Source organism: Ornithorhynchus anatinus, chromosome 15 (genome assembly GCF_004115215.2).
Source record: "Ornithorhynchus anatinus isolate Pmale09 chromosome 15, mOrnAna1.pri.v4, whole genome shotgun sequence".
In the NCBI taxonomy this organism is placed as follows: Eukaryota; Metazoa; Chordata; class Mammalia; order Monotremata; family Ornithorhynchidae; genus Ornithorhynchus; species Ornithorhynchus anatinus.
The window spans coordinates 2,208,048-2,348,977 of NC_041742.1; the positions used below are offsets into that span (position 1 = coordinate 2,208,048).

The 140,930-nt window shown below is 56.4% G+C and overlaps 2 protein-coding genes and 3 long non-coding RNA genes across 6 annotated transcripts; 3 read left to right on the forward strand and 2 right to left on the reverse strand.

Annotated features, from left to right (window-relative positions):
• The first annotated feature begins 12,866 nt into the window (after positions 1-12,866).
• On the forward strand, positions 12,867-42,598 carry HLF (HLF transcription factor, PAR bZIP family member). The gene is made up of 6 exons (XM_039914255.1): positions 12,867-12,883; positions 13,231-13,824; positions 13,925-14,136; positions 16,537-16,893; positions 39,417-39,637; positions 40,774-42,598. The coding sequence occupies exons 1-6, from the start codon at positions 12,867-12,869 to the stop codon at positions 40,987-40,989; spliced, it is 1,617 nt and encodes a 538-aa protein (XP_039770189.1). The 3' UTR covers positions 40,990-42,598.
• Positions 42,599-46,292: 3,694 nt separating this feature from the next.
• Positions 46,293-71,719, reverse strand: MMD (monocyte to macrophage differentiation associated). Of its 2 annotated transcripts, XM_029079878.2 has the most exons (7): positions 71,594-71,719; positions 60,428-60,509; positions 55,951-56,111; positions 53,344-53,418; positions 51,778-51,879; positions 51,045-51,114; positions 46,293-48,217 (listed from the first exon to the last, which is right to left on the reverse strand). In XM_029079878.2, the coding sequence occupies exons 1-7, from the start codon at positions 71,674-71,676 to the stop codon at positions 48,017-48,019; spliced, it is 774 nt and encodes a 257-aa protein (XP_028935711.1). In that variant the 5' UTR covers positions 71,677-71,719; the 3' UTR covers positions 46,293-48,016. The 2 variants fall into 2 exon arrangements, with proteins under 2 accessions (XP_028935711.1, XP_028935714.1); XM_029079881.2 differs by lacking the exons at positions 46,293-48,217; positions 51,045-51,114; positions 51,778-51,879 and adding an exon at positions 52,285-53,244.
• A 32,064-nt stretch (positions 71,720-103,783) lies between these two features.
• LOC120638857 lies at positions 103,784-109,520 on the reverse strand. Its single transcript, XR_005660864.1, has 2 exons — positions 109,488-109,520; positions 103,784-104,515 (listed from the first exon to the last, which is right to left on the reverse strand). It is a non-coding gene; the product is annotated as an uncharacterized LOC120638857 (long non-coding RNA).
• A 1,353-nt stretch (positions 109,521-110,873) lies between these two features.
• LOC103168925 lies at positions 110,874-116,213 on the forward strand. The gene is made up of 4 exons (XR_485571.3): positions 110,874-111,117; positions 111,948-112,034; positions 114,364-114,561; positions 115,435-116,213. It is a non-coding gene; the product is annotated as an uncharacterized LOC103168925 (long non-coding RNA).
• Positions 116,214-121,358: 5,145 nt separating this feature from the next.
• On the forward strand, positions 121,359-123,516 carry LOC103168926. Its single transcript, XR_003764692.2, has 3 exons — positions 121,359-121,738; positions 122,279-122,482; positions 122,900-123,516. It is a non-coding gene; the product is annotated as an uncharacterized LOC103168926 (long non-coding RNA).
• The last annotated feature ends 17,414 nt before the right edge of the window (positions 123,517-140,930 follow it).

Here is a 140,930-nt window from a genome sequence, read left to right on the forward strand (position 1 = left end):
GGAGGGAACTGAGCCACAGAGAAGTTAGTGACTTGTCCAAGGTCACACAGCGGGGATGGGATTTGAACTCGGGTCCCGGGACTCCCAGGCCTATGCCCTCTGCACTAGGCGACACTCCTTTCCCCGCCCCTCCGCACACCCTCCCACTCGGCCAGACCAACTCCAACTGCCATGGAGTCGCTGAGGAGGAAGAGCCTCAAACAACCGGCTGCTCTTCCCACCGGGATTTGGGTTGCCAAGCAACCGATCCCGAAATGGGAGGGAAGCCCAATGGGCACGGTGGGATGGGGATGATCCTTCCCTTAGGATCGGAGAGCCCGCCTGGAAAACGACAAGAGAGGATGCGACGAAGTGGCTAAGAGAATAATAAGGATATTTATTAAGGACTTACTATGCGCCGGGCACTGTACTAGGCGCTGGGGTGGATACAAGCAAATCGGGTTGGACACGGTCGCTGTCCCACGTGGGGCTCCCAGTCTTGAGGAGCAGCGTGGCTCAGTGGAAAGAGCCCGGCCTGGGGAGTCTGAGGTCGTGGGTTCGAATCCCCACTCTGCTGTGGGCAAGTCACTTCGCTTCTCTGGGCCTCAGTGACCTCATCTGGAAAGTGGGGATTGAGATCGTGAGCCCCACGTGGGACAGGGCTTGTATCCACCCCAGCGCTCAGTGCAGTGCCTGGCACACAGTCAAGCGCTTAACGAAAACCATAATCGATCATAATGATAATATTGATAATGTTGGCATTTGTTAAGCGCTTACTATGTGCAGAGCGCTGTTCTAAGTGCTGGGGGTGATCCAGGTTGTCCCACGGAAGGCTCACCGTCTTCATCCCCATTTGACAGATGAGAGAACTGAGGCCCAGAGAAGTGAAGTGACTCGCCCACAGTCACAGAGCTGACAAGTGGCAGAGCCGGGATTCGAACCCGTGACTTTTGACTCCCAAGCCCGGGCTCTTTCCACTGAGCCACACCACTTCTCTAATTAAGGCTGCGAGCCCCACGTGGGACCACCTGATCACCTTCTATCCTCCCCAGCGCTTAGAACAGTGCTCTGCGCATAGTCAGCGCTTAACAAATCCCCACATTATTATCCTCTGGGTCTCAGTGCCCTCATCTGGAAAATGGGGATGAAGACTGCGAGCCCCACGTGGGACCACCTGATCACCTTCTATCCTCCCCAGCGCTTAGCAGAGTGCTCTGCGCATAGTCAGCCCTTAACAAATCCCCACATTATTATTCTCTGGGCCTCGGTGCCCTCATCTGGAAAATGGGGATGAAGACTGCGAGCCCCACGTGGGACCACCTGATCACCTTCTATCCTCCCCAGCGCTTAGCAGAGTGCTCTGCGCCTAGTCAGCGCTTAACAAATCCCCACATTATTAGAGAAGCAGCGTGGCTCAGTGGAAAAGAGCCCGGGCTTTGGAGTCAGAGGTCATGGGTTCGAACCCCAGCTCTGCCACTCGTCAGCTGTGTGACTTTGGGTGAGTCACTTCACTTCTCGGTGCCTCAGTTCCCTCATCTGTAAAATGGGGATGAAGACTGTGAGCCCCACGTGGGACGACCTGATTCCCCTGTGTCTACCCCAGCGCTTAGAACAGTGCTCGGCACATAGTAAGCGCTTAACAAATACCAAGATTATTATTATTATTATTCTCTGGGCCTCAGTTACCTCATCTGTAAAATGGGGATGAAGACTGGGAGCCCCACGTGGGACGACCTGATTCCCCTGTGTCTACCCCAGCGCTTAGAACGGTGCTCGGCACATAGTAAGCGCTTAACAAATACCAACATTATTATTATTATTATTCTTCTCTGGGCCTGAGTTACCTCATCTGTAAAATGGGGATGAAGACTGTGAGCCCCACGTGGGACCACCTGATTGCCCTGTGTCTACCCCAGCGCTTAGAACAGTGCTCAGCACATAGTAAGCGCTTAACAAATACCAACATTATTATTATTATTATTCTCTGGGCCTCAGTTACCTCATCTGTAAAATGGGGATGAAGACTGGGAGCCCCACGTGATTGCCCTGTGTCTACCCCAGCGCTTAGAACAGTGCTCGGCACATAGTAAGCGCTGAACAAATACCAACATTATTATTATTATTATTCTCTGGGCCTCAGTTACCTCATCTGTAAAATGGGGATGAAGACTGGGAGCCCCACGTGATTGCCCTGTGTCTACCCCAGCGCTTAGAACAGTGCTCGGCACATAGTAAGCGCTGAACAAATACCAACATTATTAGTATTCTCTGGGCCTCAGTGCCCTCATCTGGAAAATGGGGATGAAGACTGGGAGCCCCAGGTGGGACCACCTGATCACCTTCTGTCCTCCCCATCACTTAAAAGAGCGCTCTGCACATAGTCAGCGCTTAACAAATCCCCCCCTTATTATCATTAAGCACCTCCCTTAGCTTTCCCTCCTTCCTCCCCCCCCCCTCCCTGCTTCAGGAGGGGGAGACACGTGCAAGTACACGTGAGGGGGGGGGGAGGGGAAGTGCGCAGGCGCAAACCGCCCGGAGAAAAAGTAGGTCAGGCTCCGGCGGTCACGTGACCGCCCCCCCCCCCAGCCGGGGTGCGCGCGGCAGCCCACGTGAGCGGGAGGGGGCGGGGATGACGTAAAGGGGGCGGGGCCAGCGCCGCCTCGATCTCATGGTTGCGGGGCCGCCGCCGTCGTTTCCAGGCGGGCGGGCGGGAAAAACCAAAGGCCTCCTGGGAGGCCACAGTTCCAAGCGCTTAGCACAGTGCCCCGCACACACTCAAAGCTCAATAAATACCCCTGAATGCAGAGTAATAATATTACTAAATCACTAAATATCACTATTATTTTGTCACCTGTCTCCCCCTTCTAGACTGGGAGCCCATGGTCGGGCAGGGATTGCCCCTCTCTGTGGCCCAATTATGCTTTCCGAGTGCTTAGCACAGTGCTCCGCACACAGTAAAACCTTAATAAATACCACTGAATGAAGAATAATATTACTAAATCACTAAATATTACTATTATTTTGTCACCTGTCTCCCCCTTCTAGACTGGGAGCCCATGGTCGGGCAGGGATTGCCCCTCTCTGTGGCCCAATTATGCTTTCCGAGTGCTTAGCACAGTGCTCCGCACACAGTAAAACCTTAATAAATACCACTGAATGAAGAATAATATTACTAAATCACTAAATATCACTATTATTTTGTCATCTGTCTGCCCCTTCTAGACTGTGAGCCCATGGTTGGGTAGAGATTGTGTCTATTTGTGGCCCAATTGTAGTTTCCAAGCGCTTAGCCCAGTTCTCCGCACACAGTAAAAGCTCAATAAATACCCCTGAATGAAGAATAATAATATTACTAAATCACTAAATATTACTATTATTTTGTCATCTGACTCCCCCTTCTAGACGGTGAGCCCGTGGTTGGGCAGGGATTGTCTCTATCTGGTGCCCAACTGTACTTTCCGAGCGCTTAGCCCAGTGCTCCGCACACAGTAAAAGTTCAATACATACCACTGAATGAAGAATAAGAATGTTGCTAAATTACCAAATACCATTATTGTTTTGCTGTCTGTCTCCCCCTTCTAGACTGTGAGCCTTGTGTTGGGTAGGGATTGTCTCTATCTGGTGCATAATTACACTTTCCAAGCGTTTAGTACAGTGCTCCACACCAGTAAAAGTTCAATAAATACGATTGAATGAATAATAATCAAAACATTATTGCTAAATTACTAAATGCTGTTATCATTTTGTCCCCTGTCTCCCCCGTTTAGACCGTGAGCCCTTTGTTGGGTAGGGACTGTCTCTGTCTCTGGCCCCAGAGTAATAATAATGTTGGTATTTGTTAAGCGCTCACTATGTGCCGAGCACTGTTCTAAGCGCTGGGGGAGATACGGGGTCATCAGGTTGTCCCACGTGAGGCTCACAATCAATTCGCCATTTCCCAGATGAGGTCACTGAGGCCCGGAGAAGTGAAGTGACTCGCCCACAGTCACACAGCTGACAAGTGACAGAGCCGGGATTCGAACCCATGACCTCTGACTCCTAAGCCCGGGCTCTTTCCACTGACCCACGCTGCTTCTCTAAAGTACTTTCCAAGCGCTCAGTACAGTGCTCTGCCGACAGTAAGCACTCAATAAATACGATTGAATGAATGAATGAATTCATCTAATCTTATTTATTAAGTACTTACTGTGGGCAGAGCACTGCACCGAGCGCTGGGGAATAATAATGTTGGTATTTGTTAAGCGCTTACTATGTGCAGAGCACTGTTCTAAGCGCTGGGGTAGACACAAGGGAACCAGGTTGTCCCACGTGGGGCTCACAGTCTTCATCCCCATTTTCCAGATGAGGGAACTGAGGCCCAGAGAAGTGAAGTGACTTGCCCACAGTCACGGAGCTGACAAGGGGCAGAGCCGGGATTCGAACCCGTGACCTCTGACTTCCAAGCCCTGGCTCTTTCCACTGAGCCACGCTGCTTCTCTAAGCCACGCTGCTTCCCCCAGGCCGCTGGGGATGGGTGTCAAACGGAGGCAGGAAGCCCCTCCGGGACCCCCCCGGTGTCGCTTGGATAATAATAATAATAATATTGTTAGTATTTGTTAAGCGCTTACTATGTGCACAGCACTGTTCTAAGCGCTGGGGTAGACACAGAGGAATCGGGAGGCAGCGTGGCTCAGTGGAAAGAGCCCGGGCTTCGGAGTCAGAGGTCATGGCTTCGATTCCCGGCTCTGCCACCTGTCAGCCGGGTGACCGTGGGCGAGTCACTTCACTTCTCTGGGCCTCAGTGACCTCATCTGTAAAAGGGGGATTAACCGTGAGCCTCACGTGGGACCACCCGATGCCCCCGTATCTCCCCCGGCGCTTAGAACGGCGCTCTGCACGTAGTAAGCGCTTACCAAATACCCACATTATTACATTATCAGGTTGTCCCACGTGAGGCTCACACACTTTTAATCCCCCTTTTACAGATGAGGTCACTGAGGCCCAGAGAAGTGTAGTGACTCGCCCACAGTCCCACAGCTGCCAAGTGGCCGAGCGGGGATTTGAACTCATGACCTCTGACTCCAAAGCCCGTGCTCTTTCCACTGAGCCACGCTGCTTCTCCAACCTCAGCGCTTGGAACAGTGCTCGACACACAGTGGGCGCTTAATAAATACCTTCATTATCGTTATACCTTGCTCTCTCATAATAATCGCAGTGTTTGTTAAGAGCCCGGGCTTGGGAGTCACCGGTCATGGGTTCGAATTCCGGCTCTGCCACTTGTCAGCTGCGGGACTGTGGGCAGGTCACTTCACCCCTCTGGGCCGAGTAGGGAGGGGTCCCCGAAAGCAGCCGTGGGATAGAGAGCGGTTTTTTGTGGGTTTGTTCCCCCCTCCGGCGACTCCCTTGCCAACTTCTGCCAGAAGGGAACATCTCTCTCTCTTCCTCCTCTTTCCCAGACGAGAAGCAGCGTGGCTCAGTGGGAAAAGCCCGGGCTTGGGAGTCAGGGGTCATGGGTTCGAATCCCAGCTCGGCCACCGGTCAGCTGTGTGACTCTGGGCAAGTCACTTAACTTCTCTGTGCCTCAGTTACCTCATCTGGAAAATGGGGATGAAGACTGGGCGTCCCACGTGGGACAACCTAATAACAATGATGTTGGTATTTGTTAAGCGCTTACTAGGTGCCGAGCACTGTTCTGAGCGCTGGGGGAGATACAGGGTCATCGGGTCGTCCCACGTGGGGCTCACACTCTTTTAATCCCCATTTTACAGATGAGGGAACTGAGGCCCGGAGAAGTGAAGCGACTCGCCCACGGTCACACGGCCGACGCGTGGCAGAGCCGGGAGTCGAACTCATGACCTCTGACCCCGAAGCCCGGGCTCTTTCCACTGAGCCACGCTGCTTCTAGGGGTAGACACCTGATTCCCCTGCGTCTACCCCAGCGCTTAGAACAGCGCTCGGCACCTAGTAAGCGCTTAACAAACACCAACATCATTATTATGATTGATTCCAAGCGCTTAGTACACTGCTCTGCACATAGTAAGAGCTCAATAAATACTATCGAACGAATGAACTAATGAATAAAGTAATTTACAGACAGGAGGAAAGAGGCGGCGATACTCGAGCTGGGAGGAGCAGCGTGGCTCGGTGGAAAGAGCCCGGGCTTCGGAGTCAGGGGTCACGGGTTCGACTCCCGGCCCCGCCGCCTGCGGGACCGTGGGCGAGTCGCTTCGCTTCTCTGGGCCTCAGTCCCCTCATCTGTAAATGGGGCCCCACGCGGGACGACCCGATGACCCTGTATCTCCCCCAGCGCTTAGAACGGTGCTCCGCACAGAGCGAGCGCTTAACCAATACCAACTCTGTTATTATTCTCTCCTCTCTCCTTCTGTTCGTGCTCAGTTCTGTTCGTTGTCGGTCGGCGGTGCCGCGGGGGGGGCGAGGAGGTGTCGGCGCGAGGGTCCGGTCACCGTCTCCTTCCTTCTTCCCTGGCAGGGCTTATCCCCGTCTCCACGCCCTCGGTGTTCGTCTCGGCTTTTCCCAGATTCTCCATCGCCACCTGGGCTTACGGATCGGCTCGCTGGCCGCCCCCAGACCTTCCTCGTTGGCGCCTGCACCGGGCCGGTTGGACAGAATTCATTCATTCGATGGTATTTATTGGGCGCTTACTACGTGCAGAGCGCTGTGCGAAGCGCTCGGAATGGACTGCTCGGTCACGGCCAGAGACGGTCCCCGCCCTCCGACGGGCTCACGGTCCGATCGGGGGAGACGGACGGACGAGAACGATGGCAGTGAAGAGAATGGAGGGGATGAACACCTCATTGAAACAACAGCAAATAAATAGAATCAAGGCCGGGTACATTCCGTGAACAGAATGGGTTCGAATCCCGGCTCTGCCACACTCTTCACTTCTCTGGGCCTCAGTGACCTCATCTGTAAAACGGGGATGAAGACGGTGAGCCCCCCGTGGGACGACCCGATTCCCCTGTGTCTACCCCAGCGCTCGGAACGGTGCTCTGCACAGAGTAAGCGCTGAACAAATACCAACATTATTAACAAAATAAATAGGGTGATGACAAAATAAATGAGGTAATGACAAAATAAATAGGGCGATGGAACGGAAATAGGGTAACGGTGATAGAATCCGTCCGGGCCCGACCCTGGCTCCCGAGCTGCCCCCCCCCGGGTTTTGGAGTCAGAGGTCGTGAGTTCGAATGCCAGCTCTGCCGCTTGCCAGCTGTGTGACTCTGGGCGAGTCGCTTCACTTCTCTGGGCCTCGGTGACCTCATCTGTCAAACGGGGATGAAGACCGTGAGCCCCACGTGGGACAAGCTGATTCCCCTGCGTCTCCCCCAGCGCTTAGAACGGTGCTCGGCACGTAGTAAGCGCTGAACAGATACCGACATCGTTATTATTAGGCCCGCCGCCCACTGGGCCCCGGCGATTAAAAGTGTCGGGTGACGAGGGCTCCGAGCGGCTTAATCCGCCGGGCCCCGGGTCCTTCCGCCTAATAATCCGGGGCTCGGGCCCCGGCCAGGGAATTCCCGCGCCGGGGTCCCCGCCCCGGCCTGTTTCTCCAGAGGCTGCACCTGCCTGGAGGGCCCGTGCCCTGTCACCTGGGGCAGGTCACTTCCCTTCTCCGGGCCTCGCTTACCTCGTCTGTAAAACGGGGACTGCGACTGTGAGCCCCGTGGGGGACGGGGGCTCTTTCCATCCTGATTGACTCGGATCCACCCCAGCGCTTAGGACGGTGCTCGACGCAGAGTGAGCGCTTCATAAATACCCGCATCATCGTTATAATTCCATCTTGCTCTCTTATGACAATCGCGGTGATTGTTAAGAGCCCGGGCTCGGGCTCGCCATGGTTCTCGTCCGTCCGTCTCCCCCGATTAGACCGTGCGCCCGTCAGAGGGCGGGGACCGTCTCTATCTGTCACCGACCTGTCCATTCCAAGCGCTTAGGACAGTGCTCTGCACGTAGTAAGCGCTCCATAAATACCAGTGAATGAATGAGTCGGAGGTCATAGGTTCGAATCCCTGCTCCGCCACTTGGCAGCTGTGCGACCGTGGGCGAGTCGCTTCTCTGCGCCTCACCTCATCTGGAAAAGGGGGATTAACCGTGAGGCTCCCGTGGGACGACCCGATGATGACCCTGGATCTCCCCCAGCGCTCAGCGCATAGTAAGCGCTCAGCGAATCCCGACATCAAGTGCTCGCTATCGGCCGAGCGCTGGCGTAGAGGTAAGAGCGCCGGATAACACGGGGGGCCCTGTTCCGCACGGCCCTCGCGGAGAAGGTAAGAGAGGGAAGGGGGGGCCGAATCCCCATTTTACAGACGAGGACACCGAGGCGCACGGAAGCTTAGCGACCGGTCAGCCGAGCAGGCGGAGCCGGGATCGGAATCAAGGGCCTCTCCCTCCCAGGCCCGTGGCCTTTTCCAGTTTCTTTCCAGTGGAACACGGTTGCTTCCCGCTACCTCTCACTAGCTCTCCCTCTTTCCCTACCTCTCCTTCGCCCGCTAACCGGAGGGAGAAAGAAAATAGCCCCGGGGGACCCTGCCCGCAGCTGGCTGGAGGGGTGTCTCCTGGGGAGGGAGTGGGTTTGGGGTTCGGGGGGGGGGCGGCACTCGGGAAGGTGCGAAGACTCGCCGCGGCCGTCGATTGCGGTGACGTGCTCTCCCAAGGGCTCGGTGCAGTGCTCTGCACACGGTAAGCGCTCAATAAATCCATTCATTCACTCAGTGGTATTTATTGAGCGCTTACTACGTGCAGAGCACCGTCCTGAGCGCTTGGAACGGACAGTTCGGCAACAGATAGAGACGGTCCCTGCCCACTGACGGGCTCGCGGTCTAATCGGGGGAGACGGACGGACGAGAACAATGGCAATAAATAGAAGCGAGGGGATGAACGTCTCATTAAAACGATGGCAAATAAATAAAATCAAGGGGATGGACATCTCATTAACGAAATAAATCGGGTAATGAAAATATAGACAGCCGAGCGGACGGGTACGGTGCTGAGCGGAGGGGAAGGGAGAAGAGGAGGAGGAGAGGGAAAGCGGAGGGGGGGGGAGAGGGAATGAATGAATGTCACCTGTTTTTCATTCATTCATTCATCCACTAGTATTTACTGAGCGCTTACTATGTGCAGAGCACCGTACCGAGCGCTTGGAACGGACAGATCGGTAACAGATAGAGACGGTCCCCTGCCCTGTGACGGGCGCACGGTCTAATCGGGGGAGACGGACAGACAACCCCGGTAGTCAGTCAGCGCTTACTATGTGCAGGGAGCTGTGCTCAACACTGGGATAGGGACAAGATGATTGGATTAGCCCCCCCCTCCCTGCCCCGCAGGGGGCTCGAGGCCCAGGAGGGAGGACCGGATTAAAAGACGATGGCGTCGGTTAAGCGCTTACCACGTGCCGAGCACCGTTCTAAGCGCTGGGGGAGATACGAGGCGATCAGGTCGTCCCACAAGGGGCTCCCAGTCTTCATCCCCATTTTAGAGATCAGTGAGGCCCAGAGTGACCCGCCCAAGGTCACGCAGCAGACGAGCGGCGGAGCCGGCATTCGAACTCACGTCCTCGGCCCCCCAGGCTCGTGCTGTCGCCGCTAGGCCGCGCGAGGCAACCGCGGGACACAGACAACTAGCAAAGCCACCAACCAAGGCAAATCAGATGGGGCAATCGAGGCGTGCGATGTTGGAGCGAGAAGTCCTCAGACGCCCTCCTCGCTCCTACCCATCGATCGGGACGAGAAGCAGCCCGGTCTAGCGGCTAGGACACAGGCCTGGGAGTCAGAAGGACCCGGGTTCTAATCCCCGCTCCGCCACCCGGCCGCTGCGTGACCTTGGGAAGTCACTTCACTTCCCTGAGCCTCAGTTCCATCATCTGTAAAATGGGGATGAAGATTGGGAGCCCCCGGGGCGGGACAGGGACTGTCCCCCGCCTGATTAGCTTCTATCGACCCCAGCGCTCAGTTCAGCGCCTGGCACGCATTAAGAACGTAAATAGTCCAAAAAATTTCAGTATGTATCCCGCGCTTTTGGGACACTGTACAATAACGATGATGTTGGTATTTGTCAAGCGCTTACTCTGTGCAGAGCACCGTTCTAAGCGCGGGGGAGATACGGGGTCATCGGGTCGGCCCACGCGAGGCTCACAGGCTTCATCCCCATTTTACAGATGAGGTCACCGGGGCACCGAGAAGCGAAACGACTCGCCCCAAGTCACAGAGCTGACAGGTGGCGGAGCGGGGATTAGAACCCATGCCCCCCGACTCCTAAGCCCGTGCTCTTTCCGCTGAGCCGGGCTGCTTCACTAACGATAACGATAACGTTGGCATCGACTGAGCGCTCACCATGTGCGGAGCACCGTTCTGAGCGCTGGGACAGATCCGGGGTCATGGGGTCGTCCCGCGTGAGGCTCCCAGTCTTAACCCCCATTTTCCAGATGAGGCAACCGAGGCCCAGGGAAGTGAAGCGACTCGCCCACAGTCACCCCGCCGACGGGTGGCCGAGCCGGGATTCGAACCCATGACCCGGGACCCCCAAGCCCGGGCTCTTTCCGCCTTAGCCCCGCCGCTTCTCTATTACTCGGAATACAGTCGATAGGCACGACCGCTGCCCAGAAGGAGCTTTCCTTCTAAACTCTGATCTTTTGGCTACCGACCCCTGCATCCTCCTCGGGTTGGAAAGGTTGGCAGGGCGGCAGCGGGGCTGCCAGCGGGCGAGGGGAGGGGGCAACGACCGTCGGCACCTCCACCTTTAATGATGATGATGATGATGATGATGATGATGATAATAACAGTGATGTTGGTATTTGCAAAGCGCTTACTTCGTGCAGAGCACCGTTGTAAGCGCTGGGGGAGATCCAGGGTCATCGGGCCGTCCCGCGTGAGGCTCCCGGTCAATCCCCATTTTATAGATGAGGTCACCGAGGCCCAGAGAAGAATAATAATGTTGGTACCTGTTAAGCGCTTACTATGTGCAGAGCACTGGGGTAGACACAGGGGAATCGGGTCGTCCCACGGGGGGGAGGGGGGCCACAGTCCTGATCCTATTTTACAGGTGAGGGAACTGAGGCCCAGAGAAGCGAAGTGACTCGCCCTCCGACACCCAGCTGCCAAGTGGCAGAGGCGGGATTCGAACCCACGACCTCTGACACCCAAGCCGGGGCTCTTTCCGCCGAGCCGCGCCAGGTGTGCCCCTCTCCCCCCGTCCCTTCACCCCCCACTCCAAAACCCACCCTAAGGGCCGAACCTCCAAAATCCGTGGCTCAGTGGAAAGAGCCCGGGCTGCGGAGGCAGGGGTCACGGGTTCGACTCCCGGCTCGGCCACTCGTCAGCCGGGTGACCGCGGGCGAGTCGCTTGACTTCTCTGGGCCTCAGTGACCTCATCTGGAAAATGGGGATTAACCGGGAGCCTCACGTGGGACGCCCCGATGACCCCGGATCTCCCCCCCCCCCCCGGCGCTTAGAACGGTGCTCCGCACGTAGTAAGCGCTTAACAAATACCGACATTATTATCGTTATCATGATTAAACTCCCAAGACATCCGGCTCCCGACCCGAGCCCCAAGCTACCTCTTGGACTCCACTTTTTTGGCCCAGAATCTGGACCGGGCAGATTTCTTTCTCTGGAACGGGAAAGGGAAAGAACCCACGGGGAGGGCAGAGGAGGGGAAGGCGACGACGAGCGCAGACCAGATTACCTGCGGGTTCACTTCGGGTATGAAGAGGGGTAATAGTAATAATAAAAATAATAATAATAATAATAATAGTAACGTCGGTATCGGCTCAGCGCTTCCTACGTGCCGAGCACACTTCTAAGCGCCGGGGTGGATACAGGATGCCCGGGTTGTCCCGCGCGAGGCTCACGGGGCCTTCATCCCCATTTTCCAGACGAGGGAACGGAGGCACCGAGGCTCGCCCACAGCAGACAAGTGGCGGAGTCGGGATTCGCACCCACGACCTCGGACTCCCCAGCCCGGGCTTGTCCCCCTAAAGCCGCGCTGCTTCTCTAGTAGGAATAGTATTGATCAAGCGTTTAACCTCTCTGGACCTCAGTGGCCTCATCTGTCGGATGGGGAGGGAGCCCGGGGGCCCCACGGGGGACGGCCCGATGACCCCGGATCTCAGCGTCTAGTACGGTGCTCTGCACATAGTAAGCGCTTAACAACCACCGACATTATTATCGTCCGGGCCTCAGTGACCTCATCTGTCGGATGGGGAGGGAGCCCGGGAGCCCCACGGGGGCCGGTCCGATGACCCCGGATCTCCCCGAGCGCTTAGTACAGTGCTCTGCACATAGCAAGCGCTTCACAACCACCGACATTATTATCGTCCGGGCCTCAGTGACCTCATCTGTCGGATGGGGAGGGAGCCCGGGAGCCCCACGGGGGCCGGTCCGATGACCCCGGATCTCAGCGTTTAGTACAGTGCTCTGCACATAGTAAGCGCTTCGCAACCACCGACATTATTATCGTCCGGGCCTCAGTGACCTCATCTGTCGGATGGGGAGGGAGCCCGGGAGTCCCACGGGGGACGGCCCGATGACCCCGGGTCTCAGCGTGTAGTACGGTGCTCTGCACATAGTAAGCGCTTCACAACCACCGACATTATTATCGTCCGGGCCTCAGTGACCTCATCTGTCGGATGGGGAGGGAGCCCGGGAGCCCCACGGGGGACGACCCGCTGACCCCGGATCTCCCCGAGCGCTTAGTACAGTGCTCTGCACATAGCAAGCGCTTCACAACCACCGACATTATTATCGTCCGGGCCTCAGTGACCTCATCTGTCGGATGGGGAGGGAGCCCGGGGGCCCCACGGGGGCCGGCCCGATGATCCCGCATCGCCCCCGGCGCTTCGAGAGGCGCTCCGCACGGCGTCGGCGCTCATCACATAGCACCTCGACCGAAGGATGCGCGAGCGGCGACGGCAAGCGGGGCGGGCGGCGGGGGGCGGGCCGCGGGGTCGGGGAGGGGGCGGGCTCCGCCCCCGCACGCCCGGCGCTGCGCGGTGCGGGCCCTGACGTCAGTGGGGGGGGGGGCCCCCGCACATGGGGGCGCCAGACACCGGGCCCGCCTCCCTCCCTCCCTCCCGCCTCCTTCCCTCCCTCCCTCCCTCCCGCCGCGTCGCCGGGGACCGTTTCGGACCGTGGGGGCCCGGGGGCCGAGGGGCCGAGGCCACAGCGGGCGGCCGTCGAAGCGCCGCGGGCCTGGGGAGGGCTCGGCCCGGGCCACCGGGGCGCCCCCCTGCTGAGGACCCCGCCGCGCCCTCCCGAGGACCCCGGTGCGCCCCCCTGCGGACCCCTTCCTTGCCCCCCTGCGGACCCTGCTCGCCCCCCTACGGATCTCCGCCGCGCCCCCCTGCGGACCCCTCCGCATCCCCCCGCGGATCTCCGTCGCGCCCTCCCGAGGACCCCGGTGCGCCCCCCTGCGGACCCTGCTCGCCCCCCTAGGATCTCCGCCGCGCCCCCCTGCGGACCCCTTCCTTGCCCCCCTGCGGACCCTGCTCGCCCCCCTACGGATCTCCGCCGCGCCCCCCTGCGGACCCCTCTGCATCCCCCCGCGGATCTCCGCCGCGCCCCCCTGCGGACCCCTGTGCGCCCCCCTCACGGATCTCTGCCGCGCCCCCCGCGGACCCCTGTGCGCCCCCCCCCACGGATCTCTGCCGCGCCCCCCTGCGGACCCCTTCGCGCTCTCTAAGGACCCCGCTCGCCCCCCCTGCGGCCCCCCCCCGGTGCGCCCCCCTGCGGACCTCGTCCCCCCCCCGCCCGCGGACCCCGGCGCGCCCCCCTGCGGACCCTGCCGCGCCCCCCTGCGGACTCTGCGGCGCCCCGCCGAGAACCCCCGTGCCCTCCCCTGCGGACCCCTGCTGCGCCCCCCTGCGGACTCCGCTGAGCCCCCCCCCCCCCGCGGGCCCCCCCGAGGACCCCGCCGAGCCCCCCCCGGCCCCCGGGGCGCCCCCCCCCCGCAGTCCCCCGAGGCGGACGGCTCCCGGCCCGTCCGGCGGCGGACCCCCTGCCCCCCCGCCGGGGTCGCCCGTCGCCCCGGCCGCCGCCCCGGCCCGCCACCCGGAGAAGATGGCCCGCCCGCTGCCCCTGAGCCCCACCTTCGTCCCCCCCAGCTACGGGGTCCTCAAGTCCCTGCTGGAGAACCCCCTGAAGCTGCCGCTGCACCACGAAGACGGTGAGGACCGCCCCCCCGCCGCCCGAGCTCCCCGGGATCCGGCCCCGGGAAGGGGCGACACCCCGAGAGTGGCGGGCGGCCCCGGGCCGGCGCGCGGCGCCGCCGCCTCCTCCCCTTCCTCCTCCCCGGGCTGGGGGAGCCGTGGCCGCGGGCGGCACCGGGGAGCCGGGGGTCCCCGACGAGGCCCGGGAGCCTCCCGCCCTCCCCTGCCCCTCCCCGGGGACGGGGTGGGGAGAGGGGAGAGCGCGCCCCGCGACCGCGCCCTCTTTCCCGGAGCCCGGTTGGCCGTCCGGCCGCCCCCGGCCCCCGGAGGGTCTCCCCGGGCCCGAGGCGGACAGCCCCCCGCCTCTCCGTCCTCGCCGCCCCCTCATCCCCCGCACCCCCCGATCCGCCTCTCGCGGCGGGCGCGGTGTCCTCGGGGCACCGTGCCTTCTCGCCCGCCCGGAGTCCGTCTCGCCCCGGCCGCCCCGCTCCGGGCACGTTGGCGGGAGAGGCGTTGGCCCCGCGACGGGTCCTCCGGGAGCCCGGAAATCCTTTCGGATAGAAGATCGATTTTCTGGGGGGTGGGGGGGGGGGGTTCCGGCCGTCCGGCGGCCGCGTGCGCCGGGCCGGGGCAACCCGGGGCGCGGCGTCGGCGGCGGCGACCTAAGACGTTTCTCCTCGGCCCCACGGAACCGGCCCCGCCCGCCGCTCCTCTGCCCCCCGGCCGCTCTCGGAGCCCCCTGGGCCGGTGAGGTCGGTCGCCGCCGAAGGGAGAGCCCCGGAACGTGGTTGAAGTGCGTTTGTCCGTCTCCCCCTCCTCCCACCCCTTCCTCGTTCTTAAGCTCCTTCTCCTAATGGCGTCGGAGAAGCGCCTGCTACGTGCCGGGCGCCGTGCTAAGCGGCGGGGTAGGTACGGGTCGATCGGGTGGGCCGCGGTCCCCGGCCCACGTGGGGCTCGCGGCCCTAATCCCCGTTGGAGACAGGAGGCGAGTCGGGCCCGGCCGAGTGACTCGCCCGAGGTCGCCCAGCGGACGGGCGGCGGGGCCGGGATCGGAACCCGGGTCCTCCCGACTCCCGAGCCCCCGCTCTTTCCGCCGGGCCACGCCGCTTCCTGGAGAGCGGCGAATCTCGCCTCTGCTGAAGCGTACCGGGTGCTCAGTACGGCGGTCTGCCCCGAGTAGGGGTTCGGTACGTTGGCGTCTACCGACCGATGGAGGCGGACGCCCTCGCGCTTGGAGGGTTTTTCCCCGGGCTGAACTCTTTCCTCCCGGTCAGCTGCTCCAGAGGATTTGGGGAAAGCGGACGGTGTCCGGGAGGAGGAGGAGCGGAGATGGCACTGACCGAGCGTCCGCCGGGTACGGTGCCCTGTACTGAGCGCTGGGGGAAACGCCACGGAAGGGCCAGCTGCAATCCCCGCCCACGACCGGCCCCCGCCCTGCCCGGAGAGACGGATGTGAAAATCTTTTCCGACCCGGTGGGATTAAAAATCGAGAACCGAACGTATAAGCGGACTGACAGAGTGCGGAAGAGAAGGAGAAAAAGGCCGCGGGTGCCTTGGCTCGTTGACGATCCGCTCATCCGGCCGGTCGTGTTTATTGAGCGCTCGCTGTGCGCGGAGCGCTGCGCTGAGCGCTTGGAGACTACGGCCCGGGCATCCGTTAAGTGGTCGCTACGTACCGGGCACCGTACTGAGCTCTGAACGAGCAGATTGAGTCGGCCGCGGCCCCAGTCCCGCCTCCACCCCCGTTGGACGGGCGAGGTGACCGAGGCCCAGAGAAGTGAAGTGACTCGCCCACAGTCGCCCGGCTGACGGCTGGCCGAGCGGGGATTCGAACCCACGACCTCTGACTCCCAAGCCCGGGCCCTTTCCGCTGCGCCACGCCGCTTCCCGCCCTCTCCTCCGAGAGGCCTTCCCTGACTAATCCCTCCTCCTTTCCTCTTCTCCCGCTCCCTTCCTGCTCCCTTAGGTTCCTCCCCCGGCCCCGGCCCCACGGCATTTACGTACATGTCTGCAATTTTACTTCTCCGCGTTCACGTCTGTCTCCCCCTCTAGTCTCTAAGCTCCCCGTGGGCAGGGAATGTGTCCGTCACCTCTCCCAAGCGCTCGGTACGGTGCCGGGCACGCGACGAGTGCTCAATAAATACCTCTGACTGACGGGGACAGCACGGACGGGGCGGGAAGGTGGGGTCGTTGGCGGAGGGGGAAGGGTGTGAGCGAGGGATCGGAGGCGGCGGAGTCGAGATTGTATGGCGTCCTCTCCCCAGCGCTCGCCACAGCGCTGCGCACCCGGTAAGCGCTCGGTAAATACGACCGACCGAGGGTGAGGGAGGGTCCCCGGGCGGGAAACGGGGACGGGCCCGGGGAGGGAGCGCGAGGAGAAGTAACGGTGGCCGTGTGGTCTGTGCCCCCGCCCGCAGCGTTTGGGAAAGACAAGGACAAGGAGAAGAAGCTGGACGACGACGACGGCGGCGGCGGCGGCGGCGGCGGGGGCAGCGGTGGTCCCGCGGTGCCCCAGTCCGCCTTCCTGGGCCCGACCCTCTGGGATAAGACCCTCCCGTACGACGGAGACACCTTCCAGCTGGAGTACATGGACCTGGAGGAGTTCCTGTCCGAAAACGGCATCCCGCCCAGCCCCGCCCCGCACGACCACGCGCCCCCGCCCCCGGCCCTCCAGCGGGGACCCTCCGTCGTGGACCTGAGCGGCCGCAGCGACGCGGCCCTGCGCCCCGCCGGCCTCGGGACCCACGGCTGCCTGCCGGGCCCCGGACGACCAGGTACCTCCGGGCCCCGCCCCGGCACCCCCGCCTTCCGCCCCGGCCCGGCCGGGGAAGTCGTCTCCGTGTGCCTCCGCGCTCGGCACGGTGTCTGGCACGGAGTAAGCGCTCCGCCGATACCGTCGTCGTCGCGGGCCCAAACTCCCCGGGGGGCTGGGCTGGAACCACGGGGTGGTGGGTCTCTGGGGTGGTCTGACGTGGCGGGAAGGGAACCCGCCCCAGGGTCCCGGCCTAGCGCGGGCCTCCCCGGTCCCGTCGGAGCCCGGTCGGGGCCGCGCCTCCCCGCCGGACCCCCCCGGGGGAGGCGGGGGCCGGGGCCGTGGCATCTCCCCGCACCCTGAACCACCCCCGGCGGGTTCCTCGCCCGCACCTCTCCGCGCTCCTGCCTCGGTTTCTTCAGAGGCCTCCCGGCTTTGCCGAGGAAGGTTGCCCAGATGGCATTCCACTGCCCCCGTAGCGACCCGGGCGCCGGACGGTTCGGTCGCCCAGGTGTCGACGCGGTCGGCCGAGCGGGGCCGCTGGCGGGGGCGGGATGGGGAGAGCCGGCTTGGGGGTGCCGGGGTCCGGAGAGAGGGTCGGCGGACCGCGCGGCCGAGGAGAGGGAGCGGCACGAGCCGGAGAGGGCGGAGAGGCCTGTCGTTCAGGAGCCTTGTCGTGGAGAGTCCCCGATCCTCCCCCGCCCGGGTCGAACTCCACGGTTTTCATGATGGCGTAGGTACCGAGCACTGGGCTAAGCGATGGGATGGATATGAAATAATTAGACCGTGCACTGTCCCTTTCCGCGCGGGCTTTACTTTCTCAGAAGGAGGGAGATTGGGCAGCTCATCCGCCTTCTCACAGATGAAGAGAGGGAGGCCCAGCGAGCGACTGGCCCACGGACATGTGATGGGCCAGCGGCAGCCCCTGGATTAATAATGTTGGTATTTGTTATGCGCTTACTATGTGCAGAGCGCCGTTCTAAGCGCCGGGGGAGATCCGGGGTCATCGGGTCGTCCCACGTGAGGCTCACGGTTAATCCCCGTTTTACAGACGAGGGAACCGAGGCCCAGAGAAGTGAGGTGACTCGCCCACAGTCACACAGCTGACGAGCGGCGGAGCCGGGATTCGAACCCATGACCTCGGACTCCCAAACCCGGGCTCTTCCCACCCAACCGCGCTGCTTCTCAAATTCTGGATTAGAATACGGATCTCATTTCCGTTCCGAATCGGTGTTCTGCCTTTCCTTGCAACCGATCCCCCTGCCAGGCTCCTCGCTCAAGAACTAACAAGAAAACAAACAACCTGTTGCGTGGCTGCTTTGCACCCTCGGTTTTAAAGAACGATAATAATAATAGTAATGATAGTATTTGTTAAGTGCTTACTATGTGCAGACCACCGTTCTAAGCGCTGGGGGAGATACAGGGGAATCAGGCTGTCCCACGTGAGGCTCACGGTTAATCCCCATTTTCCAGATGAGGGAACTGAGGCCCAGAGAAGTGAAGTGACTCGCCCACAGTCACACGGCTGACAAGCGGCAGAGCCGGGAGTCGAACTCGTGACTTCTGACTCGGAAGCCCAGGCTCTTTCCACTGAGCCACGCTGCTTCCCCTTCTGGGGTCGATACAAGGACGGTCGATCAGGTTGTCTCACGTGGGGCTCACCGTCTTAATCCCCGTTTTCCAGATGAGGGGACTGAGGCCCAGAGAGGTTTCTGGGCACGCGTTTCCCCCCAGGTTCCGGAAGGGAAGAAGCCACCTCGCCGCCCTAGTTCTGCAAGGGAAAAAAACCCGTCTCGCTCCCTCGTGACTTTCCATTTCATCGGCACGTACTGAGCACCTCCCGTGGGCAGAGCACTGTGTTGAGCACTCGCGAGACTAGAGTCGGGGGACACGATCGCTGTCCTCGAGGATCTGGCTACCTAGCAGATTTCCGGTGGAGTTTGGCAACCCGCTGGTCTCTCCCGGAGGCGGTCTGTGCCTCACCCCTTGGATCCCGGCCCGGTGTCTTTTCCTGCGGGAAAACCAGAGGTGGAATCCCTCTCTTTCCCCATCGCAAGTTCTCCGGAGGGAAGAGGGCCCCTCGCCCGCCTCCATAGTCAATAGTATTTATTGAGCGCTTACTGTGTGCAGAGCGCTGTACTAAGCGCTTGGAATGGACAAATGGGCAACAGATAGAGACGGTCCCCGCCCCTTGACGGGCTCACGGTCTCATCGGGGGAGACGGGCGGACGAGAACGATGGCGATTAAATAGAGTCGAGGGGAAGGACGTCTCGTAAAAACAATGGCAGAGATAAATAGAATCGGGGTGATGTACATCTCATTCCAAGCGCTTCGTACAGTGCTCTGCACATAGTAAGCGCTCAATAAATACTATTGAATGAATGAAGGAATCATTAAACGAAATAAATAGGGCGATGAAGACGTATACAGTCCAGCGGACGGGTACGGCGCCGAGGGGGTGGGACGGGAGAGGGGGAGAGGGAAAGAGGGGAGAAGAGGGTTTAGCTGCGGAGAGGTGAAGGGGGGAGGGTAGAGGGAGCAGAGGGAAAAGGGGGGGAGCTCAGTCTGGGAAGCCCTCTCGGAGGAGGTGAGCTTTAAGTAGGGATTTGAAGAGGGGAAGAGAAGCTCCATAGGCCTTGGCGACTCGGAGCGAGGGGTCAGGCCCTCCCTCTCTCGCCACCGCCTCCTCCAGCCGCTCCCGACGTCCTTCGGATTGGGTGGATCCTCCCGACTACCCGGACCTCCTCCTCATTCCCTCTTCTCCCTCCCCGTTCCATCCCACCCCGCTTCTCGCCTCCCTCCGCAGCCGCTGCACTCGAGGCATCGCGCTTGATATGGCAGTTGATATTGATGCTTGTCCGCCCGTTTTGTTAATAATAATAATGTTGGTACCGGTTAAGCGCTTGCTATGTGCCGAGCACCGTTCTGAGCGCTGGGGTAGACACAGGGGAATCGGGTTGTCCCACGTGGGGCTCACGGTCTCAATCCCCGTTTTACAGATGAGGGAACTGAGCCACCGAGAAGTGAAGTGACTCGCCCCCGGTCACCCAGCCGACAAGGGGCAGAGCTGGGATTCGAACTCATGAGCCCTGACTCCAAAGCCCGTGCTCTTTCCACCGAGCCGCGCTGCTTGTGGTCCGTCTCCCCCTTCTAGACTGTGAGCCCACTGTTGGGTAGGGAAGCAGCGTGGCTCAGTGGAAAAGAGCCTGGGCTTGGGAGGCGGAGGTCGTGGGTTCGACTCCCGGCTCTGCCACTCCGCCACGAGGGCGGGGACTCTATCTGTTGCCGACTTGTCCATTCCAAGAGCTTAGTACAGTGCTCTGCACATAGTGAGCGCTCAAGAAGTGGGCGAGTCGCTTCACTTCTCTGGCCCTCAGTGACCTCATCTGTAAAATGGGGATTAACCGTGAGCCTCGCGTGGGACAACCCGATTCCCCTGTGTCTACCCCAGCGCTTAGAACAGTGCTCTGCACATAGTAAGTGCTTAACCAGTACCAACATTATTATTATCACTATCTGTCGCCTAATTGTACTTTCCAAGCGCTTAGTGCAGTGCCCTGCACGTAGTAAGCGCTTAACCAATACCAACATCATTATTATCGTCACCATCTGTCGCCTAATTGCACTTTCCAAGCGCTTAGTGCAGTGCCCTGCACACCGTAAGCGCTCAAAAAATCCGATCGAAGGACCGAATGAATGAAATGCCCATTCTGCTCCCCCTCTTCCCATCTAGAGTGCTTCCGGACCGTCCCCCGGGGGAATCGTCTTTTCTAGAATGAGCATACCTTCCCAGATGGAATACTTTTGTTTTTCCTTTCCTCCTCGCAAATCCAACGCCGTTGCATCGTAAGAAGGAGAGATCGGCTCCGATATCTCCCTCCGTCGAAACGGCGGTGCCGTTTCAAAGCCGCGATGGAAAACGTTGCAGATTGCTGAGGAAGATAGATTTCAGGGAGGCAGATTCCAAAGTCTTAACCCAGGGACCGGCCCCCCTCCCAGAAGAGATTCTGAGGGGTCTTTCTGAAGGGGTCCTTGAGCCTTTTGTCAATGGGGAGGCCGATGGCTGGTGGGGACGGTGGTGATCACTGAGGATTTGCATCTCCAAACACAAGGGCGGCGGGGTTCGGACACTGAATAGACCCGGGGGCCCGGACTCCCGCTGAGTAGAGCGGGGAAAGAGAGGGAGCTGGAGGAGAGTGGGTGGAGAGACGTTCAAAGCGCTCAGGCCGCTGCCGTGAATCGGGGTCCCCCCTAGATTTACCAATCCATTGTATTGATTGAGTACTTGCTCGCGCGGAGCACTGTACTGAGTGCTTTAGAGGAGAAACAGCGTGGCGTAGTAAATAGAGCACGGGTCTGGAAGTCACAAGGACCTGGGTTTGAATTCCCCTCCCCTACCTGTCTGCTGCGTGACCTTGCTTCGCTTCCTCTGTGCCTCGGTTACCTCATCTGTAGACTGAGAGCCCCGCGTGGGACCTGGACTGTGTCCGGCTTAATTAGCTTGTATCTACCCCAGCGCTTAGTACAGTGCCTGGCACAAAGAGCTTAAGAAATACCGTTCCAAAAAAAAAAAAAAGGTTCTGAAATAATGACCTGCAGGGAAGGCCATGTGGCCTGGTGGAAAGAGCCTGGGGCTGGAGACAGGAGACCTGGGTTCTAATCCCAGTTCTGGTTGCCTGCTGTGTGACTTTGGGCAAATTGCTTATCCCCTCCGAGCCTCAGTGTCCTCATCTGCAAAATAGGGTTTTTTCAATAGTGTTTATTGAGCGCTTACTACGTGCAGAGCACTGTACTAAGCGCTTGGAACGGACAGATCGGCAACAGATGGAGACGGTCCCTGCCCGCTGACGGGCTCCCGGTCTAACCGGGGGAGACGGACGGATAAAAACAGTAGCAATAAATAGAATCAAGGTTTAGATAGATTGTGAGCCCGGCGTGGGCGAGGAACCGTGTCCGATCCGATGATCGTGTACTGACCACACTGCTTGGCGCGTAGTTAGCACATCGTCACCATCGTCGTTATCGTCATTCGCTCATTCATTCACCCGGTCTTATTTACTGAACACTTACTGTGTCCAGAGCACTGTACTGAGCACTTGGCCGAGTACAATATAACAATAAACGAGCACGTTCCCTCCCGACTAGTTTACAGTCTAGAGGGGAGACAGACAATAAATAAATAAATTACAGTTATGTACGTGGGTGCTGTGGGGCCGGGAAGGGGGCTGAATAAAGGGAGCATTATCATCATTAATGATGATGATGATGATGATGATGATGATAAAAAACAATAATAATGACGACTGCCCAGGGCTTTCACCCGACTCAGGGATTCTATCCTTTGCCCCCCGTGGGCCCTGGTGCCCTCCCGGGAGACCGAAAGTGAGTCCGTACCGCTATCGCGGGTGCGTCCGGACCTGCCCAGAGGGTCTGGGGCAATAAGAAGAAGGGAGTTGGCAATGGAGGGAAGGTCCTGGCCCCAACCCAGCCCACGTGCGGGGCCAAGTTTCCTCAACAAATGGCCTTTAGTGCAGTGCAGTGCTCTGCACGCAGTAGACTGCTGGCTCGTTCAGGACGGGAATCACATCTACTAACTCTCCTGTATTCTTCTTAAAGCTTAACTCTCCCAAGTGCTCAGTACAGTGCTCTGCAGACTAAATCAGCTCCTTCAGGTCAGGGATCGTTTCTACTAACTCTCCCGTCCTCTCCCAATCACCCAGTGGAGTTTTCGGTGTCCTTTGGCCCGCGGGCCGAGCCCGGCTAACATCCGGGAGGCGGGCCCGGACCGAGCCGGTCTCAGCGGGACGGTCGGGTCAAGATGGGAGCCCCCCCCCCACCCCCCCGGTTCTCCTCCCGCCGCGCCCTCCGGTCCCTAACCCGGATCCTTGCCGGGGTGGCTCAGAAATGAACCGACCTCCGCCAAGTCAGAGCGGCCTCGTCCTGGCCCTTTTCGAAACCTGGCACTGGTCTAAGAGAAGATGTGCGGTCAGGAAGGGGCAGGGGGAGGGCCCCCACATCTCCCCGGCACAGCGGCAGCCGCGGACCCTACAGCAGCCTCCCTTTCTCCTTCTGTCTCCCCCATTTCAACCCCTTCCCCTATCTCCCCGATTGCCCAAGCTCACTGCTCCTGGCAGTCCCGCAGAAACGCCTCCAAGTGTTAGCACGGGGTCGGGACCCTCCGGGATAATATTTACCGAGGCTCGGTTAAGCCCAGAGCGGGCCCAATCCCTGTCCTACCAGGGACTCGCCTCTATCTTATCCCCATTTTACAGATGAGGAAGCTGAGGCCCAGAGAGGTTAACTGACTTGCTCGAGGTCACACAGCGGACCAGTGGTGGAGCAGGGGCTCGAACCCAGGTTTCCCATCTCCCAGCCGCGTGCGCGCTCCACTGAGGAAGTTTCCCTCGGAAGCAGCGTGGCTCGGCGGAAAGAGCCCGGGCTTGGGAGTCAGAGGGCATGGGTTCTAATCCCCGATCCGCCGCTTGTCAGCCGTGTGACTTTGGGCAAGCCGCTTCACTTCTCTGGGCCTCAGTGACCTCATCTGTAAAATGGGGATGAAGACCGTGAGCCCCACGTGGGACGACCTGATCGCCTTATAAGTGCTTGGCACATAGTATAAGCGCTTAACCAATACCGCCGTTTCCCCCGACCTGGGGTCCTCGGCCACCCTCGAGGCCGGGCGGATCATCACCCCAGGGAAACCCGCGAGCAACCCGGTGAGAGGAGGGTGCACTTACCGCTCGGGCATCTCGTCAGGGACGGCGTGTTCTCGGAGCGCCGTTGCATAAACGGATTGGCAGAAATAAGGGGTTTAGCGGGGACTGGCTCGGGGTGGGGCGGCGGCAGTCTCGTTTCCGATCAGCTCTGGACCAGCCCTCCGAATCCTCGACCGACCGGTCCAGATGCGGATGGGGGGCAGAGATTAGAAACCTCACCGCCCGGCTGGAGCTCTCCGACGGAATGCCGGCGGGGACGGGGCCCGGCGTGACCAGTCGCGGGGGGATCTCGATCTGTCCTCCCCCCGGCCCCGTCCGTGAGAGCGGCCCGCAAAATAGCGCGTCGCACTCGGTGGGTGCTCAGTACAGGGCGTCGTCCCCCGCTTCAGTGCGTCTCCCGTCCCCAGTGGGCGCTCGGGAAAGCAGGGTAAATTACCACCCCCAAAAATCCAAGAATCCACATTCCCGGGAGATGCGATTTGCCATCCTGATCGTGCCACCCCGACCGCCGTGGTCACCGCCGCCGTCGCCCCGGGCTGTTGGCGCATCCGGTGGAAGCGGGCAAATGAGCTTAACCCACCGTGGGGTTCCTGGAAGGGAGACCGACGGGGCGGACTGGACTCCAGCGCGGAGGGGAGCGATACCCCGTCTCGGCGGGCACGTTCCTCCCGACCCCCCGGGGGGAACGCCCTTCCGAGGGGAAGCTCGGGCTACGGGGAGCCCTTCGGCCATTAACGGTCGCTTCAGCCGCCGTCATTTTAAAGTCCTCTGGTCCATCTGAAAATCGAGAAGAAAATCGGGGTTTACCAGTTATCCCTTACTGACTACTGACAGGGTGCCTGTATGCGTGTGTTTTTTGGTGTGTGTGTTCCGTGCCCTCCTCCTTCTACCCCTCCTATTGTCGGTTTCTAAATCCAGAGCCCGCCAGCTCGCTGCCGGCCGAGGAGGGGAGAAGCCGAGGAGAGGATTGAGGGGCTCCCTAGCTCCTGGGGGGAGCCCCCGCCGCCCCCCGAAGCAGAGCATTTGAAAAGCAAAGGGAGGCTCTTGGGAGCAAGGGGAAAATGTACGGGGGCAGATCTGGAAGAACCGAGAGGGCGAGCCGAAAAGGCGATCCATTTAGGAGTGGGACTTCACCCCGCCTGACTCCGCTCCCCGGATTAGAAATGGAGAACTCCCTGGCGGGGATCCCAAGGCGGAGCGGGGAGGGCGGGCACCAGCACGGGTGCGTCGCCTAAAGCCGTTCGAGACGCGGCCACCTGGGTGGGGGGTGGCGTGGCCCGTGTGGGGGCAGGTTGCTGTTTGGGGCTGGCTCGCCTCAGCTCCGATAATTATAACAACGATGATGGTATTTGTTCGGCACTCACTATGTGTCAAGCACTGTTCTGAGCCGTCTCTGTCCCACACGGAGCTCACAGGCTCCGTTTCACAGATGAGGAAACTCGGAGGAGTGCAGTGGCTCGCCCGAGGTCTCAAAGCAGACGAGCGGGGACCCGGGTCCTTCTGACTCCCGGGTTCTACCCACCAGGCCGGGCCGCCTCCCCTTCCGGCACGCGTCTCTCTTGCCCGGTCAGATCTCCGCATTTCCCTGTGCGGGCCGGCGGGTGGGTGGGCCAACTCGGCGGGGACTGCAGTCCAAATGGCCCAGCTGATGTAGGAGCCCTAAAGGTCTGGTAACGAGGAAGCAGAAACTCTTACCTATGATAATAATAACGATGGCATTTGTTAAGTGCTTACAATGTGCAAAGCATGTTCTAGAAACCACGTCGGGGGGGGGGGGGGGGGGAAAGGACAGTCTTCCCCCAGGCCCGATTTCCACCCGTGGAAGGGATGGTGCCGGAGTGAGAGGTCTCTCCTTCCCGGGTCAGGTCCGGCGGGGGCTGGACTTGGGGACTGGCACAGGGTGAGCTGGGGAAACCGAGGCATCAGGACAGAGCCAGCCAATCGGCCTGCTGAGCGCTGAGGCCTGAGGTGATGGGGACAGAAGGCGAGAAGCAGCGGGGCCTAGGGGAAAGAGGGCGGGCCCGGGAGTCAGTGGATCTGGGTTCTAATCCCAGCTCTACCACTTGTCACTTACCACTACGACTGTATGACCTTGGGCAGGTGGTTCAACTTCTCTGTGTCCCCATTTTGTCAACTGTAAAATGGGGCTTTAATATCCGTTCTCCCACCTCCTTAGTCTGGGGGGGTACCGGGTGGGAAAGGGACTCTGTCTGACCTTATTAACTGGCATCTACCCCAGCACTCAGCACAGTGCTTGGCACATAGGAAACGCTTCACGAATATCCCAGTCATTATTATTTACGGCAAACACACAGCCCCCGCCCTCAAGGAGCTTCCAGTGTAGCAGAGGAAGTGGATAGGCCCCCAGGACGCTCAATGATTCATTAATCAGTTGACCGCGTGGGGAAAAGGGATCCCAGCTACCAAGTCTAACGGATTCTCCCGAGTGCTCAGTGCAGTGCTCTGCACACAGTCGACTGTAAACTCCTGGAGGTTAGGGATCGCGTCTAACCCTGTGGTACTCTCCCAAGCGTACTTAGTAGAGCGCCTCGCACGCAGCGGGTGCTCGGTAGATACTTCCGATGGATCGACCAACCTCAGACTTTCTCAAACGTCAGGAGATCGCTGGAGGCAGCCGCGGGGGGAGTCCGAGTCGCGTCTCCTGACCAGACTGGGAGCCGTTGCTGTTCCACTGAGACGAGTTCAGTCTTTGCTCACGAGACTTTATTTCTCCGGCACCCGGGACCTAGCCAGAGAGTGCTCGAAATGGCTTCATTTCCGAGCGTGAGGCAGCCCAGGGCTCCAGAAATCGAAGGGGGAGACTTTGCCATCACCCTCCCGAATGGGCGGCTGTGGGGTGACCCCTTCCGCCAGTGACTTTATCTTGAGGCTCCCGGCAGGAGGAGGAGGAGGGCAAGGGGGAGGAGGAGGGAGACCCAAGCAAAATCAAGTGAAAAAGGCAGAGCAAACAAGAGGAAGGGGCTCGTTGGATCATTTGCCCAGTTCCCGCTATTCTGAGAATACTGCCGAAGTTCCTTCCTCCAGGAGCTGGAGCTGGGCCAGCGGAGGAGACGTCTGTAGATTGTTGTGGGCTGTTTTTCCTTGAGAACAAAGCTGTTTTATCTGGTTGGCTCAAGGCTTTCACAGCCTTGGTTTTGATGTGCAGAGTCTACCTCGGTCTAAATTTATCCCGGGTCCCTCTCGTCCCGGCGATGGGGTGTGCTCATTCCGGCCAGGCGGGAGGAGGACCGAGTCCCGGCCCGGGGGGGGGGTCTCTGGACTCCCCGCCTGCCCTCTGGGGACCCCCGGGTCGCCCCGGGGGTGGGGAACCTGGAGGGTTTATAGCCACGGTTCCGGGGACGCCCTGACCGGGGCGGAGGGGAGGAGGGGTTCTGAGTGGAAAGGGAAGCTCGGCCCCCAGCCCGGCTCCCCGCTGCGATTCTCCACGGGGACCGAAAAACCGCAGCTCCACGTGACGGTGGCCGCCGGGAGGGCCGGGCTCAGTCCCTTGCGCCGGCCCAGTGGGGTCTCTGAACCGGGTGCTCCGGGGACGAGCGAGAGTAGACCAGTCTGTGGTGGACCCTGGGCACTTGCTATGTGCCGAGCACTGTACTGAGCGCTCGGGAGAGTCCAACGGAGTCGGGAGCCACCCCCCTCCCCGCCTTCATGGAGCCTATTTTGCGAAGAGCACCGTACTAGGCACTCGGGAGCGGACGGCAGAATTAGGACACGATCCCCGCCCTCTCGGAGCTGACAGTCTGCCGTGTGCAGAGCACCTTACTAGGCGCTTGGAAGAGGACAGTCCAATAGAGTTAATAGATTCGATCCCTGCCCTCATGGAGCCGACAGTCCCCGGTGTCCTGAACACCATACTAAGCTCCTGGGAGATGACAGCAGAGCTGGGAGACGTGATAATGATAATAATCATTTAAGTTCTTATTGTGTGCCAGGCACCGTACTAAAGGCTGGATATAAGCAAACAGGCTTTGACCCAATCACCGTCTCAGATGAAGTAACTGAGTCTCAGAGAAGTTAAGTGACTTGCCTAAGGTCACACAGCAGATAAACGGCGGCGCTGGGATTAGAGTCCGAGTCCTTGTGACTCGCAGGTCCGGGCTCCGTCCGCTCGGCCACCCTGTTTCTCCCTGCCCTCAAGGTACTGACAGGCGGACCCGTAATCTCTGCAAACTCAGATGCCTTCGGTCGATCGGGGCGAGTAACGCGAAGACGTGACAATGATAATAATGATTACGGTATTCGTTAACCGCTTACTCTGTGCCGGGCACTTTAAAATACGCGCTGGGGTAGATACAGTATAATCAACTCGAACACGGTCCCCGTCCCACACGGGGCTAACGGTCTTAATCCCCATTTTTCAAATGAGGTAACCGAGGCAGAGGAAGGCGAGACGACTTGTCCGAGGGCCCGGAGCGGACGAGGCGGGATTAGAACCCACGACCTTCCGACTCCCGGGCCGGTGTTCCCCTACGCCACGCTGCTTCCTTAGCGGGGTGGATCTGGGGGGAGGGCTCAGAGCCCCCTCCGTCGTGAGACCGTCTCGGGCCGAACCCTGGCCGTGCAGGAGAGGAGCCGGGAACCGGGCGGGTGAAGGAGGCGCCCGCTGCCAGTCTCGCTGGGGCCCGATATTTTAATGAGCGCGGCGGGGGCGGAGGAAGGTTGCAATTGTCTGAGTCACTCAGGGAGAGGTTAGATAAGGTTATGGGAGAAGGAGGGAAGCCTCAGCAGCGACGCCGAAAGGCTTGCGGGACTAGAAAGGACACCGGGAGAAGGTTGGCAGCACACTGGCTCTTCTGGGGTTTCGCTTGCGCTCCCTGAGCCGCTCGGGTCTGCCGGGTGACCTTGGGCAAATCACTTCCCATCTCCGCGCCTCAGTTCTCTCAGCCGTAAAAAGGGGATTAAGGCTGTGAGCCCCACGTGGGAGAGGCACCGTGTCCGACCTGATTATCTCGTCCCTACCCCCAGTGCGTAGTACAGCGCCTGGCGCACGGGAGGGTGTTTAAATACCAGAATTATTGCGGTATTACCGAGCGCTTACGGGGTGCGCGCCACTCTACCGAGCACTTGGAAGCATCAAAAGAGTCGCTGAACACGTTCCCCGCCCACGAGGGGTGCCCGGTCCGGAGGATCTCATCTCCCACCGAGGCTCAGGCCCACAGCCGGTCGCCTCGAGGGGATAGCCGTCCGTGGGGTCTGGGAGGGATCCAGCGATTTCCACCCCGGGCTTCTGGAAAGTAGGATTTCCAATAAGGAATGATGGAGATGCGCTCCAAACCGGAGAGCGGCGGCCAGAAGCGGCCGTGTGGGCCGGGAGCCCCGTTGCCGGAACTACGCTTCACCGGGGCCGAGGAGAAATTGGCAGGCGATTTTCATTAGGGCCGATCGGAAGGGGTCGTCTCCGGGACACTTGGACCGGCGGAGCTCATTCGCTCCTGCTCCTGTCACCGTAACTCCTCTCTTCCCCTGACTTCAACACCCCCAAATACTGGATGTCGGCGCTGACCTCAACGCCCCTAAATAACCACGGCGTTATTTGACTATCCAGCCTTCTCTAGCCTCTGGGATGTAAATCGCTCTGCCGGCTTTGTTTTTCAGAGCGTCCGGCGGGGAAGCTGCTGGGAAGAAAATAGTCTCACAGGCAAAGGCGGCAGGAGATCAGAAATACCCAGGGCCCTGCGAGGTAGAGAAGCCGGAAACATGGGCAAAATTGCAGGATATTTTCTGCTCATCAAACTTTGGTAGCCTCCAATTCACTGACTTCCAAAAAGTAGTGGTTGGCATAGTAGAAACAGTGGCAAGAGCCCGGGTTTGGGATTCGAGGTTCTGGGTTCTGAACCCCGCGCCGCCGCTTGTCAGCTGGGTGACTTGGGGCCGGTCGCTTCACTTCTCTGGGCCTCATCTGGAAAATGGGGATGAAGACTGTGAGCCCCACGTGGGACAACCTGATCACCTTGTATCCCCGCCCCCCCCCCCCCCAGCGCTTAGAACAGTGCTCGGCACATAGTAGGCGCTTAACGAATACCAACATTATCATCGTTATTAGTAGTAGGTATACGCATTAAGCACCCACTTGGTGGAGTAGATGCTTTGAGGAGCAGCGTGTCTTAATGGACAGAGCACCGGCCTGGGAGTCAGAAGGACCTGGGTTCTAATCCCGGCTCCGCCGCTTGTCTGCTGTGTGACCTTGAGCGAGTCACTTTACTTCTCCATGCCTCTGTTCCCTCATCTGTCAAAAGGGGATTAAGACTGTGAGCCCCACGTGGGACAGGGACTGTGTCCGACCTGATTACCCCGGATCCACCCCGGCGCTTAGAAGAGTGCCTGGCACATAGTACGTGCTTAACGAATATCATTTAAAAAAAAAAGTTCAGAAAGAAGAATTGCTATGTACATAACATTATCCTCCATTGCTCCTTCTCCCTATAGTTTTAAGGCCTGTCTCCCCCACTGCACCGTAATTTCCCGTGTCTCCCAATTCTGCTGTGCTCACCCAAGCGTTCAGTAAAATGCTGGTGACACGGTAAGCGCGCAATAAATTAATTCATCGATTGATTTCCCTGCCCACGGGGAGCTTACCCTGAGGGAGACATTCAAAAGTTTACAATTCAAGAGGTCATAATAAGTAGAATACGCACAGATACGGGTGTGCCGAGGAGGGTGTAACTAAGTGTTCAAGTTGCCACTAAATTCTTTCAAAATTGCTACGTAGTGACTGTGGAACGTGATTTTCGTGGGGGCTAAGATAGCCAAACGCAGAGGGTAAGAATCCTCCGCCGAGAACACGGTCTCTCTGTTCCGGGTTTTGCCAATAGCATTATGTCGCTCCAGAATAGCGGGAAGAGTGAAAAATGTATAGCTGTTGGAAAAGTTGATATGTTGGTTGATCCATTTAAAGTCCAGGTCCTGAATCTACACTTGCTAATAATGAGAAAGGTGATTAATAATGATTGTGGTATCTGTTAAGCGCTTACTCTGCTTCCAACTCTGTGCTAAGCACTGGGGTAGAAACAAGCAAATCGGGTCAGACGCAGGCCCTGGAGCACAGGGGCCTCACAACGTATACGGAATGATATTCAAGTGGTTATTTATGGTATTTAAACCAACGCCTCCCGTGTGTCCAAGTGCTACGATAAGCACCGGGGCACGTCCGGTCCAAGTCCCTGCCCGACGTGGGACTCAAAACCTAAGATGGAGGGACGGTGGGCATCTCACCCCCATTTTACAGATGCACAAAGCGAGGCCCCCGAGAGGCTTAAGTGACCTGTCCAAGGTCACGCACAGAAAGTCAGCGACGGAGTCGGGACTGGGACCCGGGTCTCCCGACTCCCAGCCCCACGCCCTTTCCAGTAGGCCACGCTGCTTCGGCCCGACCTCTCCTCCCCCGGGGGCCTCGTCCCCTCTACGGTTGGCTGCTGTCCAACCCTGGGACCCCCCGGCCCCCTCCGCCCCGGCTCCTCGGCTCCTGACACGCCCTCGGGATTTCCAGAAACCTCAGCGGAGCGGAAGACGGCCGGGGCCGAAGCCGTTCGGGCCGTTTAAAAATAAAAGCGGCATCTCGTGATGGGGCGGGCGTAATCTGCAGTCAGCACTTCCAGCGGGCAGCGGGCACCGCCGCGGAGGCTGCCGGGAGCCTCCGGGCACTCGTGCAACTGGAACCCACCCGACAGGTTCCCCGTTGGGAAGACGGGCGGGGCGGGCCGGCCTGGAGGGCTTGGCCCTCTGCCCTTTGGGGTAGATTAACTTGTTTCTCACCAAGGAGTCCTTTGGGCCTCTCCCAGCGGAGTGGGCGGGGAAGGTCTCTCCCAAATAACTTCTTCTCACCCCTCAGGGGACGGCTGGCGGACGCGTGGGAGATCCGGGGTGGGAGGGAACCGAGTGAAGCCCGCGAGCCGGTGCCAACCGATCGATCGTACTTATTGGGCGCTTGTCGTACGCACAGCGTTGGGTCGTGCGTTTTTACTCAACGCTTACTGTGTGCAGAGCACGATCCCGAGCGTTTGGGAGAGCGATAATGACGATAATAATGATAATCGCGGTATCGGTAAGCGCTTACTCTGGGCCAGACACTGTACCGAGCGCCGGGATGGATACAGACAAATCACGTTGGTCACAGAACCTGTCCCACCTGGGGCTCACAGTCTCCCTCCTCATTCTACAGACGGGGTCGCTGAGGCCCAAACAGGTGAAGTGACTCGTCCAAGGTCACACAGCAGACAAGTGGAAGAGCTGGGACTAGAACCCATGACCTTCCGACTCCCGGGCCCGTGCTCCATCCCCTCTGCCGCGCTCCTTCTCAAACGGGGTAAAAGACACATTCCCCGCCCTCGACGAGCTTCCGGGCTAGGGCCGGCTCACAATCTGAAGTTCCGAACCAGTATTCCCAGGCCCAGATGGTCAGGGAGTCCATCAGTAGCGTTTCCTGAGCGCCCGCCGTTTGCAGAGCGCTGTGCTAAAATCTTGGGGGTGCGCAGTAGGAGCTGGTGGACACCAATCCCTGCTCTCGAGGAGCTGCCAGTCTCCTGAGTGCAGACCGCTCCACCGAAGCACTCGGAAGACTACGGCAGAGTAGGAAGACGTAATCCCTGCCTTCGGCAAACTGAGTCGGGGAGGCAGGCACGGAAGTAAATTGCAGGGAAGACGGAAGCGGTAGCACGCAAAGATAGGTACGTAAGAGGTTGTCGTCGGCAGGGAACGCGTCTACCAACCAACTCTTTTATATTCTTCTCTCCCAGGCACCCGGTACCGTCCTCTGCACACAGTACGCGCTCAATAAATACAATCGCTCGATCTAAGGGGACGGGCAGCGAGAAAGCCTGTCTACCCCTCTGTCTCAAGGCAAGAGGGAACTCTTCCTATCACCGTCTTCCTCCTCCTCGGCAATACTGCCCGGTTCTCTACCTTGTGCCGAGCACGCGTCCATCACCCCTTAGAGAGAAAACCCCCCGGGGGACGAGAAATGTGTCACTGCTTGGCACCTCCCGAGCGCTCAGTACAGTGCACCCCGCCCAATGCACGTAATAATAATGTTGGTATTTGTTAAGCGCTTACTACGTGCAGAGCACCGTTCTAAGCGCTGGGGTAGATACAGGGGAATCAGGTCGTCCCACGTGAGGCTCACAGTTAATCCCCATTTGGCAGATGAGGTAACTGAGGCACAGAGAAGTGAAGTGACTGGCCCACAGTCACACAGCTGACAAGCGGCAGAGCCGGGATTCGAACCGATGACCTCAGACTCCCAGGCCCGAGGCCTTTCCACTGAGCCACGCCGCTTCTCATCACACTCAGTCTCCCACAGGGGGTTCATGGGCTAAGAAGGAGGAAGAGCAGGTGTCCTGCTCCTAGTGAACAGATGAGGAAACTGGGGCCCAGAGAGGTCCAGTGACTTGTCCCAAGATCACACAGCGGGCCAGAGGCAGAGCAGGGACTCGAACCTGGGTGTCCTGACTTCTAGTCCTGTGCTCTTTCCACTAGACCACACTACCCGCCAAGCTGCTGATCGCCAAGAAAGTAATCTAAACCGGTGGTGTTGGGGGCAGTCAACTGCGGTGTCTGTACTGCGTGTCATGATCGTAATAACGATGCTATTTGTTAAGCACTTACTGTGTGCCGATCACTGCTGGAGGCCAGGGTAGGTGCCGGATCATCAGGTCAGTCCCTGTCCCACACGGAGCTCCAGGTCTGTGGGAGATGAAGTACAGGTGATGAATCTCCATTTTGCAGCGGAAGACACCGATGCAAAGTAAAATGACTTGCCCGAGATCATACAGCCGGCGCGTGGAGGAGCCGGGATTAGAACTCAGCTCTCCTGGCTCCCGATCCTGTGCATTACCCACTAGCCCAGGAGGTGCAGGTCTCACGGCCATGAAGGACCGTGGTCAACGCCATTTAAGCTCGATGTGGGCAGGGAACGTGTCTACCAACTCTGTCGTATTCTCCCACCTGCTTAGTACAGCGCTCTGCACCCAGTAAGTGCTCGATAAGTACAACCGATTGATCGACTGAAAGCCCACTGGGTCTGGCTGGACCTCTGAGACCCTCTAAGGATCTTCTAGCCTTCTTGATTCGGTCCTCCTTGGCTCTCTCTTCATCATTGGATGGCGTGCTGCCTAGGTAGCAGATTGACCGCACTTAGCTTCGCGTCCCCGTGGCTGCGAACGGGGTTGGCATAGAAACTTCATGCCAACCGTCCGTCCACAGCGTCTCGCCGGGGCCGAGAAACGGTTCGTATTCTGCTTTACGGCTTCGGGGGGGGGGGGAGAATGACTGAGGAGCTGCTTTCCCAGAGGTAGAAGCGTTCAGCCTCCTCCTCCTCGTCGTCCTCCTCCTCCTCCTCTCTCTCTGTGTCAGCGGCAAGAGTCCGCTGCAGTTGCTTCCTTCGGAGTGGCGTGCCACCTCTCCGCCGTGGTCGTCCCAAGCCAGGCATTTCCAACGGAAAGCACACAAAGGTGTGGAAGAAGGAGGGAAGGATTCTCGCCTTTTCACTTTCCTGTGATCCTAGGGAAAGCTGCTTGTTTGCGTGGGCGCCGTACGGATCTCTTTACAGACCTTCCAACTTAGAGAGAGAAAGAAACCCACGGAGAGAGAGAAAGAGAGGGAAAGAGAGAGAGGAGGTGTAGGGAGAGGCCGAGACTTCATCCTGACATTTCCAGAGAAGCCGAGAAACACGTCTCCGAGGTGGTGGTTTTAAGGAAGACGCTCTGTAAGTTAGAGGCGCTATAATTGATGTGACATGACAGTTGCTGTGGCAACACCACCCACTTCACCGAGATCCGTATTAACCGGGGCATCTAAGGTAAACCCACGGCCCTTTCCCAGAGCCGTGCAGTTCGGGTCGTCGGCAGCGACCTCCGATCCCCGGGCGAGCCGCGCGGAAGTGGGTTCCGGACTTTCGGGGTCACCCTGCCGATGCCCAATAAATGGGGGAACGAGGCTGGGAACAGAGAGGGGGAGCGGCGGAGGTGGGAAGAACCGGCGCTAGGAGGGAGAACGGCCAGGCCCCCCCCAGGAAGAATCCACGTCCCCGTTTCTCCGCTGCACGGATGCAGCTATTTGTGTCTCAGGCGACGTCTCACTCTGTTCTCTGTCGGAGCCACGGTTAAGTACAGGCCAGGAAAATCCACCTATTTGCAGTGGAACTGCAACGAAAGTGCAGCTGGGGTCCGCCATCCCCGCGTGCCTAGGGACCCCGCCGGCCCTCCTCCTCTCCCCTCCTTTCCCAAAGACCACGAGGCAGATGCCTGCAACCCTCAAGTTCCGCTTGGCGCTCCGATCGCCCGGTTTCCGCAACCAGGAGACCCAGGCGGTCCGGGCTCGGCGAGCCGAGGTCGCCGTTCCCAAAGGGCGCTGAAATCTTTGCAGTCTGTTGTGGCGCAGGTCGCCCTGGGCACGAGGCTGGGCTTCCTTAAAATGGACCACTCAATGTCAGAAGGAGGGCTTTCCTTTGCTGTTTTTCTCTCGCGTCTTTTTTTATTTTTAATTTAGCGCGAAAACACTTGGGAGCAGAGACACTGCGGTAAGTGTTACAGATCCACGGCTTTCTGGTCGGGAGCCGCCGGGAGAAGAGCCTTCCAAATCGCCCCCCTCCGCCACCGACCCTCCGAATGGGTCCGCCCGGCGTTAGCGGAGGGGAGGGTTAGGGTCCGTCCGGCCCGGACCGGCGCAGCGGCTGCGACCCGGGGCGAGTCGCTTCCCTCTCTGGGTCTCCTCTGTCAAGTGGCAAGGCCGGTCGGTTTCGGCCGGTAGCTGAGACCCCCGGCGTCCACCGTGCGGCGGTGAGGGGGGTGGGGACCCCCACGGCCCGCACCTGCTCATGGGATGCTCATCCCAGCTCTTTGGCAAGACCCGAATCTCCGGTCGGAGCTGACCAACACCCATTAGCGGGTTTCTGGGCAGTCGGTTGTCTGCGACCTGCCCCGGCCCAGCCTCTTCCACCTCAGGTCCCCGCGGCCTCTACAGCGTTCTTCAGCGGAAAGAGTCCGGGCTAAAGAGTCAGAGGTCATGGGTTCTAATCCCAGCTCCGCCACCTGTCAGCTGTGTGACTTTGGGCGAGTCACTTCACTTCTCGGTGCCTCAGTCACCTCATCTGTCAAATGGGGATGAAGACTGTGAGCCTCATGTAGGATAACCCAATTACCAGGGGAAGCAGCGTGGCTCAGTGGAAAGAGCCCGGGCTTCGGAGTCAGAGGTCATGGGTTCGACTCCCGGCTCTGCCACTCGTCAGCTGGGTGACTGTGGACGAGTCACTTGACTTCTCTGTGCCTCAGTTACCTCATCTGTAAAATGGGGATTAACCGTGAGCCTCACGTGGGACAACCCGATTACCCTATATCTCCCCCAGCGCTTAGAACAGTGCTCGGCACGTAGTAGGCGCTTAACAAACACCAACATTATGGGAAGCAGCGTGGCTCAGTGGAAAGAGCCCGGGCTTCGGAGTCAGAGGTCATGAGTTCGACTCCCGGCTCTGCCACTTGTCAGCCGTGTGACTCTGGGCGAGTCACTTGACTTCCCTGGGCCTCAGTTACCTCCTCTGGAAAATGGGGATTAACCGTGAGCCTCACGTGGGACGACCCGATTACCCTGTATCTACCCCAGCGCTTAGAACAGTGCTCGGCACGTAGTAGGCGCTTAACAATACCAACGTTATTATTCATTCATTCATTCAATAGTATTTACTGAGCGCCTACTATGTGCAGAGCACTATACTGAGCGCTTGGAATGGACAAGTCGGCAACAGATAGAGACAGTCCCTGCCCATTGACGGGCTCACGGTCTAATCGGGGGAGTCAGACAAAAACAATAGCAATCAGTAGAATCGAGGGGATGATCATCTCATTAAAACCATAGCGATAAGTAGAATCAAGGTGACGTACATATTAATAATAATAATTTATTATTATATAGGGAAGTTGTGCTTGCGGTCAGTGGTCTGCGTGCCGTGAGCCCCCTCTGCTGACCGTGCCCTCTAACTGCACCTGAGGGGCCGGCCTGGTCTTTGGGGGCGTCTATCTGGGGGGCATTTGGGTCATTCATTCGTTCGGCCGTCATTATTGAGCACTTACTGGGGGCAGAGCACCCTACTAAGCCCTGGCCAGAGTACAGGACAACAACAACAATAATAAGAATAATAATGTTGGTCTTTGTTAAGCGCTTACTAGGTGCAGAGCGCCGTTCTAAGCGCCGGGGGAGATACGGGGTCATCGGGTCGTCCCACGTGAGGCTCACGGTTAATCCCCGTTTTACCGATGAGGTCACTGAGGCCCAGAGAAGTCAAGTGACTCGCCCGCGGTCACACAGCCGACGAGTGGCAGAGCCGCGAGTCGAACCCATGACCTCTGACTCCGAAGCCCGGGCTCTTTCCACTGAGCCACGAGATGAGATCAATCAGGGAAGGCCTCCTGGTGGAAACGGGCTGTGAGATAGGTTTTGAAGACGGGGAGAGCCGGGGTCTGCCGGACGCGAAGGGCGAGGGAGTTCCAGGCTCGGGGGAGGGCGTCAGCATCAGACCCGAGGGCGAGGTCCAGCGCGTGGCCTACCTGGAGCCGGCGGAGCCGGGGGCTTCCATCGGCCGAACGGGGATGGCGGGGGTCCCGCTCTCACTGGACAGGCCGGGGGGGTCCCACTTGGAGGGAGGCGTAGTAGCCACGTGCCAGGAAACACCTGGCTCCTGCCCCTTAGCGGGGGAGAGTCCCAGTCTCTGAACTCTGTCCAGCTGGCTTGGAAATGCTTTGATCCGCCTTTGCGGTTCCCGGACCTTCCCGGGAACACGGGGCCAGAGGGCCTCGGGGGTCTTGGGCCACTGCTCGGCCTCTCCCGGACCGGCGACCCCGTCCTCCGCAGCTTGCGGCCGTGAGTTGGCCTCCGAGAGGAGTCGTGTCGAGACCCCTGCTGGTCCCTTTGGCCGCCAGCCCTCAGTCCAGCTCCCCGTTGGGCCCGGCCGCACCTGGGAAGAGCGATTGGCAAAAGAGAGGAATTCCGAGAAATTAGAACGGGCCGAGTGGTTTCCGCCTAATCACTGTGGCGCTCACTCTGCTCTGAACACTGGGGAAGGTAAAAGGGAATCGGGTAGGATACCGTCCCTGTCCTAACCGGTGCTCCCGGTCTAAGGAGGGAGAAGGGGTATGGCGTCCCCATTGTACAGATGAAGGAACTGAGGCCCAGAGAAGTTAAGTGTGCCTGAGGTCGCACAGAAGGCAAGCGGCAGGGCTGGGATTGAAACCGGGTCCCCGGCTCCGGACCCGGAGCTCTATCCGCTGGGCCACGCTGCTCCTGGCGCAGTGGAAAGAGCCCGGGCTTGGGAGTCAGAGGTCGTGGGTTCGAATCTCGGCCCGGCCCCTTGGCAGCTGTGTGACTTTGGGCAAGTCACTTCACTTCTGTGGGCCTCAGTTCCCTCCTCTGTAAAATGGGGACTAACTGTGAGCCTCACGTGGGACCACCTGATGACCTTGCATCTACCCCAGCGCTCAGAACAGTGCTCTGCACATAGGAAGCGCTTAACAAATACCAACATCATTATCATTGTTATTCTCTTTGCCTGGAAGGGACCTCGGGACCTCTGTCCAACTCTGGCCTGCCTCCCCAGAGGGGTTTCAGGCTCCGTGACTAAGGGAGAGTTACTTCACCCAACTGTTGCCAAAGTGCGCCGTGTCAGCCCGGAGCTGGAGGCCGGGACCACAACCCGGGTCCTCGGAGCTGAGGAGACAGTGTCAGCCCCCCCAGCTCACCTCCAGGTCGGGGGCCCCTTTTGGAGGAAGAATATTAGGACCGGGGGTTCAGGCCAGCCCCCGCCCCTCGGGGTTGTAGCCCGTGGTCAGATCGTCCGCGTCCCTCAGCCCAGGGGAAGCGCCCACGGCTCCCAGCCCGGGCTGCCGTTTCTCTCCGGGGCAGTGGCTTCTTTCTTCGGGGAATGTCAAGAGGGCCGTGGCCCCGCCCCGCTGCCTGAGCGTCCCACTTCTAAGAGCGATGAGGGTCCCCGTTGCCCCCCGCCCAAGCGGGAACCGTGAGGTGACCGCATCTTCCCCGGGCAGGCAGCCAAGCGCACACCGGCTCCCGATTCGGGGGTCGGTTCCGACGTCCCCAGGTCCACCTTGGGCTCCCGTCGCGGGGAGCGGCGGGCCCCGAAGCTGGGGGCTGACCCAGCTATCAGTCAGTCAGTCAGTCGTATTTATGGAGCCCTTTCTGCGTGTAGAGCACGGTCGTAAGCACTTGGGAGAGTACACTGTAACGACAACGGATCCATTCCTTGCCCACAGCGAGCTCGCCGTCTAGAGCGGGGGCCGGACGTCGCTATGAATAAATAAATTACGGATATGTGCGTAAGTGCCGTGGGGCTGGGAGGGGGAAAGAATGAAGGGAGCGAGTCTGGGTGACGGAGAAGGTAGAGGAGGGCTTAGTTAGGGAAGGCCTCTTGGAGATGTGCCGTGAGTAAGTGGGGGAGAGAGTAATGGTCTGTCCGATATGAGGAGGGAAGGCATTCCAGGCCAGAGGCGGGACGTGGGCGAGAGGTCGGCAGTAAGACAGGTGAGACCGAGGTGCGGTCAGAAGGTAGGTGATAGAGGAGCTGAGTGCGCGGGCTGGGTCGTAGTAGGAGAGTAGCAGGGTGAGGTAGGAGGGGGCAAGAATGCCCTGAAGACCGTCCCGAGAGAAGACCCGATTTCCTGTAGGAAACCTCCGGATGGACAAACGACCTTCACGACCAAGCGCCCGCTTTTCCGAGCGGTGCCGAGGGGGAGCGGTCCGCCGGGGATGGGAGTCCCCGGGGTGAGGGCCGGGCCCGGCGGTTCCACTCAGACCACCCCCTCCTGACATCCGCAGGGCAGATTTTACCGTCGAGCCGCAACACGCCGAGCCCCATCGACCCCGAGACCATCCAGGTCCCGGTGGGCTACGAGCCCGACCCGGCTGACCTGGCCCTGTCCAGCATCCCCGGACAAGAGGTCTTCGACCCGCGGAAGCGCAAGTTCTCGGACGAGGAGCTCAAGCCACAGCCCATGATTAAGAAGGCGCGGAAGGTCTTCATCCCCGAAGACCTGAAGGTAAATTGGAACCGGTGACTGGGCCGGGGGGCTGAGGGGAGCAGACGGTCCGGATACCCGGGTCCCACGCCTGAGCGGCTTGGCCATCCTGGAGAAATCACTCGTCTTCACTTCTCCCCATGCCTCGATCCCACCTTCCCTTTGATGTTGGGGGAACTTGGAGCCCTTTGGTTTTGGGGGGGGGTGAGGGGCGATGGCTGAGTTAGTTTAAAGGGTCCGTCAAAGATTACGGGTTGGAGCAGAGCCCCGAGCAGAGCAGCTGGGAGGGTTCGAGAGCTAGCGGACAACACGCCTGCCCTCACGGAGCTGTCGGGCTTCTGCGTGCAGAGCACTGGGCTGAGCGCTTTGGAGGGTACAAGGGTCAGAGGAACAGCGTGGCTTAGCGGCGAGATTTGGGAGTCGGAGGACGTGGGTTCTAATCTCTGCTCCGCCGCTTGCCCGCTGTGTGAACTTGGCCAAGCCACTTGGCCTCTCTGTGCCTCAGTGACCTCCTCTGTAAAATGGGGATGAAGACCGTGAGCCCCCCGTGGGACAGCCTGATTACCCTGTATCCACCCCAGAGCTGAGAACAGTGCTTGGTACATTCATTCATTCATTCGATCGTATTTATTGAGTGCTTACTGTGTGCAGAACGCTGTACTAAGCGCTCGGAAAGTACAATATGGCAATAAAGAGAGGCAGTCCCTGCCTGCAAGGGGCTCGCGGTCTAGGGCGGGGAGACAGACGACAATACAAGTAAACAGACACCGATATAATAAATAAAGTGAGCCACAGTGAAGTGGCGTAATAGGAAGAGCACAGGACTGGTAATCGGGCGACTTGATTTGCCACTTACCTCCAGTGTGACTATGGAGAAATCACAACTTATCTCTTTCCCGCTCCATAAAACGGGATAATAGCAAGTGCTTAACGAATACCATAATTTTCATTAGTAGTAGTGGACGGGTTCCCTGCCCTCCTAGAGATGCCGGTCTCCTGCGTGCAGCCCACTGCACGGGGTGCTTCGGAAAGTACAGGACGACGGAGCGGGTGGGCCCAGCCCCTTCCCCTCAAGGAGTCCGCAGTCTAGAGCCCGAGCGTGCTGGGCCGACGGAAGTCTAACCCAGCTCCGCTTCGCCCCTGTCATTCCTGAGCAGGACGACAAGTACTGGGCGCGGCGCAGGAAGAACAACATGGCGGCCAAGCGCTCCCGGGACGCCCGGCGGCTGAAGGAGAACCAGATCGCCATCCGCGCCTCCTTCCTGGAGAAGGAGAACTCCGCCCTCCGTCACGAGGTGGCGGACCTTCGCAAGGAGCTGGGCCAGTGCAAGAGCGCCCTGGCCAAGTACGAGGCCCGGCACGGGCCCCTGTAGCGGGCCTGGGGGAGCGGGCCCGCGGGGTCCACCGGGCGCCCGGCCGGCACGGCCCCGGCTCGGTAGCCGCCCCCCGGCCCCAGGCCGACCGTCCCGGAGCCAGCACTTTACCCAAAGCAGACACACGGCGGGGGACTGTCCCAGCACCTCCCGCTTTCACGAAGCCCCCGGCTCCCCCCCCGACCCCCTTTGTCATTCACGGGAACGGGCGGCCCACCTTTTTAACGCGTCCTCTGCCGCCGCCTTCCCGCCCTCTCCCCCGGCCCGTTCCCCTTCAGGCTACATCTCGGTTCCCTCACGCCCCCGGCCGCTCAGCCGTCGGGGAGAATCCCGGCCCCAAGGGCAGATCTCAGTTGGAAGGGAGCAAGCCATCGTTGACGTGTCCGCCCCGATGCGACGACGTGCGAGTCAGGTGCCCGAAATAACTCCGTCCCGCCCGGCGGACGGATCCACCCCTAGCTTGCTCTCCCCGGACTCCAAGTTTCGGGGGCTACCGTCTTCAGGTTCCGGGCCCCTTCCGCCCGCTGGGTCCCACCTTCTCCTCGTCGGCTAAGTTTCCTTTGGATTTCACCATCCCCGGGTAGGTCAGAGATCCCAGAGTGCCCGTCTGCACGCGGAAACCAGAAGCCTGCCGGGCACCAGAGCATGTTGGCCCCCCGATTATCTGTACAGGACCCTGGCCCGGGCCCTCAGCCTCGCAAATGTCGTAGACAGAAGACGTTAACGCATGCCGAGACGCACCCATCCCCCCGGTTCCCTGGGACCCCCCCCCCCCCGGCCCTCCGGAGCACAGCCCGACGGCCTAACCCTTGCCGGTGGGAAGAGAGGGCCGGACCCGAGTCAGATGGAACGGAACCAAAACCGGACAGATGAAAGAGAACCGACAGCCAGGTCCCCCCGCCCTGGACGTCGAAAGCGGTTTTTGTGGGGCCGAGTTCCAAAGCTCCGGGCCACTCCAGGACGGACTCCGTTTTTCACTTCTGTAATATATTTTATGTAGATAGATAATGCTGCTTTTTTTTTTTTTTTAATCCAACCCACTTCGCAAAGTCCCCGTTTGGCAAAAGCCCCCCGGTGAAGGCCGTTCTGAAACGGGTCAAAGAGTGACGGTCCCGGAACCTCCCCCCTCGCTGTCGCACCGTGCTCGCCGCCGGACGCGTCGTTCTGCGACAACGCGGACTCTGGAAGAATGAATGTATGAGACGTTGGCGAATCCCAGGCGGGGTTGGTGTTGTCGCGGACTGTGCTTGATCCAATCCAGTTAAATGTTTACTAGAGACCAAAAGGAGAGATTATAAAGTTGTGTAATGTTTATACAGAGTAATTATAGGAAGTCCTTTTTGTACAGTATTTTTCAGATACAAATACTGACCATGTATTTTGAAAGACATATATTATATATAGCGAAGAGAAAAGGAAAAATATTTCGTGTTTTGAAACTCTATAGCAAAGATATATATTCACCGATACTGTACAGAGAAGAAACACTTTGGAGGTTTTTTTTGAAATCTTTCCTATTCTAAGCCTGTCGCTTACCACTCCCCAGCCCCCGACCCCAGCATGGTTTCTGCTTTAAATTAAAATGGAGGTTGCGAGGCTTTCGATCGTACTTCCGGTCGCAGAGTCGACGAGCGGCTCCGTTATTTTCCCGGAGGCCCAAGGGGGGGGGGTCATTCGGAGCGGCGTGACGGATTCCGGCCCGGCGGCGACCGGACCGAGCGCGACTCACTTCTCCCGTCCGTTTCCCGTCGAGTCCTGCTCCGGAAAACTCCGGCGGGGGACGGGCATCCCGCCGACGCTGTCGGGACAGGAGGTTGGCGCGGCGCAGCGTGGGTAGGTCCCCGCCGGCCGCTGGCTCAGGCCTCCGGGGAGACGGCTTCCCTATTCCGCACCTAGCCGCGAGCTCCCCGGGTGCCCGGGGCACTGCGTTCGCCACTAAATGCCCCCTTCGCCCCGAGGGGCTCCCGGCGGGCGTCTGGCACTTCACCGCATTAGAGGTTGGCGGCCAGAACCGGGGCAGCCTGTGCTCAGGGAGGGCGGAGGATCAGGGCCCCGGTGCCGGGCCTCGCCCAAACGTCCGTCAGGACTGAATGGGGCAGACCGCGCCCTACAGCGACCGCTCGATCCCAGGGCCCGGGGCAGCGGTGAAACCCCCGGGTGAAGAGCACCCCTCGGCACCCAAGGGAGGGCTCGGCCGAGAGGGCCGGTCCAGAGCCGGGAGAGCTCACGCAGGTGGCCAGCAGCGCTCCAGCAATTCGGAGTGATGGAAAAGCCCCCTCCCGTCCTCCCGCGTCACCCCCTTCCTTCGCCAGTAAATCGGCGGCGTCACCTTCCGTACCCCGCGGGTCCCGGAGAGGCGTGAGAGACTTCTCTTCCCCAAGATTGCGGCCCGGAAGCCTGGACTGCTTCCGTGGGTGGGAGGGGAAAGGCGGAGGCGTGAGGAGAGTTCCCGGCAGGAGGATGGGAAAGAGCCAGGAGTCCTGCAGGGGTCCAGATCGCGGCACTGACTCAGATTGGCAAGAAGGGGCACCTGAGGTCCCAGCAATAATACTAATGTTGGTATTTGTTAAGCGCTTGCTATGTGCAGAGCACCTCTCTAAGCACTGGGTTAGATACAGGGTAATCAGGTGGTCCCACGTGAGGCTGTCTTCATCCCCATTTTCCAGATGAGGTCACTGAGGCCCAGAGAAGTGAGGCGACTTGCCCAAAGTCACACAGCTGACAAGTGGCAGAGCGGGGATTGGAACCCGTGACCTCTGACTCCCAAGCCCGGGCTCTTTCCACTGGGCCAGGCTGCTTCTGCCTGTTATGTCTATCTGTTGCCGAATTCTACTCGCCAAGCGCTTAGGACAGTGCTCTGCACACAGTAAGCGCTCAATAAATACGATCGAATGGATGAATGAAAAAGGAAGAACTAAATTGGAGAACGGACGGGCGCCGGAAGGGACAGAGCCAAGGTTTTGATATCCCCGGAAAAGTTCTGCCAGACTTGAACTCCCTTTGCACACCAGCAGCATGGTGTAGCGGATAGAGTAGGGGCCTGGGAGTCGGAAGGTCATGGGTTCTAATCCTGACTCTGTCGCTTGTCTGCTGTGTGGTTTTGGGCAAGTCACTTCACTTCTCTGTGCCTCAGTGACCTCATCTGTAAAATAGGGACGAAGACTGTGAGCCCCACGTGGGACAACCTGATTACCTTGTATCTACCCCAGCGCTTAGAATTGTGCTTGGCACATAGTAAGTGCTTAACAAACACCATAATTATCCTTAGTAACCCGATTTTCTCGTATCGACCCGAGCTCTTACAACAGTGCTCGGCACATAGTAAGCGCTTAACAAACACCGTAATAATTATTATTGCTAATAACCTGATTTGCTTGTATCTACCCCAGTGCTTAGAACAGTACTTGGCATGTAGTAAGTGCTTAAAAAACACCAGAATAATCATTATTATTAATAACCCAATTTGCTTGTATCTACCCCAGTGCTTAGAATGGTGTTTGGCACCTAGTAAGCCCTTAACAAACACCATAATCATTATTAATAACAAGATTTTCTTGTATCTATCCCAGCGCTTAGAACAGTGCTCGGCACATAATCATAATATTAATGTTGGTATCTGTTAAGCGCTTACTATGTGCAGAGCACTGTTCTAAGCGCTGGGGGAGACCCAGGGGAATCAGGTTGTCCCACGTGGGGCTCACAGTCTTCATCCCCATTTTACAGATGAGGTCACTGAGGCACAGAGAAGTGAAGTGACTTGCCCACAGTGTCACAGCTGACACATGGCAGAGCTGGGATTCGAACACATGATAAACACTTGACAGATACCAGAATTCTTATTATTCCAACCAAGAAGCCGGAGCTCCAATAAGCTGACCTGTCAGTTGGCGCTTAGAACAGTGCTCGGCACATGGTAAGCACTTGACAAATACCAGAATTATTATTATAACCAAGAAGCCAGGGCTCGAATAAGCTGACCTGACTGTCAGTGAGCCCTGGTGCCGGCCCGTTGCCATACAAGAATATTTAACCACGCAACGCGTAACGCTCTCACACGAACACATACTCAGGCACACAGAAGCACGGGTGGCTTCTCGGAGCGAGTAGTGAGTGCCTCAGCCGGGCACTCTCACCCTTTTCAAATCCCCCCGGCCCACCGGTCTCTCCACTCTCCAAGTCAACTGAAATCCCACCTCCTCCAGGAAGCCTTCGGTCGATGGTATCGTTGAGCATCAACTAATTCGCACACCATGCGGGTGGCATCACCCCCACAGCCACCTTCAGCGTGTCTGAACCCGCTGATTTACACCGGGTGATCTGTTCGTCACCCCACTCCACCTGTTTTCCCCTCTAGCTCCCACTGTATGTGATACTAATAACAATGTTGGTATCTGTCAAGCGCTTACGATGTGCCGAGCACCGTTCTAAGCTCCGGGATAGATACAGGGTCATCAGGTTGTCCCACGTGAGGCTCACAGTCTTCATCTAGATTCGACAGATGAGGCACCAAGAAGTGAAGCGACTTGCCCCAAGTCACACAGCTGACAGGTGGCGGAGCCGGGATTAGAACCCATGACCTCTGACTCCGAAGCCCGCGCTCTTTCCACTGAGCCACGCTGCTTCTTACGCCGCCTGCCTGCCCACCTACACGGCCATCCTCCTCCCCGGTGAGAGCAGAAGCTCCTTGTGGGCAGGAGCTGTGCCTCATCCTTGGGGAGTCCTCTCCCGGGTGCCTCGTTCGGTGCTCCGCCCCCAGTACAAACTCAAGAGATGCCATTCGTTGTCTGTGGCCTAAAGGAATTGGCCCCACACGATGTCCGAATCCCATAAAACATTCCGTCGGGAAGTCCGATAGATACAGGACGGCGAACGCACCCAAGTGAGAAAGGCCTACGTTCACGCAACTCTCTTGGATCCCGTGGGCCCGTGGCCGCGTTCTCTTCAACAGCCTTGTTCTTTCTCACGAAGGTGTTCACGGACTATAGCAAGTACGGGGGAGGGCACTGCAAGCGAGGGTAGGAAGGTTTCTTCGGTGGTGGGGGAAGAGAGAGGAATAAGAAGAGGAGGGAAAGGAGAGAGACGAGGAGAAGAAGAGAGGGTAGGTGAGGGAAGAAGAGAGGGAAGGGGAGAAAGGCGAAGAAGGAGGGCAGCTTCCCTTTCCCCCTTCATCTCTTTTTTCCTCCTCCCACTCTTCCTCTCTTCCCCGACGACTTCGTCATCCCCTCCGTGCCCCTCCACCTTTGTCCTCTGGACTGGCTCAAGATCAAAACCGAGAAAAAGAAAGCTTCACCTTAGAGAACCGATCGAATTCAAGGTCGGGTTTTATTCTAAGTCACGGCAGAACGTCGCGTCAGTTTTGGTGGCTTTTTTTTTTCCTTTCTGTTTTTACACTGTGGCATTGGAATGGATTACATGTATCCAGAGAGTTAATACGTTAAAACGACACACACGTTAAAAAGAAACAGGCGTCCGGACGTCCGGAGGACGGGCGTTCCGAGAAGGCGGTCTGTCTGGTCTTGATTCGACCGTCAATCTGGAGAAGAGCAGCCTGGGCTAGAAGTTTGGTCGGGTTACCAACTTCCGCTCATCCTTCTCCACAAAATTCATACAGTATACAGAATTCTGAACCCTGACATTAAAAACCTCACAAAATTCACTCCTCCCCAACCCCCCTCCCAACCCCCGCCTCCCCAAATTGCAAAAAATCTCAACCCTTGTGAATCTAGAGTGACCGACACTCCTGCTGGAAAATACGCAACATCTGTAATCAGTCCTGAAGGCAACGAGTTTGTTTTGTGTTGGTTTTTAAAAAAGATCCACCCCCAAATCAGGCATCGAACAAGCTGGGGGAGAGCTTCGATCTTAATGTAAGACCCGGAGAGACGATCGGGACAAGGTCGAGGCAGGCGGAAGACCCCCCACAGCGGCTCTGAGCGGGGAAACGGTCAACACGACCAAGGAAGCGGGAGTCGCTGGGCCGAGGGGGAGCCGCGGGAACCCGAGCGTCCAATCACGTGGTTTCCGAAGCACCTCGAATCGCGCCCGCCGGAGACCCGGTCGCGCCACGTCTCGTGAGGCATCCGCCCGTCTCCTCCAGCGTAACGCGGCCGGCCAATCCTCCATCAAGGCGCGATCCACCCGTCCTCCGAAGCATTTCCGAAACAGAGCCACGAGGGGAGGCGGGGGAGGGTGAACACGGCCTCCAGGAAAAGTATCGGCTCTCCCTTGCTGGAAAAACCTCACTGGGTCGAGCAACGTTGTTCAAGATACAACTCGGCAGGAAAGTGGTGAAATCTGGTAGTTCTTAAAAATTGGCAATTACTCTGCTCGGAGTAAAATCGTTGGAAGAGGTATGCTTGTCAGTAGGTGGAATGTTAGCTGTTCACTGCTCGTCTTCGCAACGTGCATGAATGACTGCTGCATAGATATGTTCTCAATGAAACACTCATCAAAAAACTACAAAACGAAAAACCCCAAAATTACCACTAAAGAACAGCCGTGCTCTGTCCCTGTGAAACGCGGTTTAAAACAGTAGCCTGGTAGTTCGATTTGTGTCCGTGATTCCGCTTTCTCACAGCTAACGGAAGAGCGGCAGAAATCAATTCAGAAACAAAAAGATAGAATCTTCAAATCAAGACGATCGCGCTGGCGTTCACACGCCAGCTTAGTGGTTTAGAGGAAAGAAAAAACCGCACACTCCCCCCCCCCCCAGAAAAACTCACATCGGCTGGGAAAACCTGAAAAATTAAAGGAGGGTACAAAACCGGGGTTTGTAAACATCAGTTGGCGGGCTCGACAGATTCCTGGGGCCATGGGATGAAATGGACCATCTGTCTGGGAGCCCCGCTCTCCCGCCCGACGGAGAAGCTCGGATCCAGAGTCACGGATCCGTACCCGCCTCCCCGTGTCACGGTCTCGTTCTTCCTGGGGGCGCGGAGGGGAGGGGACCCCACTCCCTAACCCGGCCTCCCCGGCCCCGATTCCCAAAGGGAGAGAGCCCCGGTTGGGAGCCCGGGCTCCGACGGCGTCATAAGTGCCGGATGATGTTGGAGGGATTCAGGTACAAGTACTTCCAGATGGCGTAGTAATGGACGGCGGCAGCCGTGGCCACGAACAGGTGCCAGATGGCGTGCGCGAAGGGGATGATGCCGTCGCTCTTGAAGAACACGACCCCCAGACAGTAGATCAGCCCCCCCCAGGCCAGCTCCTCAAGGCCCTCGGTGTTACTCTGTTGGTAGAGAGAGATGAGGTGAGAAGAGTGCGGCCCCCCCCCCCCCCCGTCCATTCACGATGTCCTGCGTCTCCTCTACCCTCTGGGAATTTATTTACGCCTCCTCAGGTCGGATATAGAGCTGTACGGGAGAAGCAGCGTGGCCTAGTGGATGATAATGTCGCTATTTGTTAAGCGCTGGGGTGGATGAAAGGTTGTCCCACACGGGGCTCCCAGTCTTCATCCTCGTTTTACAGACGAGGTCACTGAGGCACGGAGAAGTGAAGTGACTCGTCCAAGGAGACACAGCAGACAGGTGGCAGAGGCGGGATTAGAACCCATGCCCTCTGACTCCCAAGCCCGTGTTCTTTCCACCGAGCCACGCTAGAGCACGGGCCTGCGAGGCAGAGGACCCAAGCTCCGATCCAGCTCCACTCCTCACCTGCTGGGTGATCTTGGGCGAGTCACTTCGGTCTTCTGGGCGTGGCTCGGTGGAAAGAGCACGGGCCTAGGAGCCAGAGGCCATGGGTTCTAATCCCGGCTCCGCCACCTGTCAGCTGTGTGACTCCGGGCAAGTCACTTCACTTCTCGGCGCCTCAGTCACCTCATCTGTAAAATGGGGATTACAAGTGTGAGCCCCACGTGGGACAACCTCATTACCCTGTATCTCCCCCAGCGCTTAGAACAGTGCTCGGCACAGAGTAAGCGCTTAACAGATACCAACATTATTATTATTATCTATAAAATAATGGGAATTCAATATCCATTCCCCCTCCTACTTAGACTCTGAGCCCCACACAGGACAGGGACCGTGGCTGATGTGATTAACCTGTAACCACTCCGGCACTTAGCACAGTGCTTGACGCAAAATAAGTGCTTAACGGACACTATAATTAAAGTAAAACCCCTCGTCCTTATTAAGCCCCTCGATGTCACACTCACTGGTGCTTTACGAATGAGATTGGGAGGAGACGCACGGGTCCGGAGATCCTGTCCTGTGACCACAGGTTCTACCCATTCTCCCCCCCCAGGTATGTTAGGGTGGATGGCTCAGCGCGAACCACCCCCACTGCTGCGTACACAACTCCAACGTACATCCCGCTGGCGGTGGGACACAGCTTTCCTCTCTTCCCCACTGGGGTCCAAGCAAGGCCCTCCCAGATGGCCAGCGGCAAGGAAAGAAAGGCCAGCGAAAGGGCCATATCCTCACGGACCCGGAGTCACCCTCGCTCGCGGACGCAGCTCACTGTCGGACCACTCTCCCGCTCCTCTCCCCCCAGTGCCCCCCCATTCATCACCACCCTGCAGAAGTCGGCCTTCCTTCTCCTTTGTCGGCTGGCACCGATAGAACCCAGCGTGGATTTGTCCCAACGGGGTCAGGCCGCGTCGACTGAGTCGGTTTTTGACGCCGTGACCCGACCACGACACACCCCGTTACACCTCCGAGACGAGGAGCCTTCCTTTTCAAAACATTCGCACTCTGTCCCATTTAATGCCGAGATTCCTTTGGAGGGGATTGGGATTTGTTTTGTAAGACAGGGGAAGACTTCAGTGTTCATTTGGGGCTCTTCATTATCCCAGCTGAAAGCCGGCGTCTGGGCTATCCAATCAGAATTAACTACTGAGCACTCACTACGTGCGGAACACTGTACTAAGCGCTCGGGAGGGTACGATGCAGCAGAATTAGCCCCATTAGAGGTAGATAGCTTTGACCGGCGTCAGCCCATATCTAAAGCTGTTCTACAGGGATTTTTAAATATCCAAATAAAGATGAAATTCTAATAACTCCAAGATTTTTATGAATCTCAGGAGCCCGAATAATCTGGGACGCCGCCATTTCATCGCCATCTTCTCCTTACAGTGCCAGGTCTCCTCCCCGGCTCACGTCCCACGTGGGCAAGCAGCGAGATGGGTAAAACTACGTGCCCAAACCGGGGATTGGGGGCTGCGGGCCCCCCGCCACACGGTCACTTGTTTTTATCCAGAGACCGCCAGGTTTCCTCTCACCAACCCCGTGCTGAGCCAGCTGAGCGGGCTGCGGCTGCTGCTTTTCAGTGGCGGTGGGAGGAGTGATAGGCTCCTTCGGAAAGGAGCTCACAACATCTCCAGCAGCCACAAGGAGGCTCACGTGTCCTTGTATACAAATTCCACACTTCAGTCAGAAAATGAACAACTTGGCTGAGTTTTAGAGCTGCAGGGCAGGGGCCCCGCCCCACTTCACCGCGGGCACCCTCTCAGTTGAACCCTTCCTCGAATCCCTCGAAGGAAACGGAAATCCCAGGGCTCCAGGAGAGACACGGAGCGGACACGGATCGACAGCAAGAGCCGTCGGCCGAGAGTCGCGAGGAGAAGTGGGTTCTCATCCCGGCTCCACCCGCTTCCTGCTCTGTGACCTTGGGCAAGTTACCTGACCTCTCTGTACCTCGGGCTCCTCGATAGTGAAATGGGGTGAAATACCCATTCTCCCACTCTCTTAGACCAGTAGGCCAGTGTGGGATAGGGCCCGTGTCCGCCCATCTGATCGGCTTTCATTCCTTCAACCATTTTTATTGAGCACTTACTACGTGCAAAGCACTGTACTAACTGCGCGGGAGAGTACAATCCAACAATAAACAGACACCCATCCCAGTGCTCGGCGCAGCGCCTGGCGCCGAGCGAGCCCTCGACCGGTTCCGTTAACATTAGTGAGCGCGGAACGTTTGACTGAGACTCTGAGACCGTAAAACGGGGGCAGCAAACACGATCCCCGCTCTCAAGGAGCTTGCCATCTAGCGAAAAAGAACGTCTGAGCTGTCGGTGAAGGAGCAAACGCAGAGCTCCCTTTGAGAACCGCCACGTTTCGTACCATTGACGTCACGACGAGAGCAGGAGAGAACCCCATGGTCAGGTAGAAAAGGAGCTCAACCACCTTATACCTGTAGAGAGAAGGCACGAACAGAGTGAAATGCACGGGGCTGACATCTGGGCTGAAATCTCCTCAGGAAAGGATCGAGAATTCCGGTTCATTCGGTAAGAAGCGCTGCCCGCATGGGGGCCCACAAACAGCCCCCAGCTAAAGCCCCTCAAGAGTGACGGCTGATGTTTCTCCCAGAATAATAATAATTACTATTATGGTACCTGTTGAGCACTTACGATGTGCCAAACACTGTTCTAATCGCTGGGATAGTTTCAAGTTCGTCAGGGTGGACACCGTTCCACGTGGGGCTCAGATTCTTGATCCCCATTTGACAGATGAGGTAAATGAGGCCCGGAGAAGTGAAATGACTTGACCAAGGTCACCCAGCAGACATGTGTCGGAGTCAGGATTAGAACCCAGGCCTTTCGGACTCCCAGGCCCGTGCTCTATCTATGAACTTTTCTTACCATTAAGTGGACAGAGAGCACCTACAATCATACTCATTTCTCCCCGAACCCGATGGGGTCCCAAGTGAAAAAAGGTACTTTTATTGTGGTTCGGATCTCACGTCACTCTCAAAGAGCAGGCGGGCTGGCTCGGTTCCCAAGACGAAGAGAAAACAGGTCACGGTCCCTTTGGCTCGGGCAGAAATGACAACTGGGCCTGGGGAAGCAGCTCTTACTTTTCGTGGTAGAGAAACACGTAAACTGTCCCGCCGGCAGCCATGAGCCAGATGAACCACCGCATGTGCGAGGCGAGGGGTCCCAGCTCTCGGAGGTTCAGCCTAAAAAGGGAGAGGTGAGATGAAGCGGCCGCCGTCACGGACCGGGCAAGACGCCCTCGACTCACCTCCGTCTACCGGGGAAGCGGTCGAGGGGAACACCACCCTCCTGCCCGCTGAACGCGAGTGGAAATCGCTTTCAGTTTTCCAAGAGGGGGAATCGCGAATTGAACGCCAATCTTCACGTGGGGCCCAAGTAGGGTTTCAATAATAACGACTGTGGTATTTGTTAAGCGTACACTGTGCTGAGTGCTGGGGAAAATACAAGGTAATTGGGTTGGACACAGTTCCCGTCCTATGCGCGGTTCCTGTTCCTTTCCACAGTCTTAATCCCTTTTACAGATGACGTCACGGAGGCCCAGAGGAGTGAAACGACTCGCCTAAAGTCACAGAGCAGGCAAGGGGCAGAGTCGAGATCGGAACCCAGGTCCTTCCGTCTCCCAGGCCCCTGCTCTATCTACTAGGCCACGCTGTTTGCCAACTGGCTCCTGGTGCCCATTCCCATGAATGGGAGGTGGGAGCGGGGGACGGGATTCGGAGCTGGACGTACCCGGTGAGCCTGTCTCTTTCCCAGAGGGGAAAAGGCGTCTACCTGCCTCCCGGAGTCCCGGTAACATTGCGGAAAGCGTGGGATGTGGTTCGATAAAGGCCAATTAAGAGGGGTCGGTGACGAGGAGGGGGACGGGTCTCGGCTACGCCGCCCCCTCGGGAGTGGGTAGAACAATGAAGGTGAAGGCTTTCTCTCGCCATGGCGATATCACGGAAAATTTCCCTTCAGTTCTTCATTAGAGTCAAGAAAACTCGAATCCATAGGGCCGATAGAGTTCTCTGTGCCCAGAAAGCAAATTTATCACCACCTTAGTATCGCCGCTGTCGATACTGCCATTAGCAGTGGGATGACCGGAGAGCGAGACACCTCTCGAAACCCACCCCGACGAGCTATAAGCTCATCGTGGACGGGGTAGGTGCCTCCTTATGGTCGTACTGTACTCTCCCAAGCGCTCAGGACAGTGCTTTGCACACAGTAAGCGCTCACTACGTACAACTGAACGAACGGACGAATGACAGCAGCCACCCGGAAGGCCGAGTCCCGGACTGGGAGAGCGAGCTCAGTTTTCGTCTCTCCCCAGTGGTGAAGCGGGCACTCCGAGAGGGGCGTCGATGCCCTCGGGTCTTACTGCAAGGCAGCAGCGTTTGGAAAATGACGGCCCTGACCCGTCCGAGCGCTCCGAAAGCGTCAATCCTGCTTCGGGAAACCAACCTGGCCGTGTCGCTTCCGGATCAACAGGAAGCCGGGAAGCGAACCCGGCTGCCTCTGGGCTCGTGGGTTCACTGATGTCCCGGTGACAGACCGAGCTAGCCCAGTGACTTTTAAATAAGAGAAGAACACAGAAATATAAAACCCCGGCACCCCAAACCGTCACAGCCCGCGCGCTGCAACCCTGAGAGATCGCGGCCATTGCTCACCATGGTGCATAAGAAGCTGCAATGAAGAAATAGATCACCATTCTGTCACACATGTGGAAACACTGCTCCATTGTCCTGGTGGATAAGAGCGGTTATTCGGGCGCACGGACTCAAATCAGAATAAAGAATTCCCACCCCTCCGCCGCCCCCAGTGTTGCATCTTCTATTTTCGGACCACCGAAAGGGAGGCTCCGGAGGCTGGTGGACGCTCAAGACACGCTAAGGGCCACTGCCATTTAAGTTTCACGCCAGCACGTTGTAAAGCGTCACCGGCCGTGAAGCAATTCAAAGCCGGCAGCTGCCTTGGGGATAACTCGAAAATGGCCCGTGCAACTGGGGAAGACGACGCAGTTCCCTATCCGGAAGGGACAGAAGCGGCCCGGCCCTGACGCCGGAGGGATCCGTTGCAGACAATTACCCTCCCCGCCGTTCAAGGCCCTGTTGAAGGCACGTCTCTTCCGAGGAACCCTCTTTTCCTCCTCGTCCACTCCCTTTGGCGTCATCCTGACTTATTCCCTTTATTCATCGCCCCTCCCAGCCCCACAGTGCTTATGTGCGGATCTGTAATTTATTTCTTTGTATTGATGTCTGTGTCCCCCTCTAGGCTCTAAGCTGACTGTGGGCAGGGAACGTACCTGTTTTATCGTGATATTGTACTCCCCTAAGCGCTTCGTACAGTGCTCTGCGTACAGTAAGCGCTCAACAAATACGACCGACGGACTGATTGGAGCCACCTGTCAGATTCCCACTGGGGTACTGAGCGCAACGACTGAGAGGCAGCGCGCTCCGCAGAGCATGTGCAATCTTCCCCCACGTTAGCAGCGCGAAACAGCACTGAGTAGTGGAAAGGGCACGGGCCTGGGAGTCAGAAGGCCGTGGGTTCTAATCCCGGCTCTGCCACCTGCTCGCTGTGTGACCTCGGACAAGTCACTTCACTTCTCGGTGCCTCGGTTACCTCAACCGTCAAATGGGGATTGAGACCGCGAGCCCCATGTGGGACAGGAACCGTTTCCAACCCTTTTTGCTTGTACCCACCCCAGTGCTTAGTACAGTGCCTGGCACCCAGTAAGCACTTAAAGTCCACAGAACCCGAACCAGGACCCGAACCCAGGTTTCCAGGACCCGGGTCTGTCGACTGCACACACGGCAGAGCTCCCTTGTGGCGACACAAGTTTTCCATTAGAGTTTTCCAAATTTAAGAGGAACGGTATTTCTAGGATCTAGGCCCCGTCGAGAATGTGAGCTCGGGAAAGGCCGGGAAAGTTTATGCTAATTCGGGTTTATTGTATTCTCCCAAGTGCTTAGTACAATGCTCTGCACTTAGACAGCACTCAATAAATACCCCTTCTAGTCTGCCAAGTTCTACCTGGGGTCTCGGATACTCGCCTAGCTAAGGCCTTGAAAGCAATGATCTTGCAGGGAAACCAGTCAATGGTATTTATTGGACGCTTACTGTATTCAGAGCACCGTAACTGACCGTTTGGGAGAGTACAATTTAACAATAAACGGACACGCTCCCTGCTCACGTTCTCTCTCTCAGCGGGGGAGATATTAATTTAAGTAAATTACGGATATGTACATAAATATTATGGGGCTTCAGCGGATGAATAAAGGGAGCGAGTGCATAGATGACACGGAAGGGAGCTGAATAAAAGGAAAAGAGGACTTGGTTCATCCGTAATTTACTTACATTAATAGAACGTGAGCAGGGAGCGTGTCCGTCTATTGTTAAATCGTACTCTCCCAAACGCTTAGTTACAGTGCTCTGCACAGAGTGAGGAGATGTGCCTTCAATCAACCTGCGAGCCTCTCTCCGGGATGGAAGTTTGAAGCCGGAGTGTCCGTTGCCGGCCAAGTTGCCTCCATCCACGATGGAAACGTAATGGAGCGACTTGCCTCTTTCCCTATGTGTCATATTTTACTGTCTCCCCCACGAGACTGAACGCTCGTTGAGGGCAGGGATCCTGTCTACTGCACCGTACCCTCCCAATCGCTCGGTACAGTGCTCGGGACACTGTAAGCACCCAAAAAACTGCACTGATCGATTGATGATCAGGAGTCTTATTTCCGCGAACTGCCCACCAGGTCAGGGGACTCGCCGCCTGACAGCACCGAGCACGCGGGGCCTCGGCTCCGGGAGCGGGCCACAAAGCTGAAGGGGTGTCCGATGGAGCCCAGTCGTAGCCGTCCCCCTCGTACACGGCGGGGGTGACTGTCGCTCAATGAATCCCCAGTTTTGCTGCTTTGTTTTTAATCAGATGATGGGAGGCAGAGAGAAGCCGACAAGGAGACATCGGGATAGCTGCTGATCTCCCAGATTCATTCCCTGCCCGCACGGAACTTCCACTCTACAAAAAACCCAAGCCCGCCTGGACTCTCCCGGATCCTGCTCTGGCCCGCTCCCTCAGAGAGACGTTTCTGACGATAACACCGGGACAGCAGACGGCTAGGCTCCATCCCAGGCCGAGAAAACGCGAGGCGGGGGGAGACGCCCCGGTCGGCCAACACGACGGGAGGGTCCCTCCTCTGCCGCAACTGGCAAAGGGCAATGGGACGAGCCCTTGCCCGCGCAGAGCCCGGCCACCCCGCCGGCGGGCACCACCGTACCTCAAGTGACTCTTCTTCCACGTCACGATGTGGAACACCGTGGACACGATGAAGAGGGCGCAGAGGCCCATCCCGTAAATCCATGCCGTTATCTTCTCCCAGCGGTCGTCGGAGAGCCGGTGGAGAAGGGCACTGCCCACGATGGCGGGAACGATGAGGAACTGTGGAAACGGCAGACACACAGACAGACGCACGCCAGCCGGTTGGCCGCTGACCTTCGTCCCGGGATTTTACCTACGTGTTTCCACCCGCCCGGCAACCAGAGACAGGGCACCACCGCCGGCAAAGGCCACTCCGGTGTCGACTGCTTCCTGAAGTCTGAAGCTCGGCGGCCAATTACATCCACCCGAGGAGCAGTTAGCACGACACCGTGGCGGCGTCACTCTCCTCTCAAGTCCTCTGAGCTCTTTTTGTCGGGGTCTTTTTCTTTTTTGAGGAGAAAAAGCTTAGGGCCATTTCTTAAACGCTGTTACTTATATGCGATACACCAGTGGATGCTGAGGAGCTATGGTTGCCTCAAACTCCAGGCAGTTAGTGACCTTTTCTCCCACCCTCCCCTCGCTCAACCCCCAGACTGTACGTACTCCGGAGAGCAAGACCATCTGGGCTGGCCCTCGCTTTATGGGAAACTGAGGCCAGTGCCCTGGTCCCTGCCTCTTCGGGGGCGTGCGGGGAGACACGCGGGGCAGCAGGACGGAGCAGGAGCAGCTGCTGCCCAGGGAGGGGGACAACCACCTCATCTCACTCACTGGTCAGCCGGGAGGGGGAAAAGGAGGGAAGTTGACAGACCAAACTTCCCCTCTCGAAACCATTTCCTCTCTCCTCTCACCCCCTCCAGACCGAATGACTACAGCCACCTCCCCTCTCGCCAGGCCTTTCCACAGAGCCACCGTGGTGGTCCGTGGTCCGGCTTCCATCCTCTCCCTCCCCCCACTTGCGGGGCCCGCTCTCGGGCCAGATCCCCCTCCGCGTTTCCTCACGGAGCCCCTCTGGCAGAGAGAACTTTCCCCTTTCTAAATACCAGCGCCCACGGCCCCGGTGGCTTTATCTAGGTTGTGCTGTTGTCGCTTCCCCTACTGAGGGTTGAAAAAGCCGGAAGCAAGCCAGGGAAGTGCGGGAGGGCTGGGGAACAGACCCAATCCGTCGGCCCACTTTTCGGGGCTTCGATTTCATTCCTGAACGCAAGGAACGGAGTGGCTTTTCAGGCACGCCGCCCCTCCGCTTCAACCCGGGCCTCAGACCCCCCGACTTCCAGCCTCCAGGGACACCATTCACTCCATCTTCAATCCCTGCCTGAAATAATGACTCTTGCTGGAGAGCACCCGAGTGCTCCCCGGGGGGACCCGATCAATCCATCCAGGCTATTTATCGAGCGCTGACTGGGCGCAGAGCCCTGGGCCTGCTGATCACCTGCGACCGTAAAGGGAGACGGTCCTTCCTTAGGGTGTCCCACCTCGAAAGAGGAACCCGGCTTCGCGCCCCGTCCCTCAATTGCAGCGTTTAGGCAGCTTGAACTGATTTATCAGGCGCTCTCCTATGACCGCTCGTAGACATCTTAATTACGCCTCGGCCGGAAAGGAACTTGGAGCCCGCCAGCAGGCCTAATCCCCTGTGACATTCATTGCACTCTCGACGTGGTTAAGCTACCCAAGCACTCGGGGAAAGGTAAGACGTATTCGCTCACGTGTTCCAAGTGGGACAGTTACCTCGTCTGTAAAATGGGGATTAAGGCTGCACGGGGCATGGACCGTGCTCATCCTTTTAAGCTGGTATCTAACCCGGCACTCAGTACAGCGCCTAGCACACGGTAAGCACTTAACAGATGCCCTTTAAAAAGAAAAGTCCCACCTCGACGGCTCTGTGACGCAGAGTTAGCGTGCTGCTTGGTTTCCTCGGAGTGCGGCTGGCTTATCAGGCCGGCCTTTCCCAAACCAATCTGACCTTCAAAAGTCAGGTCAAAGTCAAAAGTCAAAAGTCAAAAGTCAGGGAATCTGTTTTTCTCCACGAAGGCGCCCTCCAACCCCTCTTAACTGAACAGCGATAACCCCAAGCGGTTGCACCGTCGGTAAATCTGGCTTCTCATCATTCCCATTACACAGAATTGGTTCTTGGCCGACTGTAGTCTGCACTAAGCAGTGACCGAATAGTTTTATCTTTGTTTTTAACTGACTGATTAATGAAAAAGAGTCCCAGAAGATAAAGTAATCCAACAATAAAAGCCCGTTTATAGAAGGGATTATCCAACTTGGTCATTTCCTGAATGGAAAACCGGTGGTGATTACTTGCTGGGAAAGAGCTGGAGGCTCAAAAGAGGAATGAGGAAAGAGGGCATGATTAGGAGGATCAACGCTCATTCTAACAAAAACACTAGCCTAATCCAGAAGAACTCTTAATATTATTTTAGCAACGTACGGGTTTGCCGGGTACTGATTTTCGACCATGAGGAGATCCCCGTTCCACTGTAGGTTTCGGCATAATTTATTATTAACAATAAATAATAATGGTGGTGTCTGCTAAGCAGCGTGGCTTAGTGGAAAGAGCCCGGGCTTCGGACTCAGAGGTCATGGCTTCGACTCCCGGCTCTGCCACCTGTCAGCTGGGTGACCGTGGGCGAGTCACTTCACTTCTCTGGGCCTCAGTTCCCTCATCTGGAAAATGGGGATTAACCGTGAGCCTCACGTGGGACGACCTGATTCCCCTGTATCTCCCCCAGCGCTTAGAACAGTGCTCTGCACATAGTAAGCGCTTAACAAATGCCAACATTATTATTATTATTATTATTATATGCCAAGCACTGACTGTTCGAAGCACATGGTAAGAAGCTCGGGACAGCATACAGGAGGAGCAGCGTGGTGTAGTGGCGAGAATGGCGGGCCTCGAGTCAGAAGGTCATGGGTTCTAATCCCGGCTCCGCCACTTGTCTGCTGTGTGACCTTGGGCAAGTCACTTCACTCCTCTGTGCCTCAGTTACCTCATCTGGAAAATGGGGATTGAGACTGTGAGCCCCAGGTGCGACAGGGACCGTGTTCGAACCGATTTGCTGGTGTTCAGCCCAGTGCCTGGCATTTAGCAAGCGCTTAACGAATACCAAAATTATTACACAGCCCGTCGCTGAGCCGAAGACAGAGAGAGGGGGGGAGAGAGAGAAAGAGAGGGAGTTTGTGAGTGTGAGAGATACAGAGAATAGAATCCCCATTTCACAAATGAGGAAACTGAAGGACCGAGAAGTAAAATGACTTGAGTGAGGTCACACAGCAGGCAGATGGTGGAGCCGGGATTTGAACCCGGGCATCCCGACTCCCAAACCTGTGCTCTGTCCAGTAGGCCCCGCTGCTTCTCAATCCCGCTCTCCAAAAGATGGCAACGGCCTCCGGAACTGGTCCGGGATCGCTGTCCTCGAGAGGATCACCCACGCCCTCCCTCAGGTTCCGAGGCGCGGACAGGGCGAAACCATCTCGATACATTTCATGAACCTCTCCCTGGCCGTCCGCGAGCGAAATAACGCGGACTGAGCCAGGCCGGACCACCCGGTAAATTACAGCCACTGTGTGAGTTAACCTTTCGGAGGAAAATCAAGCCCCCAGAACCACCGAGCCGAGAGGTTTCTCCAGGCTTCCGTGCTGCCTCTGAAAATGTCAACTGACTTCCGAAAGGTGGGCAATTTCACCGCAGTGCCTCTTTCTAGCGGAGGAATTAGAGAAACGGCACGGAACGGTGGACAGAGCAAGGAACTGGAAGTGAGACCTGGGTTCTCATCCTGGCTCTGCCTCTTGCCTGCTACGTGTCCCTGAACAAGTCACTCTTCGGGGCAGGCAGCGAGGCGCTGGGCCGGAAGCCGGAGGATCCGGGTTTGAGTCCGACCAGCCTGCTGTGTGGCCGCGGGCAAGTCACTTCACCTCTGTGAACCTGTTTCCTCATGAACCTCTCTGCGCCTCAGCTTCCTCGTCTCCACAACTAATAATCGCTGCCTTTCTCCCTACCTTGAAGAGTTGCCGCGAAGGCAAAAACGAGATAAACGGGAGGGCGCTTTGGGAATGAAAGCGCTTTAGAAAAACCCAAGTGTCTTCCGTGTGCCTCCATTTCCTCAAACGTAAAAGGGGGATGAAATACCCGTTCTTCCTCTCCGTCAGATTATGAGCTCTGTAGGGGACAGGGATTGGGTCTAATCGGGTCGCACCGTGTCCACCCCAGCGCTCAGCACAGGGTAAGCGCTTAACAGGGGCCACAGTTAAGTTCCCTCAACCGTGGGCGGCATTCGGCTCCGTGCCTCGCGCCCGGAGCCACTTAAATTCCCGCCAACGTTACCACAGCGGCCTGGGACATCCTAACCCACGGGATGGCAAGGACCACCCCGCCCGGGCAAACCCCGCTCCGGTGTCCCAGAAGCCGGACGGGCGTCTCCGTCCACGTTTGCCCCGCCCCACCCCCCGTCCCTACACCATCCCACTCCGGTGGGGACGGAGGAGCGCGTACTCACCGCGTGGGTGTAGCAGTTGGCCGCGTGCTCGTAGCAAGTGGGTTTGTAGCGGGTGTTTGCTGGCGCTCTGTGATTCATGAACCTGGGGAGACAGATGGGCGGCGGGTCGGGAACGCTCCCTTCCCCAGAGGACGCTGGCAGAGAGGGGCCACGGGGAAGAGCGCGTGGCCTAGCGGATACGGCCCGGGCCTGGGAGTCAGAAGGACCTGGGTTCTAATCCCGGCTCCGCCACTCACTGGCTGCGCGTCTCTGGACAGGTCCCTTGGCTTCCTCTGCGCCTCAGTTCCCTCATCCGTACGGTGGGGAATAAGACCGTGAGCCCCACGTGGGACACGGACTGAGTCCCAGCTGATCGTGGCTCACTGGAAAGGGCCCGGGAGTCAGATGTCACGGGTTCGAATCCCGGCTCTGCCACTTGGCAGCTGTGTGACTGTGGGCGAGTCACCTCACTTCTCTGGGCCTCAGTTCCCTCATCTGTAAAACGGGGATTAACTGTGAGCCTCACGCGGGACGACCTGATTACCTTGCATCTACCCCAGGGCTCGGAACAGCGCTCTGCACATAGTAAGCGCTTAACAAATACCAACATTATTATTACTCTGTAGCCACCCCAGTGCTTAGAAGAGTGCCTTTCACACAGGAAGCAGTGTGGTGGCTCAGTGGAAAGAGCCTGTGCTTCGCAGTCAGAGGTCATGAGTTCGACTCCCGGCTCTGCCGCTTGTCGGCTGTGTGACTGTGGGCGAGTCGCTTCACTTCTCTGGGCCTCAGTTCCCTCATCTGTACAATGGGGATTAACTGCGAGTCTCACGTGGGACAACCGGTATCTCCCCCAGCGCTCAGAACAGCGCTCTGCACATAGTAAGCGCTTAACAAATACCAACATTATTATTATTTTGTAGCCACCCCAGTGCTTAGAATAGGGCCTTTCACACAATAAGTGCTTAACAAAAACCATTTTTTTAAAAAAGAGAGAGAGAGAGAGAGCGTGTAGGCGGGAGGGATTTCCTGTTTCCAAATAACCGCCCGCCTGTGGCCTCATTCTCAAGGCCTGGGCTTGGTTGATTGAGATTCGATCCACCGCTTGGGGCTGGCGGGGATGAGCGAGTCGACCCGCGGCCTTCCCGCCTCAGGCCTGCTTCCCGACGGGTCGCGAGCGCTTCCGACTGACAGCTGAGGGCCAGGACTGCGGAAAATCCTTCCTTCCTCCCCAATTCTGCCGCAACCTGCTGGACTGAGGGGACGGCCCCAAGCCTCCCCAGGCTGAGCTCAATAATAATAAAAATGTTGGCATTTGCTAAGCGCTTACTAGGTGCAGAGCACCGTTCTAAGCGCCGGGGTAGATCCAGGGTCACCGGGTCGTCCCACGTGAGGCTCACGGTTAATCCCCATTTTACAGATGAGGGAACTGAGGCCCAGAGAAGTGAAGTGACTCGCCCCCAGTCACACAGCGGACGAGTGGCAGAGCCGGGAGTCGAACCCATGACCTATGAAGCCCAGGCTCTTTCCACTGAGCCACGCTGCTTCAATCGATACGACCGATCGGGAGGTGGACGGAGCCACAGACCGGACCTGCCCCGTGTCCTGCACACGGGAGGAGCTCAATAGATATACCGTCGGTCGATCGATCGACCGCCCCTCGTTCCATCGATCGACAGTTCTTACTGAGCACGTACCGTGTGCGGGGCACGGTACTAAACGCTTGGGACGGTACGATGGATTTAGACGTCATCCTTGCTTTCAAAGAGCGACGGGGAAGCAAACGCTAAAGAAAACTGCAAGCGGACGGAAGCTACCGGGCACTGGTTGACTGATGATAATATCTGTTGCCGAACTGTCCATTCCAAGCGCTTAGTACAGTGCTCTGCACATAGTAAGCGCTCGATAAATACTATCGAATGAATGAATACACAGCGGTACTCGTTCGACGCTTACTATGCGCCAAGCACTGACCCCCGGGGTCGGTATGACAATCAGCACACGGGATGCGGTCCCCCGGTCTGGGAGAGAGAGAACAGGGACACAGATGAGGCTACTGAGGCACAGAAAAGTAAAGTGACCGGCCCAAGGTCACGCCGCAGGCAAGCGGTGGAGTCAGGATCTTCTGACTCCCAGGCCTGTGCTCTTTCCACTAGGCCGCACTGCTTCTCCGTTCCCAGAGTTCCTGGTGCAGGTCGACAGAGCTGGACGGCGAGGCACCGGGTTCGAAGCACGCGGGGAAAGAACAGACCGGTGAAGAGCGACCTGAGGGGCAAAGACAAATCAAAAGCCGAGAGACGGGTTCCAAAGGTGGGTCGGGAGCACCGGTGCCGGGAGCGGGGGTGGCGCCCGGTTGATTTCGAGCCCGGCGTGGTCCTGGAAATGCTCCCGCCTCCACAGAAATCATCACGGGGAAGTGCGCTGACCGCGAGAGGCCCGCTCAGTTCCACAAACAGTTTGCTCAGCCCATCGTTCCCCCGGTTTGCTCTGGAGAAGAGCGCATCCTCCCAGGCGGAACAGAAGACCTCTCCTAAGCCGGCGCAGATGCCGTCCTGCCCCCCGGCCCAGATGCCGTCCTTCCCCCCGGCCCGGGGCTCGAGGCAGGGGAGGGACGCAGCCCCCGGGAGGCCGGGGTTGTCGCGGGGAGAACGGGCGGCTCAAACGGCGCCGGATTCAGCCCTCCCTTCTTCTCTCCGAACACTGCGGTTTCCTCGGCCCCGGCCTCTGGCCCAAGCGACGGACGGAGCAGCCCAAACAATGCATCCCTCCCCCGCCCGGCCCGGGTCCTGGCTCCGGTCAACACAAACCCTACTCTGTTAGTTCAAGTCCGGTGGACAGGACGATAAAATGGGCCTCCATCATTTTGCACGTCTCCCTGCTCCTCGGAAACCTCTACCGGTTGCCCCCTCCTCTCCACATTCATTCGACAGCGTTTATTGAGCGCTTCCCATGCGCAGAGCACTGTGCCAAGCGCTAATCATCAAACAGGAACTCCACATGATGAAGCTATCTGTTACGTGCTTCCTATGTGCAAGGCACCGTTCTAAGCGCTGGGGTAGACAGAACCTAATCAGGTCCCCCTTTCCCTCTGCTCCTCCCCCTCTCCCTTCCCCTCCCCTCAGCACTGTGCTCATTTGTATATATTTTTATTACCCTATTTATTTTTGTTAATGAGGTGTACATCCCCTTGATTCTATTTATGGTGATCAAGCTGTCTCGTTTTTGTCCGTCTCCCCCGATTGGACCGTGAGCCGGTCGATGGGCAGGGATCGTCTCTCTCTGCTGCCGAATTGTACATTCCAAGCGCTCAGTACGGCGCTCTGCACATAGTAAGCGCTCAACAAATACAACCGGACGAATGAAAGGTTGGACACGGTCCCTGTCCCATATGTCCCACATGGTTTTTTTTCGTTCTTGCTCTGCGGTCTGTCTCCCCCCGTTAGACTGTGAGCCCCTTACCGGGCGGGGATGGTCTCTATCTGTTACTGAATTGTCCATTCCAAGCGCTCAGCACAGCGCTCTGCACATAGTCAGCGCTCAAGGATACTACTGATTCATTGAGCAGCGTGTCTCAGTGGAAAGAGCACGGGCTTTGGAGTCAGGGGTCACGGGTTCGAATCCCGGCTCGGCCACTTGTCAGCCGTGTGACCGTGGGCGAGCCACTTCACTTCTCTGGGCCTCAGTGACCTCATCTGTCAAATGGGGATTAAGACTGTGAGCCCCACGTGGGACAACCTGTTTCCCGTGTCTACCCCGGCGCTTGGAACAGTGCTCGGCACATAGTAAGCGCTTAACAGATACCAACATTATTATTATTATTACTGAATGGAGGAATACGGGGCTCACGGTCTCAATCCCCATTTGACAGATGAGACAACGGCGGCCCAGATATGGGAAGTGACTGGCCTCCGGGTCACGCCGCAGACAAGTGGTGGAGCAGGGATTCGAATCCAGGTCCTTCTAACTCCTGGGCCCAGGCTCTGACCACTAGGCCAGGCTGCCTCTCCCGAATGTTAGTTTTAAGGTACCCCATCAGCTCTCTCCTTCCCACTCATGCTCCCGCCTCTCCCGCCACACGTCAGCTCGCCATTCCCCGCAAGCCGGACCTCTCGCCTCTGACCCCCGATCTCACCCCCTCCTCACCGCCTGGAACTCCCACTTCACGACCGGCAGAGCCCAGCTTTTCTCATCTTCAAAACCCTCCTGAAATCGCACATCCTCCAAGGGGCCCTCCCTGATTTAATTTCTTTCCTTCCCAGGTTATTTTCTCCCCACTATCACCTCGGCACCTCTGCGCTCACACCCACCCGTAGCAACCCTGTACATAGTGACTTTTTGAATTACTTAAGATTCATCTAAGAGTCGGCATGCCGACTCTGCCCCTTGTCAGCTGTGTGACTGTGGGCAAGTCACTTCACTTCTCTGTGCCTCCGTTCCCTCCTCTGTAAAATGGGGATGAAGACTGTGAGCTGCAAATGGGACAACCTCATTCCCCTGTATCTCCCCCAGCGCTTAGAACAGTGCTCTGCACGTAGTAAGCGCTTAACAAATACCAACATTATTATTATTATCTACTCATCCCCTTTTCCTTCTTTCTCCTCGTGTATTTTAACGTCCAGCTCCTCTGAGACTGTCAACTCCTCTAGGGCAGGGATCGTGTCCACCGTCTCTACCGTCCTCTCCCAACAGAGAGAGGACACGACAACACAGCAGAGCGGATGCTCGATAAATACAATTAATTATAAAAGAAAATGCCCATGTTCCTCCGCTTACTTTCAGACGGGAACAACCGTCCGGGATGGTCACCTTTGAACCTCTTAAGTCTTTCTCTGTTCGGGACCGATCTCTTGATGGACTAAGACGGCGAGGAGTCTTCCGCCGGTCCAGAGGGTGCCGGAGTTAAATGGGGCCCGGAACGCCGCCCCGCTCTCTCGCCGTACGGGGTGAGAGACGGGAACCGCACAGACCGACAGCGGTAGACCGGTCTGGCCCCAGATGGCCCGGATCCAAACCACAAACGACACGGCTTTATTTAGGAAAAGGAGACTGTGGCCAACGGGCCCGTCCAGAGTCAAGCCGGGGAATCGATTCCTCCGCCGGGATTCCCGGTCCCGAGGTGCCCGGGCCGAGGCCCGCCCGCCGGCTGCCCTCGGCCCTCGACGGGACACTCCGTCATCAGAGTGGAACTGGATTTCTCAGGCCGCGGTTGGCCTGGGACCGAGAGCGCTGATTTCCTTTGACTATAATTGGCGATAAGCCACTCTCCTGGACCAGAAGGATTTAGTCGCGATCGGCAATGGTTACCCGCCCTCATCGCTCCTAGGTCCGTGGTTTTTAGAGGAAACAACCCGGGAGAAGCAGGAGAAGCTGGTTCAGCCCTCGGCCTGCTGTGGGGCTTTGGGCAAGTTGCTTAGCCTTTCTGGGCCTCACGTTTCCTGATCTGTAAAACCAAGTTAAGACACCGGGTCTCCCTCCCACAGGCCGCGGGACGGGAACCGCGTCCGACCCGCCGATCTCGTATCTCCCCCAGTGCCTAGTCCAGCGCCTGGCTGAGAGTAAACGCGTAACAGATTCCATCGCTCCTCTGGTGGAATGGCAATATCGGGGAACCGACTGTTCCGGAACAGACATTCCACGGAACGGCTCTGGCACGCTCTCCTCGTGCACTCCCATGGATTTAAATCCTTATAGGGCCTCCCCCGAGGATCCCTAAATGATGCTGCTAATTTCCCCAGAGAGCACTGAGAGAGCACGTAGGTCTTATTAGCGGAAGGGAAGATAGCTAACCTCGGAGGGACTGGGCTTTAAAAGCATCCCGGATCTCTGCAGGATCCCAGCCAACCGTCAACCGCAGCTCTCTAAGGGGTCTCTGCCGCTTCAGTGGCCATTTAATGGGGGCTCACGTCCGCAGACGAAGGTCAAGGGGGTGACTGTGGAAAACTCTCAACCTAGGGTGAAGGAAGAACCCTCCTTGTCAATCTAGAACCATTTCGTCTGAAAAGCTGGCCTAAATCTACCCACCCCAGCGCTCAATACAGGGCTTGACATAGTAAGCACTTAAGTACAATAATAATAATAACGATAATAAAAAAAGGACACCGTGCCTGCAGCAAACATTCCGTCGAAGGTTGGTAAGTCATATCACTTCGGTCTAGTTGGGGAAACGAACGGCGTGTTCGAGACAAAGCGTCCTTGAGCGCGCTGCGAGAGCGTGATTCCCTTAATCTCATCCCTTGGTGAGAAACCACGTCACCGAACAAGTCCAGCGGGCAACCTCTCCATCTTCACACACAAAGCGCTTCTGACAGTCGGGGAGTCTCGAGGACAATTCCCCTCGGTCACCGCGCTAGGACGTAAAGGTTTTTAGAGCGGCGGAGGCCGGGCGGCAAACCAACCCCTCCGCGTTCTCATGGCCTCGGGACCTGCAGGATGCCGGGGTGGGGCGGGACCGATTCGCCCCGGGGGATTTTAAACGGATTTCGTCCCGGGCATTCGGCCTGGCAGCCGGCTCTGGGAGCCGGCCCCTCCACGCTCCGCATACTTTGGGGTCACCCCGGCTGCCGCGTTCGAGGCGTCGATCTAAAATTTAGCGGAAAACGCGCGGGAGCCATAGTCAGAGAAGGAAGGAGATGAGAACGTTTACCCGGGAGGCGTAAATAAACGGCTTTTAGAGTCCTGGCCTAGTGTTATAATGTTATATTGTACTTCCTTAAGCGTTCAGCAGCGTGCTCTGCACACGAGAGCGCTCAGTAAATATGATTAACTGACTGACTCACAGGAGAGGAGGAGGTAGAAGTGGGTGAGGGATAGAATATTAACAGCACAGCACAGCGGAGAGAGCAAAGGTCTGGGAGTCAGAAGGTCACGGGTTCTAGTCCCGGCTCCGCCGCCTGCCGACGGGGTGGACTCGGGCAAGTCACTTCCCTTCTCGGTGCTTCCGTCACCTCATCTCTACAAGGGGGATTAAGATGGCGAGCCTCACGTGAGGCGAGGACCCGGCTGGCTTGTATCCACCCCGGCGCTTAGTACGACGCCTGGCACTTAGTAAGCACTTAGATGTCATTATCGTCATCATTATTATTATTAATAATAATACTGAGAAAGAAGTGAATCAGGACAAAGTCTGCAGGACAGATTTTAAAGGCCGGCCTTTCTGGAGGCGGTCGCTAGTCTCTGTGGAACACCGGCAGTGTCCCTCTGCCCTTACATAAGGGTGTCGCCCTCCGCTCCGCCGGTGTGGGCAAACCCCAGGCGGCCTCCCGGACAAGTTCCACGGGCATCCGCGCACCGCGGCTTCGTGGTCAGAGGTCGTGGGTTCTAATCCCGGCTCCGCTGCTTGTCGGCTGTGTGACCGTGGGCAAGTCATTTCACTCCTCTGTGCCTCAGTCACCTCATCTGTCAAATGGGGATGAAGACCCAACCCGACGACCTCGTATCTACCCCAGCGTTCAGAACGGTATTTGGCACATAGTAAGCGCTTAAGGAACACCAACACCCGGCCCAGGCTCCCTCCACGGAAGCGGTGCGCTCCGACGCCTTCGGGCCCGGGTCCAGGCCGCATTTCCCGCCTGGAAGAATTCTCCGTTTCCTTCTTTTTCTCCCCAGGGTGCTGATCCCCGCCTCGGCACCCTGCGCTCTGAGCTACCGACAGCACATACACGTGTATCGATTTTCACGGCGCGCTGCGCTATTCGACCCCTCTCTCGGGCACCGATCCCTCTTTCCACCGACTTCTCCCTCTCATCGGTAGTTTCTTCGGCGTCCGTCTCTCCTACCGAGCTTCTTGAGGGCAGGGATCGGGTCTTCTGACTCTACCGAACTCCCCTCCTCCCAAGCGCTCGGCACACAGCAGGCGACCGGTACGTGCCGGTGACGGGAGTTACCAGTTGGTCGGCCTGGCCTGGGGACTGCCTAGAGAGAAAATCCAGATTATATCCGGGAAACAGTACGGCGAGGCGGATAGAGCAAGGGCCCGGGACCCTGGGTTCAAATCCCGGCCGCTTGTCTGCTGTGTCGCCTGGGGCAAATCACTTCCCTTCTCTGGGCTTCACTTGAACCTCATCTGTCAAATGGGGACTGAGACTGGGAGCCCCACGTGGGACTGGGTCCAACCTAATTAGCTGCTATCACTCCAGTGCTTAGAACAGTGCTCAACCCGTAGCAAGCGCTTAAATATCATCATCATCACCATCATCGCCCGTGGACCGAAGGAGGGGGGTCAGGGCGGAAAACGGTCACCGCCAAATTGGGGAAAAAAAAGGTAGGAAACAGCTACAGATGAGATAATAATCAGCTCCGAAACAGGAAGAGCCCTCTACAAAGCCAAGCCACACTCAAGGTTCCACCCAATCCCCTGGAGTACATTTTTTGCTTTTCTCCTCCACACGTGTCCCGCCCGGAGCGGAGCACGTTCGACCTTTATCCTTTAATAGAAGGACCGCCCAGCGACCCCCGCCCGGGGCCTCAGTTCGGCTCCCGGGACGGGGCCCCGCTCCTTCCGACGCTAATCCGGGCTCGAATCCATCACTCCAGACAACACACCCTACGCGGTCTAGGTTTCAGGCGAACGCTTTTCCACAGACGGGGAGATCTGTGGGAGGCTCAAGGGGCTGGAAAAGGAAGCCTGCCGAGGAGCAACGGTTCCTTCGCTGGGTCAACTGCGGAGATTAAAATTAGACCCACTACCTTTCGCCGCGCGCAGCCTTATAAAGCAACCCCGGGCGGAGAGACTGAGCCCTGGCTCACCTCACCCGCACCGATTCCCTACTTTCCCCCCCTTTAGCCCCAAATTTAGGAGGGTCAGAAGCTCGGGCGTGCAGGATCCCGGCACCGAGCGATGAAAGCTGACAAACGCCGGATAAATGACCCTTCACCCGCAGAGACTAAAATGGAAACTCCGCCACCCGCTCAGCTTCCTCTCTGTAAACCACCCTCGAACTCGGTGTGGATTTCCCGGGTTCTAATCCAGGCTCAGCCGCCTGACTGCTGTATGACCCCGGGCCGCTCACTTGACCTCTCTGGGCCTCAGTCTCCTCGTCTCTAAAAGGGGATTTAAATACCCGTTCTCCCTCCCTTTAGACGTGGGACAGGGATTGGGTCTGATCAGACTGCCACGTATCTACTCCACAGACAACAATTAGCATCATTATTGAACAGGACTTAAGGTTGGGCTTTCTAGCCACAACCTGTCCCCAGATGGGAGGGACGGGAGGGAAAAAGCGGGGGTCCTTACGCTGGAAATAAACAAACCATTTCCCCGTGTCTAAAATAGTGCAATTCCCGAGGAGTAAGGGAGACATTTACTGCCTTCTAGAAAGTAAACTCATTACGGGCTGGGTACGGGCCTAACTCTGCCGTACCGTACTCTCCCAAGTGTTCAGTACAGCGCTCTGCACATAGTAAGCGCTGAATAAACACCATCGACTGATTGATTGATAGGCACAGCCCTCCGCACGCCTCAATTCCCCCGCCCTCCCCGACCACCACTAAGCATGGAATACAAGGAGGCATGGAGAAGCGGCGTGGAAAGAGCCCGGGCTAGGAAGTCGGAGGTCATGGGTTCAAATCCCGACACCGCCGCTTGTCAGCCGGGTGACTTTGGGCCAGTCACTTCACTGGGCCTCAGTTCCCTCAACTGTAAAATGGGGGTGAAGACTGCGAGCCCCACGCGGGACAACCCGATGACCTCGTATCCTCCCCAGCGCTTAGAGCAGCGCTCCGCACATAGTCAGAGCTCAACAAATGCCATCATCATCCCATTTTGACCAGGCTCCATTTCTCCCACCCTTCGGCCCACGGTCCCCAGGATCAACCGGGACGGGGAGAGCCGGGAGAAAGCGGGATGAGGGTGGGCTGCGAAAGAAGGCAGGGGTCCCGAGAGGAAGGGGATCAATCTCCATCAAGGGGGGAGGGAAGGGGACCTGAGGAGGGTCTGCATTGAGGGGAGATGGAAGATGGGGTTCAGGAAGGATGGGAAAGGGGGGGGGGGTCTCCACCAGGGAGACCGGCTCTCCCGGTGGGGTGGGATCACGGTCAGGGGCAGGGTGGACGGGGAAGGCCGAGCAGGATATCCAGGAAGGGAGGAGAGGAAGAGAACGGGCGGTTGGGAAGGAGGAAGGAGGAAGAAGGAAGGGTGGAAGAGGCCATCCAGGGAGGGAAGCGAGGAGGAGCAGGAGAGATGGGGAGGCCCAAGGATGGAGATGGGGGTGGAAATGGGGAGTGGAGATGATGGGGGGCTGCGGGGGGGAGACGGGGGAGGGGGGGAACGGGTGATGAGGGAGGATGGGGGTGGGCATGGGGGGGTGAGGAAGGAGGATGAGGGGTGGAAATGAGGGTGAGGAAGGAGGAGGGGGGTGGAAATGGGGGGTGACGAGGGAGGATGGGGGATGGAAATGGGTGAGGAGAAAGGATGGGGGTGGACATGGGGGGGGTGAGGAAGGAGCATGAGGGGTGGAAAAGGGGGTGAGGAGGGAGGATGGGGGTGGTGGACGTGGGGGGTGAGGAAGGAGGATGGGGGTGGAAATGGGGGTGAGGAGGGAAGGTTGGGGGTGAGGATGGGGGTGGACATGGGGGGGTGATGGAGGATGAGGGGTGGACATGGGGGTGAGGAGGGAGGATGGGGGATGGAAATGGGTGAGGAGGGAGGATGGGGGTGGTGGACGTGGGGGGTGAGGAAGGAGGATGGGGGTGGAAATGGGGTGAGGAGGGAAGGTTGGGGGTGAGGATGGGGGTGGACATGGGGGGTGATGGAGGATGAGGGGTGGACATGGGGGTGAGGAGGGAGGATGGGGGATGGAAATGGGTGAGGAGGGAGGATGGGGGTGGTGGACGTGGGGGGTGAGGAAGGAGGATGGGGGTGGAAATGGGGGTGAGGAGGGAAGGTTGGGGGTGAGGATGGGGGTGGACATGGGGGGCTGATGGAGGATGAGGGGTGGAAATGGGGGTGGAAAGGGGGGGGCGATTGATGGAGGGTGGGGGTGCAAAGGGGGAGTCGATTGATGGAGCCTGGAGGGTGGAAATGGGAAGCAGGATTATGATGATGGGGGGAAGGCGGGGGGAAGGGGGGGAAAAGGGGGGGAGAGGAGGGGCGGAGGTGGGGGATGGGGAGCAAAGGATGGAGATGGGGGGGTGGGGAGGGAGGAGAAGCGGGGGAAAGGGGGGAGAGGAGGGGGAGCGGCGGGGGTCGGGTACCGGCAGGGTGCGGGCCGAGGCTTGGGGTCTCCGGCGGGGCCGCGGGGCTCCGGGGCGCGCGGGGCCGAGCGCGGGGCCCGCATCGGCTCGGGCGCGCTCCCGCACACGGGCGCGCTCCCGCGGGCGCCCCCGCCGCCGCTGCGGGGAGCCTCCCCCCCCCGCCCGACACGAGCCCCGCCCACGGCCCCGCCCCAGGACCAATCACAGCCCCGAAACCCCGAAGCCCCGCCCGCCGCTCATCTGCATCCCCGCCCCGAGGACCAATCACGGCCCGACCAGAAGCCCCGCCCGCCGCTCCCCTCCCTGAGCCCCGCCCACCCCCACCGCCCAATCACGGCCCCGCCCCGGGGCCCCGCCCGCCGCTCATCTGCATCCCCGCCCAAGCCCCGCCCACAGCGCCCTCCGAGGGGGCGGATCCCTGACGTCACAGCTCCCGACGGCCAATCAAAAGCCGCAGGGAGCCGGGCCGGAGGGGGGGGGGGGGAGGGGGTGCTGGGGAGGAGGAGGAAGAGTAATGTTGGAGGTATTTGTTAAGTACCAATTTGGTGGTCATTTCCTCCTTGTGTGCTGGGGCACGTAATAATAATAATAATTAAAAAATGTTGGTATTTGTTAAGCGCTTGCTATGTGCAGAGCACTGTCCTAAGCGCTGGGAGAGATCCAGGGTCATCAGGCTGCCCCACGTGAGCCTCCCAGGCTTCATCCCCATTTTCCAGAGGAGGTCACTGAGGCCCAGAGAAGTCAAGTCACTTTGCCCACAATCACACAGCTGCCCAAGAAGCAGCGTGGCACAGTGGAAAGAGCACGGGCTTTGGAGTCAGGGCTCATGAGTTCGAATCCCAGCTCTGCCACTTGTCGGCTGGGTGACTGTGGGCGAGTCACTTCACTTCTCTGTGCCTCAGTCGCCTCATCTGTAAAATGGGGATGAAGACTGTGAGCCCCACGTGGGACCACCTGATTCCCCTGTGTTTACCCCAGCGCTTAGAACAGTGCTCTGCACCTAGTAAGCGCTTAACAAATACCAACATTATTATTATTATTAGAGTCGGAATTCGAACCCGTGACCTCTGACTCCCAAGCCCGGGCTCTTTCCGCCGAGCCACGCTGCTTCTCTCTCTGAGACGGCAGCCTCCTGGCCAGACTGTTACTATTATCGGTTTTCTTCCGGCTCCTACTCTTGGTAAAAAAAAAAAAAATTGGGGGTCCGCTTGCCTCCCCCGTTAGATTATAAAATCCTTCAGAGAAGCAGCGTGGCTCGGTGGAAAGAGCCCGGGCTCGGGAGTCAGAGGTCGTGGATTCGAATCCCCCCTCGGCCACTCGGCAGCCGTGTGACTGTGGGCGAGTCACTTTACTTCTCTGGGCCTCAGTTACCTCATCTGTTAAATGGGGATTAACTGTGAGCCTCACGCGGGCAGGGTTTAGAACAGTGTTCTGCACACAGTAAGCGCTTAACAAATACCAACATTATTATTAAACTGTGTCTTTCGCTTCTATTGAATTCTCCCAAGTTTTCTGCACACAGTAAAGGTTCAATAAGAACGGGATTGACTGACGGGACATTGGTGTGTCCCCGTTTAGCATTTCTGTTCCCATGAATGAAAATAAATCCCGAACAAGCACCTCTGAGGAGACTACAGAAGAGAAAGAAGCAAAAACCCAACAAGACTACGGTGTCAACACTGGACACTTAGTGATGTTAATTGTTGGCGATGAAGAATCTTTTTCAGAGTAACCGGTAACTTAGCCCTTAAAGGTGAGATCATGTATGGGTTTGTTGGGTTTTTTTAAAACTTCCCATACCGCAGAGGTCAAGGCGCGCACATCTGAAATCTCACACTCTTTTAAAAAAGCTCACTCTCTCACATGCTTTTAAAAAAGCTCACAGGTACTCTGCTTTATCTATAGCAGGTAGTAAAGCTATTAAAATGCAGAAAGCAAACACAGGCCTGGGACGACTGCTCTTAGATTTCTTCTAAACACAGAAATGAAAATTCCCAGTGGAGAAATGAGAACAAGGACTCAAACCTGGGACTGGCTTGTTCGGACACTTCATTTTTGGTTCACTGTCCATATTTCAACGCTGTCTAGTTAGACCGTTAAGTCAGTGTTGGACTTGGGGCTCTGCTAAATGACAAACAGTAATACTTTATTGGCTTGTGGAAAGGTCTGCTTTCAAAGGGGAATCCAAACTGCAGAGCAACTCAAGATTTTTAATCTGTTTTAAAAAGAGAAGGAAAAGCCCTAAAGACGACACTCGGCGCAGTCGCGGGGCTCAAGGCAGGCTCTCCCACCACCGAAAGGAGAAAGACGACAGCGTATGTGTCCTTTGCTTCCGTTGTCCCTTACACTGTGAGTCCCATATGGGATAAAGACCGTGTCCCACATGATTATCTTGCATCTACCCCGATGCTTAGCACAGGGCTTTGCTCACAGAAAGTGCTTAATAAATTCCACCTTCATATTATCATCAATATTATCATATCATTATTATCAGTATTCTTTTATCTTCCAAGACCTCACTGAGGCGCGCCACATTCCCTCATCAGTCAGTCGTATTTACTGAGCGCTTACCGGGTGCAGGCCTCTGTAGTAAGCAGTCGGGAAAGTACAATTTACAATCAACGGACACATTCCCTGGCCACGGCGCGTTTCGAGGACAGTAGTTTTGAGGCCAAGAAGGGGACATGAGACGAGAGCCAGGAGGTGGAAGGCAAAGAGGGAAGACTGCGTGTGTGTGCATCTGTGTTTTCCACCTCTATTCTTTTATTTCCTAATGGTATTTGTTAAGCGCTTACTTCGTACCAAGTACTGTGCTAAACACCGGAGTAATTACAAGCTCATCAGGTTGGACGCTGTCCGTGTCCCACGTGACGCTCCCATTTTAATCCACGTGTTACAGATGAGGAAACTGAGGCACAGAGAGGCGAAATGACTTGCCCAAGGTCACAGAGTAGACAAATGGCGGCGCCGGGATTAGAACCCAGGTCCTTCTGATTCCCCGGCCTGTGCTCTACGCTGCTGCTGCTCAGTATGTGGGGACTCACCTCTCCCCGCAACACGCAACCCTTCATCCAGTGTGACTCTTCTATCTATAAAATTACTTCTTCCCGACGTGCAATGTACTTGAGCTTCTCCTCCCTGGCTGAACTGCAAACTCCTTGAACACAAGGACCATATTTACTTATTCTAGTGTGATCTTCCAAATGTTGAGCACAGTGCTCTGCACACAGTAGGCACCCAGTAAAATACTACAGATCGACTCGCCTTTAATGATAAAGATATTTAATGAGCGCTTACTATGTGCATGGCCTGGGAGAGTACAATACAACAGAATTAGCAGACACATTCCCTGCCTAGATCGAGCTTATTGTCTAGACGGGGGAGACAGACGTTATTATAAATAAGAAACTGAGATAATTTAAAGATAGAAGTGCCGCCGGGTTGGGGGGGATGGGTGAATATCAAATAGCGAACGACCAAAGGTCCGAGATCTCCGCGCAGAGGAGAGGGAGGCGGGGAAAGGAGAGCTTAACTGGGGAAGGTTTCGTGGAGGAGATGTGGCCTTGGCAATCGGAGGGAGTCGAGGAATTCTGGAGGTACAGCTATCGACTCTTGGAGGAGAAAGAATTCAAAAAGGAAAAGACAGGCGACCCCCTGCAGACTTCACAAATCAGAAACAAAATGGGATGTTATCGAAAGCTCCTTCCACCCCCCCCCCAACCAAATTCTGCCAGTTACTCAAGTCCCCAGATGTAGTCTCTCGGCCCTCAGGAGCACTTAAAGGATACTTCTAGATGCTGACCCTCAATAAATAGTGAGGACACGTCTCCCTAGAGAGCACAAACATCCTATCTGTGGCCGATCTGTCCATTCCAAGCGCTTAGTACAGTGCTCTGCACATAGTAAGCGCTCAGTAAATACTACTGAATGAACGAATCCGAGGAATTCTGGCTTCGCCTGGGCATTTCGAGATTTTTAACGAGGATTCCAACCAGCTCCTCTTTGAGGGTAACCCCATTCTTGTCCCAAGGAAGCTTCATTCCAACCAGAGTGGATTCTTAATCCCTCGTGATTACAGCCACCACATTCAAAAAGCATTTACCGAGCACTCAGTTAGAATGCTAATTAGAGTGTAATTTCCCTGTGGGCAGGGACTGCCTCTCCAGCTCCTGTTGAACATTTCTAAGTGGTCAGTCAACCGTACTTGCTGAGCACTCACTGGGTACTGCACTGAGCGCTGGGGAGAGTACGCTCCCTGCCTTCAGTGAGTTTACAGCCTAGAAGGGGAGAGAGACATCAGTAGAAGTAAATTAATTACAGATATGTAGATAACTGCGCTAGGGCTGAGCAGGAGGTGGGTGGTGAGTAAAGAGAGCAAGTCGGAGCGACGCAGAAGGGAGTGGGAGAAAAGGAAACGAGGGCTTAATCGGGGAAGGCCTTCTGGAAGAGGAATGCCTTAATAATAATAATAATAATATCGGTATTTGTTAAGCGCTTACTATGTGCCGAGCACCGTTTTAAGCGCTGGGGTAGATACAGGGCCATCAGGTTGTCCCATCTGAGGCTCACAACAGTCTTAATCCCCATTTTCCAGATGAGGGAACTGAGGCCCAGAGAAGTGAAGTGACTTGCCCCCACAGCTGACAAGTGGCAGAGCTGGGATAGTAAGGCTCTGAAGTCGGGGGAGAGGGATTATCTGTTGGATATGAGGAGGGATGGCATTCCAGGCCAGAGGTAGGACGCGGGCAAGAGGTTCTGGATCCAGCATCCCTCCGCTGCACCAGCACCGGGCCCTGCCGAGGGTCGCTTTAAGTCATCGGCGTTCAGAGCCCAGGGAACTGCCTCAGACCTCACAGATCCCGGCCGAAAGGGTACGGTCACACCTTCCCCTCCCCTCGGTGGGGCGGGGGGAGGCAGAAGGAAAAGAGGGTTTAGTCGGGGAAGGGCTCTCGGAAGAGGTGTGTCTTCAATAAGCCTTTGAAGGTGGGGAGTGTCATTGTCGGTCGGCTACGAGGAGGGAGGGCCTTCTAGGACAGAGGCAGGATGTGGGCGAGAGGTCGGCGGCGAGATTAATGAGACCGAGGCAGAGTGAGGATGTCGGCAATAGAGGAGCAAAGTGCGCAAGCTGCGTTGTAATAGGAGAGCAGCCAAGCGAGGTAGGAGGGCACAAGGTGATGGAGTGTTTTACAGTCGTCGGCGAGGAGCTTCCGTTTGAGGCGGAGGTGAACGGGCGACCAGTGGGGGCACGTGGACTCAAAGTGTTTGCAGAAAAATGATCCGGCCTGCAGTGTGAAGTCTGGACTGGACTGGAGAAAGACAGGAGGCTGGGAGATCAGCGACGGAGCTGACAGAGTAGTCGAGGTGGGGTAGGATAAGAAAGAGCACAGCTTGGGAGTCAGAGGTGTTGGGTTCGAATCCCCGCTCCGCCACTTGGCAGCTGTGTGACTGTGGGCGGGTCACTTCACTTCTCTGTGTCTCACTGACCTCATCTGTAAAATGGGGACTAAGACCGTGAGCCTCACGTGGGACGACCCGATTACCCTCTATCTCCCCCAGCCCTTAGAACGGTGCTCTGCACATAGTAAGCGCCTAACGAATACCGACGTTGTTATCATTAAGTGCTTGGATTAAGACGGTCCCAGTTTGGATGGAGAGAAAAGGGTGGATTTTAGCGACGTGGTGAAGGCGCGACTGACAGGATTTAGTGATGGACTGAATATGTGGGTCGAATGAGAGGAGTCAAGGTAACGCCGAAGACGATGGCCGTCCCACGGAGGGGCAGCGTCGGCTTGAAGGGTGGGTGGTCGCCCAAGTCCCTCATGGGTACCGGTCACTGGGGAAGTCAAATGCCTCACCCCAGACACGTGGTGTCACGGAATGTCGTCCGACGCCCCCACGGTGGAGTCCGTCTAAGGCCGCCGGCATCCAGAGCTCTGTAGAGCGGGGGCCTTGGAGCCAGAGGACATGGGTTCTAATCCCAGCTCCGCCACTTGTCTGCTGGGTGGCCTTATGCAGTCACTTCACTTCTCTGGGCTTAGTTCCCTCATCTCAAAAAAGGAGGAGCGAGACTATGAGCCCCCCGTGGGACAGGGGCTGCGGCCGACCCAATTTGATGATGTTGGCATTGGTTAGGCGCTTACTATGCGCACAGCACTGTGCTAAGCGCTGGGGTAATACGGGGTCATCAGGCTGTCCCACGTGAGGCTCACAGTTAATCCCCATTTTACAGATGAGGTCACTGAGGCCCAGAGAAGTAAAGTGACTCGCCCACAGTCACACAGCTGACAAGTGGCAGAGCTGGGAGTAGAACCCATGACCTCTGACTCCGAAGCCCAGGCTCTCTCCACTGAGCCACGCTGCTTCCCCTAGCGTGTATCCACCCCAGCACTTACTGGAACATAGTAAGCGCTTAATAAATACCAACATCATCATTATTTTTATTACTACATGAGACGGGAGGGTCTTTCCTCGCCCCCCGGCCCCCCCCCCCCCGTATCCCACAGTCGTCAGGCTCACACCGGGAACACCGATCCCGCTGCTGGGTGGGAGGGGTCATCGAGAAGCAGCGTGGCTCAGCGGAAAGAGCACGGGCTTGGGAGTGGGAGCGGAAGAGGAAAGGAGGGTTTAGTCAGGGAAGGCCTCGTGGAGGAGATGCGCCTTCAGCGTCTGACGGGCGATTCTTGGGTTCCGTGATGATGGATAACGAGGAAACCCCACCGAACCTCATCTGGGACAGTTTCCTGCTGAGTTTCGATGCTGAGTTGGGCGTCAGTTTGTGAGCTTCGGCACCCGAAGGCCAAGCGCTGGAGGCGGGGAGGGACAGGACCCAGGGGTTTCCTGTCAGGGCACGCTCTCCATTCTGGAAATAACCAGCACGACAAAGGGACATCTCTGCTGAATCTGAGCAGAGAACCCGACACTCCCGAGTGGCAATACCAGTTCTGGGTCAAATCCCCGCCTGATTGAGTCATCGGTTGAAGCAAAGGCCACATAATGCGTGGAGGAAGCATGGTGGATGATATCTTGGATTATGACGGAGGTATTTATTAAATCCTTACTCCGTGCTAAGCCCTGGAGGCGACGCAGGACAATCAGATGGGACCCAATCCCTGTCCCTAATGAGGTTCACGGTCGAAGACGGAGGGAGGGCGGGTTTCTTATCGCCACTGTACAGGTGGGGAAACCGGGGCCCAGACAGGTGGGAAACGGAGGTCCCAAGAGGTTATGTTTTACAGATAGAGACACCGAGGTCCGGGGAGGTGGTAAACTGAGGCAGAAAGAGGTTGGAAACCGAGGCACAGAGCGGTCGAGTGACAGCAGCTCCCTCCCTCGGGCGTGGTTCCGCGTTCAGGGCTAGGATCTTCTAGCCTTTGGAGATGAAAGTTGGTGCATCTAGAAACAATCAAAGAAGGTGAGGAGAATCTATCCATTCCCCAAGATTTTAACACAAAAGAAAGAAGACATTCTTCTCTCCAGAGAAGGTTGGTGAAGCCCTTGAAATGAAAGGCAACGTGCAAATCAGCGTGGCCCGATGGCAAGAGCCCGGGCCTGGCGGTCTGAGCACCTGAGTTCTCACCCCAGCTCTTGTCTGCTGTGTGATCTTGGGCAAGTCACTTCACTTCTCTGTGCCTCAGCTCCCTCGCCTACCAAATGGGGATTCCATACCCTTCCTCCTTCCTACTTAGACCGTGAGCCCCTACGTGGGACCTGTTAATCTTTTGTCTACCCCAACACTTAGAACATTGTTTGGGACATAGTAACATTTAAGAAATACCACGATTAATCGCTCACTGGAAGCTGTAGAAGCCCCGGCCGTCGGACGGCCCACCCACTGAAACCAAATTCATCTAAGGGCAGTCGGAAGAAGAGCTGAAGGGAGTCGCCCTCTAGAAATGGAAGCCACAGAGCCACCGCCCCGGTGACTCCGGGCCGAGGCAAGAGTTCATAATGCAGAAAAACATTCAAACCCAAGACCCAGTCCCTGAGGGAAGAGGTTTAGTTTTCACGAAGAAGAACTGCTAATCCGTCCGCTTTGCTCTTTATTTTCTCTAGACCGTAAGCGTCTTATAGGCAGGGAGCCTGTCTGCTAATTCTGTTGGGTTGTATTCATTGAATCGCATTTATTGAGCGGTTACTGTGTGCAGAGCACTGTCCTAAGCGCTTGGGAGAGTCCAATAGAGTTAGTGAGCGGAATGAACCATATTCTAGATTCCCCCTTAACCAACGTCCCCAGGTTCAGAGCTGTTCCTCTTATCAATCCGGATGTCCACCCCCACACGCTTAGTACAGAGTTCTGCATATACTAAGCATCTATTAAATTCCACTGATTGATGAACAGAAATGGAATCGGTAAGTGTGACCTCAACTGTGATAAATTCTTTCAAGCCATTGCAACTCCCCCCAGAGTCCCCCGCAAACTTTTAAATGAAATGCTCAGGGCCTCTCGGTAAGATGTGATTATGAAGGGGAAAACCATTAGTCAGTGGCATCTATTGAGTGCGCACGGTGTGCGGGGAACTGGGCTAAGCGCCGGGGAGAGGCCAGTGGAGTTGGTAGATGCTGAGAAGCAGCGTGGCTCAGTGGAAAGAGCAGGGCTTTGGAGTCAGAGGTCATGGCTTCGAATCCCGGCTCTGCCACTTGTCAGCTGTGTGATTGTGATCAAGTCACTTCACTTCTCTGTGCCTCAGTGACCTCATCTGTAAAATGGGGATTCAGACTGTGAGCCCCATGTGGGACGACCTGATTCCCCTGTGTCTCCCCCAGCGCTTCGAACAGTGCTCTGCACATAGTAAGCACTTAAATACCAACATTATTATTATTAGACGTGATCCCTGTCCTCAAGGAGCTTGCATTTTAGCGGAATGAACGACATTCTAGTTTCCCCCCCCGACCCACGTTCCCAGGTTCAGAGCCGTTCCGCTGGGCAACGTGGGCGTCCATTCCGAAGCTCACTGTAGGGGCAGAATCCACCAACCTGGACCCCGGGGGGGGGAGAAGAGTTGGGGCACCGGGGAGCACTTGGCTTCTGTCTCCTATCTGTTCCTCCCTTACCTCCAGACCCCGAGCTCAACCCTTTCGGCCTCTTTCTCCTTCAACTTGTTCTCCAGCTGAAAACTGATGGTGATAATTGCAGGTTTCAAGAGTGGCTGAAGCCCGTGGGGACTCTTCGGTGCCTAATATGATGATTAAGATCAAGATCTACTATAATCATCCCACAGAGGAACTTAACTAAGTTGATTACTGTTTGGGCTTCTTCTCATTTATGAGAAGGTAGATGTTTTCACAACAAGATCATCATCTCTGAGACGTAATCAGGCTCTTCAACTCTGTATTTTGAAGACCCAAAGCCCCCAGACTAACCTATTTCCTGGAGGCGGGGAACGCGTCTACTAATTTGTTTGGATTCTCTCAAGGGCTCAGTCCTGTTATTATTATCGTTACTGTATTCGTGATGCTCACGCTGTGTGTCAGGCACTGTTCTAAGTGCTGGGGAAAATACAAGTTAATCAGGTTGGACACGGTCCGTGTCCCATATGTGCGCTTAGTATGGTGCTCTGCACCCAGTAGATTGTAACCTCCTCGAAGGCAGGAATCAGATCTACTTGCTCTGTCGTACTCTCGCAAGTGTTTAGTGCAGTATCCTGCACTCTAAGTCCCCAGTAAATATTACCGATCGCTGGAGGTTTAGTTGTTTTATGATATTTGTTAAGTACTTACTAGGTGGCAGGCACTATCCTAAGCACTGGGGTAAAAATAATCATAATTATGGTCCTTGTTAACCCCTTACTATGTGCCGAGCACTGTTTTAAGCGCTGGGGTAGATACGAGCTAATCAGGTTGGACACAGTCCACGTCCCACATGGGGCTCACGGTCAAACCCCGTTTTACAGATGAGGTAACTGGGGCCTAGAGAAGTGAAGTGACTCGCCTAAGGTCACACACCAGACAAGCGGCGGAGCCGGGATTCGAACCCAGTTCCTCCTGACTCCCAGGCCCAAGCTCTATCCATTAGACCACGCTGCTTCTCAAGGTTTAGTTTAGGGCCAAGGTTTGGGGGAAGGACGCTAAGGACCTCCGCACTCTTACCAGGATCTCTCAGTAAGAACTTCTAGACAGTCATCGTATTTGCCTAGTGCTCACTCTGTGCCCAGCACCGTGATAAACACTGGGGTAAGTGGACCTAATTAGGTCAGGCACAGGTCATATTTTTATTACCCTATTTATGTTGTTAATGAGGCGTACGTCCCCTTGATTCTATTTATCGTGATTATGTTGTCTTGTTTTTGTCCCTTTGTCTCCCCCGATTAGACTGTGAGCCCGTCACTGGGCAGGGATGGTCTCTATCTGTTGCCCAGTTGTATATTCCAAGCGCTTAGTACGGGGCTCTGCACATAGTAAGCGCTCAATAAATACTATTGAATGAATTCAGCTTTGTGGGCTAGTCCATAGAGAGGGCAGGCTAGTATGCATTTCAATATGTATTTTTAAAGCTACTTAAATGAGCCCCCCTCTCATCCGGACTCAGAATCCTCTACTCTCAAGAGGCCGCTCCCCCCCACAACCCCTACAGCACGGGAACGGAGTGATGCAGGTCCCCGAAATACGATCCCGCTTATTGCCGAAATTTCCAAGAATTCAGATCGGGGGCTCTCAGCCGTAGGAAACGAAGATTCCTATCTCCACGTTGCTGCCCCTCCCTAGCTCAGCTACCTGGCAAGACGGGCCAGGCAGCCAAGTCCCGGAAAACCCAGTGAGCCCTCTCACCCCCAAACCAGCGGGAGAGATAGGCCGCGGGAATACCCCGAGCAATTAGAAGCAAGGGGGTCAAAGAAAACATTTTGAAGCCCACGAAGTGGAGAGCAGTACATCCGATCCAAATGAAAACACAGCCCTAGACACACGGGCTTCTGCAAACATGCCCTGTTGGACTCTGAACTGGACAGCGGAAGTTGGAGGACAACACCCCCAAAAGATAGCTAACTTGGCTTTCACTCCTGTCGTCCTCGTCTTACGTTACTTGGTTTTTATCCTTGCAGTCTTTCCGTGGGTGTCCTTGCTACCCGTCCCCTTCGTCCTTACTCGACGAGCCTCTGGAGGGTCAGGAACCGTGTTCTATTCTTGACATTCCTTCCCGGGGCTCGGTGTATCAGAGACGCGATTACTCCCTCTTCCCAGATCCTTAGATCCCAATCCTGAGAAGCAGCATGGCTCAGTGGAAAGAGCACGGGCTTTGGAGTCAGGGCTCATGAGTTCGAATCCCAGCTCTGCCACTTGTTGGCTGTGTGACTGTGGGCGAGTCACTTCACTTCTCTGCGCCTCAGTTCCCTCATCTGTAAAATGGGGATTAAGACTGTGAGCCCCACGTGGGACAACCTGATTCCCCTATGTCTACCCCAGCGCTTAGAACAGTGCTCGGCACATAGGAAGCGCTTAACAAATACCAACATTAATTAGATTGTGAGCCCCCGTTCGGGCCGGGGACCGTGTCTAGTCTGTCTTTCGAGTAGAGGCTCAGTGAACACCACTGAATGAGTGAACGGATCTTTAGAGTTTCTCACGCAGACGGCGTTGGACGAGGGCGTCCTCACGACAAGTCCGCGGCAGGACCGTCCACAAGACTATCGGTACAGTTCCACGGCAAGAGCGCAGAGCGAGAGAAACCAGAGGGAACCTTTTCCAGAAGTTCCCAGGCTTCATCCAGGTGGACTGTCTCATTCCCGGGAGATCCTGGAAAATGTAGGCCCCAGACAGGCTTCCTACTCCCTCATGGCTTTTATCCTCATCTCTGCCTCCGATGGAAACCAGTTGGAATTTTCTGAGCCACATCCCGATAAAGGAACAGGGCTGATAATGATCATAATGATGACGACTGTGATATTTACTATTTTTTAAAACCCGGATCTGTTAAGCGCCTATTATGTGCCAGGAGCTATTCTATGTGCTGGGGTAGATACAAGGTGATCGAGTTGGACATAGTTCCCTCATGGGACTCGCAGTCTTAATTTCCATTTTACGGGTGAGGTAACTGAAGCACAGACAAGTTGGGTGACTGGCCCAAGGTCACGCGGCAGGCAAGCGGCAGAGTCAGGATTAGAACCCGGCCAAGTGCTTACTTAGAAGCAGCATGGGGTAGAGGCTAGAGCACAGGCCTGGGAGTCAGGAGGTCATGGGTTCTAATCCCCGCCCCGCTTGTCTGCAGGGTGACCTTGAGCGAGTCACTTTACTTCTCTGGGCCTCAGTTACCTCATCTGTAAAATGGAGATGTGCCTGTGTCCATCCCAGCACTTTGTACAGTGTCTGGCACATAGTAAGCGCTTAACAACCACCAAAATATTAGAACCTGACTATTGCCAAGGGCTTACTATATGCCAAGCAGTGTTCTAGGCACAGGGATAGATAGAGGATAACAAGATGAAACATAGAAGCGGCGTGGCTCAGTGGAAAGAGCCCGGGCTTGGGAGTCAGAGGTCATGGGTTCAAATCCCAGCTCTGCCCCTTGTCAGCTGTGTGACTGTGGGCAAGTCACTTCACTTCTCTGTGCCTCAGTGACCTCATCTGTAAAATGGGGATGGAGACCGTGAGCCTCACGTGGGACAATCTGATTCCCCTGTATCTACCCCAGCGCTTAGAACAGTGCTCTGCACATAGTAAGCGCTTAACAAATACCAACATTATTATTATAGTCTACATACGAGAGAGGACAAGTAATAGTCATCATCAATGTGGTGTTTGGTAAGAGCTTACTGTGTGCCAAGCACTGGGGTGGTTACAAGCAAATTAGTTTGGACACAGTCCCTGTCCCACATGGGGCTCACAGTCTTCATCTCCGTTTTGCAGTTTGGGGAAACTGAGGCACGGAGCCGTTTAGTAACTTGCCACGGTCCCACAGCGGGCAAGTGGCAGAACCAGGATCGGAACCCAGGTCCTCCGACTCCCAGGGCCAGCTCTTCCCACTAGGCGTCTATTAAGAGAAGCAGCGTGGCTTAGTGGAAAGAACACGGGCTTGGGAATCAGAAGTCGTCAGCTGTGGGACTTCGGGGCAAGTCACCTAACTTCTCGATGCCTCAGTTATCTCATCTGTAAAATGGAGAGTGTGACTGTGAGCCCCATGTGGGACAACCCGATTACCTTATGTCTACCCCGGTGCTTATAACAGTGCTTGGCACATAGTAAGCACTTAAATATTATTATTATTATTATTATTATTAAGAGGCAGAGAGGGGGGCTCAGATGCACCTGGGATCAGGACTGTGATGGAGGTGAAACAGATGACACTATCACCCCTGGGAAACCAACCGAAATGAGAAGCAGCGTGGCCTAGTGATTAGAGCACGGGCCTGGAAGATAGGACCTGAGTTCTAATCACCCCCTCCGCCACATGTCCGTTGTGTGACCTTGGGCGGATCACTTCACTTCTCTGTTCCCTCATCTGTAAAGTGAGGATGATGTGAGCCCCATCTGGAACAGGGACCGTGCCCCACCTGACTTTCCTTCAGTCCCATTTATTGGGCGCTTACTGTGTGCAGAACACTATACTAAGCGCTTGGGATACTAGGATACCACACTAAGCACACCCACTCCCTGCCCACAGCAAGTTTCCAGTCTACAAAGGGAGACAGTCATTAATGTCAATAAATAAGTTCGTATCTACCGCAGCATTTAACGCCTAGCACGTAGAAAGGGCTTAACGAATACCATTAAAAAAAATGGGTTTGCTTTTGTTTCTGGAGCCCCTGAGGGAAGGTCAGCACCATTTTCAACTTGACTTTTGCCAAGGGGGGGGTCTATCGGGGCTGGCCACTAGATTTCCAGCACCAAGCCAGCTCCTTGGGTCATATCCAAGGAGGAGCGGAGTCTCTGACAAACAGGCAGGGCTATCACCTCAACTGAACCCGATCGATAATATTTTCCCGCCCGCGGCCGAAGGCTCCAGCTTCCTTTCCGGAGTGGAGCTCGTGAGAGGTGGGCGTTCACTTACCGACGACGGAATGATCTGCGGGGGCTCGGCGGGCCTCCCTCTTCCAGGCCTTTAAGAGGGACGGGAAACGCCATCCCTCAGCTTGGAGCCGTAAGCACCGTTCCAGCAGGTGACCTCACGTTGACAATCCCCATCGCTCCCAGAGTAGTAGAAATCCTTGGTTGGGCTTTATCACGTTCTCGTATTTCTCGCAAGGCCCTGAGGTCCACAGTTCAAAACGCACCCGCGCCGTGAAGGATCGGCTTATGGAGCAGTAGAAAACCCTCCGGAAAGTTAATTAGTTAATAGAAGGGAGCCAATGTGCAGAACACGCTCTGCAAAGTGAATCTGTTCACAATTCCCCCGGAAAACTGGCACGGAACGCGCACCTGCCTGACCCTTCCGACGTAGCGGAAGGTGATTATGTTAGTACTTGGGGAGCTGCCATCTTTAAAATGAGGCCGAACTGACGTCACCCGAAACGCTTCCAAGCGAAAAGCACCAGAGCAAATTAAAAGCAGGAGAGGATTTTTCTGGTTTGGGAATAAAGGAGTGATCTTTCAGGGTTATAATCTCGGTGGCATACCGAGAGGATTAGCGGGGTTTTTAGGACGCTCGGGCGGTTTGTTCACAGAGGCCCCGGGACTTGGTCGTGACCCTCAAAACCAAACGCAGTAAAGGGGTTCCCCAAGTTCTCTCGCAATGCAGACATCATTAATCCGTCAATCAATCAGTGATATTTAACGAGAACTTAACCGTGTGCGGAGCGCTGTACTAAGTACTTGGGAGAGTACATTCATTCAATCGTATTTATTGAGCGCTTATGTGTGCGGAGCACTGTACTCAGTGCTTGGAAGGCACAATTCAGCAACAAATAGAGACAGTCCCTACCCGACAACGGGCTCTCAACGTTGCCCAAAGCCACCCGTTTTCCAAACAACCGATATTGCCCGAGCACCTAGTGAGTGCAGAACACTGTACTACTACTACTAATAATGGTGGTGTTCGTTAAGCGCTTACTATGTGCAGAGCACTGTTCTAAGCGCTGGGGTAGGCACAGGGGAATCAGGTCGTCCCACGTGGGGCTCACAGTCTCAATCCCCATTTTCCAGATGAGGTAACTGAGGCACAGAGAAGTGAAGTGACTTGCCCACAGTCACACAGCTGACAACAAGAGAGAATCAGCAGACATAATCCCTGCTCTCTAGGAGTTTAGAGTCGGCTTTTTTACGGGACCGTCTGGCAGACGCTATACCGAGCGCCGGGAGAGATAATAATAATAATAATAATGTTGGTATTTGTTAAGCGCTTACTCTGTGCCGAGCACCGTCCTAAGCGCTGGGGGAGACACAGGGGAATCAGCTTGTCCCACGTGGGGCTCACAGTCTCAATCGCCATTTTCCAGATGAGGTAACTGAGGCACAGAGAAGTTAAGTGACTCGCCCAAGGTCACACAGCAGACAAGTGGCGGAGCCGGGATTAGAACCCACGACTTCTGACTCCCAAGCCCAGGTTCTTTCCACCGAGCCACGCTGAGAGATCCAAGATAATAAGATTCGGCATAGTCCCTCTGCCACATAGAGCTCACAGTCTAAGTCAGAGCGAGGAGGATTTAATCCCCATTTTGCAGATGAGGAAACTGAGGCACAGAGGCGTTGAGTGACTTGCCGTGGTCACCCAGCAGGCTGCGATTTGGTCTTCTGACCCTCAGGCCCACGTTTCTTACGCCAGCCTACTCTGCTTCCCTAATGTTCACTGTCTACGGCGTGCAGGGCACTAAACTGAGCGCTGGGGAAAGAAAAGAACGGTGCTGTGCGAATTTGGGCCAGTCACCTAACCTCTCTGCGTTTCGGTTTTCTCTTCTGTAAAATGGGATGGCGAGCCTCGGGTGGGTCGGGAACTGCGTCGAACCTGATCAGCCCGGGTCTCCCCCAGCGCTTAGTACGGTGCCCGGCGGGTGGTGGGCGCCTGACGAATACCATAGTCATTGTGGTCGAGGGCAAGATCCCCGCCCTGGAGGAACTCGCAATCTTACATCACTCACCGCTCTTTGAGTTTCTCCCTCTGTCGAGGAGGGACGACCTTTGGCTCGGAGTTCGTGACCCAGATCCGGAGAGATAAGTGCTCCCAGCTCGGAGTGCTCCGACGCAGCGAGGCGAGAAACGGCGCGGCACCGTGGATAGAGCTCGGGCCTGGGAGTCGGAAGACCTCTGTGCCTCGGTTACCCTATCTGTAAAATGGGGATTGAAAACGTGAGCCCCGCGTGGGACCGGGATGGTGTCCAACTCGACGTGTTTGTAACCACGCCGGTGCTTGGTACAGTGCTCTCAGTAAGGGCTTCACAGATGCCTTCGATGTTATCATCGGGACGATCGCTCAATTGCCCCGGGCTCTTCTTTGCCTGCACAGAGCGCTTAGAGGGGCCGAAGCCGGAGAGGTTCGGGGAAAATCTCTAGCCCGGGTCCTCCGATAAAGGCCGGGTTCGTGCCTCCCCCCGGCAGCGACTGCACGACAGGATAAGTGACACGTGAAGCGGCTACGTGGAATGGACTTTCCACCCGAGTCTTTCTGTGGCCTTCTGGGGCTGAGGGTGGGGTGATACGGTGCAGAACGGGGAACGGCGACAGGAGAGGCGGCGTGGCCCGGCGGGAGTCACGGGGACCTGGGTTCTGATCCCGGCTCTGCCGCGGGTCTGCCGTGTGACCTGGGGCAAGTCACCTCACTTCTCTGGTCCCCAGTCACCTCACCAGTGAAAGGGGGATTATGTGGGATAGGGACTGTGTCCAACCTGATTAACTGGTATCTACCCAGCTCTTAGCGCAGTGCCTGGCACGTAGTAAGTGCTTAAAACAGAGAAGCAGCGTGGCTCGGTGGAAAGAGAACGGGTTTTGGAGTCACAGGTCATGAGTTCGGATCCCAGCTCTGCCACTGGTCAGCTGTGTGGCTGTGGGCGAGTCACTTCACTTCTCTGGGCCTCAGTGACCTCATCTGTAAAATGGGGATGGAGACTGCGAGCCCCACGTGGGACATCCTGTCTACCCCAGCGCTTAGAACAGTGCTCGGCACATAGTAAGCGCTTAACAGATACCAACATTATTATTAAAAAACACCATAAAAGAAACAAACAGACCGGCGCCGGCCGCGGGAGAGGAGCCGCGATTTCTCCAACAGGCTCTCACCGAGAAGGCCGGCGCTGCCAGCGGGGTAGAAGTTGAGATCGGCAAGGGAGACCCGGGAAATTGCGTTTTATCTTCGCTCACCTCCGCCTCCGGACGGCTAAGGCCCGCTGGGGACCACCAGAGCGGTCGACTGCCAGGGGATTCCGCTGGAGATGCTGCTTCTCCCTCAATCCGCAGCCGCAGCTCCTCGGGACGCGCGGCTTCTTAAATCCCCTTGGAAACATTCCCCTAGCCTCTTCCCTAAGTCGATCGATCGGCGGGATCTACCGAGCGCTTACTGCAGACGGAGCACTGCACTAAGCACTTGGGAGACTCGAGGAGGGGACAGACGCAATCCCTTCCCCGAAGGAGCTCGCAATCCTGCGTAGGGTCTCCCGAATCGATGGTATTTTCCAGGTTTCCATGCATGCCGAGGGTGGTCCTGTGTGCGAAGCTCCGTCCTGGCCACCTCGTCAGAGGTCATGAGTTCGACTCCCGGCTCTGCCACTCGTCAGCTGGGTGACCGTGGGCGAGTCACTTCACTTCTCGGTGCCTCAGGGACCTCATCTGTAAAATGGGGATTAACGGTGAGCCTCACGTGGGACGACCCGTTTCCCCTGTATCTACCCCAGCGCTCAGAACAGCGCTCGGCACATAGTAAGCGCTTAACAAATACCAACGTTATTATTACTTTCTGCAGGATGCTCTACTGGGCATCAGCTGCAGGTAGAGCATTGCGCTCAATCATTCGATCCGTCGTGTCTACCGAGAGCTTACTGTGTGCAGAGCACTGTGCTAGGCACTTGGGAGAGTACAGTTAAACAGAGTTGATAGACACGTTCCCTCCCCCCAACCAGCTTGAGGTCCAGATGGGGAGACGGGCATTAATTTTAATAAATACTCATCACCTGGAGAGTGCAGAGCACTGTAATAGATGCCTACTGTGTATAAAGTACTGTAGTAGGTGCTTACTTGGGGCCGAGCACTGCACTAAGCCTGGAGAGAGGGCAGTGAAGTAGAAATGATCTCTGCCCCCAAACAGCTTCCAATCTAGCCGTAAGCGAGTGATCGCTACACTAGTTATTCATCAGTGTTCCTTGCTAGAGAAGTGATCGTTATTATTCGATATTCATCCCGCCCCCAACCCCACGGTACTTATTATATAGCTTTAAATCATATATTACAGACCACTTATTCATATTAACGTCCGTTTCCCCAGTCTAGACTGTAAACTCATGATGGGTTGGAAAGCAGCGTGGCTCAGCGGAAAGAGCCCGGGCTTGAGAGTCAGAGGTCATGGGTTCGAATCCCGGCTCGGCCACTTAGCTGGGTGACTCTGGGCAAGTCACTTCACTTCTCGGTGCCTCAGTGACCTCATCTGTAAAATGGGGATTAAGACTGGGAGCCCCACGTGGGACAACCTGAATCCCCTGGGTCTACCCCAGCGCTTAGAAGAGTGCTCGGCACGTAGTAAGCGCTTAACAAATACCGACATTATTATTATTAAAACGGGGATTAACCGTGAGCCTCACGTGGGACAACCCGATGACCCTGTATCTACCCCAGCGCTTAGGACAGTGCTCGGCACGTAGTAAGCGCTTAACAAATACCAACATTATCATCAATGTGTCTGCTAATTTTGCCGTGCCGTACTCTCCCAAGCGCTTACTATAGTGCTCTGCACATAGAAAGTGCTCAAAAAAGGCCACCGATCGATTGATCTTATGGTGGCGTTCACTAAGTGCTTGCAATCTGCTGAGCCCTCAGGACTGGACCCAGTCCCTGACCCACATCGGGGCGCTCGGTCTAAGGGGAAAGAAGATTGCCTGTTTTATCCCCGTTCTGCAGATGAAGAGACTGAGGCCCAGCGAGGCCTCCAGTCTCTCCCAGGAGGCAGGAGACAGAGGTGGAACTAGAAGCCGGGTCTCCCGACTCCCAGCACTCTGCTCGTCGCCCCCGAGGACCCCGTTGCCTCCCTCCGGCCCCCCCACCCCCGGTCCGGCTCCCCACCCCACAGGGCAGGCGGGCGGTCAGGGGGATGAAGACCGGAAGAGGCCCGGCGGGACCGCCACTCACCTGGCCCCGGGGGACTCCTGTGAGCGGGCCAGGCGCCGGGATCCGCACTCTCACACGGCCGTGACCCTCTTCCCGGGCCGGACGGGATCCCCCCGCCACGGGTCCGGGCCCGGCCGCCCGCCCGCCGGCCCGGGCGCCCACTCGGTGCTCGGGTCCCGCCCTCTGCAGTCATACAGGACACAGGAGACCAGGAAGAGGAGCAAGAGGAGCGCGTAGCTGGCCACCAGGATGACCAGATTCAGGGTGACCGGGTCGATCTCCAGGTAGAACTCCATGGGAGCCCGGCCCGGGTGGGAGCCGCCGAGGGGCTCTCCAGACCCGGCGGCGGGCGGACGGCGGAAGGACGACGGATGGCCGGATGGCCGGGCCGCTTCTCCGGCTCCGGGATAAAAATACTCTAATCCACGGTCCTCTGTGTGTTGGGCGGCCCTTACAGCTGCTCCTCGCTTTAATAACCTAAGCCGCTTCTTGTAATTCCACGTTGCCCGCAGCTGCCTCTCGATAAAGCGTCCCTCCCCTAAAACCTCCCTCACCCCCCCACCTTGGAAAGCCCCTCTCCCCCTCTAACACGCCCCAGTTCCTCCGGAAAAGGCGGGAAAGCGGAAAAAGGTCAAAGCTGGGAGTCGGGAGACCCGAGTTCTATCCCCGGCTCGGCCTCCGGCCTGCTGCAGTGGTAGGAATCGAGCGGAGCTGGTTGTGGGCAGGGACTGTGTCTGTTTATCGTCGTGCTGTCCCCTCCCAAGCAGTTAGTATAGTGTCCTGCACACAGCAAGTGCTCAATAAACGCGGCCGAATGAATCGGTGATATTTACTGAGCGCTCACTACGTGCGGTGCTCCGTACTAACCGCTTGGGTACAACAGGTCTAGGAGACACGTTACCTGCCCGTAATGAGCTTTCAGTGTAGTAATGGTGGAATTTATTGTACGTCCTTTCGGCGGAGGGTATTGTACAGGCACCTGGGAAGTGCAGAATAATGGAGTGACACGTTCTCTGCCCCCAAGGGGCTTAGTCGCCTGACTTCTCTGAGCCTTAAATAAATAATGTTGGTATTTGTTAAGCGCTTACTATGTGCAGAGCACTGGGGTAGATACAGGGCAGTCAGGTTGTCCCACGTGAGGCTCACAGTCTTCATCCCCATTTGCCAGATGAGGGAACTGAGGCACAGAGAAGTCAAGTGACTTGTCCAAGGGGCAGAGCTGGGATTCGAACCCATGACCTCTGACTCCCAAGCCCGGGCTCTTTCCACCGAGGCACGCGGCTTCCCACGCCTTAGCTTTCTCATCTGTGGAATGGAGATCAAAACGCCTGCTCTCCTTCCGTCACACGAGCCCTCCGTGGGGTAGGGACTGTATCGGGTGAACCCGGGGCTGAGCTCAGTGCACGGAAGTCAGGAAGCACTTTTTTTTCCTGGTATCTGTCGAGCACTCACTATGTGCCAGGCACTGGACTAAGCACAAGCTACCGGCTAATCAGGCTGGACCCAGTCCCTGTCCTACACGGGACTCACAGTCTCAACCCCCGTTTTACAGATGAGGGAACTGAGGCACAGAGCAGACAAGTAGCAGAGTTGGGATTAGAATCCAGGCCCATGCTCTCTCCGGCAGGCCGTGCTGCTTCCGATTATCATTACTGTTATTACGATTGTGTAATTACTGGTGACTCCCTTAGCCCTTTCCCTGCAGTCAAGGAGAATAAAGGCTTTATTAGAAAATCTGCAGTATTTGGAAAATCAGCTTTCAGACTCGACGGGTTCGGACACCGCCCCGACCGACAACAACCCTGCCCGCCACTCTTGCCCTGGCACCGTCTGCCCGGGGCCCGCTCAAAGAGAATGCGCGGTTGACCGTCCGGTTGGGAAGTATAGAATAACAGAGTGACGCGTTCCCTGACCGCGGAGAGCTTCCACGCTGTTGGGGAGGACTCATATAAAAATATTTACAGCAAGAGTGGTCAAAATGAATAATTGTTTCCACATTAGAGCTGAGAAGGAGGTACCTCAGATACCCTGTACTTGGATGATTAGTGACCAAACCTAGATCTCTCATAGTTTTGGACTATGAACAGGCACTGCTGGGAGGAGGGCGGAAGAAGTAGACACATTTACTAAATGCCCACGGGTGCAGAACACTGTACTAAGCACTTGGGAAGGACAAACCACGCCCATGGCACATTCCGTGTCCCCGAGGAGCTTCCGCTCTAACGGGCCAAACGGACGTAAAACAACTCACTGAATGTACACGTGAATAAACACACAGATTTAAGTAGCGAGGCGGGCTACCGACGACTGGGTACACGTACCTAATAGCCGACGGGTCTATGCGAATCGGGACCGAGGAATCGATCCCGGACCGCGGTCGTGAAAGGCAGAAGCTCGAGCTTTTACCGGAAGTAATTATTTCGCTGGTAAGAGTCGTTCTGGGGGAAGCGAGGAGAGGTTAAAGCAGTGCGGGGGGAGGATGCAAAACAAGCCCAACGACGACTCTTCGTTACACTTCGTCTCTACCCGTAAGTGCGTTAGCCGCTCTTCTCGTCCTGCCCTCTGGAGCCGGGGACTAGCAGCTTCGGAAGGAGGGGTCGTAACTGCCGGACCTCCCTCTCTCGAGCGCTCGTCACGGTACTCTGCGCTCAGTAAGTGCTCATTAAATGCCACTGATTGATTGCTTCTCTCTCAGCCACCCAACGGGTTATGCGTTCACTCCCCGGGAGTTTTCCTCTTCCGCCAACTGCCGGTGGCCTTGGAGAGAGGGTGGGTGGGAGGGCGATGGAGAAGAGTCCACGAGGAAGGGGCACTTGAGGCTGGGTGCAGGCGAGAGGTGGGCCTGAGGGCCTGAATGAAGCGGGAGTTAGTAATAAGGATGATGTTGGTATTTGTCAAGCGCTCACTGTGTGCCGAGCACTGTTCCAAGCGCTGCGGGAGATACAGGGTCATCAGGCTGTCCCACGTGAGGCTCACAGTCTTCATCCCCATTTTCCAGATGAGGTCACTGAGGCACAGAGAAGTGAAGTGACTTACCCACGGTCACAAAGGTGTTTCCGCAACCCGGGGAAGGGGGAAGCGTTCGCCGGGAGGACGAGGACGCCAAGAGGAGAATCGCAAGACTGCGATCTCCTTGAGGGCGGGCATCGTGTCTACGAACCCTAGCGTTCTCTCCCAGGCGTTTAGCCTAGTGCACTGCACGCGGTACGCTATAAACATCTTGAGGCCGGCGACCGTGTCTTCCAATCCTACTGGACCCTTTCCAGAGTTTAGCGTAACGCTCCGCGCAAGGCAGGCTAGTTAATCAACTGAGGCATCCGTTAAGTGCCAACTGGACGTCGAGCACCGTCGGGAAGCGCTGGAGGAGAAACCAGTTAATCGGGTCAGACGCGGTCCACGGGAAGCTTTGTCTGAGTAAGCTCCGTGAGGCCAGAGACTGGGGCTGCTAACTCTGCTGCTCCCTCCTAAGCGCTCAGTACGGTGCTCTCTCCCCGGTAACCGCTCCACACATTCCGCCGACGGACGGATCGGCTGACTGAGCCGTGGCAGGGGACCCTGATTCTGGGGTGGGTAACGCCACGGCCCCACCGTCGCGGAGAATAAAAGCTTTCCCACCCGGTGGGTCCGATACCGTCCCGACCAGCCCAGCCGCTCTGGTCTTGGCACTGTCCGAGTGCCCACGTAAAGAGCACGTGGATGCGACCACCTGGTTGGGAAGGACAGAATAACAAAGCGACACGTTCCCTGACCACAAGAGCTTTTGCCCTGCTGGGGAAGACACACGGAAAAATCTTTACAAGACTGGTCAAAATGAATGAGAGCCGAGGGGGTGTACGGCGGATAGCGGACCACTTCAGAGAGGAGGATGGTAAGCAGTCCATTCGATAGTATTTTTTGAGCGCTCACTCCGTGCGGAGCACCGTACCGAGCGCTCGGAACGTACGATTCGGCAACAGATCGAGACGATCCCCGCCCACTGACGGGCTTACAGTCTAAGCGGGGGAGTTTAAGGGCAGGAACCCCATGTCCCGTTCTTCTCGAACTCTTCCGAGTGTGTGGTTTAGGGTTATGTGCTCAGAAGGAGGTCAGTGAGCATCGACGATGGTTCAGATGATTAGCTGGAGTGGGTTTTTGGTTTCTGAGAGCTGGAGGCTGCCAGAAGAGGGCAGGAGAAGACCGGCGGCCCGACCAACCTTGGGCCTGCGGGGTTCTGGTTGGGGAGAAGAAGGAAAATGAGAATCGCCGCATCTCAAACGCTCTTAATAGTGTTGGTATCTGTTAAGCGCCTACTATGTGCAGAGCACCGTTCTAAGCGCTGGGGGAGATACAGGGTCATCGGGTGGTCCCACGTGAGGCTCGCGGTTAATCCCCATTTTACAGATGAGGTCACCGAGGCATAGAGAAGCCAAGTGACTGCCCCACAGTCACACAGCTGACGAGCGGCAGAGCCGGGATTTGAACCCACGGCCTCTGACTCCCCAGCCCGGGCTCTTTCCACTGAGCCACGTGCTTCGTGCCCTAATGCCTGGGGTCCTTCCTCGCAAAGGCGAGGAAACGAGCCTCTCTTCCAGGGCGGAGGCCCTCCGTTTCCGTTGGGTTTTCTTCCTGGTTCCTGGGCTCCGGGAAGGGGCGGGGGGGCGTATGGAAGGATGGTTAAGGGATAAAAGTCACACTAAGGCCTGGATCGGAGCTGCATTTTCCATCGCTTTCGTTCGACTCTAAAGGGGAAAAGAAGAAGAAGAAGAATGGTGGTATTTGTTAAGCGCTTACTATGTGCAGAGCACTGTTCTAAGCGCCGGGGGGATCCGAGGTGATCGGGTTGTCCCACGTGGGGCTCCCAGTCGTCATCCCCATTTGACAGATGAGGGAACTGAGGCACAGAGAAGGTAAGTGACTTGCTCAAAGTCACACAGATGGCAGGCGGCAGAGCCGGGTTTCGAACCCATGACCTCCGACTCCCAAGCCCGGGCTCTTTCCGCTGAGCCACGTTGGTTCTCTGGCTTTGACACGGGAAAGCAGACTAACTTAAGGCCAACGTTAGGCGGGCAGGCGATGTAGTGGAAAGCGCAGAGAGCCAGGAGTCAGGACACCTAGGTTTAAGGGCCAGCCTGGCCACCGGCCCGCCGTGTGTGACCCTGGCCGAGTCACTTACCCTCTCCGGACCTCGTTTTCCTCATCGGTAAAATGAGGATGAGATCCCCGCTCTCCCTCGCCCTTAGCTTGTGAGGGCTGCGTGGGACAGGGACGGCCTCCCATCTGATTATATTGAATCTCCCCATTTAATAAACGTCCTAAATGAACAGCCCCAGGCCGACCCCGGTCCAACAGATAGCCCGGCGGAGCATCAGAGAGCGGAACCGGCAGTTGAGTCAAGTAGGGAGGGGAGTCTTTGATAATAACGTTGGTATTTGTTAAGCGCTTACTAGGTGCAGAGCACCGTTCTAAGCGCTGGGGGAGATACAGGGTCACCGGGTCGTCCCACGGGAGGCTCGCGGTTAATCCCCATTTTCCAGATGAGGTAACCGAGGCACCGAGAAGTGAAGCGACTCGCCCACGGTCACCCAGCTGACAGGTGGCAGAGCCGGGAGTCGAACCCATGACCTCTGACTCCGAAGCCCGGGCTCTTTCCACTGAGCCACGCTGCTTTGATGATGATGGTGGTGGGATTTTTTAAGCGCTCGCTATGTGCCAGGCCCCATTCTAAACACAGGGGTAGGCACCAGCTGATCAGGTTGGGGACAGTCCACGTCTCACCTGGGGTTCACAGCATTAATCCCAATTTCCAGATGAGGCAATTGAGGCACGGGGAAGTGAAGTGACTCGCCAAGGTCACACAGCCAACAAGCGGCCGAGCCAGGGTTAGAACCCCTTTCCAGGCCCACGCTCTCTCCTTTTGGCCACAGCGCTTCACAAAAGCACGCCGCTTCTCACTTCTCCGGGCGAAGGACAAGGCCAGGATGAGGTTCGAGTCCAGGACTGACCCACGTGTTCTCACCAGAGGCGGTCGCGTTCTCTCTGCGCTCTGGCAGGAACGGGGCCCAGGCTCGGGGACGGGGGGGGGAGGACTGAAGTCTGACAGTACAAGCCAGTGAGGATCTGGCAGAGCGCGCTTTTCCTTCAAGGCCTGCAGGCTTTGCTCCTGGAGGATAAATGTGTCTGTGCGCCTGCGTGTGCGTGTTTGTATGTGAAAAGGGGTCTGTGAAAGCGCAGATGGCCACAAGCCTACACGTAGAGGAGACTGTGATGACCACGTGAAGTCCCTGACCCCGGACACCGGCCCCCACGATAACACCGACTGCTGGGCACCCCCCGGCCCCCGGCCCGAGAGAAGGCCCGGAACTATCCTGCTCTCTTGCCTCCGAAAGATAGTAATTATCTTGGTATCTGGCAAGTGCTTACCGTGGCCCGAGCACTGTGCTAAGCGTCGGGAGAGACGGGCGTTGAATCAGATGGTTCGCGGTCCTGGTTCCACACGGGGCTCCCGATCTAGAAGGAGAACAGGTTCGATTCCTTCCTTTGATCCGTTCGGTCGTCGCTTGGGCGTGCAGAGCACTGTGCTAAGCGCTTGAGGGAGTACAACGTCACGGGCACATTCCCGGCTATTTCATCCCCTTTTAACGGACGAGAAGACCGAGGCACAGAGAAGCGACGTGATTCGACCGGGGTGGCCTGGCAGGGCAGTGGCAGAGCCGGGATGAGAACCCAGGTCCCTCGACTCTCCAGCCCGCGCTCTCTCCGCCAGCCCACCCTGCTTCCCCTGCCGCTGTTCGGACAAGCGACCGGGAGGACCGTCCGCCGGGTCGGCGACTCCTTTCCAAACCACGAGGTGGCTAGAGAAGCAGCGTGGCTCAGTGGCAGGAGCACGGGCTTTGGAGTCAGAGGTCATGGGTTCGAATCCCTACTCTGCCACTTGTCAGCTGTGTGACGTTGGGCAAGTCACTTCACTTCTCTGGGCCTCGGTGACCTCATCAGTAAAATGGGGATTCACTGTGAGCCTCACGTGGGACGACCTGATCATCCTGTAGCTACCCCAGCGCTTAGAACAGTGCTCGGCACCTGGTAAGCGCTTAACGGATACCAACGTTAGTTGGCAAATGAACTCACTCTAGGCCCCGGGGACAACGGCCTATTAAAATCCGAGGACCGGGGATCAAACGGCCCTTCTCTGATCTTCCCTGACAGTGGGAACGCCGGAGTGTCACTGATCTCACCTCTCTAGCCGCCACCCCCTCGCTCACGTCCTCTCCGGCCCCCTTTATATCCAACAGACCACCGCCCTCCCCACCTTCAGAGCCCTACTGAAAGCAAACCTCCTCTAGGAAGCCTTCCCTGCCTAACCTTCATTTCCCCACCTATTCGCCCTCCCTTCCGCATCGCCTATGGGCGCGGAGCCGTACCCCTTAAGCACTCGATTCCTTCCCTCTCCCGCATCCCCCCGAAGCGCTTCGGTAATCCCCCCTCCCCGGCCCCACGGCCCTGGCATAAATTTCCTTATCCTCTGCCGCTTCCTCCATCTATAATTTTTGGAAACATCTATCTCCACCGTTAGGTCGTCAGCTTCTTCGGTCAGGGATCGTGTCTACCGGGTTTACCGTATGGTCCTCTCCCGGACGCTTAGTACAGTGCCCCGTACCCCGTAAGAGCTCAGAAAATAATCCGATCGATCGCTAAGAACCCGGACAGGAGCAGAGAACCCAGATGAGATGGCCTCGGTTTGAACTCCCGGTGCCTGCCTCTGGCCCCACTCTGACCTCAGGAGCTCAACGCCCCCAGAGACGACGCGCCGGTGGCCGCCGGTCAAAGGGCATCCCACACAGGGAGTCGCTCCACGTGAACAGATTTCAAAATCCCCGGGGGGGGAGCCCTGGATGGTGTTGGCAGCCTCTCCGCTCGGGCCCGGGTGACGGATCGAGCCTAAGAGAATTAGGGACTCCCGGCTGGGCTTCCCGTCGAAACGCTCCAGGAGGTCGAGGCCGCCGCGAACCAGCGGAGGCTTCCGGACTCTGGGATTTGGGCCGGCTCCGCCTCCTCTCTCCCAGGTTCGGGACCGGAAAGCGGGGGATCTGACCCAGGCTGGCCACTCCACGGGACTCCCCGCCTGGCCCACCCCAGCTCTCTGGCGAGACCGTGGCAACTCTCTGGCCCGCTTGCAGTTGGAAACCTGCCCCGTTCCGGTCTTCATCCCCCCCCCCACCCCCCCGAAAACTCAGCCCCCTTCCCCTCCGCTGTTTGAGTCAGAGGGGAATGAGGTTGGGGGCCCAGCGGGCGGAGGAGCTCACCTAGAGCCATTTACTCCTCCGGGAAGCCTTCCCTGATTAACTGCCGACACCCCGGCTCCTTCTAGCCGACCCCCCTCTCATTTTGTTATTTTGTTAATGAATTGTACGTCGCCTCGATTCTATTTAGTCGCCACTGTTTTTACGAGATGTTCTTCCCCTTGACTCTATTTAGACGCCATTGTTCTCGTCTGTCCGTCTCCCCCGATTAGACCGTGAGCCCCTCAAACGGCAGGGACCGTCTCTATCTGTTGCCGGCTTGTTCATCTCAAGCGCTTAGTACAGTGCTCTGCACATAGTAAGCGCTCAATAAATACTACTGAATGAATCACCCGCCTTCTCTAACTCTGACCCCAGCCTTCGAGTACATAAATCAGTTACCGATTTGTACATTCTAAGCGCTTAGTACAGTGCTCTGCACACAGTAAGCGCTCAATAAATACTATCGAATGAATGAATGAATAAGTATAGCGAAGCAGCGTGGCTCGGCGGAAACGGCAAAGGCTTGGGAGTCACAGGCCGTGGGTTCTAATCCCCTGCCGTGTGACCTTGGGCAAGTCACTTCACTTCGTGCCTCAGTTACCTCGTCCGTAAGGTGGGGATTGAGACCGTGAGCCCCACACGGGACAACCTGATTACCTCGTAACTGCTGCAGCGCTTAGAACGGTGCTTGGCACCTAGTAAGCGCTTCACAAATACCATTATTATTATCTTGATTATCTAGACATGTGCCTGGACCTTCAATTCGGGGGCCGACTGTTTCATCCTAATGTGTTTCCATTGCTTAATGATGCAGATTTTGGCATTTGTTAAGCACGAACCGTGTGCTGAGCGCTGTACTAAGAGCCGGGGTGGATACAATTCAATCAGGTGGGACACGGTCCCTGTCCCTCTTGGAGCTCACGGTCTAAGTAGGCCCAGGCCTGTTCTCCTTCCGCTAGGCCCAGGTGTTTCCTGCTTTATCCTTGACTTCTCCAGTCATCACCGTCTGTAAATAGTTGTGGTCCTTCTCCCCCAGTTAGAACATAAGCTCTTGGGGGGCAGGGATGACGTTTCTGGCCAGCGTGATACTCTCCCAAGTGCTTAGTATAGTGTTTAGCATCCAGGAGCCGCTCAGTAAATGCCGCCGACTGACGATCGACCCATCGGTCGGAAAACTCGTGTGCTCTTATGGAGACGTTCTGCGTTCCGCTCTCCACGGCGGCTTACCGGGAATATTATTTCCGATCCACTTAACGGGGACGTTGTGTCGGGAGAGAGAGTCGTAGATACCGAGTTTCTCTTCCTGCCTGAATTCGAGTTGAATTTTCCATGCTCCTCAGATGATTCATTCTTTCTGTCTAAATACCGGGATTGGATTACAATCTCACATAAACACTGAATGTCTCGGGAGATAGGATCAATTCAGAAATGGGATGTAACCATAATAAAACCAAGAGGACACAATAGCAGGGAACAGAGATCACAAACATTCTAAACAAAGAGGACAGGGCCGAGATAAAGTCAGAGACCAGGGTATAACATCCCCGGGGGTTGTTTGCCATCGGGGGAGAGGTCCGACTTCTCGGCAAGGAGCCGGTGGCGGTGGGGGGGGGCGATGCCTGACGTAAATAATGGGCGAACTCTGCTGAAGCGGCACCGACATCACGGCGGAGAAGGGCACCGGGGACCCAGGGTAGGGGACGCGGCCCGGTCCCGACAGGAGGGTCCAGAGAGCCGGCCACGAACCCTGAGCTGGGCTCGGACAGTGATGATGATGACGATGACGGCATTCGTTAGCACTTACTCTATGCCAAACGCTGCTCTAAGCACGGGCTCGATCCAAGCTAATCGGGTTTCACACGGTCCCTGACCCACAAGGGGCTCACGTCTCAATCCCCATTTTACAGTTGAGGTGACTGAGGCCCAGGGAAATTAAGAGACTCGCCCAAGGTCACACAGCAGACAAGAAGGAGAACCCGGCCTCTGTCCACTAGGCCATGCTTCTTCCCTAGAGATACGTCTTGATGGGCACTGCGCTAAACGCTCGGGAGAGTCCAATACGGTCGGTAGACGTTATCCCCACACTCAAGGAGCTAATAATAATAATAATGTTGGTATTTGTTAAGCGCTTACTATGTGCCGAGCACTGTTCTAAGCGCTGGGGTAGACATAGGGGAATCAGGTTGTCCCACGTGGGGCTCACAGTCTTAATCCCCATTTTACAGATGAGGGAACTGAGGCACGGAGAAGTTAAGTGACTCGCCCACAGTCACACAGCCGACAAGTGGCAGAGCTGGGATTCGAACTCATGAGCCCTGACTCCAAAGCCCGTGCTCTTTCCACTGAGCCACGCTGCTTCTCCAACTCACAGTTCACCGTGTGCAGAGCACTACGCTAAGTGTTGGGGAGAGTCCGGTAGAGTCAGCAGACATAATCTCTACTCTCAAGGATCTTACAGTTTAGAGGGGGAGAAAGTCCCTAAATAATTTACAGGTTGGAGAAGGGGAAAGAGGGTTCGTGCGTGAGCTAGTACTTAAAAAAGAGGGAACGTAAGATGTGTACCTTAGCGCTCCATAGGGTATTGGAGTGCTTAGGAGACTCAGGTATGGTTGACCAGGCTGAAGAAGGACCTAAGCAGGGAAGATCACAGTAAGCGCTCAGTAAATACCATCGAAGGCCGGCGGTCCGGCTCGTTTGAACGTCTGATTCGATCTTGTTGCCGAAGAGCTGAGCTGCCCCCCCCCGAAAAGAATAGGTTCCGCTTCAAGATGAAGTAAAAAAGTGTCAGTCACGTGCCCTGGAAAAAGCTCCTTCATGACCCCAGGAAAATGATGCAGTGTGTCCCGGAGGAGAGGGTACGAGGCAGGGAGTCAGGAGATCTGGCTCTGCCCCTGGACAGCTGGGTGACCTAGGGCGAGTCACCGAACCTCTCTGGGCCTCGCTTTCTCCATCTGTCAAACGGGCATCAGATCCCCGCTCACCCCTCCCTCTCGGACTGCGAGCTCCACGTGGGACAGCGACCGATTCTTGCATCTACCGCAGCGCTCGGCGCGGCGATTAGCCCCGGTTAACTACGACGATCTCTATTAGATGGTAAGGATCTAAGGGATAACGTCATTGTTGTGATTGACACCCATACCCACACACGCACACATCCTCCCTATTCGAGAGAAAGCGTATTCACCAGCCCAGTCGTGCTCTTCCGGGGACGCCGAAGGAATCGTCTTCCAGATATGAGTCATTCTCTGTGTCGAAACATTGGGAAACTCTAGACCCCAAACCCATCAGACGTCTGAAGCCGCTCCGCTCCCGGCTCGCGGATTCCCAAAGCCCCGGACTTTGAACTTGCCGGTCGGACACCTGGTGGACGAGTCCAGCTGTTCGCAGCTGTTCTTTCCGTCTCTCTCCTTCCATTGTTCCCAGGGAACGGTGACGTGAGCAAGAATTAAAGAGAATTATGCAGGCAGAAAGGCCACGGGGCCAAGCGCTAACATTTATTTGGAATTTCAAATACTTGGGAAAATCAAGCCGGCGTATAAACAGGAAATAAAAAAATAATGAGACTCTTCCCCCACCCGGGTCGAGAGACGCTAACTCGGCGGGGGCCTCTACCAGATTTCAGTACGTCAGAACTTTCGGTACGGTGTCTGTTTTTTCCCGTTTGATAAGTTAAAAGACGCAACGCATCTGGGGGATTTTTGGGGCGATCCAAGCCGGTTGTTCTCGGGGGTGGGGTTGAGGGTGAGGCCCCTGCTTACTCAGGCCCTCTCCTGCGTGGGACAGGAGGGGCATTTGGGCGCCGGAAAGGGCCGTGGGACTTGGCGGAGGGGGCTCAAGGCCGGCGGCCCCACAACGGCTCAGCGCCCCATCCCCCAGCACACACACACAGTCCCTCCCACAACCGCTCCTGCTGTCGTCGCAGCACCGATCGGTAATATTTGTTGAGAGTCTATTTTTTGAATGATATCTGTCGCGGGCTTCCTATGCCAGGCTCGGGGACAGATACGAGCTCGTCGGGTTGGAGACGGTCCATGTCCCCCGTGGAGTCCACAGTCAATCCCCGTTATACAGATGAGGTAACTGAGACACAGAGAAGCAAAGTGACCTGCCCGAGTTCACGCAGCAATCAAGGGGCGGAGTGGGATCGGAACCCCGGCCTTTCTGACTCCCAGGCCCGGGGCCTTTCCGCTAGGCCATACTGCTTCTCTAGTTGTGTGCCTAGATGCCTAATAATAATAATAATAATGTTGGTATTTGTTAAGCGCTTACTATGTGCAGAGCACTGTTCTAAGCGCTGGGATAGGTACAGGGTAATCAGGTAGTCCCACGTGAGGCTCACGGTTAATCCCCATTTTACAGATGAGGTGACTGAGGCACAGAGAAGCGAAGTGACTCGCCCACGGACACACAGCTGACAAGTGGCAGAGCCGGGAGTCGAACCCACGACCTCTGACTCCGAAGCCCGGGCTCTTTCCACTGAGCCACGCTGCTTCTCCAAGTGAAGAGCACTGAACTAATCTTCCTTTCGCTGCAATTTAACTCCGGTTCTTGCCAGTAGGCCCGTCTCCTGTGGTGTTCCACGGCCTTCGGGTGGGAAAAGAAGGAAAACCATTCCGGACTGCCGGATCTCAGTGGAGAGAGAAGTTGGGGAAAGAGGGAGATTGGCTAAAAGTTCATCACAGAGGCTTCTGGGAACACGGCCCTGACGCCTCTGCTCCATAAAGAGTGGCCCAGCGCCAGCACTAGTCGGTGAGGATTTGACTGGGTGCCCACCACGTTTATTTACAGAGCACCGTACCGAGTGCGGAGGAAAACAGGAGAGAATTAGACTCCTGCCTCCTCCCCTTGTCTCTCAGGGAAGGCAGAAAGGGACTCCACATCACAGATTTCTGGAGTATCTCTGGAGGCCTCGGTCCCGCCCCCGGGTGCATCAAGCTGCGGGGTTTACGCACCGACGCTTCGTAAACGAGGGCTAGGAACTGGGGGTCCGTTACAGCTGCGGTCCCCCAAACCGGAGCGTAGTCCCTCTAGTAGAGGCTAGTAGAGGCTTAATACAAGCCAGTGATCGACTGACGGCTGTTACAGTGAGAGTTTTCTACAAGCGAAGCTGATTAGACCGCCGTGGAGCCGACGAGACGACCGTGGAGCCGAGGAGACCCCCGAGAGGTCGACGAGGTCGACGCGGAACCGACGAGACGACCGTGGGGCCGACGATACGGCCGCGGAGCCGGCGAGACCGCCGGGAAATCGACGGGGTCGACGCGGAGCCGGGGAGATGACCGGGGGCCGCCGAGGCCGCCGAGAAGTCGGTGGGGTGGACGTGGAGCTGATGAGGTGACTGTCTCGTTCATGGCCCCTTTCGCACGACGGAAGCCGAGACAGACCAACGGGTATAATCCAGTGGCGCGTCAGAAGCTTCGTGGACACGGGGACGGGCCCCTGTGTGAGATGCCTCCTGGAGTTTTCCCTGAACCTGGAAATGTGCCCTCTTTGCCTTCAGTGGGGAGGGCAGAAAGGAGGAATAAAAAAAATTAAATTCATTAGGGCATTTGTTTGGCGCTAGTGGAAGGGGAGGAGGAGGGACAAGTGGAGGAGGAACAGGAACAGGAGGAGGTAGAGAAGGAGCAGCGATGCCGTCCGGAACACACCCAGGATGGAACTGCTTCTTATCGGCTCTGGGACGGGGGGAGTGACGCTAGCGGCTGGGGTCCTCCCATCCTTTTATAGTCAGCAAGGACTTCCTCCGTCATTTCCTCCATCTCCAGCCTTTTCCCTTTTCTGCCACTTATATCGTTCCCTCTCCTTAACCCAGCCTGCTCGGTCTGAAGCCAGCGAAGGTTTCCCACTCTTTCCAGCTCAGGCTATCGGCGCCGGGCAGCGGCGTCCCTCTCGCCAGCCACGTCGGCGGCCGCGGCCACGAGCCATCATCAGTCAGCGGCCTTTACTGAGCACCGACCCTGGGCGGAGCCCTGTACCGAGCACCTGGGAGAGTACAACGGGGTCAGTAGACAAGATCCATCTCTGACCTCAAGGAGCTCACAGTTTCTCCAGGGGGGCAGACACTGAAATAATTTACATCATGGCTGCCGCTTCCCCTTAGCACGATCTAATGATAATGATCGCGGTATCTGTTAAGCGCTTAAAATGCGCCAAGCACTGTACTAAGCGCTGGGATAGAGACTAGACAATGGAGTTGAACGCAGTTCCTGTCCCGGATGGGGCTCATATTCTGAATCTCCATTTTACAAATGAGGTAACCGAGGCCCAGAGAAGCCTAAGGTCACACAACAGGCAAGGGGCGGAGTCAGGATTAGAACCCAGGTACTACTGACTCCCGGGCCCGTGCTCTTTCCACTAGGCCACGCTGCTTCTCTGGACCTCCACTCGGCTCGCCGGCCTCCCCTGTGAGCAAATTGCTTTCCCCTCGCTTCCACCCGATCTATTTTCTGTCCCCAAGTGGCAAGGAAGGGGTCGGAAGGAACGCCCCCATTTTCGAGATGAGGAAACTGAGGCAGGCAGTGGGCCACTGGACCAGTCCCAAGTAAACAAGCCAGGGGCGGAGAACCCTCCGATTCCCCCCGCTTGCTCGGAACGTCGCCGGTACCGCAGGCAACCAGATTCCCCGGTCTGTCGGAAAACCACCGGCTCCGCCAGCCTCCAGCAAACTCTTCTGGCGTCCCGGTGGAGGGAGAGAGAGAAAAATGGAAAAAGAACCCGGCCTCTCTTCCCTGAGAAGTTGATCCTCTTCCAAAGTTGCTTTTCCTTCACTTAATTACTTCCCCTCTGGGTGTGGCCTCGAATCCACGTCCCTCCCCGGGGACACTGACTCAGCGGCCGCAGCCCCCGGGCAGGAGAGGCCGTGGGAGGGATTGATGGCCAGCGGCCAGGTCCGCAACGGGGGGCGGGGTGGGTCCCGGGAGTGGGGGCGAGGGGCCGGGGGTCGGGGGCCCTTCGGGGTCAGCTGTCCGGGGGACCGGTTCCGACCGCCATTTCCACCCTCCGGCGGGCAGCTCCCCTGGGCTGGGATGTGGAGGTGGGCGCTCCGGGATTCCGCTCACCCCGACTTATCCCGTCAGCTCCGCCCGTGGTCCCTTCCGATCCCCGGGGGCCACGCTCGCCGGCTGCTCCCCCCCGACGCTCCGCGACGAGAAGCGGCGTGGCTTGACGGAAAGGGCACGGGCCTGGAGGTCAGAGGACCCGGGTTCTAATCCCGCCCGGCCGCTTCCCAGCTCAGCGACCCTGGACTTCTCTGGGGCTCGGTTTCCTCACCTGTAAAGTGAAGAATTCAATTCCCATCCTCTCTCCCCCTAAGACGCTCAGCCCCGTTTGGGACAGGGACTTTGTCCAACCAAATTATCCTGCACCTACTCATTCAAGCGTATTTATTGAGCGCTCACTGTGTGCAGAGCTCTGTACTAAGCGCTTATCAAGTGCTTAGTACATCGCCTGCCATGTGGCAAATGTGTAACTGGCACCGTGATGATCAGTGTTAACGAAAGCGACCTCCTGGGGCCCCAGACGGCTAGGGGAGGGGTAAGGGCCACCGTTCATCCAGTGGCTTCTAGGTAAACTCGTTCCATCTGAGACTCAGTCATCAGCAGCAGCAGCCGCAGGAACATTTAGTGACTCTAACTTTGAGTTTATCCTAAAAATATCTGGATCTGACGGGCGGCAAAGGCGTCAATAACTACCCTGACACCCTGGAGCTGGTCCCCCGCACAGCGGTATGCGGTGGCCTGGCCAAAAATCGGGTTTGCGCCCAAGATTCGTGCGTGCGCTCCGCCCGCCTTCTCGCTCGTGGCACTCCGGCCTCCAGCGGAACTCGCCCGGCAGCGGCGAGAGAGTGAGGACGGTCCCGATCCACCCACGAGCGATAGAATCAGCCCCTCTAATCCGGTTCTCGCACTTGTGGTTTCAGGCACGAGGCTGCGTGGGTTCACGGTTCATTCCATTTCCTCATCTGTAAAATGGGGATTCCGTAAACGTTCCCCTCCTCCACATACGGTGAGGCTCAAACGGGACGGGGATCGCATGTGGGGTAACTTCCCCAAGCCTGAGCTCAGTTCTTGGCGATCGATTAATCAATCACATTTACTGAGTGTTTACGGGGTGCCGAGTACCGTACTGAGCCCCGGGACCTAGTAATCGATCAACCAGTCGATCGTCTTTACTGAGTGCTTACCGTGCGCAGACCACTATACTGAGCACTCGGGAGAGTGCGATATAAGCCAGTTGGGAGACACATCCTTTGGCCGCAAGGAGGGCGAGACAGATAATAATGTAAATAAATTACGGAAATGGACGTGAGCGCCCTGGGGCCGAAGAAGGGGTGAATAAAGGCCGCGGATCTATAAATAAGTACTATGAGGCTGAAGGAGGGGTGAATAAACGTGCAAATCCTCGTGCAAGAGTGTCGCACAAGGGAGTAGGAGAGGCAGAAATGAGGATTTAGTTGGGGAAGGCCCCTTGGAGGAGGTGTGTTTTTAATAATATTTCGAAGGTGGGGAGAGTGATCGTCTGTCACACAGCAAATATTTAACGCACATCACCATCTTAATTATTATTATTACTGTCATTACTGGTCTATCCAGTAGGCCATGCTGCTTCCCATGATAGGCCATGCTGCTTTCCCCAAGTGCTACGGGACCGAAGGAAGGGTGAATAAAGGGTGCAGAGCTTTCTAAAAGTGCTCTGAGGCTACGGAATTCTGGTTCCCGTGGCCCCCACTCTGGCGCTGGAGGGTCACCTTGCCCGAGGCGCCTGAGGCTGTTTTTCCAGCTGTTGTTGGGTTCCTGAGGCCCAAGCACCCCCTCCCCCGGGGTAAACTGAGACAATGAGGCGAAGCTCGCGTATTTACAAACTGAGGAGGAGCTCGAGACGGACTGTCGGATCGCCGTCGATTCCCGGGTCTGGAAGGGGTTGGCTGGAGCCGTATTGCCCCTTCCTCTGGGAAGGAGCGCTGACACGTGAGAATGTGTCCCGTTTCCTAAGAGCCCCCGAGGAATTTGTTTGTTCACCAGAGATTGTTTCCTACCCACAATAGGCTGGGCGGAAGCCCAGGGCCTGGTGGCCTCCAGAGAATCCCAGAGGTCAGGAGGGAAATCACCTGCCGACGAGGCCTGGCGATGGAAGAAAGGGGCCAAATATCTGGGCCTCTTCAAATACCCAGGGGGCAAGGGTTTGTGCATGTGGGGCGCAGATCATTTCTAACGGGGCTCTCCCTTCTCCCCACCTCCCACCCCTTCAGAAGACGCAGCTCTGGCCAGCCCCTCGATGTCTCTCCACGGTGCCACTCCGCGGGACAATCTCAGCCTCCGTTCGCTCACACAGTGGAGTTTGCTGGACGCCCGTTGCCCCTAATGCCGACCTCTTCCCTGTCCACCGGTCTCACCTATCGCGCCGCCAACCCCTGGCCCGTGTCCCGCCTCTGACCCGGAACGCCCTCCCTCTTCGTATCCGACAGACCATCACTCTCCCCACCTTCAAAGCCTTAGCGGAGGAGCATCTCCTCCAAGAGGACTTTCCTGCCTGAGCCCCCATTTCCTCTTCTCCCTCTCCCTTCTGTACCGCCCTTGGACTTGAATTTGCACCCTTTAATCCACCCCTCCCTCGGCACTTCTGAAACGTAACCGTAATTTATTCATTCGTACTAATTAATGTCCGACTCCCCCTCTAGACTGTAAGCTCTCTGCGGGCAGGGAACGGGTCTACCCACTCTGTTTTACTGTACTCTTCCAAGCGGTTAGGACGGTACTCCGTACACGGTAGATGCTCAATCTATACCAATGATTGACCGATTGATCGATTGACCTATGTGTGCGGGGCGGTGAGGGGGAAATTGCTATTGTTTTTGTCTGTCTGTCTCCCCCGATTAGACTGTAAGCCCGTCGAAGGGCAGGGACTGTCTCTATCTGTTACCGATTTGTACATTCCAACGCTTAGTACAGTGCTCTGCACCTAGTAAGCGCTCAATAAATACTATTGAATGAATAAATGAAAGGGGGGGCGGTCGATTCTGTGCAGGGCGGTGGACGCCTACTGAGTGCAGAGCACTGTGCTGGTTTACAGAGCACACCTTCTGTGAGCGGAGCACGAGACATCTAACAGTGGTGGAATTAATAGTACTTATTCATCGCCAACTGCGTGCAAAGCACTGAACTAAGCTCTGAGAAAATACACGGAAGGGAGATCGGACAGGGGCCGAGGTCTTAGGAGGCTCGCAGTCTAAGACTAAACCAGGGAGGGGTTGGAAAAATGTTCCTGGACTCACGCTCCTTGTGAAGGGCTCAACTGGCACCTAGAAACGCACAACAGAAAGAGCTTAAAATCTAACGGGGGAGGCCGACGGGCAGGAATTGCTCCCATAAAGCAAGAGCGAGAGGAAAGATCACGATGCAACCGGAGCGGCAACAAAGTGGAAAACGAATAAATGAGAAGCAGCGCGGTCAGAGAGAAAGAGTACAGACCTGAAAGTCAGAGGACGAGGGTTCGAATCCCGGCTCTGCCGCTCGTCTGTCGGGTGCTCTTGGGCGAGTCGCTTCACTTCTCTCTGCCTCAGTGTCCTCATCTGCAACATGGAGATTAAATTTTACTCCCTCCCGCTGAGACTGTGAACCCGAAATACGACAGGTACTGGGGTCCAGCCTGATTGTCCCCCAGAGCTTAGCACAGTTCTTGCCACATAGTAAGCGCTTAACAAATACCGTTATCATTAGGGGGTAAAGCTTTATCTATTATAAAGAAATATAATTACACACATATATACATTTTCTTTAATGTATATAAACGGGCTCTGCCCGGCTGTGCACAAGATCTTTAATAAATATGACTCACCGAATGAATGTTGGGACGGCGCAGTTTACGAAAGTGCAAATTAGTTGGGAATGTCTCCTGGAGGAAGTAATGTTTCAGGAAATTGTCGACAGCTGGTGGGGAACCCATGAGCCCACCCCCACAGCAAGATGAAGGGAGCTGGGAGGGAGTTGGGGAATTAAATATCCAAAACTCAATTAGGAATATCCCCTACGTGGCTGAAAGTTTCCAAGTCAACGTCGTGGACGGCGTGCTGTAAGCTCCTCGAGGACAAAGAAAGCCCGTATCTTCTACGTATCCTAATTTTTTTTTTTTTGGATTTGTAAAGTGTAACTGTTAAGCGCTTACTACGTATCAAACACTTGACTGAGGGCTGGGGTAGGTACAAGCTAATCAGGTTAGACATAGTCCTTGACCCACAGGGAGCTCACAGTCTTAATCCCCATTTTACAGATGAGGTAACTGAGTTCGGAGAAGTTGTGACTTCCCCAAGGTCACACAGCAGATCGACGGATTCAGAATTAGAACCCGGGTCCTTCTGACTCCCAGGTCACGCTGTTCTTTCTGAAGCTTCTAGTGCAGCGCTCTGCATACAGTTATTACTAGGAACGGTGATGTGCCCACACCCGAACTGTACATTCCAAGCGCTTAGTACAGTGCTCTGCACCTAGTAAGCGCTCAATAAATACTACTGAGTGAATAGTACAGTGCTCTGCACTATAAGTACTCAGCGCAGCATCCTGCACGCAATAGGTGCCCCACACAACACTCCGCACAGAGTTAGAGCCCAGCAGAACGCTCCGTTTTCAGAAGGCGTGTGAAAACCGCATTTTCTGCTGAACTCTCCTAAGTGCTTAGTACAGTATCTCGCGCTCGATAGGCACCGATGATGGATCGATTCCCCTCTCAGGATGGCCCCCGGAGAGTTTCCAGTCCTCTACCAGTCGCGGCTACAGGAGGGAGAGTCAAGCAGAGCCATTCCTAGCTAGGCCAGCCAGCGGAAGGCCATCTGCCCCAAGTCAAGCCTCACCCGTGCCGGGCAGCAGCGAAACGGGAGAGAGCCGAGGGTGGAGGCTGAAATTTACCGCACGGAAGCAGGCGGCCCTGCACCGCTGTCCTATTTTTACGGAGAAAACTCTACGGTCGCAGATGGAGGTGGGGCGTTCTGGGAGAGACGTGTCCGGGGAGTCGCTGGGGGTCAGAGTCGACTTGACAGCGTAAGATAAGACCAGACGGACTGATTGATTCCGGCAGGAAAGCTTTTGAGAGAAGTCCCATGAGCGGGTAAGAGCGGGCAGGGGATCCTTCAAAGCCCTCGATCCCTTTATCCTCGATCCCATTCACCTCGCTACTCTTCCGCTATAACCCAGCCTGCACGCTTTGTTCCTCTAATTCGTTCATTCGGTAGTATTTATTGAGCGCTTACTCTGTGCGGAGCACCGTGATAATAATAATAACGTCGGTATTTGTTAAGCGCTTACTACGTGCCGAGCACCGTTCTGAGCGCTGGGGTGGATACAGGGTAAGCAGGTCGTCCCACGTGAGGCTCACAGTTAATCCCCATTTTACAGATGAGGGAACCGAGGCACAGAGAAGCGGAGTGACTCGCCCACAGTCCCACCGCTGACAAGTGGCAGAGGCGGGGATTCGAACTCACGCCCTCTTGACTCCCGAGCCCGTGCTCTTTCCACTGAGCCACGCTGCTTCTCTGCGCTTGGAATGTGGAACACGCTAAAGAGAAAAAAAAAATCTCATGAAGGGTTATTATTAGTGAGTCGGGCCAGGTTTTCCTTTGCATAAAATTAACTGGGTGATAAAGAGGGGGAAAAATAAAGAGAAGACCACGTTGACCTTCTCGCTGTACCTCGAACTCGTCTATCTCGCCGCCACGTCCTGGAATACCCGCCCTCTCCGTACCTGCCGGACGACGACTCCCCCGCACCTTCGAAGGCTTACCGAAGACCATCTCCTCCAGGAAGCCTTCCCTGACTAACCCTGCCTTTCCTCTTCCACTCCGACGTGCTCCCTGCATTCAACTCCTCTCCCAGCTCCACGGCGCTTACGTCCACATCTGCAATTTATTTATCTGGAGTAATGTCTGTCTCCCCCTCTAGACTATCAGCTCGCTGTGGGCCGAGAAAGCGTGTGTTATACCGTTACGCCGTACTCTCCCGAGCACTCGGAACAGTGTTCTGCACACGGTAAGCGCTCAGTACGTACAACTGACCGACTGACCTGGGGCTCGGGATAAGCGGGTGACATCTGCGTAGCGGAAATCTCCCAGAAACGGTGATTCCAACCGTCTCCTTCAACCCGGGCCAACGGGACATCTCCTTTGATATAAGAGCCAGGAGCGCGGGGGCTGCCGGCTCAGAAGGGCGGCTTCTTCTCAGACAAGTCGGGAAACGGGTGTCCGGTTCCCTTCTCTGTGAAACTTCCAACCCCGGGGCCTGGAAGGGAGGGCTGAGGGAGGGAGGGAGGGTGGTGGGGGGGAGCGGAGGAAAAGGGGGAGGACACAGGATGTAAGTTCCTCTAGCAGGATCCACGAAAGCGTAGAAGGGCTTAGGAGAGAGAGAGCCAGCCAGCCAGAGAAGGTGTGTGGGTGTGCAAGCGTGCACGTGGTGCGTTTCTGCGTGCGTGTGTCCTTCTGTCTGGGGTGGGGAGGGAGGGCTATGGGGACGCCCCCAATCCCCGGCCCCGGGCCAAGGGAATTCGAGAGTCTCGGGAGCTGGATCTGGAGAAATTCCCCGGCTTCGGATTCTCCAGCCCAACGGGAGGGGGCTGGGACCGGCGCGGGCCGCTGCAGGCTTCCAGAGCCGGCCGGCGCGGGCTCGGCCCGGGTCCGTGGGCACCCGGCGATCGGCGTCACCGATGGTTCGGGCGGTTCTCGGCGCCTCGCGGCTCTCACCTCTGACCCCGGCCCCCAACGGTTGGCCGACTCCGGCCCCGCGGGCCAGAGGACGGGAGTCGAAGTGCCCTTGTTTTGTACACTGGCCGAAGCCAGTCCGACAGCGAAAGTAGAAAACATCGCCCAGCCCCAAGCCTCCCTCCGCCGGGGCTGGGAAATGGGGCGAAGGAGGACTGGACGTCCTCCCCGCCCCCGCCCCCCTGGGGTAGCGAGACAGGAAGGAGCTGCAGGTGGCCGTGTGCCCTCGTGGAAAGAGCCGGGGGGGTGGGAGTGGGGAGGCTCGGTTTCCAGGCCCAGCCCCGCCCCTGATGTGCTGGGTGACCTCGTGCAAGTCACTCGTCCTCTCTGGGCCTCGGTTTCCCCTCCTGTAAAATGGGGAGAGGATTCTCTTCTGGGATCCCCGTGTGGCAAAGCTATCGGGTCTGATCTTATTATCTCTTTTAGCACGTAAGTTCAACGTGGGCAGGGAATGTGTCTACCAACTCCGTTATACTGTTATACTGTACTCTCCCAAGTGCTCAGTCCAGTGTTCTGCACACATTAAGCGCTCAATAAATGTGATTGATCGACTGATTGTATCCCCCCAGCACTTGGCCAAGAGTAAGGTTCCATTAATATAGAGAATATAATAAAGAATATAATGAAATTGCATAGAGAAGCAGCGTGGCTTAGTGGACAGAGCACGGGCTTGGGAGTCAGAGGTCGTGGGTTCTAATCCCGGCTCTACCACTTATAATAATAATAATAATAATAATAATGTTGGTATTTGTTAAGCGCTTACTATGTGCCGAGCACTGTTCTAAGCGCTGGGGTGGACACAGGGGAATCAGGTCGTCCCACGTGGGGCTCACAATCTTAATCCCCATTTTACAGATGAGGTAACTGAGGCACCGAGAAGTTAAGTGACTTGCCCAAAGTCACACAGCTGACGAGTGGCCGAGCAGGGATTCGAACCCATGACCTCTGACTCCAAAGCCCGGGCTCTTTCCACTGAGCCACGCTGCTTCTCTTAACTTATCTGCTGTGTGACCCCGGGCAAGTCACTTCACTTTTCTGTGCCTCAGTTAGCTCATCTGTAAAATGGGGATTAAGACTGTGAGCCCCACGAGGAAGAACCTGATTACCTTGTACCTACCCCAGCGCTTAGAACAGTGCTGGGAATTATTATTATAATAAACCAATACAGACATAATCAAGAAGTACCTGTATCATAATTATTAATGATTTAAGTAGTAGAAACATTTAAAACCATAGAGGAAACCTAACATCGTGTTAAAAGTGGAAACCTTTTGGGTGAGTGTCTTCAGCTCTGTTGGATTTTCCCACGTCCTAGGTATATACAGCATTGCACAGACCGTGAACTGTCTGTGGGTGGGAAAGATGTCTATCAATTCTGATTTATTGTACTTTCCCAAGCGCTTAGTACAGTGCTCTGTACGCCGTAAGTGCTCAATAAATACTTTCACATTGGCTGATTGATGGGAGCTGGATAAAAACTATTACTCCATAATAACTATCGCACGTATTAAGCACCAACTATCGGCTAAGTGCCAGGGCAAGTACGAGTTCATCCGACCAGACACCATCTGGGTCCTATAGTTTATCTTACCACCATTTTACAGATGAGGAAATGGAGACCCAGGGAGGTGAAGTGATTTGCCCAAGGTCACACAGCAGAACGGAGGCAGAACTGGAATGAGAACCCCAGCCTCCACCTAGGTGACCTGGGAGAGCTGAGAAATTCCACGAGTCCCACCGTTTCAAAACATCGCTGGCCCACCAATTCACTGATCAGAGTACAATTATCTTCTTCAATTCAGGTGAGACATGGAGACCACTTCTGATACGTCGGTACATATTTGATAATACCTGTGGTACTTGCTAAATGCTTACAGTGTGCGAAGCGTTGTCCTGAGAATCAGAGTAGAGACCAGATAATCATATCAGAGGCAAAGTCTAAGGCGGAGGAAGGGCAGGATTTGAATCCCCATTTTGCAGATGAGGAAACTGAAGCACCGAGAAGTTAAGAGACTGGCCCAAGGTCACACAGCAGGCAAATGACAGAGCTGGAATCAGAACGCAGGTCTCCTGCCTACAAGGCCCGAACTCTTCCCACTAAGTCCAATGTAAATACCACAGTTCTCATCATTAGGCCACGCTAGGGGCAGAGACCACCTCTACCAACTCTATAGGACCCTCCCAAGTGCTCAGTACAGTGCTCTACATCCACAGCCGGGACTCAGTAAATACCGTCGACTGAAAGACAGGGTGGCTCTTTACTGCTGAAAGTAGCTTTATCAGAGTGGCCGAAAGTGCAATTCTTCAACGCTGGAAGGGAAAATCAGCTCAAAACATACCCTCCCTCCCTTTTCCTCGTAGGTTGAATCCCCCAATTTCTAGGGGCTTCCTAGAAGCTGTGTTTGGGGAACTGGAAGACTCGTCTGCTGCGTGACCTTGGGCAAGTTACTTAACTTCTCTGGGCCTCGGTTGCCTCATCTGTAAAATGGGGATGAAGACTGTGAGTCCCCGTGGGACAGGGACCGGGTCCAACCTGATTAACTTGCCTCTACCCCGGTGCCTGGAACATAGTAAGCGCTTAAAAAATACCGTAAAAGCAACAAACAAACCAGGAGGAGGTTTGAGGCAACTTTTGTGATATAAGAGGAAAGTTGTTTGCTTTTCTGGCTTTGCAGGGAGGGGATCCCTGGCTAACTTCATTTAAGATCGATCCCGAAAGGCCGAAATGGGCGGTGTTCATCATTATCGATCGGTGGTGTCTAGACTCTAAGCTCCTTCGTCGTCATCATCGGCGGAGTTTATGGAGCCCTGACCGCGTGCAGCTCACTGGGCAAGTACAACAGAACGGGGTTTGCGGAGACGTGGCCTGTCCTCAGCGAGCTCACGGTCTAGAGGGCGGGGCACGTTTCTATCACCTCTGTCGTACCGTACTCCGGGGCACCGCCGGGAGCGAGGCCTTTAACCGGGCGCTTCTGATTAACGAAAGGACGAGGGCCGGGTTTGCTAACTTGCCAGTATCAGTGGAGAGTCCAAGCCTGCAGGCTGGAGGAAGGTCTAACCCGGCCGCCATGCCCCATCAGATAAGGCCTCCGGAAGAAAGAGAACAAAAGAAAAAACCCCATTCCAGGAAGGAGTGGAGGGGGGCGCTGGGAAAGTCGAGCTCTGCAATTGCTTCCCCAGACAGGAAATGATTCCGGAGATGGTTTAATGGGGTGCGGGAGGAGGGGGGGCCCTGGATGGGGAACAGCACCATTCACTTAAATCATCACGATGGAAAAATCACGACGCATGACCTCAGTACTCTCTCTCTCTCTCACACACACACACTGGATGCTGCCAAATTCTCCCCATGCTGCACAACGGCGGTTAGATTATTATGGGATTCATTAATTAATCAATCAATAGTATTACTGAGTGCTTACCTTATGCAGACCACTATACAAATCACCTGGGAAAGTACAGTACAGTGGAGTTGGTAATAATAATAATAATAATGTTGGTATTTGTTAAGCGCTTACTCTGTGCAGAGCACTGTTCTAAGCGCTGGGGAAGATCCAGGGTCATCAGGTTGTCCCGCGGGAGGCTCACGGTTAATCCCCATTTTACAGATGAGGGAACTGAGGCACAGAGAAGTGAAGTGACTTGTCCACAGTCACACAGCTGACAAGTGGCAGAGACGGGATTCGAACTCATGACCTCTGACTCCCAAGTCCGGGCTCTTTCCACTGAGCCACGCTGCTTAGACAGGCTCTCTGCCCCGAAGGAACTTACAAGTGCCTACTAGGTGCCCAATATTGTGCCCAACGTTGGCGTAGTGGGCAGATATTGGGATGAGACACAGCCCTGAGCTGCAAGCAACTCTGAGCCAAAGAGGAGGGAAGACAGGTATAATAATAATAATAATAATAATAATAATAATAATGTGGGTATCTGTTTAGCGCTTACTATGTGCCAAGCACTGTTCTAAGAGCTGGGGGGGATCCAAGGTCATCACTTTGTTCCCCGTGGGGCTCCCAGTCTTCATCCCCATTTTCCAGATGAGGTCACTGAGGCACCGAGAAGTAAAGTGACTTGCCCAAAGTCACCCAGCTGACAAGCGGCGGAGCCGGGATTAGAACCCATGACCCCTGACTCCCAAGCCCTGGCTCTTTCCACACTGAGCCACGCCGCTTCTCTATGTTGGTATCTGTTAAGCGCTGACTATGTGCAGAGCACTGTTCTAAGCGCTGGGGTAGATACAGGGTCATCAGGTTGCCCCATGTGAGGTATCTCAGCTTCATTTTCCAGGTGCAGAAACTGAGATCCGGAGAGGTTACGTGAGTCGTCCGAGGTCACCCAGGAGGCAGGGGTCCGAGCAGGGATTAGAACTCAGGTCTCACCCCTGATCTTGGGGAGGGAAAGTGTCCGCTAATTGTTTCATTACATTCTCTCAAGCGCTTAATACAGTGCTCTGCACGTAGTAAATGTTTGATACATACCACTGATCGATTACCCGATCCATCGATGCCTCTTGGACCGTCTTCCTCCTCACTCGCCCAGATCTGCAACCGGAAAACATGACCCGGTCAGGTCCACCTGCGAGGTGCGGCGCCGAGACCAATTCGCACCCGACTGGGGAGCTGGGCGTCCGTTCCGTCCGCTGCTTCTAGGCCTGTCGGGGTCCCGGTACCTCCGGCTGGCAACTACGTCCGATGGCAGTGCCCTTTGCGGGGAACCCGCTGCGGTCCGGGGAGACAACGCGACCTCGGGGAGGGGAGGGGGGCGTCACAAACTCAGCTTCCCGCTAGTCCATCCCTCCCCGTCCTTGGATTCGCCGTTCGTCCGGTCCCGGGGACGGTCCGCTTCTCGGCCCGGCCGCCCTTGGCCGGCAGGGAGAGGGCACCGGACCCTTTCCTGTCGGGTGTGTTTATTTCCAGGGTCCAGTCTCCCTTCATTTCGGCTCCAGCCGCCCAGCGTCCCAGCTGGGAAGCAGCGCCGGGATCGGGGTTGGGGGCTCTGGAATGACAGGGGATGAGGGGTCAATGTTAGGCTATTAGATCCAAAAAGCCTAAAGGGGTTAAGCTCTTATTACGTGCCCTAAAACAAACTAATTCCGGGAGAAGATGCAATCCAATGCGCAGATTCCCCTGCTAGACAAGGATCACAATCTAAGAGGGACGGAGGACAGGTACTGAATGTCCATTTTCCCAATGAGAAAAATGAGGCCCAGACGTCACACAGCGAGTAAATTGCAGATCCCGGATCAGGGCCCCGGTTTCCCGGCTCCTAACCTGTCCTCTTCCCAGATAGACTCCTGCAAGATGGCAATCAATCATCGGTTGAACTTACTGCGTGCGGAACACCGTTTTAAGTGCTGAAGTATAAAAGAGTAGTGCTGGTAGATGTGATCCCTGTCCGGGAGGAACTTACAGTCTACCGGGGAAGACAGGCATGAAAACAGTTAGGGGATGGGGAAATAGTAGAATATTTATATGAGTAACGCGGGGCTGGAGTGAGTAACGGGGTGGCGAAGAGGTTCGTGGCCAAGTGCAGAGTTGACGCAGAGGGGAGGGCAGATCTGAGAAATAAAGTGCTCGGGGAAGCAGCGTGGCTCAGTGGAAAGAGCCTGGGCTTCGGAGTCAGAGTCCGGCTCCGCCACCTGTCAGCCGTGTGACCGTGGGCGACTCACTTCACTTCTCTGTGCCTCAGTGACCTCATCTGTAAAATGAGGATTAACCGTGAGCCTCACGTGGGACGACCCGATGACCCCGTATCTACCCCAGCGCTTAGAACGGTGCTCTGCACAGAGTAAGCGCTTAACAAACACCAACATTATTATCATTATTAGTCCGGGAAGGCTTTCTGGAGGAGATGCAATTTTAGAAGGGTTTTTGAAGATGGGGAAAGGCCCACCCCCGCCCACCCCATTCATCTGTACACTTTAGAACAGGAGGGCTGGGAGTGAGGAGATCTGAGTTTTCGTACTAGCTCTGCCTCGGTCTGCTGAGCCACCTCGGTCAAGTCACTTACCCTCTCCGTGCCTCTTTCATCTCTTCTGTAAAATGGTCATTCGATGCCCTCCTCCCCTCCTACTTAGCGAGTCCCAGGTGGAATTGGGATCTACTCCAGGGCTTAACACAATGCTGGGCACATAATAAGCGTTTGCTAAACACCACAATGAATGAATTCCTTTGAAGAAGACACAGACATACGGACGGGAGTGAGTTCGAGTCTAAGGTTCTTCGACTGCGCCTCCCGAGGGGCAAATCGGTTCTTTGGCGGTGAACGTCCGGGCGATCCACGGGAACCGTTATTATTGCCTCATCTGTAAGATGGGGATGAAGATTGTGAGCCTCACGTGGGACAACCCGACGACCCTGTATCTCCCCCAGCGCTTAGAACGGTGCTCTGCACACAGTGAGCGCTTAACCAATACCAACCTTATTGTTATTATTATTACTCTCTTCTTGGCGGCGAAGCTTCACCGGTTTTCACCTCTCCTGACATTTCCCCCCTCTCCACCTCCCACCCCCATGGGGGCCGTGGGTGGGTGGGGCCAGATTTCGCCAGCTGCGTGGAGGCTCTGCCGGAGGAAAAGAGATTTGGTCTTTGTTATGAGTTGCTATGAAAGCAACCCTTAGCAACCGGTCCAGCATCACACAGCTGGGCCCTTTTCTCGTTAAACACAAGGCTGCGGAGTTTGCCACCGTCCATTACGTGGTGACCCGCACGGTTGCCGGCGACCCTCCCGCCCCACCGCGACCTCCCCGGCCCTTACCTCCGACCTACCTGGGATCTCGTCCGCTAGACCGTAAGCTCGCTGCGGGCAGGGAAGGTGTCTGTTTATTCTTCTACTGTACTCTCCCAAGCGCTTACTACAGCGTGGCTCAGTGGAAAGAGCCCGGGCTTCGGAGTCAGAGGTCATGGGTTCGACTGCCCCGGCTCTGCCACTTGTCAGCTGGGCGACTGTGGGCGAGTCACTCCGCTTCTCTGGGCCTCGGTTCCCTCGTCTGTAAAATGGGGATTAACCGGGAGCCTCACGTGGGACGATCTGATGACCCCGTATCTCCCCCAGCGCTTAGAACAGTGCTCTGCACACAGTAAGCGCTTAACAGATACCAACATTATTATTATTATTATTATTACGGTGCTCTGCACTCCGTAAGTGCTCAATAAATACGACTGACTGACCTCCTCCCCTCCCACCCCGGGTACCCCAGAAAATAAGAAGCTAAGTGACTTACCTAAGGTCACACGGGAGGCAAGTAGCGGAGCCAGGATTAGAACCCACGTTCTCAGCCTCTCAGGCCCATGCTCCTTCTACTAAGCCATGCTGCTTCTATTGTACTTCCCCAGGGGTTTATTAATAATAATGGTAATAATGTTGGTATTTGTTAAGCGCTTACTATGTGCAGAGCACTGTTCTAAGCGCTGGGGTAGGTAGAGGGTAATCAGGTCGTCCCACGTGAGGCTCACGGTTAATCCCCATTTTACAGATGAGGTCACTGAGGCACAGAGAAGCGAAGTGACTTGCCCACAGTCACACAGCTGACGGGTGGCGGAGCTGGGATTCGAACCCCTGACCTCGGACTCCCAAGCCTGGGCTCTTTCCACTGAGCCACGCTGCTTCTCGGTTAGCACAGGGCTCTTCATTCATTCATTCAATAGTATTTATTGAGCGCTTGCTATGTGCAGAGCACTGAACTAAGCGCTTGGAATGTACAGATAGAGACAATCCCTGCCCAATGACGGGCTCTCTGTCTAATCCAGGGGGGGCTCAATAAATTCCATACTTCTGCTAAATTGTCAGCTCTTTAAGGGCAGGCACTATAATAATGATGGTATTTGTTAAGCGCTTACTATGTGCCAAGCACTGTTCTAAGCGCCGGGGGAAATACAAGGTAATCAGGTCGTCCCACGTGGGGCTCACGTTCTTAATCCCCATTTTACGGACGAGGTAACCGAGGCACAGAGAAGTGAAGTGACTCGCCCAAAGTCACACGGCTGACAAGTGCCGGAGCCGGGATTAGAACCCACGACCTCTGACTCCCAAGCCCGTGCTCTTTCTACTGAGCCGCGCTGCTTCTCACTCATTACGTCTACTCTCTCTATTGTTCTCTCCGGAGTGCTTGGCACAGTGCTCTGCACACGGCGGGCGCTCAGTAAATATCATCACTGCTACTGCGGACTCCTGCATGGCTCTTAATACGGAACAGTGTGGAAACAGAACTCGTGTTTCCACCCTCGAGGGCAGAAGTTGTGTATATTAACGCTCCGGCCCTCCCCCAGACACTTAGTTCAGCACCCTGTACAACTAGACACTCAGTAAGTACTATTGCTGGATCGACTGATTGACTGATAGATTGATTTATCAAAGACAGGATTATAGAGACACAACATTTTCCAAACCCTCCCCGGGTGGATCTGCATGCTTTTTTTAAAAAAAATGGTATTTGTTAGGCACTTTCTATGCGCCTGACTCTGTACTAAGCGCTGGAGTTGGTACAAGCTAATCAGGTTGGACACAGTCCACGTCCCACATGGAACTCACAGTATGAATCCCGGTTTTACCGATGAGCTGACTGAGGCACAGAGAAGCGAAGTGACTTGCAGACCGGTGGCGGAGCCAGGATTAGAACCCAGATCCTTCTGACTCCCAGGCCTTTCTTTCCACTAGGTCTCGCTGCTTCTCTTTGAGAAGTGCGTAGAATCGGGGAGAATGCAAGTCTCCCGCCTGAACTAGGTTAGTTACAACCTTCAGATGGCCAGGAGACCTAGAGCTACTGGTTTAATGGCTTTTGTTCTCGATTTTCAGTCATTCAGTAAGTAGTGTTTATTGAGCGGCCACTATGTGGCAAGTACCGTACTAAGCACTTAGAGGAAAACAATAAAAGTTCACCGACGTGATCTCTGGCCTCGAGGAGCTTGCACGGGGAAAGGGCCGACGACCTACTGATTCCCTCAAGAGGAGACGATTCGGAAGACCATCGTGGACCACCGGTAAGACGCTGACCCTAAAATCGACAGTGCGGAGTGCTTAGAACAGTGCTCTGCCCGTAGCAAGCACTCAATAAATGCCATCGATTAGTAATAGTAGACGTGGCGTTTGTTAAGCACGCCCTACCTGTCAAGCACTGTACTAAGCACTGGAGTAGATACGACACAAACGGAAGAGGCCCAGTGCAAGAACGGGTACTAAAATCCACGGAGGAGGAAACCGAGGCCCGGAGAAGTAAAGTGACTTGCCCAAGCAGGCAAGTGGCGGAGCTGGGATTAGACCCCAGGTCCTCCGACTCCCCGGCCCGAGCTCTTTCCGGGACGGCGCACCGCTATCCTGCGCACGAGAGGCCGGGCGGTCTAATGGATAGAGCGTGGGCTTGAGAGTCAGAAGGACCTGAGTTCTAAACCTGGCTCTGCCTCTTGTCTGCCGTGGAACCTTGGGTGAGTCGCTCCATTTCTCTGGGCCTCAGGCGCCTCGTCTGTAAAATGGGGATCAAGACAGGGACTTCTTCCAACCCGATTAGTCCATTTCGATTCCAGCACTCAATACGATGCCCGACACGTAATAAGCCCTCGAATACTCTAAGAGAGGCGATCACGCCGAGAACCCAGGCTGGACTCCCTTGAGCGCTTCCGGCCCAGATGCGGCCGGAGGAGGACTAGAGCGGACAGCGGCACACAAGGCCGAGGCCCCGTCGCCCCACAGAAGAGGCCAAAGCAGACCCACGGAGCCCTGGCTACAACGTAAGCGCTTAGTACAGTGCCCTTCACCCAGTAAGCGCTCGATAAATACGACCGAGTGAATGAACACCGGAATGGACACCCCAGAGGTCAGCCGGGATTCACGAGATCTCTCGGCGGCCCCGCCGGCCTTCACGGCTGCGCATTCGTCCCCGACGGAGGCCAGATTCTTGCCGAGGCCCCGCGAGGGAAGCGGCCGAGCCGTGGTCCCGCCAGCATGGCTGTTTTCGATTAAAACTCCGCGCCGCTCCTGGCTCGGGCCGGGCCCGCCGAAGGAGGGGGGGGAGGGAGACGTCTCCAACCGGCCTGGCTGAATCATTCTCCCGTCCCCTGCCCTGTTTACACAATCGGGACTACGGGGCCGGGGCCAGCGGCCGAGACCCACAGCTCGTTGCCTCCTAACGGCCCGTTCTCCCACAGCTCCAGGCTAAGGGAGGGCGAAAAAGAGAGGCCCCCGGGAGGAAAACCCAAAGGCCTTCTGGAACTGCAGCGAGGTCACCTTTCTCCAGTCGGCGCCTCCAGGAAAGGCACCGAGAGTTGGGGCGTTCGGGGGATTTGTGTGGGGAAGTGGTGAGAAGTCTCCTGCGGTCTTCACGGGGGACCAAACGAGAAGAAATGCCATGAAATGAGCAGCCGCGGGCATCGAGGATAGAGGAAAGAGGGAATTCCCCGCCTGGGAGGGGTGGGAAGGGAGGCTGCCGAATCGGCCTCCCGGGAGACCTTCGCGAGCAGGAGAGCGCTGATCGTCCGGGGCGGGCCGGTCTCGGAGGGGGATGAGGTGGCCTCTTCTGGTCTTTTGTCGTCTGAGCCTCTGGGTTTTTGGGAAAAAAAGTGTGTCTGATTCTGAGAAAGAGCAAGAGCTTTATCGGGGGCAGCGGGGACGAGCTGTCCATTGGATCAGATCCGGATCGGACTGAGATAATCCCCCAAATCCCCAGGGGACCGACGGCCCGAATGCTCCCTCGCTGCCCTCCTACTATTATCCCGCTCCTCCACCCTCATCCCTCCTTTCCTTCCAACTCCCATCCCTCCCTCCTCCCCCGACACCTCCCCCACCCCATCCGTCCTTCCTCCCCTGCCTCCCCTCTCCCTCACCCACCTGCCCACTGATCCCCCAACCCCCTCCAGCTCCAAACTGACGATCTTGTATCCCCCTCAATCCTCAGCGGGATCTATCGAGCCCCTACTGAGCAAGGCTCACCGTACCGAGCGCTCGGGAAGTGCCGCAGAAGGCCCGAGACACCCTTTAGAAACGGTGGATTCAGATCCAAAAGTCACACTGGATCTGCCACTGGATCTGGAGAAAAAAAAAAAATTCTCAGTTCCTCTGGCTGAGGTTGAAGGCCAAGAGGGCCTGGCCCAGTTGGTGCCTGGAGAACAGGGAGACGAGCCCAGCGGTGCCCGGGGCGGGATTGACTGAAATCCATCTGAGAGCTGCGGAGGCCTCAGAAGCGCCCCGGTGTCCACACTAAATTTCTTCCATGTGATCCGGTCCGCTCTCCCGACCGGAACGGGGAAGCTCTACTGGGATTCGGCCAGACCTGCCTCCTCCGACTTTTCCGGACAAATATCCCTTCCTCCTCGGGCTCTCGGAAGCAGCTGCGGCTCCCGTTGCCACCTCGGCCCCGGACATCTGTCCCCGCGCTGACTGCCAGCCCCGCTCTTCGACAGACAAGACCCGGAACCGCCAGGCCTGTTCCCTGGCCTGAAACTCGGCAAGAGCCCCGAGCCTGGGAATCATCCTTCGGGGAGGAAAAGAGACGTTTTCCATAACGCTGGAGACGATTCAGTTGGAAGAGGATTCGAGGGAGCGCACACTCTGGCCGATTCCATCCTAGCGTCTCCCAGCGATCTCTGCGACCGGAGCAGTCTGCTTCGGTGGGGGTTGAGGGGTGGGGGCTGAAGTGAGCGATGGGGACATAATTCCCAATCCTGGTTTAGTAGGATTTTCCCCCCTTCCCTTCCCGCCCCCCGACATCCATTTAAATCACCACTCTAGCTCAGTTCCTCCTCCAGGCCGCCTCCCCCGATCCGTCTGCCCATTCTCCCGTCTGCCGACGCCATCCATAACCCTCTTCTGCCCTTCCGTCCTCCGTGGCTGGGACTGCATCTCCCCGCGTGTTTTAACCGCAAGCGGGCGGATGGTTTGGCGGTCTGTCCGGTCTCCGCTAACGGGTGTTTCAGCCCCGCTAGCGGTCCAATCTGGCAGAGGGAGTTCTCCTAAAACCCGGAGAAGAATCTGGTGGTATGGGAGAGGCGATTTCCTAGAGTAGAAATTGATTCGATGGGGATGGGCCGGCGAGGGGGAAGACGCCGCCGTGATTGACGTTACTCGATGAGAATTCTTATATGGGTCTGTCCATCCCTAGGAAAATGCTCTGCCCCCTCCCCGGTTGCTGTTATTGGACTGGATTAAACGCTTTAAAGCTGCACACTCAGTCCCGTCTGACCCAGTGCAGTTAGGCAGTCACCGAGTTCTCCGGCCCACGTCCTGGGAGAGAGTGTGGCCCGGCACCTGATTACGGGCAGCGCGACCTTAGGCGAGTCACCTAATCTCTCTGGGTCTCTGTATCCTGAACTGTAAAATGGTGATAAGATTCCCCTTCTCCCTTCGTCTTCGGCTGTGAGCCCCAGAGGGAACAGGGACAGGGTCTGATTCGATCATCTTTTACCTGCTGCGGTGCTTAACACGGTGCCTGGTACCTAGGAAGTGCTTAATAAAGACCGTCAGCATTGTTATTTTGATTATCATTATCAATAATAACCAGTACGGCACTTGTTAAGCCTTTACTCTGTGCAAAGCGCCGGGGTCGATATAAGTTAATCGGGTCGGACACAGAACGCGTCCCACGTGGAGGGTCACAGTCTTAATCCCTATTTTACAGATGAGGTAGCTGAGGCCCAGAGAAGTGAAGCCTTAATCCCGCGGTCCCTCAGCGCAGGTGTGATGGAGCCAGGATTAGAATCCAGGTCCTTCTGCCGCCCAGGCCCGTGCTCTATTTAGCCACGCTGCTTCACACTATTATAATAATTATTCTTCTTCTCCTTCAAGGTAGCGTGTGCTCTGTCTCCGGGCCAGGCTCCCGTCCCCCAGCAGCGGTCAGCTTCTCTGGACGGCGTTCCGTCAGCCACCGTGGCCCGGGCACGCCAGGGAGGGGTCTGGTCCCCGTGGAAAGCTTCCCCGGGGCCGTACCGTGTCCCGTTCTCGGTGGCAGCGAACGCTCCAGGTTGGACAGAGCGGAGGCCGGCCGGTCGGCTTTTCCGGTGCTTTTCGGGGCCTGAACAAGGCCCAGATTTATGGCACGGAGGGTGGCCAGGCTGGGATAATGTCATAAAAATCCAGGGATTAGTGGCTGGAAAATTCCCGGGAAAGCCAGCTAGCCCGAACCACAAACACTCAGCAGGCCGACCAGAGGCAGCTGTGGGCACTTTTACCTCTCCTGCTCTCTTCCCTCCCTCCCTCCCTCTGTCTTTGTCTCTTTCTCACTCTTTATCTCTCTCCTCCTCTCTCTCGCTCTTTCTCCTTCTCTTTGTCTCTCTTCCCCTCTCTGTTTCCCTTTCTGCCGCTCTCTCCCCCGCTTGGCCTGTCTCCCTCTTCTCATCTGCCTCCCTCTCCCTTTGTTTTTCTCGGTCTTTGTCTCCCCCTCTCTCCCTCTCAATGTCTCCATCTCCCTATCTCTCTCACCCTCCCTCTATCTCTCTTCCACTCTCTGTCGCTCTCTTTCTCCCCCTCTTTGTCCCTCTTCCCCCTTCTCTCCGTTTTTTTCTGTCTCTCTCTCCTCCCCTTTCCCACTCTATCTCCATCTTTCCATCTGTCCCCCTCTCCCTGTTGTTCTGCCAGTCTCCCTCTCCTCCTTTTTCCCTTTCTTTCTCTGTCTCTCCTTTCTCCCCACCCCCATCCTTTCTCCGGCTCTGCATCAGAGGTGAGACAAGACCAACAGCTTGACTGGCTTTCTAGTCCAGATGTGAGCGGGTCACAGGAGGAGCAATGTGAGCCCCAAGTGGGACAACCTACCTTGTATCTACCCCAGCGCTTAGAACGGTGCTTGGCACATAGTAGGCGCTTAACAAATATCAACATGATTATTATTAGTAGTAGTAATGATACCGACAGTCCAAAATTCCCCCTCCTCGGGTTGTGGCATGGCAAGAAGGCCCCTCCTTCTGGGGTTTCAGGGTAAAGACCCCCGGTCCACGGCTCTGCCGCGTGCCCGTTGCGTGACCTTGGGTAAGTCACTTTCTTTCTTTCTCTGTGCCCCCGCTTTCCTCCCCTTTAAAAGGGGGATTCGGGACCTATCCTCCTTCTCACTTAGACCACGAGCCCCGGTGGGGCAGAGACTGAGACCGTTCCGAATGTAGTTACCCCCACGTCCGGCGCAGTGTTTCGACATAATAATTCCCAATTATTATCATTATTAGTAATCTGGTTCTGCCTGCTGGAGGTCCAGTGGGAAGAACACAGCTCCGGGAAGCAGGAAGCCTGGGTTCTAGGCCTGGTTCTGGGAAGGAGGAGGCCTGACCGCCCCCTCGCCGCCTCCGCCTGGGCCCCGGGAGGCAGGAACCCGTCGACACGAGGCTTCTCTGGCCAGACCGCTCCCCACCCTCCCAGCGTGACGCCACCGGCAGATGTGCCGTGATCTCACCCGAAAACTCCCTCCAAGAGGCCGGAGGGGCCGGAGGGGCCAGGAGGGGTGCGGAGGGGCGTCGGTCCCGGGGCGGGGGAACCCGCAGGGAGAAGGCGGGGGGTGAGGGAGGGGAAAGGCTAAGGGTCCCGGGGCGGGGGAGCGGCAGAGCCCCCCCAAGACTCCCTTTCCTGAGCCCCGGCGGGCAGAGTTTCACCCCGCCGCAGTCTCGGGCAGCAGCGGATGGGCCGGAGGACAGGAGAGGGTGTGGTGGGGTGAGGGGCCCGGCTGGCGCAGATCTGGCTGCCCAAGGATCTGGAGGACACCTCCTGCAAGGGGTGTGCTCCCGGCAGCCTCACCCACACCGCCCACGTAGTTAATAATAATGACAATAATAACGGTACCCGTTAAGCGCTTACTCTGTGCCAAGCACCGTTTTAAGCGCCGGGGTAGATGTAAGTTAAGATATAGGTTAGAGAAGCAGCGCGGCTCAGTGGCGAGAGCCCGGGCTTGGGAGTCAGTCGTCTTGGGTCCTAATCCCGACTCCGCCACTTATCAGCCGGGTGACTTGGGCCAAGTCGCTTTACTTCTCTGGGCCTCAGTGACCTCATCTGGAAAATGGGGATTAAGACTGTGGGCCCCACGTGGAACAACCTGCTAATCTTGTATCTACCCCAGTGCTTGGCACATAGTAAGCCCTTAACAAATACCGTTATTATTATTATAATTATTATCAGGTTGGACACAGTCCCTGTCCCACGCTGGGCTCGCACTCTCAATCCTCATTTTTTACAGATGAGGTCGCTGAGGCACAGAGAATTTAAGTGACTTGCTCGAAGTCACACAGCAGACAGGCGGTGGGGTCGGGATTAGAACCCATGACCTTCTGACTCCCAAGCCCGTGCTCCATCTACCATACCGTGCCGCTTCTCGTAGTCCACCAGTAGGGCTGTAGTTTTAATTCCCAGAGTGCTGCTTTTGGGTGGGCCATCTTCCATGATCTTCCAGAGAAGCAGCGTGGCTCAGTGGAAAGCGCCCGGGCTTGGGAGTCAGAAGTCATGGGTTCGAATTCCGACTCTGCCCCTTGTCAGCTATGCGACCGTGGGCGAGTCACTTCACTTCTCTGTGCCTCAGTTCCCTCATCTGTAAAATGGGGATGAAGACTGTGAGCCTCACATGGGACAACACTCCCCTGTATCTCCCCCAGCGCTCAGAACGGTGCTCTGCAAGTAGTAAGCACTTAACAAATACCAACATTATTATTATTATGAATGGGACAGGGAGGCCCTGGGTCTTCTAACCTGTAGCCCGTTGGGAAGAGCACAGGGCAGGGAGTCAGGAGACCCAGAATTCCTGGCCCGCTGTGTGACCTTGGGCAAACCACTTAACTTCTCTGGGCCTCAGGGGGGATAGTTTGTCCTGGTGAAAAGAGCACGGTGCTGGGAAGCAAGAGATCTGGGTTCTAATCCTCTCCCTTCCCTCCCCTCAGCACTATGCTCATTTGTATATATTTTTATTATCCTATTTATTTGTTCATGAGGTGTACACCCCCTTGATTCTATTTATCGTGATGAAGTTGTCTTGTTTTTGTCCGTCCGTCTCCCCCGATTAGACTGTAAACCCGTCGGTGGGCAGGGACGGTCTCTAGCTGTTGCCAAATTGTACTTTTCCAAGCGCTCGGCACAGTGCTCTGCACACGGTAAGCGCTCGATAAATACTACTGAATGAATGAATAATCCCAGTTCCGTCCTTCCCCTTGCTTTGTGACTTTGGATGCCACTTCGCCTGTCTGGTCCTCAGTTTCCGCCTCTGCAAAATGGGGATGATCTATATCAATATCGATCGTATTTATTGAGTGCTTACTGAGTACAGAGCACCGTAGTAAGGGCTTGGGAGAGTACAACTTAGCAACCTAACAGAGTTGGTGGACACCTTCCCTGCCCACAACGAGCTTAAAGTCTAGGGAGGCCCGCTTTCTCTTCCCCTTAGACCGTGAGATCCGCTGCGGGACCGGGACGGCGTCTGACCCAATTTGTCCTGCGTCTACCCCAGGTCTTAGCACCGTGCTTGACACAGAGCGCCTAATGCCTACCCCAAATGTTTAAACCCACGGCCCTCCACGTCACCACCCACCTCCCCCCTTGGGAGACACCGTGAGAAAGGGGAGAGTACGAGGGCACCGTGAGAAAACCCACATCGGTGTTGGAGAGCTGAGGACGGACGGACGGGAGGATGGGCAGGCGGGCGGGCAGACGGGCGGGCAGGCCGGCGTCGGGGAAAGGCCCGAGGGTCCGTCCGTGAGAGACCCATTGTCCTCGTCCCTCCTCTCGGACTCTTTAATGGCTAAATCAGATTCCTCTCTGCGGGGCCGACCCTCCGAGCTGGAGTCTCTGGGGCCCTTATCTCTCCGGCTGATCTTTCCCACCGCAAACGTGGTGCCAGCAAAGCCCCCCTTCCCTGGCGTCTCCCGCCCCCCCCCACCCCCCCGAGTCCTCCCCGCCCGGGCCGCTGCGGAGTAAACAAACGGAACCACCGGGGAGGATATTTACATCCACTGCCCAAACCTCCACCTCCTTGGGTCAGAGTCCCCAGACGACGCCGCTGTCCCGCGTCAGTCTTCGATTGTGCTGTCAGAAATCGATACGGCCCCGAGATTGGGAAAATATTGTGCTTAGCCCGGTGATAAGACAAGCAAAACAAGAGAGGCCGGGTGGACCGTTGCGGGGAGGGGGGTGGGGGGCCGATGCTGTTTGTGTTCCCGCTGATAGCACGAGGCCCCGCAAAGCGGGGTCTCCCCTCCTTAAGCAACCCGGCGTCTCCTGACCGTGGGGAACGGGAGGCCTCTCGCGCCGACCCCTACGCCCATCTCAGGTCCCCAGCTTGTCGGACAGGAGGTGTAGTTCCCTGGGTCCCCGTGCTTCCGTTCGCCGTCTCCTGATCGCAAGGAGACACCCGGAGCCCCCGTCCAGGAGACGGCGAAAGAGGCAGAATGCAGAGCTATCCGTGGCTAATATTATCTATGGGATTCGATCAATGGATCATATTGATCTGTTGCCAAATTGTACTTTCCAAGCCCTTAGTACGGTGCTCTGCACACAGTAAGTGCTCAATAAATACGATTGAATGAACCAGTTGAGCACTTAGTGCTGACTGCGAGGTTGAGAAAGTACACTATAACAGTATAACACCTTCCCTGCCTACCACACATTTACAGTCTAGAAGGGGAGATTAATATAAATAAATTATCAACACGTACGTCAACGCAGTGGGGCCGGGGAGGTGAATAAAGGGAGCAAATCGGGGCGACGCAGGAGGGAGCGGGAGAAGAGGAAATGAAGGCTTAGTCCAGGAAGGCCTCTTGGAGGAGACGGGCCTTCGATGAGCCTTCGAACGTGGGGAGAATGACTTGTCCGTTGGATGTGAGGAGGGATGGCATTCCAGGCCAGAGTCAGAACGCGAGCAAGAGGTCGGTGGCGGGACAGACGAGGTCGCGACACGGTGAGTAGGTTGGCATTAGAGGAGCCAAGTTAACTAAGCAGCTGGAAGACTGTGAGAGTCAGAATTCACAATTTGTACTGGATTCTATCACAGCCGGTAATAACGTAAGATCCGGCCTTGTGTTAAGAGTAGTAACGGTAATTATTAAGCACCTACTGGAAAGGTGTTCCCTTCCCACAAGGGGTTTACAGTCGAGAGGAGGCAGCTGTGTGACTGTGGGCAAGTCACTTCACTTCTCTGGGCCTCAGTTCCCTCATCTGTAAAATGGGGATTAAGACCGTGAGCCTCATGTGGGACAACCTGATGACCCCGGATCTCCCCCGGCGCTTAGAACGGCGCTCTGCACATAGTAAGCGCTTAACAAATACCAACATTATTATTATTATTATTAACTGACTTGTCTCAGCAAGCAGCTGAGCTGGGACTGGAACGCAGGTGTCCTGATTTCCAGGTTTGGGCTCTTTCCAACAGGCTACACTGTCTCGGTCGGTGTCCGCTACCCGCCCAGCTGGGTTCAAGAGGGGTCCATCGGGCCCCCCCAGAATATCCCCTGCAGAGGCTCTGCCCTCCAGGTTTGAGTTGCCCGGCCCTGGCTCGAATTCAGCGGTGGTTCCAGGCCGAGAGAAGCAGCGTGGCTTAGTGGAAAGAGCCCGGGCTCGGCAGTCGGAGAACGCGGGTTCTAATCCTGGCTCCGCCACCAGTCTGCTCTGTGACCTTGGCCGAGCCACTTGGCTTCTCCGGGCCTCAGTTACCTCATCTATAAAATGGGGATCAAGACCGTGAGCCCCATGTGGAACAACCTGATTACCTTGTATCTACCCCAGTGCTTAGAACAGTGCTCGGCCAATAGTAAGCACTTAAATACAATAATAATAATAATTATTGTCATTACTGAGCCGGCGTTTCAGGTCCTGCGCCTCAGCCCTGACACAAGGTCTGCTGCCCGGATGCTTCCGAAGCAGAATCTGAAGAGAGACGATTGCCCCGGTCTAGAAAAACGGGAAGGGAGTGGGGGAGGAAGGGGGCAGCGGGTTCTACTCCCGGCTCTGCCGCTGGCCCGCTGGGTGACCTAGGGCCAGTTGCGAGCTGAGATTCGAACCCAGGTCCTCTGGGTCCCAGGCCCGTGCTCTTTCCACCAGGCCACCTGCTTCTCCAGTTTCAGCCAGCGGCTGAAGCTGTTGGATGGGCAGAGGAAGCAGCCGGGCGAGCCAGTCGGAGTGGAAGGAAATGTCCGAGCGACGGGAGGTAGAGGGGTGGGGGGTGGGAACTGAGAAGAGATTGAAGGGGGATGGAAATTGAGGGGAGAGGGGGGATGGGAATCGAGAGGAGGCAGATCTGGGGAGCGAATGGAAGGCAACTGGATTCGTGACCCTTCTGGTTTCTGTAATCATCAACGGTCTGCTCTGATTGCGGTGATATCGTCCAGTGGACAAAAACCTTGCAGCCAGAATGTTGAACTGCAGCCAAACGGCTTTTCGTTTTCCCAGTAGTCTGGCCTAAGATAATAATAATAATAATAGCTAATATTATGATATTTATTGAGGGCTCACTCTGTTCCAGGCACCGTGGTAGATCCCAGATAATCAGGCCCCACGATTTGAGAGAGAGAATGGGCATCTCATCCCCGTTTTATAACCGGAGAGACCGAGGCGAGGGAGATTTGGTGACTTGCCCAAGGTCACACACAGACCAGGGGCCGAGCCGGGGCCGGAACCCAAGCATCCCGACGCCCAGACCGGGCTGCTTTCTCCCGGGCCAGGCTGCCCCCTGAAATTTCGGCTGAGCTCGCTCGCTGTACTTACGGTACCGACAACTCCGGGCCAGGACGGAAAGCCCTGGGACCTGGGTGGGGTCCAGATCTGTTGGCCGAGCGGGTCATTTGTCATTCCCCAGGCTGATTTGCACAGGGCCGGAAAAATCCTGACTTTCAAGGGGACTAAAGCACTCCTCTCCCCGGCTGTCGTTCATCCCACGGCTCAGCGGCTTAAGGCTAACGTTCCGCCAAAGCGGTGAGCGTTGCCAGCCCTCGCGGAAGGTCCGCGATCTCATGGAAGCGGAGTCCTGCTTTCTCCCCCGTCCCCAGAGCGGATGGGAAACAGAACCCAGCACCCGCCACCCTCAGAGAGGGAAAACCCAACTGTTCTCACAGATTGAAAGATGTCAGGGACACCTCCCTCTGCCCCCCCCCCCCCCCCCCCCGGGGCTGGACACATCTTCCATTTTCCTTTGGCAAGAGCCAAACACGCAGCTTCTCATGCAAAGGGTGTTAATTCAGGAAGGACCACCCAAGGAAATGAAGAAGAAATACGACCGAAACGAGCGTTTCTATTTATTCGAGCTCATCTCGGCATAATCTCCCTCAGGAAGTGACCCAGCCTAGACACCTAAACAGATCTGTACTCCCGCTTAGTTCTGGTATATTTCCCAGTGGCAGTGCAGCACACACACACCACACACATCCCTGCGCACACAAAACGAGTTTCACATCCACATTCTGGTCTGCCGGGATCACGGAGCCTTTCCGTCAGACCAGACCAGACCAGAGTCCACCTCCACTCACCAGGGCTGTCCCGGAGCCACTGGAGCCGGGTCCCCTCTACCTCGGGTCGGGGCCGAACGGGCCGCCCGCCGGACCGTGGGCCGCTCCGGATTCCGGCGGCGATTCCGGACGGCCGGGGTCCGTGCCGTCTACGCACGATCGGAGAGTGCAGCGAATGAGGACGTGCCCGGCACGACAGCTCCTTCTTCCGCTCGGGTTCTCAGAGACAGATCTCAGAACCGTCTCAGATGGAGATCCCCTTCATCCCCCTCGCTGACGGACGGAAGTAGTACGGCCTAGTGGACAGAGCGAGGGCCGGGAGTCGAGACACCTGGGTTCTAATCCTGACTCCGCCACCGGCCAACCGTGTGAACGCAGGCCGGTTGCCTGATTTCTCTAGACTGTAAGCTGCTTGTGGGCAGGGATCGTGTCTACCAACTCCACTGTATTATACTCACCCAATGATAATAATAATAATCATGGTATTTGTTAAGCGCCATGTGCCAAGCACTGTTCTAAGCGCTGGGGTTGATACAAGGTATTCATGTTGTCCCATCTGGGGCTCACAGTCTCCATCCCCATTTTACAGATGAGGGAACTGAGGCCCAGAGAAGCGAAGTGACTTGCCCAAAGTCACACGGCCGACAAACGGCCGAGCGGGGATCGGAACCCACGACCTCTGACTCCCAAGCCCGGGCTCTTCCCACTGAGCCCCGCTGCTTCTCATGTGTAGTGCTCTGCCTACAGTGAGTGCTCCAGAAATGTCACTGATCAATCGAATCTCTATGCCTCAGTTTCCTCATCTGTAAAATGGGGGTTAAGTACCTGCTCTCCCTTCCTCTCAGGTTTGATTTCCCCCTCTTCATTTACTTTCCCAGTGCTTAGGACAGCGCTCTGCCCAAAGTAAGCACTTAATAAATGCTACTACTATGAATGTGAACCCGCTGTGGGACAGGGACCAAACCCACCTTCTTAGTCTGTACTCACCATCATGCTCGGTACGGAGTAAGCAATTAACAAATCCCACAGTTATTATGATTATTATTAAAAACCGGAGAGGCCAGTGACTGTGACGACGGACATTTGGAGCGGCCGGAGCTAGGCTCTGTTCCAGCGGTTGCCGGGTCCGTTAACCGGAACACAGCCCGGTGCGATCCAAAGCGGCTTGGATGCTGGAGAGATTCCCCCGCGTCACCCCCCCCGCGGCCTTTGCAACTACGTCCACGGAAAATACAGCGTGAAACGCTCAGTTTCATTTCTTGCTGGGCCGGCGTCGTCAAGTGAACGAAACTCAGTGATCTAGGATTTCCTTTCCTGATCCCCGGGTGACGCAGACGGTTTTGATTTCAGTCACTCGAGGGTCGGAGAAGGGAGAAATCTACGGTGGCTAAAAGCCGTAAACAACATGGACGCGCGCTTTCGCGGACACACGAACGCATAACCCACCTGGACATTAGATCCTGATTCACGGGTTTACGATGTTCGGTCTCAACTACTGTAATTCTCTCCACTCTAGGCTTCCACAAAATTTAGTTAATAGGCTCCACCGCATCCTCCGTGCAGCTGCTAGGCGACTTGCCAAGACGCGTGAACTCTGACCCAGAGACTACCTCTGGAGGAGGCCATACCGACAGTCCCGGTGGGTGTTCGTGGTGGTCTTTTGTCCTGGGAGATGGTGTGGCCCGTGGACCGGTGACTGCCAATGACAGGCTGTGTGACCTCAGTTTCCCGATCTGTAAATCAGGGATAAGACACCTGCTCTCCCTCCCTCTTAGACTGTGAGGCTCATGGGGGACAGAGATCGGGTCTGATCTGATTGCCCTCTCTTTATCTACCACGGCATTGAGCAAGCAGGTAATAGATACCAAAATCACATAGGACCCAGGTCTGCTGGCCCCAGATCCCAGCTCGCCCCTCTAGATCACACATACCGGCCCAGCCCCCCCAGGAGGGGATGAGAAGGTGCCCGCCTTGGACGAGGGGTGTGGTGCCCTGACGTGGCCTGGCTTTGCCCGGATAACGGGGCGGGTGGGAGTCCAGGCCGGGGGTGGGGTGAGCAGTCCCCAGCCTGCCCAAGCACCTGCCGCTCGGCTCCGTTCCCTTGGAGCAGAGGACCAGGAACCCCTCGGTCGCCGCTCCAGCTCTGAATTTGCTCTCCGAGGCCGTGCCCTGTGAGTGGGCCCAGGTGGACGCAGGATTGGAGGGGTCCTTTGGTTCTGGCCAATCCGCTAGGTGTCCAGCACGGAATCACTGCTGAAACACCAGCAGATCTGCAATCTATCCACCTTCAAAGCCTTTCTACAGTTCCATCTCCTCCAGGAAGCCTTCCCTGACTAACCTCCCCCAATTCTCCCCTCCAGCCTCTCCACCTAAGCCCTCAAGTCGGTAATCACTCAAATACTCACTCCCCACCCCTCCCCACGCTTACGTCATACTCTTATACCCTGTAGCTTTCCCTATTGGCAAATGATTTTAATACCTGGATTGTAAGCTCCTTGAGGACGGGAATCGGAGCTTCCAACTCTATTGTACTCTCCTAAGCTCGACACACAGTAAGAGCTCAGTCGATGCTACTTATGGATGGATTGATTGATAATGCCATCTTTCATACCCTTGGCCCCCTCCCCGGTGTCCATCCGAATGCCCTCTCTGCTGACACGACCCCCTAGACTGTCAGCTCGTCGTGGGCAGGGAATGTGTCTGTTATATTGTTGTATTATGCTCCCCCAGGCGCTCAGCACGGTGCTCCGCACATTGTAAGCGCTCAGTAAATACACTCGACTGACCGACACCCCCCCCCCCCGATCAGCCCCGTCCCCTCTCCCGCCCCGAGAAGGGGTCCGATCGCATTCCCGGGAGGGCGACAGACACGTTCCCCTCGCCCCCCTCATCCCGCGGACCGGCCGGCTGGACGGCAGCTGGAGGCGGGGCACGGCCGGGCCCAAATTAGCAGGGTCAAGTGGGAGAACGGGCGGTCCGCGCTGGCCCCTCGACCCCTTGCTCTCCAAAAATGTCCCCGGGACATCGACACTGCCCCCGCGGATTTAAATAGCCGCCCGGCCCGGGGCCGCGGGGCCGCAGCCGGACGGTCCCTACGCCATCAGCGTCCCGGCCGCGGCCCCGGCCGGATCGGATCGCTCACAAGATGCTGGAGAGAGCTCTCCCAGCCCTCAACGCCAGTAGCAACAACACAACAAACAGTCGTCCCGGCTTCTGGAACAGTTGTACCGGCTCAGAGAATCGCTGCTAAAATAAGAGAGAGGATGCGGCGAGGAGGGGCGGAAGAGGGGGCTTTGGGTCGGGGGGTGGGGGGCAGGTACCGCCAGCCCTCCGGAGGCTATTTCAGCCGGGCGGGCTGCCAGCCTCCCTTGGGATCTCCCGCCTGGGCCGAGGGAGGAGGAGGAGAATAGAGGAATCGGATCTCCGGAAGGGTCCCGGGAAGAGATTCCCCCCGCCCTCCTCCCCGACCCCCCAGAGTCGGAGGACGGCCTCGTGAACCCCGGTGCGGCTGGGCTCAGGGGACAGAGGCAAGGTCGAGCTGGTGTAGCCGAAACGAGAACTTGGGCTCCCTCTTGGTCGGGGAAGGCAAGATTGGCTAGTGAATTACGTCGCATTCACGCTATTCTCAATCGACAGTACGTACTGAGTGTTTGCTGTGCGGAGCACCGTGCTACGCGCTTGAGGAATTCCATATCTTGCCGCCGGCCCCTTTCCCACATCTTCCCCCTAACCTGGAACTCCCTCCCCGTTTCTATAAGCCAGGCCACCACTCTCTCCACCTTCAAAGCACAATTAAGGTCCCATCTTCTCCACGAGGCCTTCCCTGATTAAGCCCTCTTTTGCCCGGCCTGTTTTCCCTTCGGCATGGCCTACGCACTTCCATCTGTGCCCTTGAGACAGTTGATATTCGCCTCACTCAACCTCACAGGACTTAGGCACGGACCTTTAAATGATTTATTATAAATTAATGATTTGTTCGTATTAACGTCTGTCGTCCCCTCTAGAACCGGCTCGTTATGGGAAGCAGCGTGGGTCAGTGGGAAGAGCTCGGGCTTGGGAGTCAGAGGTCATGAGTTCGAATGCGGGTTCTGCCACCTGTCAGCTGTGTGACTGTGGGCAAGTCACTTAACTTCTCTGTGCCTCAGTCACCTCATCTGCAAAATGGAGATTAACCGTGAGCCTCACGTGGGACAACCTGATTACCCTGTATCTACCCCAGCCCTTAGAACAGTGCTCGGCACATAGTAAGCGCTTAACAAATACCAACATTATTATTATTATTATTAACTTGTCTTCTAATTCCGTTTAAGTATCCCAAGAACTTAGCAAGAACGTAGCAAGTGCTCAATAAATACCATTGATTACCGATTAATAGAGTCAGTAGACACACTCTCCGCCCCTGAGGATCTTATAATCTCCCCTTTGCAGAACGCAGTACTAAACATGTGGAAGAGTGTGCCAGTGGCCCGGACCCCGCCCTCAACGAGTTTACAGTCTACAAGGGGGCGGAGCACTGCACTGAGCACCGGTGAGGAGTACGGTAGAGTTAGTAAGTTGACGATCTTAATAGTCGGCGTAGACTGATCTTCAGAAAAGACCGTCTTTCCCTCTTACTGTATGTACCCTAGGGAGCTACTCCAGATGCTTTTATGCCAAGCCAAAGTCCCCTAATTTCACAAAATAATGATGGCTTTTATTGAGCATTTACTACACGCCAAGCACTGCCCTAAAGGCTGGGGTAGGTAGCAGATAATCAGGCCTCAAATGGGGCTCACTAAGTAAGAGGAATAACAGGAATCAAATCCCCATTTTGCAGGGGAAGTTAAGACACTTGCCCAAGGTCAACCAGCGGGAAAAGGGTGGAGCCGGGGTTAGAACCCAGTTCCTCTGACTCTCAGGTCCATGCTCTTTCCACTAGGCCACCCAGCTTCCTTCTTCACCTGTTTGGGCACCTGCAGTGGTGACTCGTTTCGATGAGGCCTCATCTGGAAGATGATGGTCCGATCGTCCGAGATGCCCCCGATCTGCTCCAGGGGCTCTCCCGCGTCTTGAACTCTGACCCAAACTGTGGACCGAGCTTCCTTGGAGATCCAGTCACAGTTAGTTCTTTCATCTCAGCCCGGGGAGTGGCTGGGGGCAGGGGAAGGGGTTTACGTGCCTGGAACCCTCCACCGGATCATTAAGACCGGCGATCTGGATCGATCGATTGATTGGCGGATGTACGGGTTCTAATGTGAAACACTATTGGTTGGATTCTGGGATAATGTTGGTATTTGTATTTGTTAAGCGCTTACTACGTGCAGAGCACCGTTCGAAGCGCTGGGGGAGATACAGGGTCATCAGGTCGTCCCACGTGAGGCTTACAGTTAATCCCCATTTTACAGATGAGGGAACTGAGGCCCAGAGAAGTGAAGTGACTTGCCCACAGTCCCACAGCTGCCGAGCGGCAGAGCGGGGATTCGAACCCATGACCGCTGACTCCCCAGCCCGGGCTCTTTCCACCGAGCCATGCTGGAAGCAGTGTGGCCTAGCAGAAGAAGCACGGGTCCGAAAATCTCGGCTCGCCACTTGCCCGCTGGGTGATCTTGGGCAAGACGCTTAACTTCTCCGTGCCTCAGTTTCCTCAACTGGAAAATTGGGATTCAACACCTGTTCTCCTTCCTACTTCGCGCTCTAGACTGTAAGCACTCGATAAATACGACTGACTGAATGACCATTTGGACTACGAGCCTTATATGGGACAGGGGATTAACTTGCATCTACCCCAGAGTTTAGAGTAGCGCTTTACGTGTAGTAAAATGCTTAACAAATACCATACTCTTATTACTATTATTATTATTTTATTAGCTATATCGTGGAACGGTTGTGAAACCTGGACTAAACTATCAAACGATATCTGTTCTCTCCCGGGAGTGTTGGTATCGTGGGGAGGTTGCAACCGGGTGAAGGGATCAAACCTTATTGGATGTATCCGAAGGGCAGCGGTTGTAACGTGGGGCAGGTCTAAAGTTTGATCTACGTATCCTTCTCGATTATTCTTTTCTCCATCTTTCCTTACTTCTGCTATTACAGCTGCACCCTTAGTCTTTCTCCCACTTCCACTAATGTAAATCATTTTTTCCTGCAAGTCTTCCCCGTGCGCTGGTACGTTCCTCAAGGGCAGGGACTGGATCTTTTAGATCAGCGATACTTGCCCAGGCGCTCAGTATGACAGGAATTCAATAAATACCTTTGATGACGACGACCCTTTAGACTGTGAGATCCTTCAGGGCCGGGGTTGTGTTTACCTCCTCTACTCTAAGTACTTAGAACAGAGCTCTGCACGGGAAGCGCTCAGTAAATAACACCGGTCGATTGATAAGATTGGCGGGTACCTAGCCACACAGCGCCTGTGGCAGGGAAGGGTGAGAGAGGTTCCCATTTCCCAGAGAGGTAAGGCAAGGCTGGGAGCCCATTCCCAGTCCCCAGCCTGGGACGGGGATGGGAGGTCGGGAGAAGGCTCCCATCTCTGAATCCACCACGGCCAGGCCCCCCGGTGAAGAAGAGGACTGTGGGCACGGTGTGAGTACGTGTGAGGCTCCGTAGCTGAGTGCGTGTGAGTGTGTGTGAGTTTTAACCCCACGGGGAGAAACAGAAAGGAAACCAAACACAAAAGGCCACGTTAAAACAACAGGCAGGTTCGAACTGGGACTGGGAAAGGAAGGAAATCCAGCGTAAAGACAGTAGTCACAGTGAGGCCGGCAGCCCACCCAGCCAGCGTGAGGGCGGGACCCCAGCCCGGGCTCGGGTCCGCGCGGGCCCGACCACTAAGGCCCACGAAGCGGAGGAGAACAGGTGGGCAGGGCGGGGCCGGGTGCGAGGACCCTCCGGGGGAAGCCCCGGGGGCCTTCTCACCGAAGCGGCTCCGTGGAAAGAGCCCGGGCTTGGGGGTCAAAGGTCGTGGGTTCCAATCCCGGCTCCGCTACTTCTCAGCTGTGGGATTTTGGGCAAGTGTCTTCACTTCTCTGGGCCTCAGTTACCTCATCTGTAAAGTGGGGATTGAGACTGTGAGCCCCAAGTGGGACAACCTGATTACCCCGTATCTACCCCGGCGCTGACAACAGTGCTCGGCACAAAGTAAGCGCTTAACAAATACCATCATCATCAGAGAGCAGGCGGGAGCCGACAGTCGCAGATCCCGCCATTTGACGTGAAGATCTGACGTCTCAGATCCTCCCAAATAAACGCTCCTCTCATCCAGGCCGAGAGGAGCGACAGAAAATGAGAGGCAGCGTGGCCTGTCGGATAGAGCCCGGGCCTGGGAGTTAGAATGAGCTGGGTTCTAATCCCGGGCCTGGCACGTGTCTGCTGTGTGACCTTGGGCAAGTTATGTCACTTCTCTGGACCTCGGTTACCCAGCTGTAAAACGGGGATTAAGACTGTGAGCCCCACGTGGGACACGGACCGTGCCTAACCTAATTAGCTTGTATCTACCTCAGCGCTCAGTACGGAGCCTGGAACACAGTAAGCGCTTGACAAATAGCATTTTTTTTAAAAAAAGGGAGAGGATCGAACCTTCCCATGACATCGTGGTGGTGGGCATCTACGATGTGACCCCGCACGGCTTTCAAACACACACCTTCTGGCTTCTGAAGCTGCCATCGGGGGCCCGCGGATAAGTCAACCTCTGGAAACGCAGTCTCTTCCACCTGACGTGGGCGGGGCCCATCTGAGAAACACGGAGCCAAGGCGTGTTCTTACCTAGAAGCATTTCTAACCCATTTCGGGGAAGAGTTAGGCCTCGTCAGATTGG

Bases quoted from the DNA above. Each gene is read 5' to 3' on its own strand.
- MMD (XM_029079878.2), bottom strand. From the start codon at position 71,676: ATGCGGGCCCCGCGCTCGGCCCCGCGCGCCCCGGAGCCCCGCGGCCCC. The intron at 56,112-60,427 runs GTGAGTACGCGC...CCGTTTCCACAG, and splicing joins CCAACTGCTACACCCACGCG to TTCCTCATCGTTCCCGCCAT. The intron at 48,218-51,044 runs GTACGAAACGTG...CTCTACCAACAG, and splicing joins CTCTCGTCGTGACGTCAATG to AGTAACACCGAGGGCCTTGA.
- HLF (XM_039914255.1), top strand. The intron at 14,137-16,536 runs GTGAGGACCGCC...CCCCGCCCGCAG, and splicing joins GCCGCTGCACCACGAAGACG to CGTTTGGGAAAGACAAGGAC. The intron at 16,894-39,416 runs GTACCTCCGGGC...TGACATCCGCAG, and splicing joins GCCGGGCCCCGGACGACCAG to GGCAGATTTTACCGTCGAGC.